This window comes from Mobula birostris, chromosome 6, assembly GCF_030028105.1.
Source record: "Mobula birostris isolate sMobBir1 chromosome 6, sMobBir1.hap1, whole genome shotgun sequence".
Taxonomy (NCBI): Eukaryota; Metazoa; Chordata; class Chondrichthyes; order Myliobatiformes; family Myliobatidae; genus Mobula; species Mobula birostris.
This window is the reverse complement of record NC_092375.1, coordinates 159,171,833-159,293,728: the sequence shown is the minus strand read 5'-3', so window position 1 is coordinate 159,293,728 and position 121,896 is coordinate 159,171,833. Positions and strand designations below refer to the sequence as shown.

The 121,896-nt window shown below is 40.7% G+C and overlaps 1 protein-coding gene across 2 annotated transcripts; it reads right to left on the bottom strand.

Annotated features, from left to right (window-relative positions):
• Nucleotides 1-17,819: 17,819 nt before the first annotated feature.
• zswim2 (zinc finger, SWIM-type containing 2) lies at nucleotides 17,820-65,188 on the bottom strand. 2 transcript variants are annotated; one of them, XM_072261720.1, is made up of 10 exons: nucleotides 64,724-65,188; nucleotides 54,545-54,727; nucleotides 51,145-51,221; nucleotides 49,503-49,543; nucleotides 42,155-42,374; nucleotides 32,782-33,033; nucleotides 31,741-31,825; nucleotides 31,197-31,324; nucleotides 29,796-29,955; nucleotides 17,825-19,528 (listed from the first exon to the last, which is right to left on the bottom strand). In XM_072261720.1, the coding sequence occupies exons 1-10, from the start codon at nucleotides 64,865-64,867 to the stop codon at nucleotides 18,713-18,715; spliced, it is 2,106 nt and encodes a 701-aa protein (XP_072117821.1). In that variant the 5' UTR covers nucleotides 64,868-65,188; the 3' UTR covers nucleotides 17,825-18,712. The 2 variants fall into 2 exon arrangements, with proteins under 2 accessions (XP_072117822.1, XP_072117821.1); XM_072261721.1 differs by lacking the exons at nucleotides 49,503-49,543; nucleotides 64,724-65,188 and having other exon boundaries at nucleotides 17,820-19,528; nucleotides 54,545-54,631.
• Nucleotides 65,189-121,896: the final 56,708 nt, after the last annotated feature.

Here is a 121,896-nt window from a genome sequence, read left to right as displayed (position 1 = left end):
AAGGAAACAGTTCATGTTTTAGATGAATAATTTTGATCTTCTGCATTAAGGCATTGCTAATATTCCTAGCCTTGTGCCTTTTATTTTTACCATTCCCCCAGGGTAGGGGAACACAAAACTAAGGACATAGACTTAACCTGAGAGAGGGAAGATTTGAATGAGACCCGAGGGCCAACCTTTTCACCTAGAGATGGTGAGTGAGTGCATGAATGAGCTGTCAGAGTAAGTAGTTGAGGTAGGTATAGTAGTATCATTTAAAAAGTACTTGGATAGGTACATGGAGGAGTGGGTCTTGGAGGGATATGAGCTGAATGCAGGAAATTGGGACCAGCTGGGTGGGCACTGTGGTTGTCATGGACTTGTTGAGCTGAAGGGCCTTTACCCATGGTACATTGCTCTGTGACTGTATTTTACTGATATTTTGGTAGAACTGAAATGTGAACTGACCTGTTATATGTCATAATAATTTTCAAATTTAACTTCTGATTTTTCTTTTTGTTACATCCTCATAGTTCTGCATAGCTTGTACCCCGGACTTTAAGTGTCTGATGGCAATAAGCCACTGTGACTGGAAAACTAATTTTATGAGGCACTTCGCTGACTTTGAGTGATGGTGTGGTGTTTGAAGGAAAAAAAATACAAAGTTCATGAAGGCAAAGTCTAATCATCTATAAAGGCCGAGGCAGGTGCAAGTGAAACAACACAATTCAAAGGTCATGGTAAGTAAATGGGCTGAAATCCTGGGATTTTCATCATTTTTGTCTACAACTCTAATGTTTCTTGGGTCCAGTCTAACCTCTCCACCCCTACCCCCTCACGACTCCTACCTGGCTTGATTTCTACTAAAACTAAAACTAAAAAATGTTCACCTCTGGTATGGATGAGTGTTGGCTGGGGAGGCAAATGTTGATTGAAGCTGAGCCAATCATATTCATGCTTTCACTTCTCCAGAAGAGATATGATATTGTTATTTACAACGATAACTTCTGCATACAGTATTCCTCCCTGGGATCGATCAGGAAAATGATAATGATCAATCTGCTACATAGGCAAAGGCTGCCAACTCATCTCAGGCCAATAACTGAGCAGTATTTTCAAGGACATATCCATGTTCTACCATAATCAAAGCCCTAAATCTTCATATAGCATAAAATTTAAATTAACAACTTACTGTAATTTGTCTAAACATTTATGGCACAATAAAAATAATCTCATTTGGATTGTGCAGGCAGCTTGCAGCTAGTTCAGTTTAAACATATTCCCTTAAGGTCATTGTTAATATAGCTCCAGCTGGTCCTGCAGTGCACAGATCCTTCCCACAGTGAAGATGAATCCAGGTACTTTTTCCTTTTGTCTTGAAGTTAATTAAAATAAATATTTTAATTCTATTTCTAAATTAATCTCCATAACACTGTTTACAATTTGAGGTTTTCTCTGTTCAGTCTTTGGGTGAGATGGATGCAACTGGTATACCTAAGATGTAGGATAAATGCACAATATAATATTTGAATGATTTTGTGTTTGAAGTAGGCTTGTGTGGTTTCAGTGGACAGTAGGGAAGATGGACCCATTAGAAAGGCAGTTTTTACTGTGCACTACTGTTAACTAATTGTGTTTTGGTTTGTATTCTGGTTATTGTAAAATATTGGCCTAATTTTCCCAGGTGGTGGTACTATAGAGGTTCTGTTTTATAAATTGAGGGGAATATTGGAGAGTGTATAGGGATGAGAACTCAGCTCATGATCAAACAGGTTGACAAGGACTACCTGCTTCAATGGTAAACAATGTAGTGTATTGTGGGTTCTTCTTTGCACCTAGCTGAGTATCACTTTAAGCAGTGACTCGATAAAATATTGTGGCAATTGGATCTCTGCCTGAAACTGAAAACTGAAGGTACAAACAATGTTTTATTATGTAAAATATTCTTTTATGTCAAAGAGAGTGAGAGGTGGAGGGGGAGGGGGAGAAAGAATTGCTAGGGAGTGATGGGGTCCAAGCACTTGGGCACAGGCTTCTCTTTGTCAGCTTTGCTCAATCGCTCCCTGTTTAACTTAATCATATTTGATCAGTGCAGACTAACTGGAAACCAATATTTCACATTGCTCTCTTTATTGTGGTATCATTACACTTAATTCAGGAGTCTCTTTTCATGCTGGTACTTTGAGTTGTAGAAATGGACTCTGAGTAGTACTTAAGGTGCATAAAACACTATATTACTATGGTATTTATAATGTTAGACAATCTAATCAAAATCTTTTGGTATGTGCTGTTGACTAATTCTATATTTTATCTGCCCTCAAATGCATATTCTTATTTCTCAGGACAAAACATCACATCTTCCATCACAGTCAGTGGATCCTCGACTGTGTTCTGTCCCAACATTCAAGGATGCAGTAGTGCTAACTTGAGCATGGGCTCAGGCCCTGATCCGGCACCAAAAGCCAGGATTGAAGCACCTCCAGGTAACAACTTAATACTAAAATCCTAATAGAAAACAAAAGTAATTCAGTGCAGTACATATTTTGGTTAACCTATGTTATTGTTTCGTATTTAGGAAGGGTTTTAGCAAAGTACATAAACATAATTGGCCGCAGTCCATCTGTTGAGTTCAGAGATGATTAGCATGACTAACTCACTTAAATACTTTACTAAACTTCTTCTCTCTATCTGTCTCAATGGATATTCTGATCTAAAATTCTGAGATATGCCTTCTCTCCTCAGACTTTGTCTATACTTCTCATTGCCTAGAAAAAGCAGCCATCATAATCGAAGACCCACAACTCCAGACATTCTCTCTTCTCCCACTACCCCCACCCGCCCACTGGGCAGAAGATGCAAAAGCTGATAAAACGTACCACCAGACTTGAGGACAACTTCTCTGCCACTGTTCTAAGACTATTGAATAGTTTCCTAGTATGAGATGTTGGACTCTTGACCTCACAATCTAAAGTTCAAAGTAAAATTTATTATCAGAGTGCATACATGTCACCACATACAGCCCTGAGATTCTTTTTCTGCAGGCATACTTAGCAAATCTATAGAACTGGATATGTAAACTGTAAACAAAGCATGCAAATAAAAATAATAAATAAATAGCAATAAATAATGAACATGAAATAACAAGATAGAAGAGTCTTTAACTGGGTGTAGTTATCCCCTTTTGTTCAAGATCCTGATGGTTGAGGGGTAGTAACTGTTCTTGAACCTGGTGGTGTGAGTCCTGAGGCACCTGTACCTTCTACCTGGTGGTAGCAGTGAGAAAAGAAGATGGCCTGGGTGGTGAGGACCTTTGATGATGGGTGCTGCTTTTCTGCAGCAATGTTTACTGTAGATGTGCTCAATGGTTGGGAGGGCTTTGCCCGTGCTGTACTGGGCTCAAGTCATTACCTTTCGTAGGATTTTTCACTCAAAGGCATTGGTGTTCCCATGCCAAGACGTAATGCAGCCAGTCAGCACATTTTCCACCACACATCTATAGAAGTTTGTCAAGGTTTTTGATGGCATGCCGAATCTTGTTATGATTTTGCACCTTATTGTTAACTTGCAATGTACTGTCTCTGTGGTTGTTACACTTTTTATTCAACATTATTATTGATTTACCTTGTTCTACCTCAAATCACTGTGTAATGATCTGATCTGTATGAACCGTGTGCAAGACAAGCTTTGCACTGTATCTCAGTACATGAGACAATAACAAACCATTTCAGTGAAACAGTGATTATGTCTAAAGGGTGTGAACCTTTCCTAGAACTGCAAGATTAAAAAAGCTTGCTAGATTACATAAGGAAGTTATTGAGACCATCGTGCCCAATGTGCCAGTTTACCAATTCACATAGAGAATTTTGAGGGATCCATTTTGTCCATACCAGAGAATTTGCTTTGCATTATTTTTACTGTTATTATTTCTTCATCAGTTCATTTCCTTAATTACTGTATTGATATTTGACATCTGCTCAACATTGCCCACATGTCACTACACCCAGCAAAGTTATCATTCATACTTAATTTCTCTTTACTTTCTAGCTGTGAGTTGTCCAGACTGTCCCTTCTCTACAGGAAGAGAAGAAAGAGTGACAAACAGCTGCTCATCAAGCTGTCGCCCACTCACGATGCCTGGAGCATCTTGAGTAGTTATCTCCTGCTGCTCTGTAATTCCCAGAAAAAGGCAACACAACAGAAAAGGCCAATGAGGGGAGAAGTCCAATGCAGGAAATTACATTGACCAGGGTTACATTGACAACTAAATCAGCTAACTAATGTGAGTGCATTTCTGCCGAGCACAGAATGCACACTCTCCACCAAATAACAATATATTCTAGAAACTCACTACTCTCAATAGCCGCTTAACATTCCTACACATCTGTTTCATCTCATGCTCTGCCATGCATCTGCACCAATTTCCCTGCACCCACACCCATGCAGTCTGTTACACTGAAATATTCTGTCACTTAGCATGCAATCCAGTCTTTGCAACACTTTCAAAGTTGAAAGTAAATTTATTATCAAATTACATATATATCACCATATACAACCCTGAGATTTTCTAGTGGGAATACTCAATAAATCCATAATATAACAACACACGTAATAGAATCAAGGAAAGACCGCGCCAGGTAAGGTGATCAACCAGTGTGCAAAAGACAACAAACTGTGCAAACACAAAAAGAAAGAAGAAATAATAATAATAAATAAATAAACAATAAATTTTGAGAACATGAGATGAAGGGTGAGTCCATAGGTTATGGGGACATTTCAGTGATGGGTCAAATGAAGTTGAGTGAATTTATCCCCTTTGTCTCAAGAACCTGACGGTTGAGGGGTAATAGCTGTTCTTGAACCTGGTGGTGTGAGTCCTGAGACACCTGTACCTTCTTCCTGAAGGCTGCAGGGAGAAGAGAGCACATCCTGGGCGGTGGGGGTCCCTGATGATGGATGCTGCTTTCCTCTGACAATGCTCCATGTAGATGTGCTCAGTAGTGGGGAGGGCTTTACCTGTGATGGACTGGGCTGTATCCACTACTCTTTGTAGGTTTCTCCATTCAATGGCTTCTGGTGTTTCAGGGCATGTATTTTTTTCTATTTCTGCTTCAGCCTTAGAGAGGTTTTTCACCTTAATTAGTCTATCAAAATCAGATATTTTTGTTTGAAACGATCAATGGGCGTGTTCATTTTAAGTCTCAAGTGCAATTAAAATGAAACTTGTAATAATAACTACATAATGTGCACATTCAGTGTCATGTTAGCTTAATAAACTTCATTATCATCCTCAACACTAGTGGATCCCACAAACAAATGGGATTGGTCAGTAATCTATTTTAGGATTCTGAAATCCATTGGCAGTATTCATAAAACAAAATGGATGAAAGCACAGATTATCAGCAGATCAGGCAACATCGATGGAGAGAAATAAAGAGCCAGTGTTTCCCCAAAAAAGGTGTTACTTTAGAATTTGTTTGACACTATGACAGCATAGCAGTGCAGGTAGTAGTTAGTAGAGCCATTGCCTCATGGCACAGGAGACCCACGTTCAATTCTGACTTTGGGTACTGTCAGTGTGGAGTTTGCAAGTTCTCCCCATAGCAATGTTGGTTTCATCTAGGCACTCAGGTTTCCACCCATGTCCTCAATTGCCCCCTATATATATGTGGGTGGTGGAATCTGAGGGAGGAGAAGTTGACAAGAAGGTGAGGTGGATTAACATCAGGTTAATGGGTACAGACAGGGTGGGTAAAAGAGCCTGGTTCTATGCTATATCTCTCTATGACTCAGTGATGAGGACATCCTAGCTATGCTGCAAATTCTTCTTCATTCAAATCAGCTTTTGGTTTTAAGGTCAAGGCAATAGTTGGTAGAAATATAACCCTGTTTTCTGGGCAGTTGATTAACTTCCCCACCACTGTTGGATTGTTTCCAGCTAGAAAATGACATAACTAATCTTTTTCATCCAAGTTGGATATTTGCACGATAATCAAAATCTAAAATAGGGTTAGGATTAAAATCATCTACTGTATAAAAGAAGCAAAAATATTTAACATATAAATAATATAAGCACTTTATCTAAAAATCGATGCTGAAGATACGATATATTCAAAATGTTTTAAAATTAATTCTAATAACTGAGGAATGATAATATTTTAAATTATATTTTGTCTACAGATCCAAAGTTGAAAGAAAAAATTAAAGATCTGGAGAATAAAGTAAAAGGTAATGAATTTCTTCATGTGGTTTCCTGTTACAAGATATTGAGAAGATTATAGATGAGTAAAGTCATTGGTCCATCTAATTTAATCATTCCAATACTACAACCTCCTCTTGTTTGTTAAAGGCTTCCATAACAGGTTTTTCCTAGCTGGAAATCTATTCCAGCTGTGTAAAAACTAGCCTACTGCATTCATTCTAAGCTGTTTACTAGTTTAAACTTGTACGCTTCTGATGCCTCCTTTACAGATTGGCATGTTCAAGTTTTTTTCAATCTTTTCTTATGACTCAGTCTTTGATATAAAGGACATTCTTATGACTTTCCTCTGTACTTAAATACCTCAATTATTCATGCCCACACAACCCCTTAATCGGACACAGTAGTCAAAGTGGACTTTAAACAAAATAGTGCACAAACGGATTTCATCTTCTTTATATTGTTTCCTATAGATTAAACTATATCAACTCTGACTTTGTGTTTGTTGGGGGTGTTAACCTAAGCACCAAACTAATCTGCAACCTTTCTTTAAAATTCCTTTTTACTAGGTTCAAACTAATTTGTGGAATTTATGCTGCACACTGTTCCTTTGACACGTGCACATTTAAAGAATATTTGTTACTATTATCTATGTGTGTATTTTGTCTATTACACAGTATAATTTCAGAGTTACTTCCTATGATTCCATTGCCCCTCCTTAATTTGGTATCATCTACTGTTTTATCTATTTTACACTGAACTTCTGAATTGAGTTCATTTAAATAATAAGAAACAGCAGAGGTACTAATGCTTGGACCATCTCCCTCTCATCTCCAGCCACTGCCCCTTTCGCAAATACATAATTAATTCCATTGAAAATACTGAAGGGCAGGTCAGGTAGCATCTGTGGAGTGAGAAACAGAGTTTTGGGTTAATGACCCTTCATTAGAATGAGTAAAGTTGGAAGCTGCTGTGCTTGAAGTTGCAAACTGGGGAGAGGGTGGATGAGCATACTGCATAACTGGCGAGTTCTGACACAAATGGCCGATACTTTCTCCCTCAACAAAGGTTGAGCTGGTCTCCAGCTACCAGCACATTTCAGCTGGTTGAAACTGTACTGGCAATAGAGTCTAATCACTTTCCCCAAATCAGTGCTCCATCGATTTCTGACTCTTTGTGGGATATGTGGGCTATGTGGAACAGTTTTTTTTCCAGTCCCACTGAGTCTGCCTCTTCCAACTTTTCTTCTGTTACATTGATGATTTTACCAATGCTGTCTCTTGCAACTATGTAGCACTCTCAAAAAAAACTTTACCTTTGTTGTCAATTTCCACCCTGCACTCACTTTCACATGATCCGTCTTTGTCCCTTCCCTTGCCTTTTTTGACTTCTTTGTTTCCACCTCTGAGGATAGGTTAATGGCCAATATTGTCCTTAAGTCCAGAGTCCTGCAGCTATCGTAACTGCCTTACTTCCCACCCTGCTGCAGTCCGTTCTCCGAGTTCCTCCATCTCCATGGCATCAGTTCTGATGAACAGACTTGTTACTCCAACTTGACTTGTCTTCCTTTTGCTCACCACAAACGTACTTTATGTTCTCTCATGCCCACACACCCTCTCCAACCTCTGCAACTCAAAACACATTAGTTTTCTCACTTCTCCAGATCTGACAACAAGTCAAGGGCCTGAAGCATTGACTCTATTTTGCCCTCCGCAGGTGTTGCCCAGTCAACTGAGCATTTCTGGTACTTTCCATTTTTATTCAGATTTCCAGCTTTTGCAGTTCTTAAAAAATTCATTTAGTTCTACTTTAATGCCAATTTTTCATCCACTATGCTGCAACTCTGTAGTTTTCAGTTCAACTTACAGTTAACATGGAACTTTACCCTATACTGGAAGTGACATTAGTCCTTTCATAGATCTCTTACTGTCCAATTAGGTAGGCAATTCCTTAAAGTGATTGCGAAGATTAATCAAAATCCCCTTTCTGAATCCACATCGGTTGCCTTTTGATAAATTATTTTTTTTTTCCTCAAATTTCCCCCATTAGTCACTCACATTATTTTGCATGGATTTGCAATCTGCTGATTTATTTCCTGAGTTGTTTGCCTCATGTTTTGCTTTCAATTAGTATATTCATCCAAAATCTTGTCTAGCCAGTTCCAAACTTCCTTCCAGTTATAAACAAACTAAGTGAAAGAAGTGTTTTGAGAGAATGTTAGACTTTTTTTCTAAGATCATGGGAACCCTTTTGTGGAGTCACAGACACAAGAATTTGAAAAGCTTTTTTGTCAGACTGTAGTTTCCATCATTCAATAATGCACAGTGCCTGATAATCAGAGAACATAAGTTCAGTTGTTCATATTGCATTTGAGCCTGTACTCCTGTAGGAGAACTTCCATGGGCAGCACAGAGGCACCGCTACTAGAGCCTCTGCCTTAAAGCACCAGAGACCCAGGTTTAAGCCTGACTTCAGATGTGCTGTTGCATGGAGAATATAGAACAGTACAGCACAGTACAGGCCCTTTGGCCCACAATGTTGTGCTGACCCTCAAACCCTGCCTCCCATATAAGCCCTCACCTTAGATTCCTCCATATACCTGTCTAGTAGTCTCTTAAACTTCACTAGTGTATCTGCCTCCACCACTGACTCAGGCAGTGCATTCCACGCACCAACCACTCTCTGAGTAAAAAACCTTCCTCTAATATCCCCCTTGAACTTCCCACCCCTTACCTTAAAGCCATGTCCTCTTGTATTGAGCAGTGGTGCCCTGGGGAAGAGGCGCTCGCTATCCACTCTATCTATTCCTCTTATTATCCTGTACACCTCTCTCATGTCTCCTGTCATCCTCCTTCTCTCCAAAGAGTAAAGCCCTAGCTCCCTTAATCTCTGATCATAATGCATACTTTCTAAACCAGGCAGCATCCTGGTAAATCTCCTCTGTACCCTTTCCAATGCTTCCACATCCTTTCTGTAGTGAGGTGACCAGAACTGGACCCAGTACTCCAAGTGTGGCCTAACCAGAGTTTTATAGAGCTGCATCATTACATCGCGACTCTTAAACTCTATCCCTCGACTTATGAAAGCTAACACCCCATAAGCTTTCTTAACTACCCTATCCACCTGTGAGGCAACTTTCAGGGATCTGTGGACATGTACCCCGAGATCCCTCCGCTCCTCCACACTACCAAGTATCCTGCCATTTACTTTGTACTCTGCCTTGGAGTTTGTCCTTCTAAAGTGTACCACCTCACATTTCTTCGAGTTGAACTCCATCTGCCACTTCTCAGCCCACATCTGCATCCTATCGATGTCTTTCTGCAATCTTTGACAATCCTCTACACTATCTACAACACCACCAACCTTTGTGTCGTCTGCAAACTTGCCAACCCACCCTTCTACTCCCACATCCAGGTCGTTAATAAAAATCACGAAAAGTAGAGGTCCCAGAACAGATCCTTGTGGGATACCACTAGTCACAATCCTCCAATCTGAATGTACTCCCTCCACCACCACCCTCTGCCTTCTGCAGGCAAGCCAATTCTGAATCCACTTGGCCAAACTTCCCTGGATTCCATGCCTTCTAACTTTCTGAATAAGCCCATCGTGTGGAACCTTGTCAAATGCCTTACTAAAATCCATATAGATCACATCCACTGCACTACCCTCATCTATATGCCTGGTCACTTCCTCAAAGAACTCTTATCAGGCTTGTTAGACACGATCTGCCCTTCACAAAGCCATGCTGACTGTCCCTGATCAGACCATGATTCTCTAAATGCCTATAGATCCTATCTCTAAGAATCTTTTCCAACAACTTTCCCACCACAGACGTAAGGCTCACTGGTCTATAATTACCCGGACTATCCCTACTACCTTTTTTGAACAAGGGGACAACATTCGCCTCCCTCCAATCCTCCGGTACCATTCCCGTGGACAATGAGGACATAAAGATCCTAGCCAGAGGCTCAGCAATCTCTTCTCTCGTCTCATGGAGCAGCCTAGGGAATATTCCGTCAGGCCCTGGGGACTTATCTGTCCTAATGTATTTTAACAACTCCAACACCTCCTCTCCCTTAATATCAACATGCTCCAGAACATCAACCTCACTCATATTGTCCTCACCATCAAGTTCCCTCTCATTGGTGAATACTGAAGAGAAGTATTCATTGAGGACCTCGCTCACTTCCACAGCCTCCAGGCACATCTTCCCACCTTTATCTCTAATCGGTCCTACCTTCACTCCTGTCATCCTTTTTTTCTTCACATAATTGAAGAATGCCTTGGGGTTTTCCTTTACCCTACTCTCCAAGGCCTTCTCATGCCCCCTTCTTAAGCTCCTTTCTTGCTTCCCTATATTCCTCAATAGACCCATCTGATCCTTGCTTCCTAAACCTCATGTATGCTGCCTTCTTCTACCTGACTAGATTTTCCACCTCACTTGTCACCCATGGTTCCTTCACCCTACCATTCTTTATCTTCCTCACCGGGACAAATTTATCCCTTACATCCCGCAAGAGATCTCTAAACATCGACCACATGTCCATAGTACATTTCCCCGCAAAAACATCATCCCAATTCACACCCGCAAGTTCTAGCCTTATAGCCTCATAATTTGCCTTTTCCCAATTAAAACTGTTCCTGTCCTCTTTGATTCTATCCTTTTCCATGATAATTATAAAGGCCAGGGAGCGGTGTTCACTGTCCCCCAGATGCCCTGTGAACTTGGAAAACATGCTACCACTCATCAACAAATTTGCAGATGATGTTGAAACTGTGCTTAAGTACAAAGTCATAGATATAGAAAGTAGGGGGTTTTAAACTCACAGCCCTGAGGTACACCTATGTTGATGGTCAGTGTTGAGGAGATGATGTTTCTGTTCTGCAATGAATGTGGTCTCTCGACGTTGAAGCCAAAGATCCAATTGCAGAGGGATGTAAGGAGGCCAAGTCTTGGAGCTTGATGATCAGTTTTGAGGAGCTGACGGGTTTCCTCTGGGTGTTCCAGTTTTCTTCCAAATCCCAAAAGACATGCAGATTGGTAGATTAATTATCCACTGCAAATTGCCCTTTATGTGCAGGTGGGGGCTAGAGTCTGGAGGGTGTTGATGTGAAAACATCAGGAGAGCAGAAACAAGTGGATTAATATAGGATTAGTGTAAACTTTACACAAGGGTTGTTGATAGTCAGCACAGAATTAGTAGGCCAAAGTGGCATTGCAGAGATTTGTGAACAAGTCGTTTTCAAGACATGGAACATTGGACAAAGCAGTAATTTTAATAAAACCTGAGAGCAGTGCCTGGACCATTCCAAAGATTTTATAATCTCTCTTGCATTTCATAAATATTAATAAGCTTTGCCAAATCATTGAAATCAAACTGACAGTGGAGGATCTTGCCATGTATCTGAGATGGTAACCCACAATGAGATGATCCGACTCAAGCCCTGCTGATTCCAAAACAGGCAGACTGGATACTAGGAAACTAGGTCCCCTGGAATTGAGAGCCATCATCACAGGAATTGTGGTTTGGACAATCACAGAAGGCTGTGGCAGCTTGTGGGAGGCGTATATTTGAGGCTATGATTGATAGAATTTTGGGCATAATTTTAAGGTGATTGGAGGAAAGTATAGGCAGGATGTCAGAGGTAGGTTTATTTTACACAGAGAGTGGCAGGTGCACAGAACACCCTACCAGGTGTGGTGGTAGAGGCAGATACAGTACATTTTGGGCATTTAAGAAACGCTTAGATAGGCACATGGATGATAGAAAAATGGAAGGCTATGTAGCAGAGAATGGTTATATTGATCTTAGAATAGGTTAAAAGGTCAGCACAATATCATGGGCCAAAGGGTTTGTACTATGCTGTTATGTTATATGTTCCAAAGGAATTGAGGGAGGATGGGGATTTGGTAAAAAGGTAGATGAAGCAGAGGGATCAGACATTATATTGCTCAGTAATGTAACAGGGTTAAACAGCTTTTGTTCTTGAAGGATTAGCTAGTCCTTAACATAAGTCAATTTTTATCTTTTACAGAGCAGTTAGCTTTTAAATAACCATTACTTGACTCTTAGTTCCACTGATGAATAAGGACCATCTGATTAGACTAAAGGCATCTGAGCAAGAATGCAATATATATTTTCCCAAATATGCTTTGAAGGTTCAAAGGTTCATTTATTATGAAAGTATGTATCAATATACATCTCTGAGATTCGTCTTCTCCAGATAGCCATGAAGCAAAGAAAATCATGGAAGTTGTTCTATGAAAAAAAACTCTCCTCCAACACAAAAATCTTACAAATCTCGCCAAATTAAATTGTGTGATGGCACCAAGAGCATCAACCCCCCCCCCCACAGAAAAATAAATTAGTGAACTGTGAACCCCCTGGCCAACAAAACTTACAAGTCACACCAGGTTTAAATTGTGCAGTGGCAGCAATAGGTAATTGCTGAACAATTGGCTTTAGATTCTTCTAAGAAATAAAATTTCATTAGTTCTTCCAAACGCAATAAAAAGACACTTTTTCAACCTTATACAATAGAATCACATTTCATCATATCATATTTTAAACTATGCAGTTTCTATATACAAAAAAAGTTGGCTCTGAAAATCTTCCCTTCAGGTACAGTGAAATAATTCCTTTCATTTCTGTATCAGATAAGAAAATATTTCTGCATAAGAACTGGGGAAATCTGGTTCAGAAAATAAAGAATGTGGATGAAATTGCAGACCAAATGATGGGAAATGGCCTCAATAGTGAAATGTATTCTGAAATCATGTCCTGCAAAACAGATGAAGAGAAGATGCGAAAACTCTTAGGATACTTAACGACATCTGACTCTATTTGTTGCAGTCTCTTTACAAAATTGTGTGAAGCGCAGTTTTTTGTCATGTTTGATCTTGTTCAGTAAAAAAAAATTAAAAAGATCAGCTTTATTTGTCACATGTACATTGAAACAACAAAGCATACAGTTAAACAGGGTCATTTGTGTCAACGACCAACACAATCCAAATATGTGCTGGGGGTAGCCCAAGTGTTGCTGCACTTCCAGTACTAACATAGCATTTTTACAACTTATTAACTGTACTACTTTGTAATGTAGGAGGAAACTGGAGCACCTGTCAGAAACACACCTGGTCATGGGAAGAACATGCAAACTGCTTATAGACAGCAACGGGAAACTGAACCCCAATTGCTGATCACTGGCACTGTAAAGCATTATGCTACTGTGCTACCCACTGGTAATGAAATTTTACCTTCAAAAGCTGGTATTTATTTTCGGTCACAAGGATAAGTTTAAAATAGAATGAGTTACTTTTCTAAAGCATTTTCATGACCTCAGGACTTCCATACATCAACGAAGTGTAGACACAGTTGACATGCAAGTCAAATTATGCACTGCAGGCTCCCATGTGATAGTCAGCAGATAACAGGCGCCTGATATTTATGGAGAGGGAGCAGGGTAATAGGTAATGGGACATAGCCATACAGCCCAAAGTCAAGGAATTGTCCTAACATTCTTTGTCAGGACCTTAACATCATTAAGAACTATGTGCATAGCTTACATTCATAGTGGCAAATTCTACATTTGAAATCCATTCTTGATTACCCTCAGCTTGCTGAACCATTGTAGGTAGCAGTTAGGAGTCAGCCGCATTGCTCTGGGTCTCAAGTCATGTTTAGGATATGCGAGCAAGGTTAGAAGATTTTCTTCCCTAAAGTGAACGAGTTGAGCTCTTATGAAATTCTGGTAGTTTCATTGCAAGAAATTACCAAAAAGAATTTCAGGATCTATATTGTATACACTTCTCTGATATTAAATGGAACTATTGAAATATCATCAAAATGTGCATGTTAATTTTTTAATTCCAGGATCTGTTTTAGTGGCTGAATTTCCATTGTAGGATTGATACATTTCTGGTCTTACTCATTAACATGATCGGAGTGTCCTGTCAGCTCTTACCATGTAGCTAATTAGTGTCTGAGCTGGGCATCCCAATTTTGTGAGTGGTTGCTATCAGCTGAACACAGTCCTCAATACTTAAGTTATAAGTCTGCAGCTTATAAAGAGAAGGTACACTTTTGGCAAGCGTAACGGCAATATGCAATAATATCTGGGATACACGGGATAGGGGGCATCATGTTCCTCTGATGTTTCCCTGAAATCTCTGTCGGTGCGGTTGAAAAGGGGAAGAGAGACAATCTGTCCTGGGGGTGGAGAGTAGGAGTGTGATCAAGGTGCAAGTGAATGCTATATCCCACCAAATGCAGGTCTAACTTCAGACTCTACTCCATCACACCAAGCCAGCACTCTCCCATCTACCAATGATTTCAATCAATCTAGACTTGCAACTAATCATCATTACCACCAACACATCTTCAAATGTTTAGTACTATCACAAGCACATCTCAGACAATGTACACATTAACATTCTATTTACAGTAGTCACATCAGCCAAACACATTGTACTACATAAATAGCTGATGGCTTCACCAGTTCTCTTGTTAATGAGAATGAGAGGTGTTCAGCTTTCCTAGGATAATCTGTAATTTGCCTTACATAATAGTGCTAGTTTGGTAAGCACTTGTGCAGAAACAGATGATTGTTCACAAAGAAATCTATGCACAACTCTGGAGTTTCTGTGATGAAGCATGCACTATATTTCCAGGAAGAAATCCCTTCTGAGCCACTGGTACATTGGCAGGCTCTGAACGGGAGACTCTAGGTAGATATGACCTCCTGCTTCCTCCACTATCTCAACTGTTCTATCAACCGCACAAATTTCCATTCTTTCTCATTCTCCTGGTCACACTGGGAGGAATGGCAATTAAGATGCACAAGTGTGAGAACAATGATCAAAGTTCAAAATAAATGTATTATCAAAGTACATATTGTAACCATATACTACCTTCAGATCCATTTTCTTCCAGGCATTTATTGGAAAAAAAACTGATAATTAAAAAATAATACTCAGAACATGAGTTGTTAAGAGCCCTTGAAAGTGAGCCTGCAGGTTGTAGAATCAGTTCAGAGTAGTGATTGAAGTTATCACTGATAACTTTAATTGAACCAGTGACTGAAGTTATCGAATCACAAACAAGAGAAAATCTGCAGATGCTGGAAATCCAGGCAACACACATAAAATACTGGAGGAACTCAGCAGGCCAGGCAGCATTTATGGAAAAGAGTACATTTGGCGTTTGGGGCCGCAATCCTTCTGCAGGATTAGTGGGAAAAAAAAATGAGAGATTGAAGATATCCACACTGGGTCAGGAGCCTAATGAATGAAGGGTAACTGTTCCCGAACCTGGTGGTGTGGGATCCAAGGCTCCTGTACCTCCTGCTTGACAATAAGTAAGAAGAGGACATGCACAAGAACATCTGCAGATGTTGGAAATCAAAGCAACACACACGAAATGCTAAAGGAACTCAGCAGGCCAGGCAGCATCTATGGAAAAAAGTAAACTGTCAACAATTTGTCGACTGTTTACTCTTTCCGGCAAGAAGAGGAGGCGGTCTGGATGGTGGGGGCCTTTGATGATGATTTTGCTGAAGTTATCACAAACTCTTAAGCTGCTAACATTCCATTGCCTGCAGATATTTCAAATATTAAAGATGTTGTTGACATGCAATGTTGGTGCCAGAGTATAGTGACACTTGTGGGCTGTCCCAGCACGACCTTGGACTGTACTGGCTGTTGATTCAAAAAAAAACGCATTTTACTGTATGTTTCAATGTACATGTGATAAATAAAGCTAATCTTTATCTTTTTTATCATTTTAAAAGTACCTGGAAAAACCTGGTACCTGCTGTATCTTGGGAGACTTAAATGCTAAAATTCAGCACCCTTTTCAAACACAGCACAGTCTTTGCCCAGTGGCAGAATAGAGTGTTTAAAGATCAAGACCTCACAACTGTCACAAAACATCTGGTTGATCAGGCAGAGGCAATTTCTGCTCTCCTTTATGCAACCAATACTTGGATAACTTACAGCAGCTACTTCAAGGCCCTGAAAAAATACCACCTTCACTGTCTCTGCAAAATCTTCCAAATTCCACAGGATAAGTGAATCAACATCAATGTCCTCTCCCTGGCCAGCAAGCCCAGCAGTGGGATTCTGGTTACACTCAATCAGCCACATTAGGCTGACCACATTCGTATGACCAGCAGCAGAACCCTGAAAGATTCCTTCTGTTCTAAGCTCTGCCATAGTTTGATATTACTAGGTAAACAGAAGGAATAAGAATGTGCTCAGAGCTTCCTTGAAGAAATTTAACATTCCCGCTGACTTTAGGGCTTTTCTGGTCCATGATGTTGTGGTAATGAACTGAGATCAGACAGTATCCTTGCATAAACAGCAGAAGGAGCATGCTATCTCTTCACCGATCTGGCTACTCATCCCATCAGGCACCTGCTATCCCCACTTATGGGAAGCTGGACTTCTCACATGGGTTTCAAAACTCAGAATCTGGTAAACTAACAGTAACTTCCCCGATCTCCACGTACTGCCAGAGAAGAAGATTCCAAAAACTAAATAGAAATGAGCTGAGTTTTCAAACTAATCATGTTTTGAAATAATTATGCAAATTACATTCCAGGAGACCTAATAGAGGTGTAATCAGACCATATTGGAATCTAATCCAAAGAAGGAGCTATACATAGAGGTTTCAGAGAAAAATTATGAGCAAGAATTTAAGACAGCAAGTGCTAAGTGTCGAAGCATAGTTATCAACTTTGGCACTAAGATTGGGCAGAAGAAAACATATCTGGAGGATGTTTAAATCCTGTATATTTGCACACAATTGGGAAGTGGGATATAGAGAATGATACTTTATGCTCAATAGATTTTTGGATTAGTTGATATTTATGGGTCATTTAGGTAATGATGTCTATCAGGAAAGCAAAGCAATAGCCACTCTAGAATTGTCTAAGGCATGGCAAAGAACTGGCAAAATCAGAAAGGTGAAAAATGGGAAAGAGTGAGGATCTGGAGTTGGAAGATCATCATGTAAGAAAATAAAGAAAGGTGCTGTAATTCCTGATAACCCTCCAAATGGCCTAGCTCTAATGGTAACAGCACACCTAATGTTTTGGTTCTGAAACAGTCTGAAATGTGTCAGATGATCAAAAGCATATAGAGGCATTCACAAATTAAAAACCCTAAAGATTTAAAATTTTTGATAATTAAATAAAAAAATACCTAAAATGTTTAAACAAGCTCAAACAATTAAAACTAACCAAATGAATACTTATACACCAGCTGTCACCTTTGTCAATGACAAATCACTCTTTGTGGTGAGCAGCTGACTACAACTCCGTATTTGTGTGGGCATGTGTAGAAATGCTTATTGTTTCTGACAGTTACGGGGTAAATGTTAGCAAATTCATTTAACTTTGTACAAACGTGTAATTTAAACAACAGTATGGGGGCCGAGTAGAAAGTAAAACCAAAAGACGATGACAGATAGCAGTTAAATTGATTAAAGACTGTAGAACATTGTCCTGAATAGAACAATAAAATATCTACTGTTCGGTGAGGTTCATAGATATACTGTAATACACACCTATAAACTAATAAAATCATAAGAAACTGAAATAAAAGATAAAGGTAAAAGATATCAGCATGTAACTGAAAAGGTCTATCATAATTCTACTTAAATACAAAGTACATCCACATGCAGGTTACTGTATCTACCGCCAAACTTTGATGAATAATTGTTTTTAATAGTTTACTTGGAGTGTCTCTGAGAGATGGGTCAGATGTGAATGAATCTTTATTGAACCATTGTTTATCTAGACACTTGAGTTTTAATGATTACCTTATACTAATTATTTTCAACTTGCTGATTTGTTGTATGTTGCTATAATCAATTGAATAATTGTACAAATCCACTGGAGATTTTGTTTAATAAAAGATCTTATATGCACCTCTACATATTACTTCATTTCAAATGCACAATTTTACACCATCTCCTGTTCATTATTAACTAATTAATTATGATACATTAGTTGTTGAAAATTAGGCTGATGCATCTGAAGAAAATGGAAGAGTTAGGAACATTTCTAAAACCTAATTCCTTCATGCTGAACTTTATTTCATGAAAATATATATTTTTCACTTGAAACCTTGGAATGAGTTACCTGTGTTCAACTGATTCAAAGTAAAAGAAAGCCAATCAAGTTATATTCCCACCCATAACAAGGAAGAAAATTCCTAAACAATAAAAATTAGGGATGAACTGCAAAATCTGCATTTATTTAAACACAGGTATTCATTAGATTTGTAATTGACCATCATCTGTGGACAAGCAGGCTTTGTAAAGACCATAATTTAAAATACCCTATTGAGATAAATGTCAAAGATCTGTATAACCTAGGTTACATTCACACAAGTTTCACATTATTCAGTGAATATTTAAAACTGCCTGCAATTTGATCAATTTAATGCAATTACTGGCAATTTGGTGATCTAGATCATTTTCCTAATACTTTTATAACTGTTAATACATCTGCACTTGAAATGAATGAAGGGATTTATAGCCTGGTGTTCACTGAGATTCCCTCCATAGCCAGAATCACATTGTCAGCTGCTGAACTCACGGAAGGACACCTGGCTTTTCTCGACAGGACTCTGCCTTGTTTTCTGATGTCTCCTTTAAAGCCACTGCTTTGCATCCTCTGCATGTAGCTGCTTTCAAGGGGACAAACTTTCAAGTGTAAAATCTTCTCTGGTGATGGTAATTCTGTTGAGTCTGACTTGTCACTGTTGTCTAGATACAGTAAAGGAGCACTTCTAGGACCAATACTATGAGTCCTACTAATGCCTATCTCCCTCTTCTTTATTTGACTACTGCTGGCATTTTTTGATTGCACTGCAGCTTGAGTTGAATGATTTTTATTTCTTGCATCGAGTACATCAGGTAAAATACTTGGAAAAAAAGGTTCCTGAGGATTTCGTGCAGGTACTGAAGGTCCAGCAGCAAAATTTGTTTCATCTTTTGCATCTTTTAAATGAAGGTAACTCAAACCATTCACAGTGAAATCCTCTGTGTGGTCTACTGCATTCTGAGTCCAATTTCCTCTTTTAGAGTGATCTTTTCTCTGCTGGCCATCGGCTTGATTGCTGCCTGTTTTTTTCAGTGAAGACCTATAACCAATTACTGGAATGAGAAGCTGAGGTTGATCAACCTGGGCCAGAGGCTTGGAGTTATCCAAAATGGTAGTTGAATCTTTCTTTTTGCTTCTTTTTGGTCCTTTGTTCCAAGTTAATGGATTATAAATTACTTGACCATCAATTGGACAAGAGTTGCTCTGATGCAATAACCAATGGTCAATGCATTCTTTATGAAACTAGAGAAAATAAGATAATTTAATCAATATTTAAATGTAATACTCCACTGCAATAGTATAACACTATAAATAATTAAGCACTTTGAACTGGTAACAGCTTACATGAAAGACAGACAATGTTCTTGATTCATGTTTATGTAAATATCTCCTGATTTCCTGTTGCATTCCCATCTAATCCTGGCAACTTTTCAATGAGGATGTGGGAAATATTATGGCTTAAGCATCTACAATGCTAAAGTGCCAGGAATCATTACATGAAGATTTCCTTTCGCTGTGAGGTGGATTTCAAGAGTTGAAAAATATTTCAGGACACACACAGTTGTGGTCAAATATATTTATATTAGAAAAAACTGGGAGCTAGAAATCAACACTTGCCATATGATGAAAATACTAATTATCGAAAGGAATGTGCATGTTGAGCTACCTTGGCAGTCATTAGCTAATAACGTGCCATTTCACCACCTCATTAAGTGTTACGTAATGAACCAGATTTGATTAGGGAGCTTAAGGTAAAATAACCCTTAGGAGACAGTGATCATTATATGATAGAATTCAGCCTGCAGTTTGAGAGGAAGGAGATAAAGTCAGATGTATTAGTATCACAATGGAGTAAATGGATTTACAGAGGCATCAGAGAGGAGCTGCCCAAAGTTGATTGAAAGGGGACACTAGCAGGGATGACAGCAGAACAGCAATGGCTGGAGTTTATGAGGTAATGTGGAAAGTGCAGGATAGATACATCCCAAAGATGAAGTAGTATTCTAAAGGGAGGATGAGATAACTGCGATTGACAAGGGAAATCAAAGACAGCATAAGAGGGAAAGAGAGGGCATATAATATCAGGAAAATTAGTGGGAAGTTAGAGGATTTGGAAGCTTTTAAAACAGAAGACAATGAAAAAAGCCATAAGGAGAGAAAAGATGAACTATGAAGGTAAGCTATTCAATAAAATAGAGGAGGATACCAAAAGGTTTTTTTTCCCAGATATATAAAGAGTAAAAGAAAAGCGAGAGTGGATATTAGACTCTTGGACAATTATGCCAGAGAAGTAGTAATTGGGGACAAAGAAATGGCAGGCAAACATAACAAGTATTTTGTGTCAGTCTTCACTATGCAAGGCACCAGCAGTATGCCAGGGGGCAGGACTGCAGTTGCTATTACCAAAGAAGCTGAAAGGTGGACCAATTGGACTATACCCAGGGTTCCGAAAGAGTTATCGGTGAGACTGTGCAGGCATTAGTAATGATCCTTCAAGAATCACTAGATTCTGGAATGGTTCCAGAGGACTGGAAAACTACAAATGTCCCTCTACTTTTAAGAAAGGAGAGAGGTAGAAGAAAGGAAATTATAGGCCAGTTAGTCTGACTTCAGTGGTTGGGAAGATGTTGGAGTCCATTATTAAGGGTGAGGTTTTGGGGTACTTGGAGGAACATGATAAAACAGGCCAAAGTCAGCATGGTTTTCTTAAGGGGAAATCTTTCCTTACAAATCTGTTGAAATTATTTGAGGAAATAACATGCAGGGTAGACAAAGGAGAATCAGCGAATGCTGTTTACTTGGATTTTCAGAAGGCCTTTGACAAGGTGCCACACATGAGGCTGCTTAACAAGATAAAAACCCTGGCCATTACAAGTAAGATACCAGCAAGGGCAGAAGATTGGCTGACTGGCAGGAGGCAAAGTGTGGGAATAAAGGTGGCCTTTTCTGGTTGGCTGCCAGTGACTAGTGGTCAGGGTCAATATTGGGATGGCTTCTTTTCACGTTACATGACAATGATATGGATGACTGAACTGATGGCTTTGTGGCCAAGTTTGCAGACGGTATGAAGGTAAGTGGAGGGGCAGGTAGTGTTGAGAAAGCAGGGAGACTGCAGAAGGAATTAGACAGATTGGAGAATAGGCAAAGAAGTGGCAGACGGAATGCAGTGTCTGGCAATGTACTAGACCATAAGACATAGGAGCAGAATTAGGTTATTAAGCCCATCACGTCTGCCCTGTCATTCCATTATGGCTGATCCTGGATCCCACTCTACCCCATACACCTGCCTTCTTGCCATATCCTTTGATGCCCTGACATATCAGGAAACTATCAACTTCTGCCTTAAGTATACCCACGCCTCCACCATAGTCTGTGCAGAGCATTCCACAGATTCACTACCCACTGTCTAAAAAAATTGCTCCTTAACCCTGTTCTAGTTTTGAGGTTGTGTCCTCTAGCTCTGGAATACTCCTGCCATAGAAAACATCCTCTCCACATCTACCCTGTCTAGTTCTTTCAATGTTCAGTAGTTTCAATGAGATCCCCCCACATTCTTCTAAATTCCATTGTATAGGCCCCAAGCTGCCAAACACTCCTCATATGTTAATCCCTTCATTCCCGATCATCCCAATGATTCCCAATCATCCTTGTGAACCTCCTCTGCACTCTCAAGACAGCACATCCTTTCCGAGATACGAGGCCCTAAACTGTTGATAATACTCCAAGTGCGGCCTGACTAGTCTCTTATAAAGGCTCAGCATTATCTCCTTGCTTTTATATTCTATTCTCCTTGAAATAAATGCTAACATTGCATTTGCCTTCTTTACCACAGACTCAACCTGTAAATTAACCTTCTGGGAGTCTTGCACGAGGACTCCTTAGTCCCTCTGCACCTCTGATATTTGAACCTTCTCCCAATTTAGATAATAGTTCACATTATTGTTCCTTTTACCAAAATGCATAATTATACATTTACCAACACTGTATTCCATCTACCACTTTTTTGCCCATTCTTCCAATTTGACTAAGTCCTGCTGCAATCACATTGCTTCCTCAGCACTACTTACCCCTCCATCTATCTTCATATCATCAGCAAACTTTGCCACAAAGCCATCTATTCCATTATCCAAATCACTGACAAATAATGTGAAAAGTAAGGGTCCCAATACTGACCCCTGAGGAACACCACTAGTCACTGGCAGCCAACTAGAAAAGGCCTCTTTTATTCTCACTTGCTGCCTCCTGCCTGTCAGCCATTGCTCTATCCATGCCAGTAACTTTCCTGTAATGCCATAGGATTTTATCTTGTTAAGCAACCTCATGTGTGGCACCTTATCAAATGCCTTCTGAAAATCCAAGTAAATGACATCCAATGCCTCTCCTTTGTCCACCTTGCTTGTTACTTCCTCGAAGAACTTTAACAGTTTTGTCAGGCCCTTTACAGAAACCATGACTTATTTTATCATTAGTCTCCAAGTACCTTGAAACCTCATTCTTAATAATAGACCTCAACACTTTCCCAACCACTGAGGTTAGGCTAACTGGCCTATAATTTCCCTCCTTTTGCCTTCCTCCCTTCTTAAAGAGTGGAGTGATATTTCCAGTTCTCCAGTACCATGCCAGAATCAAGGGATTCTTGAAAGATCATGACCAATGCAGAACATTTACGCACTTCAGTGGAAAGAATAAAGGCATAGGCTATTTTCTAGTCAGGGAGAAAATTCGAAAACCTGTGGTGCAAAAGGGACTTGAAAGTCCTTGTGCAGGATTCCCTAAAAGTTAACTTGCTGGTTGAGTTGGTGGTAAGGAAGGTAAATCCAATATTTGCATTCATTTCAAGAGGACCAGAATAGAAGTGAAAGGATGTAATGCTGACATTTTATAAGGCATTGGTCAGATCACACTTGGAGTATTGAGAGCTGTTTTGGGTCCCTAATCTAAAAAAAGATACAGTGGCATTGGATGGAGACTAGAGTAGGTCACGAGAATGATTCCGGGAATGTAAGGACTAACATGTGAGGAACGTTTGATAGCTCTGAGCCTGTACTCGCTGGAGTTTTGAAAAATGGGATAGTGGGAGGGGAGGGGGTGGAACCTATTGTATATTGAAAGGCCTAGATAGAGAATGTTGAGAGGATGTCTCCTATAGTGGATGAGCCTAGGACCAAAGGGCACAGCCTCGGAGTAGAGGGACCTCTATTTAGAACAGAGATGCCAAAGAATGTCTTTATCCATAAGGTGGTGAATCTGTGGAATTCATTGCCACAGATGGCTATGGAACCCAAGTCATTGGACATATTTAAAGTGAAAGCTGATAACTTCTTGATTCATCAGGGTATCAAAGGTTATGGAGAGGAGGCAGGAGAATGGAGCTGAGACGGATAATAAATCAGCCATGTTGGAAAGGCAAAGCAGACACGATGGGTTGAATGGCCTAATTCTACTCCTATGTCTATGGTCTTATGGGGAAACAAGGAGGCCAAGATGAGTTGTTCCTCTGGCAGTTTAAGGAAAGAAGATTCCAGAACATCTATTGCAGAAACACATTAAGCAGAGTTCAGAGCTTTTCCGAGACTATAATCTGTTTGGATTTTAATGCACTTCAATGATTGATTTACCCTTCTGTTTATTGCCTTATACATTTTAGAAGAATACTAATGTTGCCTAATATCACAACAAATTAATGATATTTAACATCATTATACATTCTCTGTCGCAGTAAATGCTTGCAGCCCTCTAAAGCATATGCTGGAAAATTGTGCGGTCTCTAAAAATATGAGGACCTCAAAATGACGAGGAACTAAGAGGAAATTCTGCTCTGTAGTAGAGGAACTCTCTGGACTACATTCATCTTTTTTTTCTTCTAATGTTTGTATACTGGAAAAATAGCATCCAAAGATGGATAAATACAAACCAATGTGTATTTCAATCCAAATACTCCTCTTGCAGCATGATGGGGTCACCTTCAGGGTGGAGGAGCAACATCTTCTGTTCCATCATGACAGCCACAAAACTGATGAAAAAAGAAAAATCCTTCCCACTCCCCTCTGGCCTTTTGCTTTGTCTCACGTGCCTATCACCTCTTTCTCCTATGGTCCACTCTCCAGATGCTTTCCTCTCCAGCCCGTTCCCTTTCCCTCCCACCTGGCTTCACCTATCACCTTCTAGCTATCTTCCTTTCCCTCCCCCTACCTTTTTACTCTGGCATCTTCCCATTTCCATTCCAGTCCTGAAGAAGAGTCTTGTCCCAAAATGTTTACAGTTTGTTCATTTCCATTGAACCTGCCTGATCTGCTGAGTTCCTCCAGCATCTTGAGGATGTTGCTTTGGATCTCAAAGTTCAAAGTAAATTTTATTATCAAAGTATGTATTCTTTACTCATCCTTGAGATTCGTCTTCTTACTGGCAGCTACAAAATGAAGAACCCCAATAAAAACAAAAGAAAACTATCAAACACCCACTGTGGAGAGGAGGGGGGAGGAGGAGAGGAGGGGGGAGGAGGAGAGGAGGGGGGAGGAGGAGAGGAGGGGGGAGAGGAGAGGGAGAGGAGAGGAGGGGGAGAGGAGAGGAGGGGGAGAGGAGAGGAGGGGGAGAGGAGAGGAGGGGGAGAGGAGAGGAGGGGGAGAGGAGAGGGGAGGAGGGGGGAGAGGAGAGGGGAGGAGGGGGGAGAGGAGGGGAGGAGGCGGGGAGGAGGCGGGGAGGAGGCGGGGAGGAGGCGGGGAGGAGGAGGAGGAGGGGGGAGGGGAGGAGAGGAGGGAGGTGCGGAAGGGGGGAGGGAGGTGCGGAAGGGGGGAGGGAGGTGCGGAAGGGGGGAGGGAGGTGCGTAAGGGGGGAGGGAGGTGCGGAAGGGGGGAGGGGGAGAAATTATATGAACAATAAAAGCAAGCAAGCAAGCAACATTCAGGATTGAAGTTCCCAATGCCAAACATCACTGCAGCTGATCTAGACGTTCACTAGTTACAGGCCATAGCCTTGTCCAGCACAGATTTGCTTATCCCGTGGAGTAGTGAGAGGAACTGGCCCATCTCTTGCCTCCGACCTGTCTCTCTCCTCTGAGCCCTGACACCTTGACCATTTCAATCTGGCCAGCACTTAAATCTTCTAAACCTCAGGTCATTCCTCGCTTTCAGACTCAGGCTCTGCCACTTTGATATAGTCAGGACCCGACCTTCCCAATTTGTCTCGGCACTTAAGTTAATCAAAATTCTCTTTTTGCCTCACCTCTGCCTCATCAAATTATCCGACCTTTCCAATTCAGCTTGGTTTTTAAATTAATCAAACCTTGGACCTTTCTTCACCTTGCCTTGGCTCAGCCACATCGAATTTCCTCCAAGTCCACTACAGTAACTCCAGCCTGGATGTGCTGCAACTGTCCTACCCCAGTGCGACTCCAGCCACACTGCAAAAATGCCAGTTCGTACAGGCGATTCAGCTCGACTTGGACTGGGAAGCTACAGGCTACTGTTCGCAATGATCGAAAAAGTGTGAATAACAAAGTATTAGTTACTTCCTTCCTTTGTTTCACTGACCACCAGCACGTTGTTGCTCAAACCAGTAAGTAGTGCCATCTAAAATCAGAAGTTTCGTGATCTGCAATCAATTCTTGATTTTCGCTTACGGGGCACCAACTCCATGGATGTCCTTAATGGCAGCTCTCATTGAAAACAATGGGAAATATCAAATATTCTCGTTTTACCCTGTTACGGCTGAGAACCATAACTACATCTATGTACAGTCAGTGAGGAAGCTTAAATGCAATTGACCGATTTATCGCTGCTTAAAACTGATGGAAAAAACCCAGATTGTGCCTGGCACACTGCCCCTTTAAGAAGCCGCTGGCGAAAAAGGGGTCAACATGCTGGTCTGATGGTGCAGTTTAAAAAAGAGGTTTTTGACTCCCAATACCAACTATGTTGCTGGCAAATGTAGTCTCTGTTAAATAAAAATGATGATCTCAGAGCTATGGTATTGTATCAGAGGGACATTAGAAATACGTGTGTCCTTTGTTTTACAGAATCTTATAACCCCTTCCGTGTCAGACGCAGTAGTTCGAATAGATGGGTTCAGAATTCATCATCAAGATAGGTCAGTTTGCCTCATGATCAACTCCTCATGGTGTACTAATGTGTTGGTGATGTCCCAATATTATCCACCAGACCTGGAATACCTCGCAATTAAATGCTGGCCATTTCACCTGATAGCAATATACATTCCACCTAAGGCTAATGTTAAATAGGCTCTAGACGAACTGAGCAATGTAATCAACAGGCATGAAACAGCACTTCCTGATGCCTTCCCCATCATTCTGGGGGATTTTAAACAGGCCAGCTTGATAAAGTCACTAAGTAATTATTATCAACAAATCACTTCTAGTACCAGAAGAAATAACACACTGGACCACTGTTACACTAAGTTCAAGAGTGTCTCCCATGCTATCCCACACCCACACTTTGGTAAGTCTGATCACCTGGCTGTACTTCTACTCCCTGAGTACAGGCAGAGTCTGAACACCGCAGCACCAGTAGTGAGGACCAAGAAGTTCGGGACCAGGGAAGCACCGAAGCGCTTACAGGACTGCTTTAAATCAGTAGACTGGACTGTGTTCAGGGAGTCATCTTCGAGCCTGATAAATATGCCACAGTTGTCACTAACTTCATTAAAACCTGTGTGGATGAATGTGTGCTTACAAAAACTTGCTGTAAATTCCTGAGCCAAAAGTCATGGATGAACAAGAAGATTCATAGTCTGCTGAGGGCTAGATCTCTGGCATCCAAGTTTGGTGATCCAGCTCCGTATGAGAAAACCAGGTATGACTTGTGGATGGCTATTTCAAGAGCCAAGAACCAGTTCCAGCAGAGGTTAGAGGTGTCATTGGATGCATGTAAACTCTGACAGGGTTTGTAGGCCATTACTTCCTACAAAGCAAAACCCAACATCATGAATGGCAGTGATGAGTCTTTTATGCGACCTTTTATGCTCGCATTGAAAGGCGAAACAAAACCACAGCTATGAGGATCCCTGCAGCATCCGTTGACCCTGTGCCCTATGATCTCTGTCTCAGAGGCCGACGACAGGCTGTCTTCAAAAAGGGTGAACCTCCACAAGGCAGCATGGCCCGATGGAGTACCTAGTAAGGTTCTGAAAACCTGTGCCAACCAACCGGCGGGAATATTCAAAGACAGTTTCAATCTTTCACTCCTACATTCATAAGTTCCCAACTGCTTCAAAAGAGCGACAATTATACCAGTGCCCAAGAAGAGCAATGCGAGTTGCCTTAATGAATATTGTCCAGTTGCACTCACACTTACGGTGATGAAATGCTTTGACAGGTTGATCATGAATAAAATCAACACCCGTCTCAGGTAGGACCTCGACCCACTGCAGTTTGCCTATCACCACAATAGGTCTACAGCAGATGTGATTTCAATGGCTCTCCACGGAGCCTTGGATCACCTGGACAATGTAAATACCTAGGTCAAGATCCTGTTTATTGACTATGGTTCAGCATTTAACACCATCATTCCTAAGTTCTGATCGAAAAGCAACAGAACCTAGGCCTCTGTACATCCTTCTGCAAATGGATCCTCAGTTCCCTAACCGGAAGACCACTCTGTGCGGATTGGAAATAACATCCTCACCTCACTGATAATCAACACTGACGCTCCACGTGGATGTACGCTTAGCCCACTGCCCTACTCTACACCCATGGATGTGTGGCTAGGCATAGCTCAAACAGCATCTATAAATTTGCTGATGATACAACTATTGTTGGCAGAATTTCAGATGGAGAAGGCAGGCCATACAGGAGTGAAATAAACCAGTTAGTTGAGTAGTATCATAGCAACAATCTTGCACTCAAAATCAGCAACACTGAAGAGCTGATTGTGTACTTCAGGAAGGGTAAGGCGAAGAAACACAAATCAACCCTCATAGAGGGATCAGAAATGGAGAGAGTGAGCAATTTCAAGTTCCTGGGCGTCAATATTTCTGAGGACCTAATCTGGACGCAACATAATAGTCCAGTTATAAAGAAGGCAAGACAGTGTTATATTGTATTAGGAGTTTGAGGAAATTTGGTGTGTCAACTAAAACACTCGAAAACTTATACAAATGTACAAGTTGTATTCTGACTGCGTGCATCACTGTCTGGTATGGGGGTGGGGTGGGGGAAGAGTTACTGTGCGAGATCAAAATAAGTTGCAGAAACTTGTAAAATTAATCAGCTCTATCATGAGTACCAGCCTCTGTAGTATTCAAGACATCTTCAATGAGCAGTGCCTTAGGGAGGTTGTGTCTACCATTAAGGATCCCCACCACCCAGGACATACCCACATACCCTCTTCACACTGTTTCCATCGGGAAGAAGATATAGAAACCTGAAGGTACACACTTAGCGATTCAGGAACAGCTTCTTCCCTTCTGCCATCCGATTTCAAAATGGACACTGAACCGATGAACACTACCTCACTACTTTTTTTAATTTTCTGTTATTTTGTACTTCTTATTTTAACTGAACTATTTAATAGGTTTTTTCTTTATATTTATTTATCATGTATTTCATTGTACTGCTGCCGTAAAGTTCACAAAGTTGACGATATATGCCGGTGATATAAAACCTGATTCTGATTCTGCAGAAATTCTGCAGCATCTGCAGAACCTCTTGTGTAGTAGAAATGAAATCAACCAAAATTGTTCAGCAAGGTTTGTGATAATAACTCATTTCCTTTTTCACCAGCTGTATTTTAAGTTTTCTAACACTAAAAGAAGTACTAAATAGTGCACAATTGCTGAACATTGTGTAACTGAAGTTTTGAGACAACTTCTTCACTAATGGACTTCTGATTGTCCTCTACTTCAGATTACAGAGAGGTATCACATAGATGCTTAATGAGCGGCATATACAGTGTACAGTATGTAAGGATGGTTAGGCAGTGCCTAGAAAAGTCGGACATACATAATGCCTCCAAGTTCAGATTCATTAAACTAAGAATGGAAGAAAGTGTTCTGAGATAATTTGGCCATCTTTGTTTATATCCCAATTCACTGTGGTGGAAACCCAAATCATTGTGGGTCCAAAGCCAATTACAAATCAACTAACAGACACTTTGATATGACCATGAACAGAGCTGATGGTAGTCACTTTGCTCTACTTGAGCTGGTTCCCCTGATTTAGGCCATAGGAGCAGAATTAGGCCATTCAGGCCATTGAGTCTGTTCTGCCATTTCATCATAGCTGATACATTTCCCTCTCAACTCCATTTTCCTGCCTTCTCCCCATAACCTTTCATACCCTGACTAATCAAGAACCTATCAACCTCCACCCAATGACCTGTCCTCCACAGCTGCCTGTGGCAATGAATTCCTTAGATTCATCACCCTGGATCGTTTGAAGTCTTGTATGCAAGGCCATAGATGCCAGGTAAATGAATGGAATATATGTATGCCAACTATATTCTGCAATTGATGTTCAAAGATAGAATTTGCCAAGCAATTAGGAAAGTACTCTTACCTTGTGATGACAAGGTAGACATCGAACTTCCTGCCTTAATCTGAATGCCTTTAGACAGACTCTGCACTGCTGACCAGGCACAAGTAATTTGCTTTGCTCTTTCACCATTATCAGAGGTAAAGTCTGTACAACATGTCCAGGCACAGTGCTAGATTTATTTCTTGGAACAGAGGAGGAAAAGAGTATTTTGTTACAGTGATAATTAAATAATGTGAAATTACAAAGCAAACTGGGATCCAAATATTGTCCTTTTTAAGAATTCATTTTGAATCCATTGAAGTACAAATGATGCATTAGCTATAATGAGTGTTTCAATTTCACAAGATGGCTGTGGTTTTCATACCCAATCCTCTCAAATCAGCTAAGAACTGAACATATGGAAAAATATGAGATTTCCCTATCACTCCTGCAATGTATCTCTGAATTATGTATGTTCCTTTATTGAAAGAAATCTCACTATTTTTGAAGACTCAGTCTGCCACTGTTCTGCATGAGATTAACCAAGTTTTGGATAGCCTGATATCATCACAACCCAAAGATATGCAGATTGGTGGGTTAAATAAATTGCAAATTGTCTATGGTATGCAAGTTACTGGGAGAATTGCAGGGGGAGGGAGGGCCAGGTGGTAAAATTGAGAAGATTAAGAATAAAATATGATTAGTGCTGTGTGGGTGTAATTAGGGGCTCGGTAGTTGGTATGGATTAGGTGGGACACGGAGTCTGTTTACATAATTCTGTGGCCATCATTTGGCTTGTCTATATTTTAAGTCTTGATACAGATTTACACAAAAAGGTCTTGCCAGTTCACCTTAACTTTATGTTTAAAGTTTTGTATTGGCTCCAAATTATAACAACCTACTTTACCTCCAGTGGATTAAAGTTAGAGATATTAGAGTTAGATAATGAATATTAAATAAGCAGTATGCAGAAGGCCAACAAATACCTTGTTCAAGGGTCCAGCTCTGCCGAGCCATTTGAAAGCACAATATTTTAACTACCATGATTTATATCAGATGACGTGGTAGAATGGTGATAGAAGTTTGGAGTGTGAATGATTAGGATCTTGATTGGTTAGGGCCATCAATGTTAGGATGAAAGTTGAGAATTCAGGGCAGGTAATTGGTTGTGGTTGGTGACTGGAATAGCAATTGGTGATAGAGATTAACAGGCAGAAGATCAGGTGAAAGATGGAGTTGTAGATTGGGAAAAAATGGGATCAAGCCTGGGGATGAAGTGCATTGTGGGTCTGAGGAAAGCTACCGTGATGGGCAATCATTATACTTCTTTATGCTTGATTATTAAAACAAGTATTAAAATGGAAAAGCCCAACACATAAAATCAGGTGTTACATGATCCACTTTCTGGACCACAATGTCATAGGTAGCTGAAAAAATACGTACCTGTCTAACTGCAAAAGTAGATCATAATCACTGGCAACAATATCTCTATTCATCAGATCATCAATAACTGCTAGTGGTAAAGGCACACTGGAAACTTGCTGTAGTGGTCTCCAACACTGATTTCTCTTCTAAAATTAAAAATATATATTCCAACATTTGGTATTTCAAATATTAATGGAGAATATAGTGCACTTGTATTACATATCATTCATTAAAAAATCCTCAACCTTGGCTAAATGTTATGGAAGTATATTAAGTTTCATTTCCAAGTCACCTAATATATAACTTGTCTTTCAATTAGAGATTTCCTTTAAAAAAATTAAATATCTAAGCCTAGGTTTGTTCCCAACCAGAACAGTGGACTTATTTCCTAATATTGTCATTGCTTAATGTATTATCTAAGTGCTAACAGATGTTTTCCCACATAATACTCAATGATTATCACCATTTAAGCTTTTATTACTTCTGCTTTTTCATGTAGGCTTTTTCTTTTCTCCATATGTAAGTGTATTTAAAATGTTTTCACAGAAGCAACTGGAATTACCTCACGAAAGGTGAACTCGTGCTGAGGGTGGCTCAAACATGGAAAACACTCCTGACAAAGATGAAAATCAGGACAGTTCAAACATCTTTCGAAAATAAGGAGAGAAAACAGGAATAAGATTTATATTCAGTTATGAAAGTGTAAAAATACTTAAAAAAACAGATCCAATATCGATTCTGCACTTGTAATTCAGCTCCTTTAGGACACCTTATATTGTATTTGGAACAGAGGCTTTGACCCTCTAATCTTCATTTTACACCCATTTTAAAATCTTCATGACTTTTCCACACTCATCCACTTGCCACATTTCTCTCATTCCTTTCCTTAAGTGATCTCTTCCCCACACTATTGATGTCACTCTTGACTTGACATGGTAAGGCTTAAAGCCTGAGAGCTTGATAACTCTGAACTATATTTTGCACAGCAACCAAATTCTTGTTTTTTCTACTCTTGATAAAACGTATTAATATTTGAATGGAAGAATAGAGGGTTTTGCAATTATCTCTAATATTTTAGAAATTCAAAAATAATCACATTGAAATTTAAAAATATAAAAATAATATTTAGTCCAAACAATCTACTTTAAAGTTTATCCTCCACAAGAACAGTGGTCTAATCTCTTGTCTCTATTTACTTATCATAAGATACTATTCAGCTTTTCTCCTTTTATGCCTAACCCTAAATTCTGCAATTCTCCCCACTTCAGTCAGCAACTCTGGCAGTATATTCCACAGTATCATAAGACACTCAGTAAAAAAATGTCCCCTATAACAGGGGAATCTGCTGTGCATAATCTTGTATCTGTACCCCTTACTTAAGGCCAGTCTATCACAGGAAACTCTGATATTTATCATATGATCTCTAAAAAAAAGACCATATTTTTCAGCATTTTTATATTGTTATTTTCTCATACCAAATATTATTTTGTTAATCTGCATTGTATATACTTTAAGGACTATTCTTAGAAAACAACTGATGGTAAGGTAAGGTAGATATATCCAGTAATTGACACTTGTTAATACAAAACAATAATTTGTTCACCTGTAGCATTTGCCCTGAATTGGACAAATCCCACATTTATTACAAGGAATTCCAAGGTGTCTGTCAAGTCTTTCTCTTTCCGCAGCTGTGGCAAACTTAGTGGAGTTTCTAAATTCTTCCTGAAGGAGACTCAAAGGTGCAAATTCCTCCCTGCACAAAGGACATTTAATAGTGGCTGCATTCTCAACCTTTGTTTGGTGTTCTACCCAAATCCTCATGCATTTGATATGGACACTGTTACCACAGGTATATCTATGGTCAGGAAGAAAAAGAAAAAAAAACTGTCACCAATTTAGTTGTAATTAAAGAGCAAACTATTCCAAATTAAATAGTCCATGTTACACTAGAATTCAAGTAGATATGCTTTCTGTTTAGATTTTTGATATAGCTAATATTGATCCTATAGTTGTTATTTCCAGAACCACAGCTTCCAGCCCCCTTCAGTTCCCCTTCCCGTTTCAACAGTGACCTCAGTTTTCTTCACTGGCAGAGAGAGGCGCAATCAAAACTAAACGAATAACACCAACTATTCTGCTTAGGTAGTCAAATGGCATGAACACTAAGCTTTCCAATTTCAGATAACCCTCCCTTCTGGTGGGTTCTTTCCTCTTTCCCCCACCCTGCTCTTCTGATTTTTCACTGTTTCTCCATTTTTGTGCCCTTTCCCTCAAATGCCCCACCACCAACCCCACCCCTCCCCCATCACTCATCTTTAACCACCTCCTGGTTCCATCCACCCACATCACACACATGCTTTTCTCCAGTTCTCCCCTATCTGACTCTGGTTCCACCTCTCCACTAACAGTTCCCATTATCATATTTCAGCACTGGTGGCCCTTTATATTTCTGCTAATCTCCCTCCAGCAGTTGACTCCAACATTCACACTACTCTCCCACCCCCTGGTCTTGCTCTATCTGCTTCATTACTTCCTCTTTCTTACTCCTCGTTTCTTACTCTTCCATCTAACATTCACCTGCTACTGTCTCCCAATTAGCCTGTCATCTTATACCCCTGATGAAGGCAAACTATTCCACAGCCTTTACTCATTCAGCCCCTAACTTAAGCCAAAAATAAAATACTGCACTTGCTGGAAATCTGAAATAAAGCAGAGAGTAAAGCAGATGAAAATATTTAGCATCTGTACAGAACAAAACCAATATGTGTTTCAAATTGATTGATAATATCAACCATTTACTCCTTCCATAGATGCTGGCTGGCCTGCTGAGTTCCTCCAGCATTTTGTGTGTATTACTGATCTTATACCCCTCAGTCTACCAATGACCTCAGCTTCTTGTTTCACAGCTCTCCCATCTCCACTCTTAGTCCCGATGCAGAGTTTCACCTGAAATATCGATAACTCCTTTCCTCCCTCACATACTGCTCGACCCACTGAGTTCCTCCTACACACTGTTTGCTGCCACAGCATCCAGCGTTGAAAATGCTCACTTTAAACAAAAATGTCTATGGTGTTACAGATGCTAAAAATAGCATACACTTTGGTATATTAATCTGAAATTAATAGCAAACACATTGCTTTAAGATGAAAACATTTTTTAGGAAAGTGAGCAATAATCTACTTAAAGTAGAGGTTCCCAACCGGGGTTCCATGGTACGCTTGGTTAATGGTGTAAAAAAAGGTTGGGAATTTCTGACATTAAGCTATAGTGGTAGCTACAGGTAATGGCATGACATAATTCCATTTTGCAAAAATTGACAACTAACCAAAGGTGTATTGCTTAACTTCTCCCATTACCTTTCTGTTGGCTTCCATAAAAATCATAGAATAAAAACATTTCAATAAAGACATTTTGTACCAAAAATATAGGAAACCAAAATAAGAAATACACGAGTTAGATATTTCTCTTATTCATTTTATAATCTGTTATGTTATCACAAAATTCAACAAATATTACTAGATATGTACAATTTGAAAGTAGCACTCACTATATTAATGATGTTTTGTAGTACTCAGTAATCACCACTAGAGTGCACCATGTATCTTTGTAAATATATATAGTGGATTCTGGTTGATAGCGACACATCGGGACTAGTACATTTTGGCTCAAATGGGCGGCTGCCGGAATTAGCTGAAATTTCATGGAAATAGCTAATATGGTGTAAGAAAGACAAACCACTGCTTAACTGAGTACAAAACTACATTTATGCAAATCCCTGCAGCATCTGGTGATCCTGTGATCTCTGTCTTGGTGTCGACATCAGAACATCTTTCAGGAGGGTGACCCCTCAAAAGGCATCAGGTCCAGATGGTGTACCTGGTGGGGCTCTGAAAACCTGTACCAAACAACTGGTGGAAGTGCTCGAGGACATCTTCAATTTGTCACAGCTGCAATCGCAGGCTCCTGCCTGCTTTAAAAGAGTAACAATCATATAATGCCCAAGAGGAGCAGGAGGAGTTGTCTCAACGACTATCGCCCAGTGGCACTCATATCCACTGTGATAAAGTGCTTTGAGAGGTTGGTCATGGCTAGAATCAACTCCTGCATCACCAAGGACCTGGATCTGCTGCAATTTGCCTATCACCAAATAGGTACACAGCGGATGCAATCTCATTGACTCTCCACTCAGCCTTGGAACACCTGAACAATAGTAATACTTATGTTAAAATGCTATTTATACAGCACAGTGTTCAACACAATCATAACCTCAGTTCTAAACAAAAAGCTCCAAAATCTGGGCCTCTATACCTTCGTCTGCAAATGAATTCTTGACTTAGACTACAGGAGATCAGAAATAACATCACTGATGATCACTGGCACATCTCAATGAAGCATATTTGGCCCACTGCTCTACTCTCTTTACCCCCACGACTGTGTGGCTAGGCACAGCTTAAATGGCATCTATAAATTTGCTACAGCACAACTATTGTTGGAAGTCACTTCAGTCAGATAGGTTTGTCAGCCAAGGTTGGAACTCATCTAGGAGAAGGAAAACTCTGATCTCAAATTCCACTACCCAGTTATGGGGAAGGCTTTGGGAGTAAACCCAGAGGGAAAAATATGGAACAGGAATCCCCAAGGTAGGCCTACATCAAGTTCAATGCTGATTGGCAACTCACGCGGCGTTGCTGGTACCAAACTATATCGGTCTCTGACATTCCTTTGGGCTCATCAGTTGTGTGGAGAGGGGGAACCTGCTACATGGGCAACAGATTGCTCTCCATATTGTACTGCCCAGGCTTGTGTATCCAGACAGCTAGGATACAACATCCATGGTCAACTTTGACCGATGGAGACCCTCACTTCTCACCGAAGTAATCACATTGTCAAGTTCGCTGATGACACGGCAGTGGTGGGGCTCAGCACCAACAACAATTAGATCACTTAGAGAGAGGAGGTGGAAAAGCTTTGAGTCCAAGTGCCAGGCCAATAAGCTCTTCCGCAATGCCAACAAGACAAAGGAGATGGTTATTGACTTCAGGAGAACTCGCACAACTCACACTCCTCTTAACATTGGCAGAACAGCAGTGGAAACTCCAGGAAGTACACTTCTCGCATAATCTTAAACTGTCCCAGAACACATCCTACACAATCAGGAAAGCTCACAAATGCCACTACTTTCTGAGGAGGCTGAAGAGAGCTGGACTATGCATGTACTCACATTCTTCTACCGATGTGCAGTATAGAACATCCTAACATACTACATCACTGCGTGGTACGGAAACTGCTCTGCAGCGGTCAAGGAGGCTCTGTAACGGGTAATCAAAATTGCCTAATGCATCACAGGCACCAGCCTACCCACCATCAAGGACATATACACAAAATGGTGCTGGAAAAGGGCCAGTTACATCATAAGGGATCACCTCCACCCTGCTTGTGGACTGTTTCTCCCACTCCCATCAGGGGGAGGTTATGTAGCATCCACACCAGGACTACTGGACACAGTTATTTTCCCAAAGTGGTAAGGCTGACCAGCACCTCCACCCACTAACCCACCCCTCCACAACCACTACTTTACACTACTATTTCTTGTCAGAGTCATGTTATGTACAGTGCAGACAATTCTGTGCCTATCATCACTTTATGGACATACAATCAATGTATATAAGCTATCTAATGTACTTATTTTTTTGTATTTTTTAAAAATTATTGTATTCTTTATTATATTAAGTTTTTTGTACTGCATCGGATCCAGAGTAACCATTATTTTGTTCTCCTTTACATTTGTGTACTGGAAATGACATTAAACAATCTTGAATCTTGAACTGCCACTCACTGAATTTTTTTTGTTTTTCACACCATTTTCTGTAAACTGTAGAGACTATTGTGCATGAAAATCCCAGGAAATCATCAGTTTCTGAAGATACTCAAAGCACCCTTCTGGCACCATCATTACTTCTATGGTCAAAGTAACTTAGATCACATTTATTCCCCACTCTGAGGTTTGGTCTGAACAACAGCTCTAAACCATGACTGCATGCTTTTAAACTTTGAGTTGCTGCCACATGATTGGCTGATTGGATATTTGCATTAAAGAGCAGATATGCAGGTGTACCTGTAAAGTAGCCACTGAGTATATAAATAGGGTCAACAGACATCACTTGTCTACAGTATAAACACAGGAGATTCCTCAGATGCTGTGAATCTTGAACAATGCACACAAAATGGTGGAGGAACTCTACAAGACATGCAGCATAAATGGAGGGGAATACAGTCAATGTTTCAGGTCAACACCCTACAGGATTATAATCAGGTCCTGATAAAAGGTCTCTACTTGAAATGTCGACTGCTTATTCCATTTTTTAGATGCTCCCCACCTTGTTGAGTTCCTCCAGCAATTTGTGTGTGTTATTTGTGTGTAAATTTTGGGTAGGTATACATGTGCTGCGAAAACCTAGACTATTTACTTTTTAATGTAATAACTGATGTAACCCTGGCAATCATAGCAGGCTATCAGTGCAAGCACTCACATAGATAAATAAGATGAATGACAAGTTAGTTTTAAGAGAGCTATTAGCCGAATACACTATGAACACCAGGTAAATGTCTTCATTTTTAAACAAGCTGTTAAATTATCCAAAATTTCATTCAGACCACATCTGGGAGAAGAGAAACAGAGTACAGGTTTCCCCCGCCATCCGAAGGTAGAGCGTTCCTATGAAACGGTTCGTAAGCCGAAATGTCGTAAAGCGAAGAAGCAATTACCATTTATTTATATGGGAAAATTTTGTGAGCATTCGCAGACCCAAAAATAACCTCCCAAATCATGCCAAATAACACAGAAAACCTAAAATAACAGTAACATATAGTAAAAGCAGGAATTATATGATAAATACACAGCCTATATAAAGTAGAAATACTTTTCCACAATCATTACTGAACTGTTCTCCGTAGCGAAAATCTCATGCAAGGGCCGTCGGCAGAAAATCTCACGCAAGCGCTGTTGGCAAAAACACAACGCAAGCACTCTCCAGTAACCTTTAAGATATGAAGCTGCCAAATCATACCAAATAACACGTAAAAATACACAGCTGATATAAAGTAGAAATAATGTATGTACAGTGTAGTATCACTTACTGGAATCAGGAAGACAGCGCCAAGCACACCGATGATGGTGTGTTAGACTGAGTTGTCACAGGCTGGGTGGTGCAGTGGCCCCCACCCTCCGGGCCACCAACTGATACACTGCTGTGAAGCATGCAGGGGTCCAGCGGTAGCCAGGAGGCACACAGCACATCTTTAAGAAAAAAGCCGAAACAAACATGCTAATTAATTAGGTGCCGCCCGACACGTAATTATCGGCCCAGATCAGTGCCGATTGCGTCGTCTCTGATCTCGGCTGACAATTAGGTGTCGGGCGGCACCTAATTAATTAGCATGTCTATTTCGGCTTTTTTCTTAAAGATGTGCTGTGTGTCTCCCGGCTACTGCTGCATTCTCCGCAAATCGGTATCTGTCCGTGGCCTGGGGGTTGGGGTGGTGGGACACTGGGGTGTCATCTCGTCATCGTCTGTTTCCATTAGAGCAAGCAGCTCATCTTCTCCTATGACTGCTCGCCTTGATGTCGAAGGTCGAGGTTTGTCGTCTGCTGTGGCTGATGTGGAAGGCTTGCTTGACTGCTGAGCCTCGCGCCATTTTCTATCACACAGTTCTTTGTAAGCACTCAAACCACCCTGCAAATATCCCCTAAACCGACGTCCCTTTCAAATTTAAAGTCGTACTTTATCATTACTCATTCAGTTTCGATTGTTATCCTTTTTTCTTCCAATTGCATCAGCTCTTCATCTATCAGATCTTGGTAATGGGATGCCAAAACCTCTGCAACATCATGTTCGTCAGCTTCCACAAGCCAAACTCACTTAGTCCTTACTGCGTTCACCACGATCAAAATGCTTAATTATGTCTAGTTTTACAGTAAGTGTAACACCCTTACGATCTCTTTCAGGCTTTTCTGACAGCTTAGAACTCATCTTGCTAACAGCTGCTCAATGCAACATGTTTAAGCAATGCCGGCGAGAATCTGGGGGAGAGCGGCTGCTCGGGGCGCGCGCTGCCTTTTATTGCGTGTTGATTTTCTTGCGCGCTGCTTTTTCTTCGTAACAGTGAAAACACCTTCTGAAAGCGAAAACAGGGTACTAATGTAGGCCTTTCGTAACAGTGAGGTTTCGTAAAGCGAACGTTCGAAAAGCGGGGGACACCTGTAAATGCTTCAGTCTGGAGACCCTTTGTCAGAACTGAAAAAGAAATGTGTAAAGTTTCAGGGGGGAAGGGAGTAGAGGATGGGTGTGTTACTCAGGGCAAAACTGGGATGACTGTGCATATCAATTGCAAACAAGGTTACCTGGTCAATGAGTGAAGGGGAGAGAAAGTGAGAACATATACCAAAGAACTTAGAGTTGCAAAATGCAGAGTAGGCAAATATTGACATATCCACACATCCGGAGAGAAAGAAAAATGAACGGAGAAATATATAAGCTGAGCTAATACCATAGATGGCTGACTCATATAGATTGATAAATTAAGTAAGGTGAAGTTACCGAATTTATATTAACTCCTGAAAGCGGCAACATGACAAGACAGACAATGAGATGCCATTCTTCAAGCTCATGTTCATTGTTACACCTACAGGTGGCCACAGACCAAAAGGTCGGAGGTTGAGTGGAATGGGGAATTAAACTGGCAGGCAACAGGAAGCCCAATGGATTGAATGCAAGTGCTTTGCAAAGGGATCACCCAATCTCTGTTGTTTTTCCTTTAGAGGGTGACCACATTGTTGACATTGAATGCAGTACACTAGATTGGAAGAAGTGCAAGTGAATTGCTGATTCACCTGGAAAGAATATTTGGGTCTCTGGAAGGTGGGAAAGGCCAGCCGGTGGCGTAGTGGCATCCACCCCAGCTGTAAAGTGAGTCGTCCCTGGTTCGAATCCGGCCGGGTCCTTGCATGCTTTCCATCCATGCTGGGTTGTACATCAAACTAGCAACTTGGCCTCATAAAAAACAGATAAAAATGCTTATGCAGCAGCAAGATTACCACCCGATGCACCACAAAGCGTGGAAGGGAACCACAACAAGATGGGAAGAGAAGTGTTGCATCACATATGATCGCAAGGGAAACTACCAAAAAGGTGGGGTGTTTGGTGGGAATAAAGGAATGGACCAAGGAATTATAAAGGAAACAAAAGAAATCCAAAATTCAAAATACAGTAAACTATTCAGTTTCAGGTAAGCTCTGGCTCCAACTATTAAGAGAAAGATGATGGGTTAGGCCTGTTCAGTAAAAGAGATAAAAAAAATGTAAAACTGCCCTATTTTATTCTAAATGCATTAGTGCTGAACATGTCAAACTACATATTAATATGCACAGCATCACAGATGGAATGAGTAGTGACATCATCTACTTTGAATATTGTATGTAGCCAACTATATTAACCTTTCATGTTGAATTTCAGAAAAGGTTTGATGGCTGTCTGTGCCATTAATTTCTGTGACTTCTAATTTCCGTTACCCACTGCCATTCCTGTTAACTCTGTACTCATTTCCACTATTTAAAATTCACCCAAAATCAATGTACGCTTGCTGATTATGACAAAGCATAATTTGCATTGGTCCTTCAAACATATATTTTTAAGGATTAATATTGCATACCAGTTGTATAAATTTCCTTTGTTCTTCCATGCATTATGATGATGATTGACTAACATGCCAGGCTGCAATTACGCAAGGTCAACAACATTTTTACTCTTTTTGCTGTATTTGAAATGTATGAACTTGAAACTTAACCGAGCAATCGGTGATCAGATAATGTAAAACTTTATATTAATTAAAAAATTGCATGGAACATTGAAAATAATACTTCACTTGTTTTTCTGTCCTCTTTGACCCAGTTTCAATTAATTTAGTATTTCATAAAAGCTATAATTAGAGGTCAATTGTCTTCTAATCTTCCACTAATAGAATCAATTAAATCACAATCTGTTTTGATTTAACTCCAATCTGTACCCTTTGTGTTAAATACCTATGCAGACTTCACAGTGAGTCATTTAACAAAGGTTCAGATAATGATCAAAGTCAGTTCCAACTAATTGAATATATTAGATTATGGTTTAGAAATTAGAGCTGTACTTTTGAAATTAAATTCTAGCGGTAAATGTTGGGGGGGAACGGTATGATAATAGCAACATTTTTCTACAAACACTGCTTTTAGTATTTCAACAAAATGACATTTCTTAGGCATTGTGGGAGGTAGGGATTATGAATGCATCTCAACCAGGCCAATTCCAAACGCAAAAAATTCTAATATTAGGAGGAGAAAGTGATTAGCAATCAAGAACTAGGGTTAAGGTTATTTCAATTACCCTCTGCCAAATAATACAAGGTCAGTTCTATTGCTGTGGTGCACCTAACATCATCACACAACATAAGGACAAACTTACTGCAGACCTGGGATCAAACCTGTTGATTTCCACTTTAGTATAATTGTTTTACTCACAGACTGAAGTTGTGGAACAAAATATATAGTAGATTCACTTGTCCAACACAATTAGTGGGACCAGAATGTGAAAACACAATTAACACTGCAATGTTTGAAAGAAACAATTTGAAGTTGCATTAAGTCGCTTTGAATACATATTGTAATTGTTCTAATAATTAATGGACTAAGCATTACGCATACTTTCATTGATTATAAATACTATTAATACATTTCTGCTGTTTTGCACACCATTATAAACATGGATAAATAAATGTATCTGTCCTTTGGTAATCTGAGTTTAAAAAGTATCTTAATATTTAATATCCCCATGTTGATCAAAAATATTTTTGAGTTAATTTGCAGTTTTTGCAGAAATTTTGTTCTTATTCTGTCCTTTAGTTCAAAACCATAATTTAATATTTCAACTAGCACAAGCCTCACCTGCAATATGTCACAGGCTGTTTCCTTTTCAATAGCTCTTCCTGACAAATAGGGCAGATATCCTCAGGATAAATTTCCTTCTGAAGCACAACTCCAATGGCTCCTTCAACATTCTGCTTCACGTTAGAATTTCTAGTGGGAAACTGTACTGTTTCATCTATGTGAAGATTATGCAGTAATATTTCAATTTCTCGGTCCACAAGGCCAAGTTGGAAGGCACCTGAAAGGAATGCAAACCCAGAAATTACACAGACATCTCAAAATTCATAGAAATTCTTAAATTTACGATTAATGCAGGACTACTTTTCTATACTAACTTCCTTATATTTATAAAAGTAATGCAAGGTTTCTACATTACCAGCTCATTGGTTGATTTAGAATAATGCAGTTGTATTATAAATACAACTAACTGTAAAATTAGAATCAGAATCAGGTTTAATATGACCAGTGTACGTGGTAAAATTTGACGTTATGCAACAGCAGTACATTGTAAAACACAATAAAATCTGTAAATTACAGTAAGTACTGTATATATTTTTAAAAATTAAATCAAGTAAGTAGTGCAAAAAAGAAAAAAAATAAGAAGTAGTGAGATAATGTCCTGGGTTCAATGTCCATTCAGAATTCAATGGCAGAGGGAGAGAGGTATTCCTGAATCACTGAGTGTGTACCTTCAGGCTCCAGTACCTCCTCCCTGATGGTAGCAATAAGAAGAGGGCATGTCCTGGGTGATGGGGATCTCTTATGACGGATGCCAACTTTTTTAAGACATCGCTCCTTGAAGATGTCCTGGATGTTGGGGAAGCTGGTCCCTATGGTGGAGCTGACTGAGTTTACAACTTTCTGCAGCTAATTTCAATCCTGTGCAGTGACACCTCCCCACCCCCACAACACCAGACGGTGTTCAAGCAGTTAGAATGCTCTCTATGGTATATCAGTAGAAATTAGTTTATTGTCTATCCCATTTGTATTCCCTATTGATTTAAATTGTGGATGAACAGCTTTCTAAGATTTCAATGTGATATTTGTTCATTGCTCTGAAATGCTAATTCTGTTTTCCTCTCCCCAAAAGCTGTGTATTTGACCAAGTCTTCTGATATTCTGACTCATTTGTTTCAGATTTGTGCTGTAGTACTATCTTCTGGCATTGGCAGTTCCTTATATTGCAATTTTTTCATGTTCCAGGATTGGCATTAATTGGAAGTTAGCTATCTGACGATAGAATCTGAAGTTGGCCTTATCAAATAACCATTCAACACACTTTCCTGCAGCTGCCACATAACGAGAAGAACCCCAGTTGATTATTTTTTCCAAGCTCAGAATCACTGAACTCAATGGCAGCATTAATATATAGCCCCAGTTTAGATAAATGGGATCCACACTGCAAGGCAGCTGAACCTAGGTTGATTCACCAGAACTAAAGGTGGAGCTAGCCCGCAAGAATAGTGTAAAACTTATTTTTATCATATTTCAATTGATTTTGTAATGTTTTTCAATTACTCTAAAAGAAATTCCATTAAGTCCTACTTCAATAAATTTTAAAAAATAGACTGTAGAATTATGTCTAGCAATTCTCGAGGTCGTAGTAGAATTCTGTACAATGAATGTAATACTTTTATTGTATAGCTTTTACATGTAATCACATAGTGATTCTAATTCTAAAACTCCCAAAAAACTCTCTTCAGAGATCCAAATAATTTGACTTCTTATAGCCTGGAGCATCTCAAAAGTCAATCAAATACACAAATTTGATAATAATTAAAACACTGCAGATAAAATTACAATGGGAGGACTCCAAGTACATTCAAATGATTTTCAGTAATAAAAAACCTTTAGGCTTTGTGCTGGACCCAATCAGAGATCAGAAGCCTGAGAAGATGTAATTCACTCAGGTTTGCCGATTGAGTAGAAAAGGCAGCGCCTCACAGCAGTTTGGAACTCTGAACAGCAGCCAATCAGCGTTCAGGATTGATTGAAAAGAACAAAGTAAGGCAGGGGCAAGCAGAGCAGCTATGATTGGAGTGGACAGAGTTAGAGTGGGGCTTTCGAAGCATTAGTTCTTCAAGGCTTCAGTGAGAAGGGGCTTTAGTCAGAGAAGGTAAAACAGCCACAGATAGAGTTCCCCCTCCCACACAGTTTATTGTTCTTCCTTCTTTATATTTGCTTAGTTAGAACAGTGGAGATGCCAGGCAGGATAATGGAATGCTCCTCTTGTGGGATGTGGGAAGGCAAGGAGACTTCCGGTGTCCCTGATGACTGCACCTGCAGGAAGTTCATCCAGCTGCAGCTTGTAACACTCAGCATTAGGAGTTGGAGCTGAAACTGGATGAACTCTGGATTATTCGGGAGGCTGAGGGTGTGACAGATAGGACATATAGAGAGGTGGTTACACCCAAGGTGCAGGGCACAGGAAACTGAGCGACACTCAGGGAAGGGGAAAGTGGTTAAGCAGCCAGTGCAGAGTACCCTGTGACCATCCCTCTCAACATCAGGTATACCACTTTGGATACTTTAGGGGGGAGATGACCTAGCAGAGGAAAGCCACAGCGGTCAGGTCTCTGGCACTGAGCCTGACTCTGCAACTCAGAGGGGAAGGGGGGAGAAGAGGTGAGCAGTGCGAGTAAGGGATTCATTAGTTAGGGGAACAGAAAGGAAATTCTGTTGATGAGAAAGAGATTCATGGATGCTATGTTACCTCCTGGGAGCCAGGATCTGGGACATCTCAGATAGAAGTCCTCAGCATTCTTAAGTGGGAAGGTAAAAAGCCATAGGTCATGGCCCATGTAGGTACCAATGACATAGGTAGGAAGAATGACTAGGTTCTGCAAAGTGAGGTCAGGGAGTTAGGTGCTAAGTTAAAGGGCAGGACCTCCAGGGCTGTGATCTCAGGATTGTTACACATGCCCTGTTCTAGTGAAGCCAGAAATAGTAAGAAGAGACAGTTTAATGTGTGGCTAAGGAGTTGGCGTAGGAGGGAGGGCAATAAAATTTTTGGATCATTGGGCTCTATTCCAGGGAAGGAGGGACCTGTAGAGAAGAGACAGTTTGCACCTTTACTGGAAGGGGACTAATATCCTAGCGGGAAGGTTTGCTAGGACAGCGGTCCCCAACCACTGGGCCACGGACTGGTACCAGGCCGCAAAGCATGTGCTACGAGGCCGCGAGGAAACGATATGATTTGGCGATATGAGTCAGCTGCACCTTTCCTCATTCCCTGTCACGCCCACTGTTGAGCTTGAACACATGCGAGGTCATTACCCGCGTGTCATCCCCCGCGTGTCATCCATGTCAGCGCGGGAAGGAGATCAACTCCTCAAGCTTGCAACTGACGGCGGGCTGAAAAGTATGTTTGACGTAACATCTCTGCCGGCATTCTGGATCAAAGTCAAGGCTAAATATCCTGAGATAGCCACGAAAGCACTGAAAACGTTGCTTCCATTTCCAACGTTTTTCTGCAAAGCGGAGTTTTCTGCAATGAATGCAACGAAAACTAAATTGCAGTATAGACTGGACATAAGGAACTCCCTTCGAGTATCGCTGTCTCCCACCACCCCTCGATGTGACCGTGTTGTTTCAAGGAAACAAGTATTCAGCCCAGGGCTCCCATTGATTCAGCGATATTGGTGTGTTACAATGATTTTATATGTTCATACGGGGAAAATAAGTGCTGTCTGTTTAATATCCAAACATTACTTAAAATGTTATGATGCTATTGACTTATAAGTGACTTATATAACCATATAACAATTACAGCACGGAAACAGGCCATTCGGCCCTTCTAGTCCATGCCGAACACTTACTCTCACTTAGACCCGCCAACCTGCACTCAGCCCATAACCCGCCATTCCTTTCCTGTCCATATAGTTGTCCAATTTTTCTTTAAATGATAATATCAAACCTGCCTCTTCCACTTCTACTGGAAGTTCGTTCAACACTTACTTCAAGCTCCCCTGTCCTCCCCTGATAATTGACTTATCACTATATTCATGCGAGGAAAATATGCGCTGTGTGTTTAATATTAGATTCGTTAGATAAACCCTTTTAGAAACGAAATTGAGTGTATTAGCCACTTATCACCTATATTCCGGTCGTGATTAACACATCCCACCCCCCCCGCCCGACCGAACAGAATCGTCAAAAACGATTTGTGGAAAAAATATTGACACCTACACGCATGCACTCACAGGTGCCCGCACCTGTCATTGTAGTCTTTCTCAGGGTAAACACAACGTATTGACTGCTACTCTTGTCCGTTGGCAACCCACTCCCGGTCAGCCGGTCTGCAGTGCAAAAAAGGTTGCGGAGCTCTGTGCTAGGACACTGCGCTGTTCCAAAGAGTGCCATATGAGGTCATTCTTACCCTCGGCCATTAGGCTTTACAATGAGTCAGCCTAGAGCCAGGGAAGTGATGACCTCCTCCTGTTAGAATGTTTGAGGTAACTTATTTTTTATTCTTTCTTTTTCCCTTTGGGATCAATAAAGTACCTATCTATCTGCATCTATCTAATTGTCACGTGGTGGAGTTTAAGCTAGAGTTACAAGGGGATGGGAACCAGTGTGCCAGAACAGTGGAGAGGTTGTGGACACAGATGTTGTTAAGGCCTCATACAAAGTCAGGAACCAAAAGGTTGAGCATGGTGAAACTAATGTCCTGAGCTGTGCATATTTTAATGCAAGAAGTATCATAAGGAATGCAGATGAGCTCAGGGCATGGACCAACATATTGCAGCCAGTACTGAGACTTGGTAGCAGGAGCAGGAGGACTGGTAGCTCAGTATTCTGGGTTTCTATTGTTTTAGAGAGGGAGGGATTAAAGGAGGAGGGGTGATGTTACTAGTCAGGGAAAATGTCAGGGCAGTGCTCAGTCATGACAGACTGGAGAATTCATCTAGTGAGGCATTATGGGTGGAACTGAGAAATAAGAAAGGTATGACCACGTTAATAGGACTATATTACAGACCAAGCAATAGCTTGAGGCATTAAGAGGAACAAATTTGCAGAGATCGCAAACTGTTCCAAGAAACATAAGGTTCTTATAATAGCTGATCTTGACTTTTCACATATTGACTGTGACTCCCATACTGTAAAAGGACTACATGGAATAGAGTTTGTCAAATGTGTTCAGGAAAGTTTCCTTAATCAGTATGTAGAAGTTCCAATGAGAGAGTGTGTGATACTGTATCTGTTTTTAGGGAATGAGACAAGGTAGGTGACAGTAGTTTGTGTAGGGGAACACTTTGTACCTAGTGATCACAATGCCATTAGTTTCAAAGTAAGTATGCAAAAAGATGCGTCTGATCTACGGGCTGAGATTCTAAATTGGAGGAAGGCTAATTTTGATGGTATCAGAAAGGATCTGGCAAGTGTGGATTGGACAGGGTGTTTTTTGGCAAAAGTGTACTTGTTAAGTGAGAGGCCTTCAAAAGTAGAATTTTGAGAATACAAAGCTTGAAAATGCCTGTCAGAATAAAAGGCAAAGCTAACAGATTTAGGAATCCTTGGTTTTCAAGAGATATAGAGGCCCTGGTTACGAAAAAGAAAATGAGGTGCATTGCAGGTATAGGAAGGTTAGTACAAATGAGGTGCTTATGGATTATAGGAAATGCAAGAGAACACTTTAGAAAAAAAATCATGAGGGCTAAAAGGCAGCATGAGGTTGCCCTAGTAGTCAAGGTGAAGGAGATATGAAAAGAGCAAAAGGATTGCAATGGACAAAATTTGTCCTCTGGAAGATCAGAGTGGTAATCCAAGTGTGGAGCCAAAAGAGATGGGGGACACTTTAACTAACTGTTTTGCATCTGTATCTACTCAGAGATGGACACAGAGTCTGTAAAGTGAGGCAAAAGAAGCAAGATAGAAGTAGTAGATGGTTCCCTCTCGGACTGGGGACCTGTGACTAGTGGAGTGGCATGGGGATCGGTGCTGGGCCCATTGTTGTTTGTCATATATATCAATAATTTTGATGATAATGTATTTATGTGGATTATGCGGATGGCACCAAGATTGGGGATGTAGTGGACAGCAAGGAAGACTACCATGGCTTGCAGCAGTATCTGGTAAGATAGGCGGTAAAATGGCAGATGGAATTTAATGCAGTCAAGTGTGAGGTGTTGCACTTTGGGAGGACCAACCAGGATACATCTTACACAATGAATGATAGGGCACTAAGGAGTGTGGTAGAACAAATGGATCTGGGAATACAGGTCCGTAATTTGTTGAATGTGCTGCCACAAGTAGATAGTAGCTTTTGGCACATTGGCATTCATAAATCAAAGTATTGATTACAGGAGGTAGGATGTTATGTTGAAGTTATATAAGAAATTAGTATGGCCTAATTTGGATTATTGTAGAAACATGTAAATAAGATCAAAAGAGTGCAAAGAAAATTTACAAGGATTGCTGGGTCTGGAAGACTTGAGTTATAAGGAAAGATTGTATAGACTAGCACGTTATTCCTTGGAATGTAGAAGACTGAGGAGAGATTTGATAGAGGTATACAAAATTATGAATGGTATAGATAGGGTAAATGTGGGACTACAACCAATGGTCACAGGTTAAGGGTGAAAGGTGAGAGGTTTAAGGGAATAAGAGGGAAAACTTCTTTGCTCAGAGGGTCGTGGGAGTGTGGAAAGAGCTGCCAGCACAAGTGGTGCATGCAAGCTCGATTTCAATGTTTAAGAGAAGTTTGATCCGGTACATGGATGGTAGTGGTATGGAGGGCTACGGTCCCTGTGCAGGTCGATGGGAGTAGGCAGTTTAAATGGTTCAGCACAGACTAGATGAGCTGAATGGCCTGTTTCTGTACGTACTTTTCTATGACTGCATAACTCCAAGCAAAAACTGTATAATATCCCAAACCTCTCTTTATATTTAAATGTGAGATGTAGCAATAATGCAAAATAATACTATACCACTCTTAATGTTTGTTTTTTTTTGTCAGATAAAGTTACTTCATAGAATATAATCTTTCAGTATATTGCATCTGCAGCAAGCTCACCACGGCTGAATTATTTTTGGCAACATGATTATTGATGAAGCATCAGCAAATTGTAATAATGTCCTCCCTGCTAAACAACAAGAAAAGTGATTGCAGGGTGCAAGGATATCCATAGAAAATCTTTCACTGGGGAAGCTTATTAGCATCTTTTGTGAACAAATTCTGCTCATGGCTTAACTTACAACAATCTTTTTTAAATAGAATGATATTTGAATGTGCTTTATAGTCCTCACGTGTTAAATGTACTTTGGCTTACAAGGCCACATTAAGAATATTTCAGAATGATTAAACCCTAAACCTCAGTGCAAAAGTCTTTAAATCTTTAAGTGAAGAAATAAATTATGCACTTACATTCATGATCACGTGGTAGCCTGAATTTCTTTAACAAAACCCTGTTTGGAAGAAGTGAAATAGTTTTGAGGATACTATTTCCAAGCAACCAGAGTATTCTGTTTTCCCTTTTTTTCTTTGTGTAACAATTCAGAGTATTCTTTGTACTGTAGTATACAATTTGCCTGTCCCTCATTTATTCTTGAACTTTAATTATGAATATTGGCAGGATATTTGACTGCAGCAAGCAGTCCATCCTTAATAAACAGTATGTCGGAGAATATACTGTATGAGCAATATATCTTTCTTTGGCACAGGAGGAGGAGGCTAGCAACAAAAGCCTGTTACCATTCTAAGATTAGATGACATAAACTAGAGACTAAACCTGGACAATGCAGGCCAGTCTGTAATACCATCCATTTATAGTGTGAAAGTAAATTTTTCACACACTTAATATGTTTTCACTAATTTAATAAATATACTTGGAGAGCTTAAGTTTGTTAAAGGAAAGATTCAAGGAGAATGCTTAAAATACAATTTACTCACCTTCCCCTAAATAATGGTTATTACGATCTAAATAGTTAAGAGATAATGATATTTTACTTTCTTGTCCTATGGAGACTCATTTCAAATTTTTTCTGTTATTAAGATGCAGCTCAGTTAGCTGTGCAACTTTCAGTGTCTTTTTTGGAAAGAATTGTGATTGATATCCTTTCCTTTCCTGTATGCAGATTGGGAGGTGCCTGTGCTGGGAAAATTCAGGACTAGCCAAATACACAACAGTGCTCAATTAGTGCTGGCTCAGATACTTTCAAATTAGATACAGGAAAAGGAAAAAAAATGCAGAACAGCAGCTCCCTGATGAGATACAAAACCCATAGTGGCAGGGTGGGGGTAAAAAGCAACATAATTCTTACTGAAAGCACGCTCCTCTTCCACAGACTTTTCTTTGTATTTAATTATAATGCATTTTAGTTTACCTGAGATACAATGAGAACCAGTTTCTAAAATAACACAGTAAATTTGGAAGAATTACAAAGAGATATATTTTCAAATCTGCAAATGAAACTGAATGCCAATGTCACAAGCAAAGGAAAAAAATCTATAAAAATACTTCTTGTGTTCAATGCGTTCAGATTGTAGATTTATTTTCTGTTTTTTTGCTTGGTTAAAATGAATAAATGTTTCAAGATCCTTTTGCACCAATTTACTTAGATTTTAATCCCAGTAGATTTCAATTCCTCTTTCTCTTGCACAAAGCACATAAACATGAAAATTTTGGTGTTGGTCCTTTTAATTCACTAATTAAACAAAAGTAATTTTGCTCAATTGGGGCAATTAGTAAGGGCTGGGTTTTTCTGAAGATGTACTTGGGCGAAGCATTTCCCATTGTTTTTCAGACTACTGAGAACAGCATACCATACAGTGAACTGAGAACTTAACCGACAGTGCCACAGACTCCAGATTTGTACAGTGTCTGTCGTGCTTAACTGTTTCCCAGTTAACATTGTAGCTTCTTACTTAATATACAAGAGAATACATTATTATCTATGAGAGAGTAAATTGTGTTAGTTTTATTCAAGATGTATTCTTATTGCGTATTCAAGGCTTTAAATTCAGAAGTATTCCATGAATTGGAGACTATACATGAAAATAAATTCACCAGCAGATGTGTTTGCAGAGATCATTTTCTTTGAGAAATGTGGGACAGCTGCAATTGTGTGGATTTCCTATATTTACCTTTCAAAAAACAAAATTAAGAGAAATTAATAGATCTCATTTGTAAATATACACAGTACTATATCTGTTCACATACAGTTTTACTAATACAGATCTTTTTCTCTTTATTCTAAGACAGTAATCATATTGTATGAACCCTGACTAGTTATTACTTTTACATTAAAGTTCAAATAACCATTTTCTAATAACAATCTTAGAGAAAAAAAGGTACTTTAATTACACCCATCAATTATTTTCCTTTACTTTCTCAATTGTTTGTGAGGTGTTGTGGCCATTTTGTATGTTTCCCATATTTGATACTTAATGCAGATTTCAGTCTGTGAATGTATTTTTTTTTAAAACCAAGAGTGCTGAGGAAGTTGAACTCTGAAATTATTGAAGGCAATACCAATTTTGAAATTGCTGGTTAATTATATGGAGGAGAAAGAAATAAAAGTCAAAGGACTGAATAATGTAAAATAGGATTGAAAGGTGCCAAGTTGTTATGGGTAGAGCTAAGAAACTGCAAGGGTAAAAAGACTGTGAGGGGCATTACATACAGACATCTGAACAGTGATCTACAAGTTACAATAGGAGATAGAAAATTCATGCCAAAAGGGCAATGTTACAATAGTCATGGGCGATTTCAATATGAAAGTAGATTGGGAAAATCAGGTTTGTGCTGGATCCAAAGAGGGGTAATTTGTAGAATGCCTATGAGATGTCTTTTAGAGCAGCTCATGGTAGATCCCAAAAGGAGATCAGCTATTCTGGATTGGATGTTGTGCAATGAACCAAAATTGATTAGTGAGCTTAAGGTAAAGGAACCCTTAGAGGTGTGTGAACATAGTATGATAGAATTCACCCTGCAAATTGAGAAGCAGAAGCTAAAGTCAGATATATCAGTATTGCAGAGGAGTAAAGGGAATTACAAAGGGATAAGAGAGGAAAAGAATACTAGCAGGGATGATGGCAGAGCAGCAATGGCTAGAGCTTCTGGGAGCAAGTTGGAAGGCACAGGATAGATACATCATAAAGAAGTAGTACTCCGAAGGCTACCGTGGCTACAAGAGAAGTCAAAGCACACATAAAACCAAAGAGAGGGCATATAATACAGCAAAAATTAGTGGTAAGTTAGAGGAATGGGAAGGTTTTAAAAACCAACAGAAGGCAACTAAAAAGTCATAAAGACAGAAAAGATAGAATATGAAGTTAAGAGGCATCTCATTGAAAGCTATTGAAGGTTGAAAGGCCTCGAAAGAGTGGATGTGGAGAGACTGTTTTCTATGGTAGGGGAGTCCAAGTCCAGATGACATAGCTTCAGAATAGAGGGACATCCATTTAGAATGGAGATGAGGAGGCATTTGTTTAGCCAGAGAGTGGTGAATCTCTGGAATTCATTGCCACAGCTGGCTGTGGAGGCAAAGTCATTGGGAATATTTAAGGAAGAGTTTGATAGATTCTTGATTAGTCAGGGCATGAAGGGATACAGAGAGAAGGCAGGAGATTGGGGCTGAGAGGGAAACGCCAAGATGAAATGGCGGAGCGGACTCAATGGGCCAAGTGGCCTAATTCTGCTCCTATATCTTATGGTCTTAAAATAGGGAGTTCACAGGGAATACAAAGGACTTCTCCTGAATTGTAAAATTCCTTGAAATTTTATCCACTTATCTATTCACTACCATTCATGTCTCTTGCAGGAATCAAAACATTCAGTGCAAATTATGTTAATAATATTTCAACAGTGATGGGCTGATCTTTACAAAGTTTGTCCATTTTTCATTTCATTGATAAATCTTGATTAAATTGCTCCTTTGTGAATAATCTTCTGAGAAATTAACTGCCACTTTAGATTAGGCAAAGCCAGACAGCATGCTGACCCAACTGAGACGGCAAATCCAGCAGTTTCTCTAGGAATATGAGACTTCAAACCAATGATTAAAATCAAAATTCTGTAAAACTGTGTTTGTAGAATTACATATACTTTTGCTGTATGGACACATGTAAAACCATGCGCTTATTAACTGCTGTCAATAGTCAAATGCAAGTAAAGTTCCATGGGTTTTCACCATCTGAATGAAAAGTCATCCTAAATATACTCTATGCCCTCTGTACCTTGAACTGGATAAATAATAGAATGGAGAAGAGAAATAGAATGAAGTAATACTAACTACTGTCTTGTTTATTTTTATTTCCAAATGCTTTTCGCAAAAGAAAAAATGGATACTCCAAATCTGAGGAAACTTTTTATATTATTTGCTGTGGTTGACACAAAGGTTTGGGGTGTTGTGGATAGTGTGGAGGGCTGTCAGAGGTTATAGCGGGACATCAATAGGATGCAAAACTGGGCTAAGAAGTGGCAAATGGAGTTCAATCCAGATAGATGTGAGGAGGTTCATTTTGGTAGGTCAAATATGATGGCAGAATATAGCATTAATGGCAAGACTCTTGGCAGTGTGGAGGATCAGAGGGATCTTGGGGTCTGAGTCCATAGAACACTCAAAGGTGCTACGCAGGTTGACTCTGTGGTTAAGAAGACATACGGTGTATTGGCCTTCATCAATCATGGGATTGAGTTTAAGAGCCGAGAGGTAACGTTACAGCTATATAGGACCCTGGTCAGACCCCACTTGGAGTACTGTGCTCAATTCTGGTTGCCTCACTACAGGAAGGATGTGGAAACCATAGAAAGGGTGCAGAAGAGATTTACAAGGATGTTGCCTGGATTGGGGAGCATGCCTTATGAGAATACGTTGAGTGAACTTGGCCTTTTCTCCTTGGAGCGACGGAAGATGAGAGGTGACCTGATAGAGGTATACAAGATAATGAGAGCCATTGATCGTGTGGATAGTCAGAGGCTTTTTCCCAGGGCTGAAATGGCTAGCATGAGAGAGCATAGTTTTAAGGTGCTTGGAAGCAGGTACAGAGGGTTAAGTTTTTTTTACGCAGAGAGTGGTGAGTGCGTTGAATGTGCTGCCAGCGGCGGTGGTGGAGGCGGAATCGATAGGGTCTTTTAAGAGACTCCTGGATGGAGCTTAGGAAAATAGAGGGCTATGGGTAAGCCTAGGTAGTTCTAAGGTAAGGACGCGTTCAGCGCAGCTTTGTGGGCTAAAGGGCCTGTATTGTGCTACAGGTTTTCTATGTTTCTTTCTACGTTTCTATGTTAGTGCAATTAATGCAAAATGGTTCAAGTTTTGTATAATTTAGTTAAAAATTATAAAAAGCATCAAATGATTTTATAAATATTGTCCGTCATATGCAGAAACATTAAAATAATGAAAATTAACTTATTGAACTAATTCCAAATAAAATGGGGGAATTCTTCTTGATTATTTCATACTTACTTTAAAACATTTAGCTATGCCTTCTTCTTTAAGAAGAAATCCAACAGGACCTAACTCTCTCAAAATATATATCGTTGTATTGAGTGCATGATCTTGATTCCTATGAACTAAATCAGTTACAGTTCTTCTGAAGGGAGCAACTCGTGACATGTTAAGGAAGTAAGGTGAGATAACTTCATAAATCTGAAAAATATTAAACAATATCAGTGAAATCAAACAATTATTTCCAAAAAGTGTGCTGATTTTTTTCTTAACTCAGAGCAAAGGTTCATTGGGGTTAGTTTACTTAAACGTTGTTAATCAAGTTGTAGTGCTTTAATCTTGGGCGGAGAAACAATCTTATGACTTCTCACACATCTCTTTTGGGACACAGTGAGATCAGCCACTCCCATAAATGATTTACTATTATGGGAATTGACTCACATTGTCCTTTATCTACATGCACAATAGCATAACCTTTGGGTGTAGCAGCAGTGCACTTGTGACCTGAGTAATTCCTGATGTTTGCATAAGTTCTCATGCACACTGGCACTCTTAAACACAAAATACTCTGCAGATACTGGGGTCAAAGCAACACTCACAACACACTGGAGGAACTCAGCAGGTCGGGCAGCATCCATGGAAATGATCAGTCAACGATCAGGGCCTCTGCCCCTTCCCTCTTCACTCCTGACGAAGGGTTCCGGCCCAAAACCTTGACTGATCATTTCCATTGGCACTCTTTCCTTGAATGGAGTGGGAACATACTGATCCTCATATGAATCAATAAATTGGTTTATTTAGCAATTCAGTAAATAAGCAGTGGAGCAGTTGTAACAAGATTCACCAAATTAAATTGATTGAAAGCAGCAGTACAAAATAAGGAAAACAACACACTTTCAACCTGTATCAGCTTTTTGTTAAGAAATGTGACGGTTTCATGCTTTGAATTCCATTTTAATTTAAAACTTAGCTTAAACATAACACTAAATCTTATGCACTAGACATGCAAAATCTAGATGTTTTGGTACATAGATAGCAATTACTTCTGAGTGAAATTATACTGACTGCAAGATTGGATCAAACTCTGCTTGACACTTTCTCTGGACTGGATGTGCATCTTTTGATATCATTATTTGCACATTGCCGAATTTTGCCAGTAACAACGCCAACACCAAAGCTCTATAATACGTCCATCCATGGAAGGGTGTCTCAGAAGGATGAGAAGAATATTCATGATTTAAAGAGTCTTAGTAATATTGGGAAAACTGACTGAAAAGCTTCAGAACTGACAGCAGACTTCTCAGACACCATTCAAAGCCCAGAATTCTATAAACTGGCAGAGATAGTTTTCCCCAGCTTTTAGTTGCTGCCCTCAGGTAAAAGGAACAACAGCCTCAGGATTCACACCCCCAGGTTCAAGAACGGTTACTACCCCCCCTGCCCTCCCCAACTATCAGGCTCTTGAACATGGGATAACTACAGTCACTTGCCCATCCATTGAGATGTTCCCACAACCAATGATCACAGTGTAAGGAATCTTTATCTTGTTATCTCATGTTCTCATTATTTATTACTGTTTATTTATATTTGCATTTGCACAATTTGCTGTCTCCTGCACTCTAGTTGATCTTTCATTGATCCTGTTATAGTTACTATTCTATAGATTTGATTTGTATGCCTGCAAGAAAATGAATCTCAGGGTTGTATATGGTGACGTGTGTACTTTGATAATAAAATTTACTTTGTGAAATTTTGAACTTTCAATTATATGTCAATGCTGCAGCAGCATTTCATTATTAGTGGCATTGTAATTGGTAATGCTGGTCACTCAAAAGAGGAAATTCGAGGTAGGAGACAAGGGCATGCCCAACAGATAAGATCCTCCTCCCAGTGAATCATGAAAGACATCATGGACTATCTATACCCCACTGGTTAACAATGCATTCAGTGTAAATCTTTGGCAGTCATCACTGTGCTGCATGAAATTCTGCAAGAAGACCTTCAGCCATTTCTTACCTCTGAACTATTCTCTCCCTACAGCTCAAAGTTATGTCATCTCTGAACTTCGTTGGTACGGAGTTTGTACAAAAAGACTTAGAAGAGGTTTGCCATATTTCTGATCTCCATTTAACAAATAATGCGACTTCTAAAACCAATTGTCTGCACCAGTGGTGATTTGGTGTGTCATATTAAAGGAGGGAGAATACTTATGCAATCAATTATTTTTTTGTTTTATATTTAGATTACTTTACAGAGATCTGTTTTCACTTTGTCATGAAAGAGTCTTTTTCTGTTGTTCAGTAGAAAAAAGCCAAATTAAATCCACTGTGATTCAATGTTGTTAAACAATAAAACATGAAAACTTACAAGGAGGGTGAATACTTTTTATAGGCATAATATCTCTATCACATCTCCCTCAATCTTCTATGTTCTAGGGAATAAAGTCTTAACCTATTCAATTTTCCCCTAAAGCTCAGATCCTCAAGTCCTGACAACATTATTGTACATTTTCTCTGCACTCCTTCAATCTTATTTACATCTTTTCTGTAAGTAGGTGACCAGAACTACACACAATACTCCAAATTAGGCCTCACCAACATCTTATACAATTTCAATATAACATCCCAACACCTATATTCAATATATTGTTTTATGAAGTCCAATGCGCCTAAAGCTTTCTTTGCGACTTTATCTACCTGTGATTCCACTTTCAAGGAATTATGGATCTCTAATCCCAGATCTGCCGGTTCTACCACACTCCTCAGTGCCTTATCACTCACCATGTAAGACCTACCCTGGTTGGTCCTCCCAAAGTGCAACACCTGGCACTCGTCTACATTAAATTCTATCTACTACTTTTCAGTCAATTTTTCCAGCTGGTTCAGACCCTGCTGTAAGCCCTGATATTCTTCCTTGCTGTACACTACACCTTCAATCTTGGTGTCATCTGCAAATTGCAAATTTGCAGATCTAGTCAATCACATAACTTGATGGGCCAAATGCCCTAATTCTGCTCCTGTATCTTATGGTATTATGGTAAAATCATGCATATCATTGATATAGATAACAAGCAACAATAGAACTAGCATTGATTCCTATGGCACACCACTAGTCATAGGGCTCCTGTCAGGGAGGCAACCATCTCCTATCAGTCTCCAACTTCTCCTGCAAAGCCAATGTCTAATCCAACTTACTATCTCATCTTGAATGCCAAGCAACTGAACCTTCTTGACCAACCTCTCATGCAGGACCTTGTCAAACTCCTTACTAAAAATCTACATTCCTGATAACTTCCTTGAAAAACTCTCTAAGGTTCGTTAGACATGACCTACCACACACAATGCCATGCTGACTATCCTGTAGCCATTGCTGCTCTGCCATCATCCCTGCCAGTGTTCTTTTCCAATCAATTCTGGCAATTCATTCATGCCTCTGTGATTCCCTTTACTCCAGTGTAATACTGATACATCTGACTTTAGCTTCTCCTTCTCAAATATCAGGGTGAATTTGATCATATTATCCTTTAGTGGGCTCAACCTTGAGCTGCTCTAAAAAAACAATCTAGAAATCCATCCTCTTGGAATCCAGCACCAACCTGATTTTCTGCATTTCAACGTACCTGTATATTGAAATCCTCCATGACTGTTGTAACATTGCCCTTTTGGCATACATTTTCTATCTCCCATTGTAATTTGTAGACCACATGTTTACTACTGTTTGGTGGTGTGTATATAATTTCCATCAAGGTTTTCTTACCCTTGCAGTTCCTTAGCACTATCCACAATGATTCAAAACCTTCTGACCCTATATCACCTCTTTCTAATGATTTGATTTCATTTTTTACCAACGCCGGCCCCTCTGTCTTCCTGCCTGTCCTTGGACACTAAGCTCCCAGCTATAATCTTCTTTCAGCAATGGTTCAGCGATGGCTACAACATCATACCTGCTCATCTGCAACTGTACTGCAAGTCAATCTATCTTATTCCGTATACTGCTCACATTCAAATATAACACCTTCCGTCCTGAGTCATGAGGGGTTGCGGGTCACAGGAATTTTGGAAGGCATTCAGGGATAGAGAGAGTTACATGTCGGGGTAAGCAACATGTGAAGGGGAGGAGACGGGGATCCAAAACAGAAAGGGTTCAGGGTTAGAAAAAGGATCAAAGATATGGGGTTGCAGGGTGTGAGGGAAAGGAAGAGAAGAGTGCTTTTCAACTCATTAAAAGCAGCAATCTCTGTCCCAGTCCAGGAAGCATTATCATCCCAGTGGTGAGTCTGTTGTACTCTCTTTATGGCATGTATTACCTTCCTTAGTCAGCCATACAATTCCAGGTGCAATTTAATTTAAGCTTGATGTAATCCCAGTCCAGTACATAAAATTCTTTCTTCTTAAATCCCACTCCAATACATAATTGTTTTTAACTGATGTGCGTTTCTTTCATCTCCTCATTTGCTCCAGACTTGTTCTTCAATATTTCCAGAAGTTTTTGTGTATATGCCATTGAAAACAGACACAAAATAATTGTTTAATTACTCTTCATTTTCCTGCTTTTCTAATATAATTTCTGTCTCAGTCTGTAAGGAACCTACATTCACCTTGTCTTTTGCTTATGTATGATGGAATGGCAGTGCAAACTCATGGGCTGAATGGCCTAATTCTGCTCCCATGTCTTATGGTCTCAGGCTTTTACATTCTGTTTTATGTTTCTCAAATTATTATTCTTGTTTTCTACTTTTTCTTTCTTTATCAATCCTGAAGAAGAGTCTCAGCCTGAAATGTTGACTGTTTATTCTTTTCGATAGATGCTGCCTGACCTGCTGAGTTCCTCCAGCATCTTGTGTGTGTTGGTTTGGATTTCCAGCATCTGCAGACTTTCTCGTGTTTATCCTCCTTTGTTGAATTCTGAATTTTTGCCCATCCTTAAGATTACTTACTGCACTTTTTGACAAGATGATAAGCTTTTTTTCCTATACTGTGATACTATATTTAACTCATTAACAACAGCCGCACCTCTTTTCCTTCTGGGTCTTTGTGCCTTAACAGGATGTATAGTTGCCTCTGTCAGTCATGAACGTTGCATCCTAGCTGTCTAGATATGCAAGCCAAGGCAGTACAATATGGAGAGCAAGCTGTTGTACATGCAGCAAGATTCCCCTCTACATATCTGCTGAACCCAAAGGAACAACAGAGCCTGATACAGTTTGGAACCAGCAGTGAAGATATATTTCTTCAAATACAAGTCTTGTTTGCTTTCTGTCATACCTTTATTACTATTTTTCAATCTGCTGTAGCTAATTCATGCTTCAAACATGCAATTTGCTTGTTTCATTTTCAGACTCTGCTCAAATCAAGTCAAGTCGTCACTTTTTATTGTCATTTCGACTATAACTGCTGGTACAGTACACAGTAAAAATGAGACAATGTTTTTCAGGACCATGGTGCTACATAAAACAATACAAAAACTACACTGAACTACGTAAAACAACACAAAAACTACACTAGACTACAGACCTACCCAGGACTGCATAAAGTGCACAAAACAGTGCAGGCATTACAATAAATAATAAACAAGACAATAGGCACAGTAGAGGGCAGTAGGTTGGTGTCAGTCCAGGCTCTGGGTATTGAGGAGTCTGATGGCTTGGGGGAAGAAACTGTTACATAGTCTGGTCATAAGAGCCCGAATGCTTCGGTGCCTTTTGCCAGATGGCAGGAGGGAGAAGAGTTTGCATGAGGGGTGCGTGGGATCCTTCATAGTGCTGTTTGCTTTTCAAATGCAGTGTGTGGTGTAAATGTCTGTAATGGTGGGAAGAGAGACCCCAGTGATCTTCTCAACTGACCTCATTATCCACTGCAGGGATAGGTTTGTCATGGATTTGTCTGCATTTAGGATGTTTGCCCAGAAATTGGAAATTCCATTTACTTTGGATATGCTAAAATATTCACTGAATTTTGCACCAGCAACAGAGACTTAGGAAATTGGACAAAATCGAGTGTGAGTTGGCATTTGTTCACTGGCTGCAGTAAGCACCAAACCTATGTGTAAATAATTTTTACTGAGATCTCCTCAAGTTAGTACAGCTCCCAATACTTCAGAGTACAGTCTTTCGAGAAGGGCATCAGCACTTTGTACTCACCTAAGGCAGCCCCAAACAGTATCAAGCATTATTACTGTGATGAAAGAGTCAGTATCTGCCATGCAGAGGGTGAAATCTCCCACATTGGCTCAAAGAGACACACAAAGTCTGGCCAACATAATGCATGACGCATAGAGATATTGTATCCTTGGAGAGCTATGAGATACATTAGGCCCACCTCAAGAAGAGCCTGGAGAGAGATGGCTACAGTAGGCTTCTCCAGAAGTGAGAACCTCTATACAATAACTACATAATAAAGGTAAAGTTCTCATGAGATTTGTCATGCTGATCCATGCACATGGCAGTGGAAATCTCACAAAAAAGTCGGCAGACATCTGTGTTCTTTAAGCAAAGTACCATTTCTCAGGGAGTATAGAGATGTTATAGCAAGGCTTTTAACCAATTGGAATTGAGATTCATTCATACATACTGCATATGCATGGGGGAGGGGGTTAAACTAGAGTTGTAGAGGATGGGAACCAGAGTGCTAGAACAAATAGTGGAGAGATTGTGGAGACATGTTGTTAAGACCTCAGGCAAAATCAGTAGTCAAAAGTTTGAGCATAATGCAATTAATGTTCTGACTAAAGACTAATTTCATTGCAAGATGTATGGAAAGGCCGATGATCAACACATATAAGTATGATATGGTAGCCATTAGTGAGATTTGGTTGCATGAGGGATAGGACTGGTAGCCTGGATTTTGTTGTTTTAGACAGGAGGGATTAAAGGAGGAGGAGTGGCATTACTTGTCAGGGAAATTGTCACTGTAGTGCTCAGTCAGGACAGACGGGAGAACTCGTCTAGTAAGGCTTTATGGGTGTAGCTGAGGAACAAGAAAGGGATGACCATGTTAATGGGGCTATATTATAGACAACCAATTATCCGCAGGATTTAGAGGACCAAATCTGTAGCGATATCACAGATTGTTGCAAGAAACATAAGGTTGCTATAGTAGGTGATTTTAACTTTCTGCATATTGACTAGGACTCCCATATTGTAAAAGGACTGGATGGGATAGAGTTTGTCAAATGTGTTCAGGAAAACTTCCTTAATCAATACATAGACAGTGTGTGATTACTTGATCTCATATTTGGGAATAAGTCAGGGCAGGTGACAGTTTATATAGGGGAACACTGTATCTAGTGATTATCATGCCATCAGTTTCAAACTAAATATGGAAAAAGAATATGTTTGGTCAATGGGTTGGGATTCTAAATTGCAAATGTGGATTGGGACATGCAGTTTTCTAGCATTAGGGTTATATTTCTTCGTAAGTGTATTTGCTAAACGGGAGGCCATCAAAAGTGAAATTTGAGAGTACAAAGCTTGTATATGTTTGTCAGAATAAAAGGTAAAGACAACAGGTTTAGGGAACCTTGATTTTCAAGAGATATTGAGGCCCTGGTTTTAAAAAAAAAAGAAGTGCATTACAGGAATAGGCAGATAGGAACAAACTATGTACTTATGGAGTATACAAAATGCAAGAGAACACTTAAAAAAAGCAGAGGGCTAAATGAAGGCATGAGGTTGTCCTGGCAGATAAGGTGAAGGAGAATCCTAAGGGATTCTGCAGATATGTTAAGGACAAAAGGATTGCAAGGGACAAAATTGGTCCTCTGGAAAATCAGAATGGTAATCTATGCACGGAGCCAAAACAGAAGGGTGGAGATCTTAAATGGACTTTTTGCATCTGCATTTACTCAAGAGACTGGCATAGTCTATAGAAGTGAGGCAAACCCACAGTGAGGTCATGAATCCTTTACAGATGACAGAGGAGGAGTTGCTTGCTGTTTTGAGGCAATTTAGGGTGGATAACTTGAACGCTATGGGATGCAAGTACAGAAATTTCAGGGGTGCTAGCAGAGATATTTAAATCATCTTTAGTGACAGGGGAGGTACCAGAGGTTTGGAGGATAACTAATGTTGTTCCACTGTTGCTTATCTAAAAATAAACTAGGAAATGATTGGCTGGTGAGCCTGACATCAGTAGTGGGAAATTTATTGAAAGGTATTCTAAGCGACCAAATACATCAGTATTCTGATAGTCAGGAGAATTCAGAAGGCACAGGATATACACATCCCAAAGAGGAAGAAGTATTCTAAGGGGATGATGACACAATTGTGCTGACAAGAGAATTCAAAGCCAACATAAAAGCCAAAGAGAGGGCATGTAATAGAGCAAAAATTAATGGGAAGTTAGAGGAATGGGAAAGGCAACTAAAAAAGTCATTAAGGTGGTAAAGATGGAATACAAAAGTAAGCTAGCCAATAATATTAAAGAGGCTACTAAATATTTCTTCAGATACATGAAGTGTAAAAGAGAGGTGTGAGTGGAAATCAGACTGCTGGAAAACGATGCTGGAGAGGTAGTAATGGGGTCAAGGAAATGGTGGACAAACTAAATAAGTATTTTGCATCAGTCCTCACTGTGGAAGACACTAGTAGTATGGTAGAAGTTCCAAGTGTCAGGGGTCATGAAGTATGCGAAGTTACCATTTCTAGAGAGAAGGTTTTTAGTAAACTGAAAGATCTGAAGCTAGATAAGTCACCTGGACCAGATAGTGTACAGCCAAGGGTTCTGAAAGAGGTGGCTGAAGAGATTGTGGAGGCATTAGTAATAATCTTTCAAGAAACACAAGATTCTGGAATGGTTCTGGAAGACTGGAAAATTGCAAATGTTACTTCATTCTTCAAGAAGGGAGAGAGGCAGAAGAAAGGAAACCATAGGCCACTTAGTCTGACCTGAGGTGTCAGGGTTTTTGGAGGCACATGATAAAAAAGGTTTACTCAAGGGAAAATCTTACCTGACAAATCTGTTGGAATTCTTTGAAGAAATAACAAGCAGGATAGTCAAAGGAGAATCGGTTGATGTTGTGTACTTGGATTTTCAGAAGGCCTTTGACAAGATGCCACACGTAAGACTGCTTAACAAACTACAGGACCATGGTATTATGGGAAAGGTTCTAGCATGGATAGAAGAAATGAAAGGGTTGACTATTTTCTAAATGGAGAGAAAATACAAAAAAATAGAGGTATAAGGGGACTTGGGAGTCCTTGTGCAGGATTCCCTAAAGGTTCATTTGCAGGTTAAGTATGTGGTGAGGGAGACAAATGCAATATAAGCATTCATTTCCAGAGGACTAGAATATAAAAGCAAGGATGTAATGTTGGAACTTTATAAAGCATTGGTAAGGCTTCTCTTGGTGTATTGTAAGCAGCAGTTTTGACCCCCTTATCTTAGAAAGCATATGCTGAAACTGGAGAGGGTTCAAAGGAGGTTCACGAAAATGATTCCAGGGTTGAATTTGTCATATGAAAAATGTTTGTTGGCTTTGGATCTGCATCACTGGAATTCAGAAGAATGGCGGGGGTGGGGAGAGGGTGACCTAATTGAAACCTATGAAATGGTGAAAGACTTCGATAGAATGGTGAAGAGGATATTTTCTTTGACAGGAGAGTCTAAGACCACAGGACATTGTCTCAGAATAGAGGGGCGTCCTTTTAGAACAAAGATGAGGAGAAATTCATTTAGCCGGAGAGTGGTGAATCTGTGGAATTCTTTGCCACAGGCAGCTGTGGAGGCCAAGTCTTTATGTATACTTAAGGCAGAGGTTGATCGGTTCTTGACTGGTCAGGGCATGAAGGGTTACGGGGAGAAGGCAGGAGATTGGGGCTGAGAGGGAAATAGATCAGCCATGATGAAAAGGTTGAGCAGACTCGAATGGCCTAATTCTGCTCCTATATCTTATGGACTCTGGAAAATCTCTATCCCTCATCCCTTACCTATCCCAGACGTCCTTTTCTACCCCGAAACCTGGATCTCCTATTCCTCTCCATCCAAACTCTCTAACGAGAACTCGTGCTCTACCCGGAACCCTTCCTCACTCCCTTTCCTCTTCCATACCACTACCCCTTGCACTGAAACCCGATGCAGCCTTAGCCATGTACTTCTGTTTCCTCACCCCCAGCTCCACCATCCGGTCCAGAGTCGGTGTAATTACCCGGCGTGAACACCGCCGCTGCCGGGTTTCCCCTGTTGCTTCTGGGTCACTTACCCGCAAGAGGACCGAGCGCGGCGCTCCCTCTCCGGCACCGGGAGACGCGCTGATATCCGTGAAACCACCCGGCCTGGATCGCACTGAGCAGTGCGCTACCGGTTTACCATGGCGACGGGACGCCGAACACAGCTTCCGGGTCATCGGAGGTGAAGGCGGCCAGGGTTACAACCCCTTGGATGGGAGTGGTGCTGGAGGCCTCTTTTGCGCCAGTCGGGGTCAATGCAGCCAACCCGTCAGAGATTTAATATTCACTCTGGCTACCAACAGCAAAAGCGTGTGAGGAAAAGGTCTGGAGCAGGAGGCCGACTCCTCTCTCTCAGCCAGAATACACAGACACTGTGCGGAGTGGAAACAGAATGAACGTTTCATCTTTCCTTAAAACTCAGCAGTCAATGTCGAGTTTATTGGCTCCCGCACAAGTACGTGATTGCACACATGCAATGAAATACTTGTAGCAATAGCACAGGCATGTCTTAAGGGAGAGAGGAAAGAAGATAGAAGGGAAAAAAAGTGAGGTACGAGAGAAACCGAATGGCAAAAGCGGAATATTCTTTTCTGGATATAAAAAAACGGATAGAAATCAGTGGTGATATCTCAGTTCCATGACCTCTCATCAGAAAAACGGAAATGAAATAACTGCAAGAAATCTGCAGGAAAATCTGGAAGGGAGGAGCGAATGTGCAAAATGAAAAAAACATCGAGGCAGCAAAAGGTGTAGATGGTGGACGTAGAGTCTTCATCTGAAATTATTGCAGGAAGATATAGTGCATGCTGGAACTAAAACGTTGGAAATGTCGATTAGAGAGTTGAAGTTATTGTGTCTTTAGAAGATGGTAACCTGCCAGGTAGAAATGCGACGTGGTGTTCCTTGAGTTTATAATGAATTCCATTGGAATAGTACTGGAGGTTGAGAAAAGAGAGGCTTTAGATTAGAGAGGATGAGAGAATTATAGTAAATAACTGACGGGAAGCTCAGCTGTACGCTTGGTACCTGTGCATCCACCTTAGTAAAATAATCCTAGGCAAAACCATGCCCTGGATACTGTTGGCAGGGACGACTGACCAGGTGTGAGCCACGGTGGCAGGGCCTCCGGCACTGAGTCTGACCCTGTGGTGCAGGAGGGTGGGACGGAGAAGAGGAGAGCTGTCGTCATTGGGGACTCTATAGTCAGGGGAGCAGACAGGAGATTTTGTGGACGTGAGAAGGACACCCGCATGGTTTGTTGCCTCCCGGGTGCCAGGGTCCGGGATGTCTCTGACCGGGTGCACGACATCCTGGTACGAGAGGGAAAGCAACCAGAAGTCGTGATACATGTTGGGACCAACGACATAGGCAGGAAGAGGGATGAGGTCCTGAAGTGTGAGTTTCGGGAACTAGGCAGAAGGCTGAAGAACAGGACCTCAAGGGTGGCGTTCTGAGGATTGCTGCCAGTGCTACGTGACAGTGATTGTAGGAATTGGAGGAGATGGCAGTTGAATGCGTAGCTGAGTAGTTGGTGCAGGGAGCAGGGTTTTAGATTTTTGGACCATTGGGATCTCTTCTGGGGAAGGTGGGACCTGTACAGATTGGATGGGCTGCACCCGAACTTGAGGGGGAGCAATATCCTTGCAGGTAGGTTTGCTAGCATGGTTCGGGAGGGTTTAAACTAATTTGCAAGGGGGATGGGACCCGGAGCGATAGAGCAGTGAAAGAAGTGCACGGAGTAAAGCCAGTTCTAACATACAGAGAGGCTTTGAAAAAAGAGAGTAGAATAAACGGTGTAAAGGTAGTAAGGCAGAAGGGTTGAAATGTGTGTACCTCAATGCAAGAAGCATCAGGAACAAAGGTGATGAACTGAGAGCTTGGATACATACATGGAATTGTGATGTAGTGGCCATTACAGAGACTTGGCTGGCACCAGGGCAGGAATGGATTCTCAATATTCCTGGATTCAGTGCTTTAAAAGGGATGGGGGGGGGGAAGGGGAGGAGGGGTGGCATTACTGGTCAGGGATACTATTACAGCTACAGAAAGGGTGGGTAATGTAGCGGGATCATCTTCTGAGTCAGTATGGGTGGAAGTCAGGAACAGGAAGGGAGCAGTTACTCTATTGGGGGTATTCTATAGGCCCCCTGGTAGCAGCAGAGATACAGAGGAGCAAATTGGGAGGCAGATTTTGGAAAGGTGCAAAAATAACAGGGTTGTTATCATGGGTGACTTTAACTTCCCTAATATTGATTGGCACCTGATTAGTTCCAAGGGTTTAGATGGGGGCAGAGTTTGTTAAGTGTGTCCAGGACAGATTCCTGTCACAGTATGTGGACAGGCTGACTGGGGGAATGCCATACTAGATCTAGTACTAGGAAATGAACCGGGTCAGGTCACAGATTTCTCAGTGGGTGAGCATCTGGGGGACAGTGACCACCGCTCCCTGGCCTTTAGCATTATCATGGAAAAGGATAGGATCAGAGAGGACAGGAAAATTTTTAATTGGGGAAGGGCAAATTATGAGGCTATAAGGCTAGAACTTGCGGGTGTGAATTGGGATGATGTTTTTGCAGGGAAATGTACTATGGACATGTGGTTGATGTTTAGAGATATCTTGCAGGATGTTAGGGATAAATTTGTCCCGGTGAGGAAGGTAAAAGAATGGTAGGGTGAAGGAACCATGGGTGACAAGTGAGGTGGAGAATCTAGTCAGGTGGAAGAAGGCAGCATACATGAGGTTTAGGAAGCAAGGATCATATGGGTCTATTGAGGAATATAGGGAAGCAAGAAAGGAGCTTAAGAAGGGGCTGAGAAGAGCAAGAAGGGGGCATGAGAAGGCCTTGGCGAGTAGGGTAAAGGAAAACCCCAAGGCATTCTTCAATTATTTGAAGAAAAAAATGATGACAGGAGTGAAGGTAGGACCGATTAGAGATAAAGGTGGGAAGATGTGCCTGGAGGCTGTGGAAGTGAGCGAGGTCCTCAATGAATACTTCTCTTCGGTATTCACCAATGAGAGGGAACTTGATGATGGTGAGGACAATATGAATGAGATTGATGTTCTCGAGCCTGTTGATATTCAGGGAGAGGAGGTGTTGGAGTTGTTAAAATACATTAGGACAGATAAGTCCCCAGGGCCTGACGGAATATTCCCCAGGCTGCTCCACGAGGTGAGAGAGGAGATTGCTGAGCCTCTGGCTAGGATCTTTATGTCCTTGTTGTCCACGGGAATGGTACCGGAGGATTGGAGGGAGGAGAATGTTTGTCCCCTTGTTCAGAAAAGGTAATAGGGATAGTCGGGGTAATTATAGACCAGTGAGCCTTACGTCTGTGGTGGGAAAGCTGTTGGAAAAGATTCTTAGGGATAGGATCTATGAGCATTTAGAGAATCATGGTCTGATCAGGGACAGTCAGCTTGGCTTTGTGAAGGGCAGATCGTGTCTAACAAGCCTAATAGAGTTCTTTGAGGAAGTGACCAGGCATATAGATGAGGGTAGTGCAGTGGACGTGATCTATATGGATTTTAGTAAGGCATTTGACAAGGTTCCACACGGTAGGCTTATTCAGAAAGTCAGAAGGCATGGGATTCAGGGAAGTTTGGCCAGGTGGATTCAGAATTGGCTTGCCTGCAGAAGGCAGAGGGTCGTGGTGGAGGGAGTACATTCATATTGGAGAATTGTGACTAGTGGTGTCCCACAAGGATCTGTTCTGGGACCTCTACTTTTCGTGATTTTTATTAATGAGCTGGATGTGGGGGTAGAAGGCTGGGTTGGCAAGTTTGCAGACGACACAAAGGTTGTTGGTGTTGTAGATAGTGTAGAAGATTGTCAAAGATTGCAGAGAGACATTGATAAGATGCAGAAGTGGGCTGAGAAGTGGCAGATGGAGTTCAACCCGGATAAGTGTGAGGTGGTACACTTTGGAAGGACAAACTCCAAGGCAGAGTACAAAGTAAATGGCAGGATACTTGGTAGTGTGGAAGAGTAGAGGGATCTGGAGGTACATGTCCACAGATCCCTGAAAGTTGCCTCACAGTTGGATAAGGTAGTTAAGAAAGCTTATGCGGTGTTAGCCCTCATAAGTTGAGGGATAGAGTTTAAGAGTCGCAATGTAATGATGCAGCTCTATAAAACTCTGGTTAGGCCACACTTGGAGTACTGTGTCCAGTTCTGGTCACCTCACGATGTGGAAGCATTGGAAAGGGTACAGAGGAGATTTACCAGGATGCTGCCTGGTTTAGAGAGTATGCATTATGATCAGAGATTAAGGGAGTTAGTACTTTACTCTTTGGAGAGAAGGAGGATGAGAGGAGACATGATAGAGGTGTACAAGATAATAAGAGGAATAGATAGAATGGATAGCCAGCAGCTCTTCCCCAGGGCACTACTGCTCAATATAAGAGGACATGGCTTTAAGGTAAGGGGTGGGAAGTTCAAGGGGGATATTAGAGGAAGGTTTTTTACTCAGAGAGTGGTTGGTGCGTGGAATGCACTGCTTGAGTCAGTGGTGGAGGCAGATACACTAGTGAAGTTTAAGAGACCACTAGACAGGTATATGGAGGAATTTAAGGTGGGGGGTTATATGGGAGGCAGGGTTTGAGGGTCGGCACAACATTGTGGGCCAAAGGGCCTGTACTGTGCTGTACTATTCTATGTTCTATGTTCTAAAACGTCTACAATGCAAATTTGGCTTTCTGCTAGCAAGCAGAAATAATTTTGGAAAAATCAGCAGGTAGTTCAGCATCTGCAAAAGTTACTAGAAAAATAGAGAGAAAGCAGGTGCCGAATACATAATGAAGGAGTGAATAAATCATAGAGGCAGTCTATGTTAAGAAGCTGGGATTAAATGACAAATTAAAAAATAATACTGTGGAAGTACACAGTAAGCCGTGCAACCTCACTGAATCCAAGTTAATGTTTTGATCAAATGAGATGCCTGTATTTCTCCAGCTTTTGTACTTGTGCTTGATTTACTGGTATTTCCAGCATTTTCTGTTTTTATCACTAACAATAACTCTGTAATTTATAAGTTTTTGAAATATTGTACATTTTTCCCTTCCGACACAATAGAATTTTGAAATTTGGAGAAATAAAAGAATTAATGATCACATTCACCTCTAATATCTAGATTTCCTGTTAAGTGTAAAAAGTGGGATCATGTGATTTTGCAAGATTTCATCATCAGATCTTGTTTCTGCTAGAACCAGACTTGATTTTACTACTTTCAATTGTTCCAAAGCAGGAAAGAAAACATGCATCTTGGATTAAACGGATTCTGAAAGCAAGTGACTAAATTTGATTTTAATGGTTCGTTTTCACAAACAATACATTTAAATTTGCAAACCAAATGCTCATTACCTTAGCTCTTTTATTAATAATTTATCTTCCTTGCCTTCCATTTAGGAACTGCCTTTAAATAAACTTTTCCACAGCAGAAGTTGTTTTTTTAAAAAAAAAGTCTTCCTTCAAAACTGCCTTCTTGGACCATTGGGCATTGCCACTGGTAAGTGAGCATGTTAGGTACAACCTGCTGCTGTACCTCCAGCTTTAATAGTAATCTCTTACAAATGTATATCCCAGTTTCCAATGAACCCACAAAAACCTAACTCTTTGATCTAGCGCTTCATGAATATCACAGAGAATTACCAGCTTCTACAGCCAGAATTTAGTATTTTTAGATAATATTTCATGATATACTTATAAGAACATAAGAAATAGGAGCAGGAATAGGCCATCTGCCTGTCGTCCCTGCTCCGCCATTCAATAAGATCATGGCTGATCTGACCATGGACTCGTCTCCACCTACCTGCCTTTGTAACTCCAGAAATTAATCGAAAGAAAATCCCAGGAGCTGAGATGCTTGCCTACTTTGTTTTTCTTTACCATTTTTAATGAGGCACCTACATATGACGTGGTGGCATAATGATGTAGGCCATTCATGTACTTCTTACATAGAACCCAAAATGAAGAAAGAATGCTTAAACAATGTATTTGCAATATTACTCAAATATTACTGAAATATTAAATGCATAACACTCCTCCCTGCTTAGTTAACTAATATATAGTATAGCATGCAATATATTATAGTATACAACTGCAACATAGATATCGACAGAACAGTAAATTTTAAATTGTCCCATTCAGGCCTAAAGATTTAATCGCTGTAAAGGATTTCTTACTCTTGTGGATAACATCATAATGTCTTTCCTGATTTTGGGCGGGGAGGTGGTGATGAGTCACTCTGCTTGGCAGATAAGAATCGTGGCTGTAAAGCAATCTCAGGTTTTGGGGCCCCCTTCGTGGTGGTTGTAGGAGTTGACTCTGGGACTGTAGGAAGTGGTTCTGACAGCTCTGGACTCCTTTCTTCTCCAACAATTGACTCTGTCTGCTTTCCTCAACTGAGCGATGTGTTGTCTCCAGAAGACATCAGGTGCAATCTTCATTGTGTAGGAGAGTGGCCCAGTTCTGTCCTCAATCTTTCCAAGTATCCACTTTTGATAGACTTTGTAGTCCTTCAGCCTCATTCTTTTAAGAGCCGTCGATTTGTCTCAGCTGTTTATCCTGCATTCTGCTTCTGAGGTTGGGTTAGAGGAGATCCAAGCAAAAGAGTAAAGGATGACCCAGGAACAGCATAGCTGATGTGCTGTTGGTTGTGGAGTGTGCTGCATTGCGATGTGCAAGGAGGAAATTGGTGAGCCTTCAGTTGACTCTATCGCAGACGATGTGACATGCAAATTGTGGGTGGTTCTCCAATCAAGATGCAGTTGTCTCAGCTAAGCACGTGCCCACAATGTGGACTTCCTGTTTTTACGCATAAGAGTCCAATGTGGCTTGTTGGTTGTTATACTTCACTGTTATGAATGTCTTTTCCACAGGAGTTAACCTTTCTCCAGTATAAGGTTTTAGTTGGATTTCTGCAGGCTTCAGTTCTGTATCTTTGAAAAGCCATTCAAATTGACTTTGTGTGCTGCTGACACTACTCACAGTGCACTCTTTAGACTCTGGACAAGCCTTTCAGCAAAGCCATCTGTAGCTGGGTGGTACAGTGCAGATGTAGTATGTATTATTCCATTCATTTTCAGGAATGACTGGTACTGTTCCACACCAGACTGTGGTCCATTGTCACTCACTTGAGAAGAGGCTTCACAACAGATCAGGCTGTAGTGAAGGCTATTGGGAACACCTCTGGTCACTTTGTAACTGCATCCACCTCTACCAAGAAAATTGTACCCTTGAATAGTGTGGCAAAATCCCTATGAATCCTCTGCCAGGGCAATGTAGGTCATTTCTAGGGTTGGAGAGGTGCTGCTCTTGGCCAGTAATCTTTTAATCTCATTTTTACTACCTTGAGGTTTTGGAGATGTTTCTTGTCATCTAAACGGTATCATTGATGTCACCCAGGTAACACTGAGCGCCTGGGCAGTCTTGCAGCCTGTGGTCCATAACTTGCTGCAAAAGGGCAGGGGCAGGTGCAGATGCTACTCAAAAATAAGCCTATTACTGTATAGCGATAAAGGCCTTTGTGAATATTTATGTGAGAAGCACTTCCATCTCCATCAGTATGTAGGTAGAACTCAACTAAGTCCACTTTGCTGAAGTTTGTCCCTCCATAAAGGTTTGCAAAGATATCCTCTATCCTGGGCAGAATATTTTTACACTTACAAGTCCGATGTGGCTTGTTAGTTGTTACATTTCACAGATACGAATGTCTTTTCCACAGGAGTTATCTTTTTTTCCAGCATAAGTTCTTAGTTGGATATCTGGAGACTTCAGTTCAGTATCTTTGAAATGTTGTTCAAACTGATTTTATGAAACGACTGAATCAGCCAACCCAATGTCCAATTCTCTTTTAATTAATTTGTTGCTCACTTCTGGTGTAAGCCCTATTGCTTGTCTCTTGTTAGTCTTCACATTGTAAATCTCAAGGCTACCTCGTCCTATATCACACTCATAATGATAAGATTTTTCATCAACAGCAAACAGATTAGTACTCTTTATGAAACTGCAACTTAACTTTTTAACTTTTTCTTTTCCCTGTGTAGTCCATTTATTTTTGTCTGCCCGATCTGCTCTTTGTATGTGTCCTACTTTGTTGCATTTTCTGCCTTTAAACCTCCATTTTTATATGAGCCCCTGCCACAACAGTAACACTACTTGTTCGGCCAGGCAGGTCTCTATTTAGATGTTGCAATTATGTTGGCAGTCACTTTCAACCCCAACTACAACTCAATTGCATCTCTGGCTGCTGTTTCCATTGATACAGTGATTTCAACTGTCACCTACAGTTGAAATCACTGTATCAATGGAAACAGCAGCCAAATGTGAGTCCTGCTTTAGTATTTGAATGCTTTCTTTGTAAGATTCCACAAATTAGACAATCAATGCATTATTAAGCCCATCACTGAACTGACAATACCCCAGCAATTTGTTTTTCATTGGCTATTTCATTTGCTTCAAAATACAACTGAATTTGTTCAGTGTACATTGTTTCATTATCATTAGGCTTAATAGGTTTCAATAGGTACACTTAACGTCAGAGAAATGTATACAATATACATCCTGAAATTTTTTTTTTTGCAAACATCCATGAAAACAAAGGAGTGCCCCAAAGAATGAATAACAGTTAAATGTTAGAACCCCAAAGCCCCCCCCCAGCTCCCCCCTCACATGGACAAGCAGCAGCAAGCAACAATCCCCCCCCAACCAGCAAGAAAAAGCAACAGCACCCTCCACCGAGCACTCAAGCATGCAGCAAAGCATCAATAAAGACACAGATTTGCAGTTTCCCAAGGACTATTTGTTCACCCAGTAATTTGACGTACCACAGGCTCTCTCTCTCTCCCCTTAATAGGAGAAAAACAGGTGTCCCCGTTTCACAGCAAGAGGGGAGACATAACGAACAGCTCGCTGATTTATGAAGGTTGAAAGTGTTGTGTTACTTTTTCCGAGGCCTGACTCCAGAGAATTGGCCCCGGAAAAGCTCAGGTCTCTGGGCACACAGCCAGCAGCTAGCCCGCTGCTCCCGATGTTCCGTGTTCTCCCGCGGCTCAGGGGCACTGGCCTTGAATCAGCCCGTCTCCAGAGCCTCGAAAATCCGGCCCTGAAGCCGCACTAGTCTTCCAGCGCACGTCCTTGGCATGTCAAAAAGTAGTCAGTCGTGAGGCCCTGGGAGTGGATCCCATTCCCATAAAGAACAGAAGTCAGAGTGTAGCTCTAGGTCTTGGTCTTCAAAAGAACCTTGAAAAGGAAAAAAAAAGAGACATCAAAGATAGAAATAGAGCTGTTTCCAAAGATACAAGCAAAGGAGTCACCATTTAGCGCTGTTTATTTGTTGTGCAATCGGACACATATTTTTTGATGCAGCCTGCCATCACTACTTGCTTATTTATTTATTATTTTTACCTGGTATTCACTATTTAAGAATCCTTGGTCGAACTCGTTGTTTGTTAATTTCATTTTTATTCTGCCTTTTTTTAGTAACCGAAACATCTCTCTCCCCTTCGGAAGAAAAACAAGTTATGTTTCAACAGGTAGGTAGTCATTTCAGCTTCGTTTTAAAACTTCCTTGTTGCCTCTGTTATGTTTGATAAGTCCAGAAACTAATGAAAAGAAAAACACAGGAGCTGGAATACTTGCCTATTTAATTTTTCTTTTCCCTTTTTTTAGTAAGACTCTCAAATATGACATAGTGGTGTAATAACATATGCCATTCAGATACTTATGTATAACCTATAATAAATTATGATACAAATAAAGAATGCTTCTCAAATAATATACTTACAATATTACTCAAATATTAAACATAATTCTGGTTTAAGATGGTGCTATTGAGGATGGGTGACAGCTTACTGGCAGTTCATAAAGCAAGAAATACAACTAAATCCTTTATTACTAACACTTTTTCTGTGGAAAATTGTAAACAATCACCACAAACAGTGAAGAGGTGAGTGAAGGCGAGACTGACTCGCGGGTCGAGGCATGTTTGAAGAGAAGTGTTTGGTGCGAGGTCGAGATGGAGTCAGTGTATGAAGCAGAGAAGAGTTGGAGCGGAGGAGTTTCAGAGCCTGTCCACCTAAATCGAGAAAGAAGTTGGATCAATCTAAGTGCTGGGTCAATTTGGAAAGATTGGGTACGGGCTGGAAGGTGGCGGTGGGATTCAGGCCCGGAGTGTAACAATGCAACGGGGCCTGGGTCTTAGAGCAAGGGATGACTCGGTGTCTGGATGATTTTAATGCCGGGCCAGGTTGATTGAAAAGGTAGAGTGTCGGGACCTGAGGCAAGGGTTGGACCAGTTCTGCATGTTGTTCCATGATGTTTGCTCTGCTCTTCGCTGTGCCGAGTCTGAGATTGTGGGCCTATTCTTGGCAGCTCCAGGCTTTGTTCTTGCGAGCTCTACAACGTCTACTCTGCCGTGTGATGAACTGAGGCTGAGGGTGTGGGCCTGCTCCGGGCTTCGTGTCTCTGGACTCACTTTCATTCTGAATGCTGTTGCTTGCTTTCATTGTTTGCATGATTTGCTTTTATTTGTGCATTGGGTGTTTGTTGGTCTTTTTTTAAATAGGTTCTTTCAGGTTTCTTGTTTTATGGCTGCCTGTAAGGAGGTAAGGAGACGAATCTCAAGGTTGTATAGTTAATATATAGTTTGTTAATAAATGTAACTTGAGCTTTGTAACTAGGCAGAACTCAGCATGGATTCTTTAAAGGAAAATCCTGCCTGACAAACCTATTACAATTTTTTGAGGAAATTACAAGTAGGCTAGACAAGGGAGATGCAGTGGATGTTGTATATTTGGATTTTCAGAAGGCCTTTGACAAGGTGCCACCCATGAGGCTACTTAACAAGATAAGAGCCCATGGAATTATGGGAAAGGTACATACGTGGATAGAGCGTTGGCTGATTGGCAGGAAACAGGGAGTGGGAATAAAGGGACCCTATTCTGGTTGGCTGCCGGTTACCAGTGGTATTCCACAGGAGTCTGTGCTGGGGGCCACTTCTTTTTACATTGTACATCAACGATTAGGATTATGGAATAGATGGCTTTGTGGCTAAGATTGCTGACGATACGAAGATAGATGGAGGGGCCGGTAGTGCTGAGGAAACGGAGAGTCTGCAGAGAGACTTGGATAGATTGGAAGAATGGGCAAAGAAGTGGCAAATGAAATACAATGTTGGAAAGTGTATGGTTATGCACTTTGGCAGAAGAAATAAACGGGCAGACTATTATTTCAATGGGGAAAGAATTCAAAGTTCTGAGATGTAACGGGACTTGAGAGTTCTCGTACAGGATACCCTTAAGGTTAACCTCTAGGTTGAGTCGACGGTGAAGAAGGCGAATGCAATGTTGGCATTCATTTCTAGAGGAATAGAGTATAGGAGCAGGGATGTGATGTTGAGGCTCTATAAGGCACTGGTGAAACCTCACTTGGAGTACTGTGGGCAGTTTTGGTCTCCTTATTTAAGAAAGGATGTGCTGACATTGGAGAGGGTACAGAGAAGATTCACTAGAATGATTCTGGGAATGAGAGGGTTAACATATGAGGAACGTTTGTCCACTCTTGGACTGTATTCCTTGGAATTTAGAAGAATGAGGGGAGACCTCGTAGAAACATTTCGAATGTTTAAAGGCATGGACAGAGTGGATGTGGCAAAGTTGTTTCCCATGATGGGGGGAGTCTAGTACGAGAGGGCATGACTTAAGCATTGAAGGGCGCCCATTCAGAACAGAAATGCGAAGAAATGTTTTTAGTCATAGGGTGGTGAATCCATGGAATTTGTTGCCATGGGCAGCAGTGGAGGCCAAGTCATTGGATGTATTTAAGGCAGAGATTGATAGGTATCTGAGTAGCCAGGGCATCAAAGGTTATGGTGAGAAGGCTGGGGAGTGGGACTAAATGGGAGAATGGATCAGCTCGTGATAAAATGGCAGAGCAGACCCGAGGGGCCGAATGCCGACTTCTGCTCCTTTGTCTTATGGTCTTTGAACTTTGAACTGCCCATTGAAAATTTGAGCAATTGTAATCATGTTATTTTCCATTAATGTGTTTTGGATTGTTTACAGGAATGTTATATGTTTTAAAATCTTGCCTAACTGCTAAATGTGTACTTTAGAATGAACAATATCTGAAGGCAAGAACAAGTGTAATTTTACCTCATTTGGATATGGAACTGAAGTTGGGTCTATAGTATTGCATCGACGCAAAACAACCCAGGACATGCTCTCTTCCCAATGCTACTATCAGGAAGAAGGTACAGGAGCTTCAGGACTCACACTACCAGGTTCACAAATAATTATTACCACCCCAATCATCAGGCTCTTGAACCAAAGGGGATAACTTAACTCAACTTCTCTTGCCCCATCACTGAAATGTTCCCACAAACTATGGACTCACTTTTCAGGACTCTTCATCTCACGTTCTCGATTTTTATTGTTCATTTATTTATTATTATTATTTCTTTCTTTCTGTATTTGCACAGTTTGTGTCATTTGCACACTGGTTTATCAATGCAATCTTTCATTGATTCTATTATGGTTATTGTTCTATTATGGATTTATTGAGTATGCCCACAAGAAACTGAATCTGAGGGTTGTATATGGTGACAAATATGTACTTTGATAATAAATTTACTTTAAAATTTGAACCAGTACCTGGATCAGCAGATCACTGGGTCTAGACCACTGATCCAAATGTATGCTCATATCACAGCACAGAATATCTTTATTTAAAATGTAGAAGTACAAAAATAAGCAGCTTAATGTAATGGATAAACATGAATGCCATAGAAATCCATCTAGTTCACTAATGTCCTTCAGAGAAGGAAAACTGCTGTTCTTACGCGAGCTGGCCCAAATGCAATTTCAGATCTGTGAGTGTGGCTGCTTCTCAACTCCTCCTTCAGGAGCAATTAGGGATGGGCAATAAATCCCAGAAATGCTAGCAGTATCTGCGTTCCTGGATGGAACTTAAAAAATAGTTTGTGATTATTTGTAAATATTTAATACATTTGAATGATTTAAAAGCGGCTCGAATTCGATGTTTCACTTTTGTAGTACATTCTTAACCATTTAGTTCAAGGATTAATTTTGTTGCAATATTGAAATGGTGAAATGTTCACTTTAAGTGAAAATTAATGTTTTGTTGCCACTTGGTGGTGCTGTTGTTTAAGGCAGAGACAACTATAGAAATGTATTTGTAGATAGATTAGTAGAATTGGAATCAGATTCAGCTTTAATATCATTGGCAAATGTGAAATTTGTTAACTTTTGCAGCAGCAATACAGTATAATACACGATAAATATAGAAAAAGACTGACTGAGTTTTCCTGAAGTACCACTCCTTAAAGATGCCTTGGATACTATATTACCCATGGTAGAGCTAACTAATTTTACAACTTTCTGCAACTTACTTCAGTCTTGTGCAGTTGCCTCCCCACTTCCCCCCCCCCCCACACTCCAGATGATGATTCAGCCAGTTTGAATATTCTGCACGGTACATATGTAAAAGTTTTCGAGTGTTTTAGGTGACAAACCAAATCTCCTCAAACTCCTAATGAAATATAACCTCTGTCTTGCCTTCTTTACAGCTGCATCAATATATTGTGACCAGGTTAGGTCCTCAGAGATATTGACACCCAGGAACTTGAAATTACTCACTCTGTCCACTTCTCATCCCTCTATGAGGATTGGTATGTGTTCCTTCATCTTTCTCTTTCTGAAGTCCACAATCACCTCTATGGTTTTGCTAATCTTGAGTACAAGGTTGTTGCTACAACATCACTCAACTAGCTGGTATATCTTGCTCCTATATGCCCTCTTGTCACCATCTGAGCTTCTGCCAACAATGGTTGTATCATCAGCAAATTTATAGATGGTATTTGAGCTACACCTAGCCACACAGTCATGGGTGTAGAGGAAGTAACAAAGTGGGCTAAGCACACATCTCTGAGGTGTGCCAGTGTTGATTGTCAATGAGAAGGAGATGTTATTTCCAGTCTGCAAAGATTATGGTCATTTGGTTAGGAATTCCAGGATCCAGTTGTGGAGGGAGGTACAGAGGCCCAGGTTCTGTAGCTTTTCAATCAGATCATAAACACAAGAGATTCTATAGATGCTGGAAATCCAGAGCAATACACAGAAAATGTTGGAGAAATTCAACTGGTCAGGCAGCATCAGTGGAAATGAATAAACAGTCAAGAATTGTTTGTCTTCCTGGAAATAAGTAAGAAGAAAGGTGTTTCATCTCCCATGCCCATATGGGAAAGGGTTGTAAGAAAGGGAATAGCTGCTGGAAATGGTAGAGCAGGCCAGGCAATTGCAAAGGCAATGACCCCTTCAAAATGCTAAAAATCCAGCGGAGAGGGGAAGATGTAATTGGTCGTGGATTCTTGTTGAAACTCTGAAGAACAGCTTGTTGAATGTAGCGGCTGGTGGAGTGAAAGGTAATGAACAGACTTCTCTGGTTTGTCTAGGAAGGAAGGAGGTGGATGCAGTCTTTCCAAGTGAAACAGTGATTCACTTCTTCAAAGCTCAAGTTTGATGCTACCGTTGCTGTTCTTTTATCCAAGTTGGGATTGTTATTGTGGCTGCTTTTTTCTGCAGAGGAGAGGTTGGGGATCTGTTGCTATTGCCACTGCCATTTTTTCTGCAAGTGAGGGGTTTGGGGATCGTATTGTCACTGTTTTTTATCTGCGGATGAGGGAGGTCGGGGATTGTATTTTTGCTATTTTTTTCTACAGGAGAGGGGGTTGGGGATTGTTACTGTCACTGTTTCTGCGGAGGTGGGGGTGGAAATTTGTTGCTATTGTTGCTTTATTTTTTGTGGGGAGGGGTGAGGATTTTAGGAGTTGGTGAATTTTGTTTCTTTTTCTTTTTCATGCAGGGGGAGTTGATGTATGGTCTTTCTGTATTTCATGGCTATCTGGAGAAGACAAATATCAGAGTTGTATTGTACATAAACCTTGACAATAAAATTAACCTTTGAACCTTTTGAACCTTTGAAGATATTGGTTAGGGGATAACTATTGGCCAGGATTCTGAGCTAACCCTCTGTCCTACATTGAAATAGTGCAATGCGATCTTTAGCATCCACTGGAGCAAGCAAATATGTGCAAAAGATGGCACCTCCTGAGCACCTCTCACAGCATTGCACTGGAGAGTCAGTCTGGACTTTTGTGTTCATGTCTCTTATGTAGAAATTGAACTCCCAGTGTTCTGCCTTGGAGACAAAAGTGCTACCAACTGAAGCAAATTAATTAGTGTCATATTTATTGGGTAAGATATTCACTATTTAATTTTCTTTTTTTTTGTAATTTATTGAATTTCATCATCAAACAAACACTTCCACAAGATGTATTTCAGATACTGTACATATATATCGTATAATCATATTTCTCACAAATTTCCACATAATACTTATCTGAGGTATACACTTATAGAAAGGAGAGGAAAGAAAGAGCAATCGAAAGAAGAAAACTATGTACAGAGTAGGGAGTGATTTTTTTTTTTACAACATATTCATTGACTTGTGAGAATAAAATCAGACCTATGAGGTGTTATGTAGTTAAACCAGTTTATCCAGTATGAATAAAATTGTTCCAACTTATGATTAATAGATGCTGTTATCTTCTTCATTTTGTAAATGTCCATTGTAATTTCCATCCATACATTTAAAGTTGGGCTCTCCTGTGATAACCATTTCCTGGTAAGGGTCTTTTTACCAGCCACCAGCAGTACATTCATTAAATATTTATCTCTTTTCAACCATTCTTGAGTTATATACCCAAAATATATGGTCTTACTCTCTAAGGGTATTTCACATTTAAAGATGTCTTGTAGGGCATTATGTATCCCACTCCAATAGTCTTTGATAATGGGGCATTCCCAGAAAATATGATAATGGTTTGCATTCTGATTTCCACAATTTCTCCAGCAAACAGGGGGTTACTATCATAATGGGATTTCTGAGAGGGTGTAATAAAATATCTTATCAAGTTTTTCCACCCAAACTCCCTCCATTTCTATGAACTGGTACAATTCCATTGATACCATATTATTGTCCAGTCTTCCTCAGATATTATTATCCCTCCTTCCTTCTCCCATTTTGTTTTAATGTATGAAGTCGAATGTGTTTTAAGATTTGACAAACCCTTATACACGCTTGAAATTATTCTACTACCGTTGTCTGAATTATATACTTTTCTAAATAGCTCTATCAGACATGTACTTGCCTTGGTTACATTTTTAACCATCCTATTAACATACTGCCGCATCTGTAAATACCAGTAAAAGTCTTGTTTTTCTAATAAGTGTTTCTCTTTGAGCATTTCAAAACTGAATAGTTTCCTTCTTTCATTATATTGCAAATAGCTGTTATTCCTTTAGCTGTCCAGTCCTTAAATCTAGCATCCAGTTTATTTGGCGTAGAATCCAAGTCATATGCACACCATTTAAGAATTGCAATGTCCCTCTCTAGTTTATATTCTTTTATAGTAGTTTTCCATATTTTAAGAGTCCATTTCACCCATGAGTTGTCAATATTATTTATGTAACTTTGTAGGTTGTTATCAGTCAAAATTGCTTGTATGAGGATGGGAAGTATCCTCTCCTCAATGTTTTTCCATTGAGCATTACATGATGGGTTGCACCAGCATATCACGGCTCTCAACTGTGCTGCAAAATAATCTCTAAGAGAAGGTAGGCCCCATCCCCCCTTTTCCTAGGCTAATTGCAAGATTTTGAGATGAACCCCAGGCTTTTTATCTTGCCATATATATCTTGATAGCATCTTGTTCCATTCATGGAATTGATTTTGGTTAATCTCTGTTGGTAGGGTCTGAAAGAGATATAGTAGTCTGGGCAGTATATTCATTTTAACAGATTCAATCCTTGAACTGAGACCAAGAAAAGGAATTAAGTTCCATCTTGTTATATCTTCCTTAATTTTTTTTATATATAGGCTGGTAATTTTGCCAAATCTTTTGGCATAGTGATGCCCAAATATTTGACGGACTCTGTTTCCCATGGCCAAGGATATCTACGTTCAATTTCTCTTGGTGGGCAATAGTTATATGAAAGTAGTTGGGTTTTATCTATGTTGATCTTGTATCCTGATAATTGGCCATATTGTTCAAAGGATTGCATCAATTTAGGTAAACAGTATGTTGGTTGCCCTAGATAGATCAAAATGTCATCCGCGTAACAGGCCAATTTATGCTTTGTCTCTTTAATAGTAATTCCCCTGATATCTTCATTTTGACGGACATATTGAGCTAATGGTTCCAGATATAATGCGAAAAGTAGCGGTGACCATGTACAACCCTGTCTCGTGCCCCTTTCTAGGGTAAAACTATTAGATAAATATCCATTGATTTTAATCCTGGCAATAGGATTGTCATATAGTGCCTCTATAGTTTTAATAATTGTGTCATGTAGACCAAATCTATGTAAAACTCTGTAAAGAAAATTCCAATTAACCGAATCAAATGCCTTTTCAGCATCCATGCTTATCACTATTGCCTCAATTTTCATAATATGAAGTGTCCTTCGTATATTGTCTTGTGTTTGGCGTTGTTGTATAAAACCTGTCTGATCATTATGTATCAGTGTGGGTAGAAAACCTTCTAATCGTTTGGCCATGATGGAGATAAATATTCTATAATCCACATTAAGAACAGATATTGGTCTAAATGACCCATATTCCATTTTATCCTTGCCTTCTTTCAGTATGGCTGAGATTATCGCCTCCTTCTAGCTGGGTGGCATTTGTACCTTTCTTAGGGCCCAGTTCAGTGTGGGGAGTAAAATAGGAATTAACTCACTTCTAAACTCTTTATACCACTCTGCCGTATATCCATCTGATCCTGGTGACTTGCTTAATTTAAGCCTACTAATTGCAGTTTTTAGTTCAGCTTCAGTTATGTCAACAGTCATTGTTTTATTTTGTTCTTTGCTTAAAGTGGGTAACTCCAAAGAATTCAAGAAGTTGTCAATTTAGGTTATACTTCCCCCTGGAACTTTGGAATATAGAGTTTTGTAAAACATTTGAAAAGCTTCTTGAATTTCACTTAGCTTATTTTTTTTTATCACTTTTGTTCTTGGATCCCTAATTCTATGAATTGTATTTTCTGCTACCTTTTTTTTCAGTTTCCACGCCAGTATTTTCATAGATTTAGATACACTTTCATAGTGTCTCTGTTTCAGAAACATTAAATTTTTTCTAACTTCTTGTGTAGCCAAACTATTAATTTCATTCCTAATTTTTTAAATTTCCTCCAGTGTATCCTGTGCCGAACTCAATTTGTGTTTTTTTCTAGTTCCTTCAGCTTACTTTGTAATTCCTCTAATGTTTTATTCCTTATTTTTTTTCTTATATGAAGATATCACTATAATTTTCCCTCTTAAGACAGCCTTCAGGGTATCCCATAGAATAGGAGGTGAAACCTCTCCATTATCATTGAATTCTAAGTAAAGACCAATTTCTTTTTTAATTTGTTCCTTAAAATAGGGATCATTGAGTAGACTTGAATTTATTTTCCAAATAGTATTCTTTGGTTGTAGGTCAAAATCAACAGATAAATATATAGGTGCATGGTCACTTACATCTATTGTCCCAATTCCACAGGTGTTTATTTTGTCTTTGTCTTTTCCAAATGTTATGAAATAGTCTATTCTTGTATATATGGAATAGCGGGGGGGGGGGGCAGAATAATATTGGGGAAAAGGTCCCTCCATACATCAATTAGACCAACATCCTCAAAAAGAGTGTTAACTTTCTTATGTAAGGACTTTGTTTCATAAGTTTTTCTATTGGAAGAGTCTAACTTTGGTTGTAATTGTAAATTTAAGTTTCCCCCACATATCAAGAGACTTTCTGTTTCCATTACCATAATATTAGTAATTTTCTGGTAGAAACTAATATCACTTTCTGGGGGTGCATATATATTCGATAAAGTAACTGGATTTCCATCTATATTCCCCCTTACCAGAATATATCTGCCTTCCTTATCTCCCATTTCGAATACTTTTTCAAAATTTAGCTTGCTTGAGATGAGAATAGCAACTCCTCTTCTATGTCCTGATTTATATGAGGAGAAAAAAAATTAGTGAAGCCCATTGTCTTTAATTTTCCATGCTCATTATCACTTAAGTGAGTTTCCTGTAAGCATACTACATGGGCTTGTTCTTTTTTCATTTTTGATAGAATTTTTCTGTGCTTGACTGGATTCAACAGCCCATTAACATTAAAAGAAATGAATTTTACTTTGTCCTTAGACATGTGTATTTATCTGTTAGTGTATTGTTGAAATTTGCAGAATATAACTTAATCGATTTACTCCCTGAACAAATAAGAGCCAAGAAACATGAATAATGAAAAAAAAGGTAACGAAGGTGTGATTCCAAGGCTGGGGTCTCTAGATGACCCTCGGTTGGGCTAGAAGAAAAGTCTAGCCTGGAGGATAGCCCCTCGTACCTGTGGGTTGAGGGCCCCCGTTACAGTACCTGTAAAAGTAAGTAAAAATCTCTATGTCCATTACACAGAAATGATTTCCCTGTGTATTCCTCCCATGTATATATTCTCATTTAGGTGGGGAAAAAGGAATGAATGAATTTTTAAAAATTAAGTAGTATAAAATCCACATTATAATACGTATTTATTGAGATGGTTATATCACCATCTATTTTTGCTTCCGTTTAGTTTATCAGCACTTAAAGTTAGCCAAACCTTATGGCTCTTCTGGAGGAGGTGAGGGCTGCCTTCGGAGAACTGACAGTCTCTTCCTAATATCCTTCTCTCGCCCTGCTCCTGTCCCCTGCTTTCTCGGTTCTCTTACTATTTCCCAAGCTGTTCGGGACAATTGCTCAGCCAGACTTTCCCTTGGTTTGACCACGCTAATGGACAGTCCTCTGTTGTTCATGTCTGTAGTCGCCTCTTCCACCGTCTGGTATAGTCGTATCCCCTCTTGGTAAAATGCCCTCAGTTTAGCAGGGTACGGGGTTTGGAATTTAATCTTTTCTTGCTTTAATATTCGTTTTACTTCAGAATATTCTTTCTGTTTCTGTAGGACCGCCGGGGTGTAATCATGATCGAAGGATATTAACTTTCCATTCCAAAAAAGCCCTCTTCTTACCCCAGGCCCTTCGCAGAAACTCCACATTACTCTTGAATCGAAGGAATTTAAGTACTATTGAACGCAGTTTACTTTGTCTCCGGAAAGCCTCGGGACAAGCGAACGATGCGCCCTCTCATTTTCAATCTCCGTAGTCTGGGGAATCTCCAGCGCTTCCCGCAGCAGCTTTTCTACAAAGTCCATCATCGATAATCCCTCCGCTCCTTCGGGAACATTATAAATCCTGATATTTTTCTGTCGCGATCTTCCCTCCTGGTCAAGCAATTTACTTTCCTGTTGATTTAATATTTTTATCGTCTTACTGTTCCACGTTTTGCACGCGATCTTCCACCTTCTCAATTCAAGCCTTTGCCACCGCTGTTTTCTGATTGACGTTGGCGAGCTCTGACTTTATATCATTGAGTTGCTGTTTTATATCTTTTTGGACTTCCCTTATCTCTTCCACAATCCTTATCATATTTGCCGCTTCGCCTGAATGAGGCCCCGCGTCAGCTTCGCCGCCACGTGCATGTGTAGGAGAGCCGCTCGTTGTACCTCTCTCTTCCATAGGCTCCACAGTGTTGCTTTTTTAATCTCCATTCTTTTTCCCCATTCTTGCTCCCCTTATCAATTCAGATATTTTCGAAAGATCTTATATTTGATGGATTAATGGGGCAAAATATGTGTTTTTCCAGAGGAGCTGTTGATTTAAGCTGCCATTCTGAACGATGATGTCACCGGAACCTCACTATTTAATTTTCATTAATATTTGCAGATAAATGCTTTACTGTGAAAATATATATAATAAACTGTGTTCTGTGTTGATTAATCAGGAATTTGTAAATGGATATAAATTTATTCTATATTTAAATTTACATATGGTGAATTGGATGTTACAAGAATTGACTCTTATAATAATGATCAGTGAGGTACAGAAAATCTGTATTTACCGACAAGTTCCTTTTATCGTTTCAACTAAAAGCACATGGGTTCACAAACTGTCTCCGTGTGCACCCTACAAGAATTCCCTGATCCACCATGAACAATTAATGAAGAGAAAAGGTATTACCCGGGAAAGGAGACTAGCTGGCCAGGCATTCCTCGTAGTCCCAATCTCCACGTGTCTGTGGGGTCCTTCTTATCCACGATGGTTGGTCTCTGGCTGCTGGAGAGTTACCGCCCCTGCGTATTTGGAGCTCCTGAGTCTTATACAACTGAACCATTGGATCTCCATCCCCTTGGCTCAAGATCACCTGACCTATCTGGGTCACCTTCTTACTGGTCATTGTACCGGGCTACAGCCAACATCGTTTCATGGCTCTGCCCACCCCAGCCTTGTGTATTTGCGTCTTTACACTCTGACTGGTCCAAACCGGTTAAATGAGGCAACCCAGACACAGTCTAATGAGATGACCGATTGCAGGTCTGGCATTTTACATAACAAGTACAACTCCTCCGAGAATGGTCTCAGGTATATTGCTCTGATTAGATTGTCCCAAAGCAAGGATTAGTACAGACTCCATGCCCTTTACATACAAATGGCTATTTGTTTGAGAATGGTCTCAGGTTTAGCAGATCATTGCCTGAAGCTTCCTGTGTCCACATTCAGTTGGTCTGATTAGATTATCCAAGAACAAGAAACTGTTCAGTGTCCACAAAATGGGGGGAAACAAAGCCAACTGGATCAATCTGCAGTTTCTTCTGGCCAACACGGGAATACATTGAAATAGGAAAAAATCATGTGACTTTAATCTTAAATTATTTGACACATACTAGCTAATTAATGGCTTTTCTGAATTAATACAGATTTGCTTCCATTTATACCAGCTTCAAATAATCAAATTAAATGGTTTTAACATATTACTGACATATGGGGGAAGAGCTAGTGTGTGACAAATCTAAGTTAAATAATTTTGAACCACTGTAACAACGATCTTGGTAATTTACTTGGCGGGGGGGTGGTAGATGATGCATTGCATGACTCGGTATAAGTCTTTCCCAGTAGTGGGTTGTACAGCATCAATGTACAATTATGGACCTGAAACATAACTATGTTCCTGTGTGTTTGGCTTGTCAGGTCCTTATTATCACTAAGTCTTCTTCACCACCTGTTTTGAGCTCACCGTTGACCAGAAACTTAACTATGCCAGCTGACTACAAGAGCAAATCAGAGACTGTTCCTTGCTATTGTGACTTAACTCCTGACGTCCAAGTCTTAGCATCATCTACATGATACATGTCAGTCTGGAACACTGTCTACTTCTTTGATACCACTCCAACAATATTCGGGGAGCTTGAATATGATCTCAAGCTTGACACCATTCATGACAAAGCAGCTGACTTGACTGGTACTCCATGTACCTTAAATCTTCATTCTGCCACTGATAAATTGTGACTGCTGTGTGTACCATGTGCAAAACACAACGCATACAGTATAGCTTACTCAAACAATATCTCCAAAACACACGACTACAAATAAGTAGGACATGGGCAACAGGCACATGGGAAATGCATGCAACCGCTCAAGACATATACTACCATCACTGGATCTCAACAATGGAACTTTCTACCTCGTAACACTGTGGATGTACCTTCACTAAAATGATTTGACATCTTGAATGAATAAATTTACTCACTATTAAAATTGTCTAAATGAGTAAATGTATTCATCAATTTACTGAACAAATATGTAAATGTATATTAGTTAGTTACTAACATAAAATAACCTTTAATTCAAGTAAAGCAGACTTCTGAATGCACTTGTGGTCTCACATTTCAGTATAGAATTCAGTGCCTGGGTGATGGCAATTATACAATCAATTCCCAAGGCAATATTCAGCTATACCAGGGGAAAAGCTTGTTTCCCGAGTCTCTATATCTGGTAAAATTCTCCACCATCCATGAAATACAGTGCAATTTATTTAAATTGTTCTCCACAGGTAACCAGAATTTCGAAGAACATTGCCAACAGCGAGAAGTCAGAAAACAGGGTTTAACCCTCTATTGCCATCTGTGCATCCTGTATATGCTGTGACAGGACCTTTGTGTCTCTTTTGAGGTAGAACCTGGCTTTCACCTCCAGAAGACACTGGTGGAAGAGTTTCCTTTTTATGTGACAGAATGTGAGTGTCACTCCAATACTCTAGTTTCTGTCACCTGTTGTTTTATAATATACTTTAAAATCCCACAATTCTGGCAAAGACAATGCAGAATGAAGCAGTAGGAGTACCAGCCAGCTAGTTATTAGACCATAAGATATAGGAGCAGAGGTAGGGCATTCCACCCATCGAGTCTGCTTCACCATTCAATCATGGCTGATCCAATTCTTCCAGTCATCCCAAGTTCCCTGCCTTCTCCCCATACACTTTGATGCTCTGGCAAATCAAGAACCGATCAATCTCTGCCTTAAATGCACCCAAAGACTTGGCTCACAGCAACAAATTCCACAGATTTACCACCCTCTGACTAAAGTAATTTCTCTGCATCTCTGTTCTAAATGGACGTCCTTCAATCCTGAAGTCGTGCCCTCTTGTCCTAGACTCCCCTACCATGGGAAATAACTGTGAGGATTGTCCAATATGGGTCTTTTTGGAAGCCAACTCTGTTACGAAATTTTCTATTATTTCTCTTATCGGTTTCTCTCTTCCTTTATCTTTAAATAAATTATCTGACAGTTTGGTGGTTAAGCGCAAAATAATCTGCAGATGCTGGGGTCAAAGCAACACTCACAACACGCTGGAGGAACTCAGCAGGTCCTGACAAAGGGTTCCGGCCTGAGACGTCGACCGATCTTTTCCACTGATGCTGCCCGACCTGCTGAGTTCCTCCAGCGTGTTGTAAGTGGTTAAGCACACTTTGAGGACCTGGCTACAGTTTAGAATACATTTCGGTTTATTGAGATTTTCTCTTTCTAGTCCTATTTGTTCTAATTTTTTTTAAACCATCTGCGACTGATCTGTTTTTAGAGAACGGGATAGATTGGAGGGAATCTTTCTTTCTTTGAGCAGCTCTCAGTGAAATATAACTTACCAAATACTCACTTTTTTCGATATTTACAGATCAGAGATTTTTTAAGATCTAAACTACATATATTTCCTACCAGCCCAGAAAAGAATATAATAGATGTAATTTTTAATTTGAAACCTTTTGATAATGGCTTAATATCTTGTATTTATGGTCTGTTGTTGGGACAGAGAATGGCTCCTTTAGACAAAATGAAAAAAGATTGGGAAAAGGATTTACAGACTTTATTATCTGATGAGACCTGGAGGGCTATTTTAAAAATGGTTAATTCTTCATCATTATGTGCTTATCATTCCCTCCTACAATTTAAAGTGGTACATAGGGCTCATATGTCTAAAGACAAGCTCTCTCATTTTATTGCAGATAGATCTCCTTATTGTGACAGATGTAATAATGGAGAGGCTTCATTAATTCATCTGTTTTGGTCATGTTCGAGCCTTGAAAAATATTGGAAAGATGTATTCCAAACTTTTTCTGTACTTTTTAAAGTTAATCTTAAGCCCAATCCTTTGACTGCCTTATTTGGTATTGTTGAGGAAAGAGCTATAATTTTGGAGCCTTCTCATTTGAGGGTACTGGCTTTTATTTCTCTTATGGCTAGGAGGGTGATCTTGCTTAAATGGAAAGAGGTTGCCCCCCCCCCCACCCCACACATGCTCGATGGTTATGCGACATTATGTCATGTTTAAATTTAGAGAAGATTCGTTGTTCAATTTCTGATTCTAATTAAGATTTTCAAACGTTATGGGGTCCCTTTCTGAACTATTTTGAAAATCTTTGAATTGTTATTGTTATTAAAATATAGATCTGGGCTATTATATGATAAAGTACTCTTTTTTTTTGTTTTTGTTTGTATCAGTGTGATTTATATATAGTGCATTATGTTGTACCTTATTTTGATTTATAATAAGTATCCTTATGAATTCTGTATTTATGTATATGAAATTTAATAAATTTAATAAAAATATTGGAAAAAGAAAGAAAGGAAATCTTTGAAATATCTAATCTGTTCAGGCCTTTTAACATTTGAATGTTTCTATGAGATCCCACCGTCATTCTCCTGAACTCCAGGGAATACAGCCCAAGAGCTGCCAGACGTTCCTCATACAGTAACCCTTTCATTCCTGGAATCATTCTCGTGAATCTTCTCTGAACCCTCTCCAATGTCAGTATATCCCTTCTAAAATAAGGAGCCCAAAACTGCACACAATACTGCAAGTGTGGTCTCACAAGTTCCTTATAGAGCCTCAACATCACATTCCTGCTCTTATATTCTGTACCTCTAGAAATGAATGCCAACATTGCATTTGCCTTCCTCACCACCGACTCAACCTGGAGGTTAACCTTTAGGGCAGGGGTGGCCAACCTCTTACATTCCATGCGTCAATTTTTTTCAGACACGAGTTCAGATGCGATTTTTTTCACGCATGAGTTCTATATTAACATATTTTTACAAGAATTGAATGGGTGTACAAGAGTTGTATGGTGCATCTGAACTCGTGCGTGAAAAAATTGATGCATGGAATGTTAAAGGTTGGCCACCCCTGCTTTAGGGTATCGTGCACAAGGACTCCCAAGTCTCTTTGCATCTCTGCATTTTGGATTCGCTCCCCATCTAAATAATAGTCTGCCCGTTTATTTCTTCCACCAAAGTGCATGACCATACACTTCCCAACATTGTATTTCATTTGCCACTTCTTTGCCCATTCCCCTAAACCATCTAAGTCTTTCTGCAGGCTGTTTGTTTCCTCAACACTACCCGCTCCTCCACCTATCTTTGTATCATCGGTAAATTTAGCCAAAAATCCGTTAATTCCATAGTCCAAATCATTGGCATACATCGTAAAAGGCAGCAAACCCAACACCGACCCTGTGGAACTTCACTGATAACTGGCAACCAGCCAGAATAGGATCCCTTTATTCCCACTCTCTGCTTTCTGCCAATCAACCAATGCTCTACCCATGCTAGTAACTTCCTGTAATTCCATGGGCTGTTATCTTGCTAAGAAGCCTCCAATGTGGCACCTTGTCAAAGGCCCTCTGAAAATCCAAGTATAGCGCATTCACTGCATCTCATTTGTCTACACTGCTTGTAATTTTCTCAAAAAATGGCAGTAGGTTAGTCAGGCAGGATATTCCTTTCAGGAAACCATGCTGGCTTTGGCCTATCTTTTCATGTGCCTCCAGGTATTCCATAATCTCATCCCTAACTCTCGATTCCAGCAACTTTCCAACCACTGATGTCAGGCTAACAGGTCTATAGTTTCCTTTCTACTGCCTCTCCCCCTTCTTAAATAGCGGAGTAACATTTGCAATTTTCCAGTCATCTGGTAGAATGCCAGAATCTATTGATTCTTAAAAGATCATTGTTAATGCCTCTGCAATTTCTGAATTGCCAACAAACCTTTGTCAGATGAATGGTGTGCACTGTCCTAGATTGTTGCTAAGTTTGATTTAATATTTTATTGTACTAGGGTAGATGTTTGGCTGAATTACTGGGGTGTTTCTTCCACTTATGAGACTTCCAAACTTCTCATAAGATTTAAAAATACACAAAATAGAAAAACCTCTCAATGTACTTTAGATCTGAAAATTCGGCATTTCTTTCTTAAGCAACGCACATCAAAGTTGCTGCTGAACGCAACAGGCCAGGCAGCATCTCTAGGAAGAGGTACAGTCAACGTTTCGGGCCAAGACCCTTCGTCAGGACTAACGGAAGGAAGAGCTAGTAAGAGATTTGAAAGTGGGAGGGGGAGGGGGAGATCCAAAATGATAGGAGAAGACAGGAGGGGGAGGGATGGAGCCAAGAGCTGGACAGGTGATTGGCAAAAAGAATATGAGAGGATCATGGGGCAGGAGGACCAGGGAGAAAGAAAAGGGGGGGGGGAACCCAGAGGATGGGCAAAGGGTATAGTGAGAGGGACAGAGGGAGAAAAAGGAGAGAGAGAGAAAGAATGTGTGTATATAAATAAATAACGGATGGGGTACGAGGGGGAGGTGGGGCATTAGCAGAAGTTTGAGAAGTCAATGTTCATGCCATGAGGTTGGAGGTTACCCAGAGGGAATATAAGGTGTTGTTCCTCCAACCTGAGTGTGGCTTCATCTTTACAGTAGAGTAGGCCGTGGATAGACATATCAGAATGGGAATGGGACGTAGAATTAAAATGTGTGGCCACTGGGAGATCCTGTTTTCTCTGGCAGACAGAACGTAGGTTTTCAGCGAAATTATCTCCCAGTCTGCGTCGGGTCTCAACAATATATAGAAGGCCACATCAGGAGCACCGGACGCTGTATATCACCCCAGCTGACTCACAGGTGTAGTGTCGCCTCACCTGGAAGGACTGTCTGGGGCCCTGAATGGTGGTGAGGGAGGAAGTGTAAGGGCATGTGTAGCACTTGTTCCGCATACAAGGATAAGTGCCAGGAAGGAGATCGGTGGGGAGGGATGGGGGGGGACGAATGGACAAGGGAGTGGCGCAGGGAGCGATCCCTGCGGAAAGCAGAGTGGGGGAGGGAAAGATGTGCTTAGTGGTGGGATCCCGTTGGAGGTGGCGGAAGTTACGGAGAATAATATGTTGGACCTGGAGGATGGTGGTGTGGTAGGTGAGGACAAGGGGAACCCTATTCCTAGTGGGATGGCGGGAGGATGGAGTGAGAGCAGATGTACGTGAAATGGGGGAGATGCGTTTGAGAGACAGAGTTGATGGTGGAGGAAGGGAAGTCCCTTTCTTTAAAAAAGGAGGGCATCTCCCTTGTCCTGGAATGAAAAGCCTCATCCTGAGAGCAGATGCGGCGGAGACGGAGGAATTGCGAGAAGGGGATGGCATTTTTACAAGAGACAGGGTGAGAAGAGGAATAGTCCAGATAGCTGTGAGAGTCAGTAGGCTCATAGTAGACATCAGTAGATAAGCTGTCTCCAGAGATAAAGACAGAAAGGTCTAGAAAGGGGTGGGGGGTGTTGAAAATGGACCAGGTAAACTTGAGGGCAGGGTGAAAGTTGGAGGCAAAGTTAATGAAGTCAACGAGCTCAACACTTTGATGTGTGTTGCTTGAATTTCCAGCATCTGCAGAAGTCCTCTTGTTTGCGTTTTTAAATTTCTTTCTTAATTCGTCTTTTGTGATGTAGGTTCTGCTGGCACAATCAGCACAATTGCCCACCCTTAATAATCCCAAGGAAGGTGGGGCTGAGGAACTTTGGTGAAAGTACATCCAGAATGTCACTTGGTTCCAATTTATTTACAGGATTCCTAAGTTCTTGACTAATATCAATAATCTATTTGCTTGTATCCAAGCTAAAAACAGAAAATATTGGAAGTATTCAGCAGATCATCTGTAGAGAGAGAGAAACAGATAAATGTTTCAGGCTGATCAGCTTATATTAGCATAAAGGAAAGTCAGTAAACTTAAGTGGAGATGTAGAGAGAGAAAAGAAAATGTCATTTCTAGGCTATTCTGTTCATTCCCAGGGCACTTCTGTTCAATTCCTAGGATGACCCTAACTTTCCTGTTGCCTCTCACTTTAATTCTACTTGCCATTCTCAACCTGACTTCTGTCTTATTATGCTCTTTCATTGTATCAATGGTGCCAAAATTAAATTTGAAGAACAGTACTTCATCGCTCCACCAGCTTTTAAGACACAGAGCAGCTGTGACTAATGAGCCTTCACCAGCCTCTCTCAGCTGGCAGTATCATCAGCTACATCTTCAATCTCTCTTGGTCATCTTTTCATAGACCTCCCCATTTCTCCTCCTCCCCCAACCCCGTACCCACTGAAAATTTTTAATTTTCATAGATCCAGTGAAAGCCTTCAATCTGAAATATTAACTAGGTTTTTGTCTTAACCTGTCACCTAATCCAAGTACCTCCATCATTTCTGTTTTTATTCAGATTTCCAGAATTTGCAGTTTTTGCTTTCAGATCCTTGTATACAAGAAGGGCTAATCAGTTGTAGCTAATGTACCCTTCTAATTTACTTCATATTTTTATGTGGATATCAGTTATTTCCTAGCCAAAACTGTTTTTGTTAAGCGACACCAAGTCTGCACTTAGATTGGAAGTCATTATATTTTGGAAATGACTCTAGCAACATTTAATGAAAACTGCAGATTAGTTGCTGTCTGCTATTTTCATTTCTGCAAAAGCCATCTGGCTGATGTCTAGGAGCATATAAAGCTCAAATCAAATATTGTACATTCAAATATGCTATAAGCACTGCCAGGGCTCTCATCCAAATACAGGGATACCAGAAGAACTCCAGAGAACCACCTATGCATGTAGAAGTCATCCTATTTGTAAATGTTTCTTTTCCCTTGCTTTGGCAGTAGAAGGTAAAAACAGAGCAATTCAAAGCAGGGGGACCCACAAGCTTTTGAGAAGTTTGAATAGGTACATAGATGTTATGGATATGGAGGGCTATGGTCCTCGTGCAGATAGATGGGAGTAGGCAGTTTAAATGGTTCAGCATGGACTAGATGGGCCAAAGGGCCTGTTTCTGTGCTGTACTTTTCTGTGACAATAAGTCTCGGCTCCATCTTCTGAGCAAATTCCCAAATAAGTACGTGGAAGTTCATTTTCAGGGATATAAAATCTTCATAAGACTATTTTTAACTCCACCAAAGTGAACCTCTATCTGTTTCATCTCTACTGCATATCATTTAAGAACTTCGGCTTTAGCAGACATCTTTGCCAAATGACATTTCCTAGCATTGTTGGCGATGCTGGTCTTCAAGTAAAGCATAAGTCTGAGGTCAGCTCTCTTTATTTAAGGAGTCTCGATTAAATCACGGTAGTCAATTAGGGAGTAACCTGACAAAGGGAAATGAAGTATTTTACTTCTGGAATGTAAGCCAACAACATAAGCTGTTTTATGTTGCTTTCAATGATTAAATGTCTTGTTATTTTTTGTTTAAAGGCAGTTGCCTAAATATGTAAAACATCATCAAAGCATTATTAAAAGTTATTGTAGTATTCCTTAAAATTCACACCTTCTTGTACAAGTTTCTGAAAAAGATTAAGTTCAAGTTTATTTTCATTCAAACATACACATGCATACAGCTAAATGTAACAATGTTCTTCAGGGACCAAGATGCATATTACATACAGCACATAAATAATATTAACACAATAATATTAGCAAATAAAAAGTATTCTGTAGATATACAAGATGACATTATGTGTGTAAACAGTACCACGTATAGTTAACTATACAACAGTATTACTGTTACTGGCACTGTCATAAATAATAATGAGTAATGGATGGTTTCAGGGTGTTTAGAAGCCTCACAGACTAGGGCAAGAAGCTGTTACCCAGCCTGACATTCCTCTTTGTTATACAGTGGTACCTTCTGCTGATGGTAGGAGGCCAAAGAGATTGGAGGACATACGGGAGTGGTCCATGAAAATACAAGTACACATTTTAAAAAAATCATTTAAACTTTTAATTAGATGACAGGTTATTGATGATTTAAAATTTCTTGACAGTTTTTATAACTGTAGCAATCTGCAACACTGTCATTTTGCTTCTAACTTACTGATGATAAAGTGTTATACCCTGTGACTGAAGTAGAGTATGGAAATATAGTTTATGGAAAATGGCTGTCAGGGTGCTTAACAAGTTAGAGAAGAATCACAAATAGGTTCCTCCAGGTTCTCCATTTTTCTCCTATATCCCAAAGATGTGACGGCAGGTAAATTGACTACTAAGAATTTCCCCTATATTGTACATTACTGAGTTGCACAGGTACAGGAAAGTAAGGGGGGGGGGGGGGTAACAGGATGCTCCCCTAGGGGGTGGCATGGACTTAATGGATCTACTGTAATCCATCTTGCCCCAGTCCACTGCGCTGTTCCTCAATCCCTGCAATGAACTTATCCACTCTTCATTTGAATGAGATGATTGAATCCACATCCAGTATACCCCCGGCACTACATTAAAAATAAATCCTCTTTGTATCCATGGTGTAAATTTGCCTCTGCTCCACATCAGCTGAACATAGGTTGCATCTCTCCTTTTCAGATTCAGATTCAGATTTTTTTTATCACATGTCCGTGGAAATGAACAATGCGTAACTGTATCCTATCAGACCCAATACCTTCTCCTTATTTTCCTCTACCCGAACAACTTGTGCCATTCAATTCCTCTGTAATTCTTTGTGCCGTTAATAAAAGTGAAATGCATCAATATCAACCAACACTCCTAAAGATGTGCTGGCAGCAGCCCACAACTGTCGCTATACATTGCAGCACCAACATAGCAGCTCACAACGCTCAGCAGAACCACACAGAGCACAACAGAATATAACAGCAACAAAACAAGTCCCGTTCCTCCTCCTACCCACCCCCACAGCCCTCTAACTCCAGGAAAGACCTCCGGAACTCAGGTCTCCAGGCTTCGACCATGGGGTTCTGACTTCCTGACCCTCAATCGACCTATGGGCTTCACATTTCTGACACTTCCCCTGAAACAGGTGTGCCTGATTCAAAAATGAGATTTTTCTTCGTATATATTCATTAAGCATATTGATTTTGGAGAAAAAATATCTCTGTAAGAGGAAAGAAGATAATGAAACATATCAGCAAAATATTACTCCATTCAGTCTTTATCTCTTGTCCTACACAAATGTTATTCACTCTTAACTGCCTTTGAATTATCAAGCAAACAACTTGTTTATGTGAAATCAAGAAGGTAGCCTTTCACCACCTATTCAGAACACCCATGGGCAGGTAATAATGCTAGACTTACCAATGACTCTCACATCTTGAAAACAAATTAAAAGTTAAATGACTGCCGCACCATGAACTTCAATTCATATGCCTGTATTACATAATGCTGTAGCAACAGTGACTCAAAGGTTTCATTAACATCATTAAGACAAAATAGGTTAATGGCACAAAAGTCAAGAATGACATTAAACAGATGAATAAAGGGCAAAGCCCAAACACCTCCCTTTGACAGATTTTCATCCCAATAAGAAGAGAGCCCAGCAGGAAAGATAATTCCTTGGTGAAAGGCTTGGTTTCAATTACAGGATCTCGATGCGGAACCTTAACAAGAGTTTACAGCAGAGAGAACACAGATTAATTCTCTGTATTAATCTCGGGTCAGTTCCAGAGTAGATCTTCGAATATTAGTTTTTTTTAATGTATTTATCGCAGTGGGTGAATTTTATTGATCATTCTTGATTAACTCCCCGAGGCTAAAGGACAAAATCTAGGCAAACACTCCCATACAATACTGTTGGAGATGCTGTCCATTGGATGAAATTGACACCAGGTTTTACTTCTCAAGTAGATGTAACAGAATCCGTGGCTTCATTATTTAGAGCCCATTTCCTTTAGAAAATCAGGACCATGGCGACAATTTTAAAATTTTAAGCAAAGGGTACAAGGGTAATGTGAGGAAAAATGTTTTAGGCAGAAATTAACTGGAATTTGCTGCTGATACGGCTGTTGAAAATAGAAATAATTGTTGCCTTCAAAAGGCAATTGGAAATATACTTGAGAGAGGATAATATTCAAGGCCTGAGTAAGACTTCAGAGGAATGGTACTGATAGTATTTATCTACTCAAAATGCCAAATGGTCTTTACTGTGCTTGATTTGAAGAGCTGGAGAACTCTCAACAGTGACATGTCCAATAATTATTATTCAACTGATACAATTAAAACATACAATAATGTCCCTCAGCCAGTGACATGATAATGATTATCCAGTCATTATCACATCACACATTATGGGACATTAATTTATGTAAATTGGTTACCCATTTTCTGTAATATTCTGTATTAATCAGTCTTTGCTTTTAATGCCTTTACAATCATCCTTGAGAAAGTGCTGGTGAGTTGTCCTCAGTCTTCTGCAGTTTACTTGCTGAAGGTGCTCTTTCTGTGCCGCTAAGTACAGAATTTCAGTACTTTTGTTCAACACCAAATAATAAGCTGGATGACATGGAGGTTAACTGAGCTGCCTTTATATCAATGCACTGTTCTGTATTTATCCCTCTTCAAGTGTGTTTCAGAAGTGCCTTTGTACTTTAGATGTGCGAATCTTGGTATTCCACGAGGGGGTTGATTTTTATGTACCATGTCTTTCAACAGAATCCTGTCATGAATTCTCCAACTGACAAGGTTCAAAGACGACTGAAATCTTGCATTTAAGGAGTTACTGTATGTTAGCATATTAACAAATTTGGAATTTGGATCAATTTAGTAGCTATAATGTGGGTATTTTCTAAGCCTACTGAGAATACTAGAACACCTATGTTATTTCTCCTGAATTAATCCAAATTCCAGACTTGTTAATATGCATTTTGGGAAGTCATATCCAGGCAGGGCTTTCATAGTGAAAGGCAGGGCCCTGGGGAATGCTGTAGAACAGATGGACCTAGGAGTATGAATACATGATTCCCTAAAAGTGGCACTGCAGATAGGGTGATGAAGACGTTACTTGGCGTATTCATCTTCATCAGTCTTAGCACTAAGTATAGAAGTTGGGTTGTTATGTTGCAGTCAGACAAGATACTGCTGAGTCGTCATTTGGAATATTTTGTTCAGTTTTAGTCATCCTGCTGCAGGAAAGATGTCAGAGGAGATTTACGAGGATGTTGCCGGGGCTCAAGGTGCTGAGTTCTGAAGAGAGGTTGGGCAGGTCGGGAGTTTTTCATTGGAGTGGCAGAGATTGATGGGTGGTCTTACAGAGATGTATAACCTCATAAGGACATTGACAGAGTCAATGCACATAGTCTTTTTTTCCCAGGATTGAGTAATGAGGAAGTAGAGGGCATAGGTTTAATAGAAGGATTTAATTGACAGACAAATTTTCACCCAGAGGGTGGTCGGTAAATGGAATAACAGAAGAAGTAATTGAGGTTGTTACATTAACAACATTTAAAAGATACTTGATAGGTACATGGATGGCCAAGATTTAAAGGATATTGGCCATAAATGGGTAAATGGGACCAGCTTGGAGGAACATCTTGGTTGGCATCAACTTGTTTGGTCAAAGGGCCCATTTCTATGCTGGATGATTCTTTGACTTTAACAGCTGGACGAGCCAATTATTAAGCTTTGTTTTCACCTTGAAGTACATATATAATTAAAAATTCTGATGCATTGGAAAGCTTGAGCAGTGTCATGTTCTGGTAATGTATACTCGATAATTAGATGTGTAGCCACCATAAGCGAGGTATAGTATATTCATATTTCTTAGGGAAAGACACCTATTTTTAGTTATATACTGGTAATTTGAGTAAACCAAAGACAAGGGTTCATATTGACCTCTTTTATTTTGCAAACTCCAGTGAATTCTGATCTATGACTACAAGAGATTGATGAGGTGTATCTCATCGGAGATATACTGCAGATTCAGAGTCAACCTTGTAAGAAATATGGCTCAAAGTTTTAAAAAAAAACATGCATATGCTGAAAACCTGAAATAAAGACAGAAAACTGGAAACTCTCAGAAGGTCAGATCTTTGCCATCCGCAGAAAAAGAAAAACAGGGTTACTGTATCAAGTTTATGACCTGTCATCGGAATAGGGAACTGGTGGGAAGGATGTAAGATTTATGTTACAGTGAGCAAGAGGAGAACTGGAGAGAGAATAAGAGAAAGATGCTGGATAATGGTGGTAGTCCAGCTGCAATAGAGTACAACATCCTGATGTATGTTTGTCTGGAGGAGGTGTAGAGAGGAGGAAATGAAAGAAACTGCAGCATGGAAGCAGACCCTTTGGTGCAACTCATCTATGCAGACCATCTAAGCTAGTCCCAATTGGCCATGTTTGTCCCATATCCCTTGAAACCTTTGCTATCCATGTTTAAATGTCTTTTAAATGTTATTCTTATACCAGCCTCAACCATTTTCTCTGGCAGGTTGTTCCATTCATGTACCACACTCTGTGTGAAAAAATTGCCCCTCAGGCTCCTTTGAAATCTTTCCCCTCTCACCTCAAATGTATTCCATCTGGTTCCAGATTCCACAACCTTGGGGAAAAGACTGTGCACTCACCCTGTCTGTGCACCTCATGATTTTATGCAGCTGTTTATGATTACTCTGCAGTCTCCTGTACTTCAAGGAATAAAGTCCTAGTTAGTTGTCTTTTCCTATAACCCAGCCCCTAGATTCTTGGTGGCATCTTTGTAAATCTTTTCTGCACTCCTTCTAGCTAAACAGCATCTTTCCTATAAGCAGGGTGACCAAAACCGAACACAGTAGTGAACAAAATTGAATGCATCAGAGGAATGAAACAAAGCTATACTGGAAATGTGAATAAGGGGCGAGAGTGGCGGAATTCATTCAACACAAGCCCTACCTACAAAATTGCACAAAAACATTGACAGCCAGTTGCGACACACCTCATTGCTGTTCCTCTCCACTGCAGTAATGGAGAAACTACCTCTGTGCCAAGTCTAAACCATGCTGCCTCCAATCACACCAAAATGAAACATACAGCTGTAAGCAATTTCCAGATGTGCACAGAAAACCCAAACTTAATGTTGGTTATGCAGGGAAATATCAGCAGTGTACTGGTCCGTAATAGAGACAATAATGTCTAATAGTAATACTGGTCATACCACTAGGTGGTAACTGAAGACATTAGATGTGACATTAGATCCTTAAAATAGCAACTTTGAAAGCTCACACCAAGATAATTGCACCTGCATGCAATAGCAAAGTTTGGTCATTGGGTGTTGCTGTGTAGCAAACTATTTGTTTTTTAGTTACTGGCCTTCTTGGCATGGATAAGACAGGAGGTATGCATTTAAACTCAGAAGGAAATCTAATATTTTTTGTAAAAATATTGGCCCTTTCACACCGTTACTGAACTTCCTCCTATCTCTTTCTGCTAGTGTCCTTTTCCCATGGAAAATGTCATTGCCGGCAACCTAATTAGCCGATCCCACTTTATCATTGTCACCTTGACACCGAGAACTTGAGCTTGTTAATTCTCTCAACTCTTCTGCTCACACCCAGGCTACATGTCCTCTGATCCGTCCAATAGCACTCTTTTCACAGTCTGCTCAGCTGCTCACCAATTCATCTGGATGAATTCTATCTGTAAAAGACAGCTGTATTAATAAAGTATTCATTCGATTCTTAAACTCTTCCACAATGATAAGTGTCTGAAACTTCCACTCACTTTTTCCCTTTAATCATCAAACTGGTCCTTAGTCTCCTTCCTCTAGCATTTTGCAACACTTAATCTGTATCCTACTGAGTGGTAATTCTTTTGGGAAAGTTCTCTGCCATTGAGTAGCAGCTCACCAATTTCTCTCCGCACACAACTCTACTTTTTTTTCTCTTATTCTGCCATTCCTGCTTACACACCTTTAGTTTTCACCTGGATGGTTTATGGACTTTTCATCTCTTCCTGGAAGAGCTGACCAACTAGTCTCCTCCCACCAACATCCACCGTATGTCAGATGCTGCATCCAAATACACTTTTGCCTTCCCTCTTTTTCAGCATCCTAAAATATTTCTCCATAGTGCATAGTCCTCATTTCCTCCGTCTCTGATCCCTTTTCATCTGCATCTTCTGACCCATCATCTACCATCATCATCTAATCTGTCACCATTATAAAAATTACAATCTTACTCCTCCAGTGGTCTATTTCCTCATCAAATTCTTCCATTACCTTCATTTCCTCTTCTTGACAGTTTCCTTTTACTTATTCCTAATCTCTTCCATTGTGTTCCTTTTTCCTTTCTGGCTGTTTACTTTTCCTTCTAACTTCTAACTGATCTAAATAATGCACTTGGCCTTGATTTGTCATGTGCACAAGAGCCCAAAAAGATTGTTACTAGTCTTATTCCAGTAAGTAGAATCAGCAACATAATGACAGCAGAAGCACCAGTTGAAATTTCACTTGCATCCTATGCTATTGTAATCCTTTTATTAAGGTTTCTATTAAATCCTTCATCCACTTCATTTTTCCTACGATTGCCTTTTCTGGTCCTGAGTCTATTGTCTTCTGCTCCATCCTCCTTTCTTTTTAATCAATTTCAGCAGACTGCTAGCTGATATCCATGAAAATGTGGCAAAGAAGAATGTTGTTGAATTTTACGTGTGATCAGTAATTGAAATAATCAATCGTGATTAGCATTTACGTCCTGTTCTACCACAGTGTAATTTCAGAATCAAATGACTTGTAGGAGGCTTTTTAATTTCTTAAAGTTCAACTTCATAAAATGCTTTTGATGCAATTGACCCAGAAACTGGTGCCTCTGGAGCCTATAATATACAAGATAGCTGGGATAGAAATGCACCTCCTTCATCATTTATCAGATAGAAACAATTAGCAATTCATAAATGATGGCCTGAAGCATAGTCAGTTATCTTTAGTCATGTAATATGGGTGCTGCTATGAACCTACTCTTTAAATGAAGTGCTTTTTAAGTACAGAGATTCAAAAACACCCTTTTATGTACATGCCCTTTTCTTATCCAAGGTACTTAAAGCTTCAGAATTTTAGATTGCATTCAAAGACATTTCCAGCTACGTATGGTTTTTAGCCTCCTTCACTTGCCCTTAAATCATGCTAAATACTACCACTTAGAGTGTTGAAGAGAAATCCTTCTTTAAAATTTTGGCTGCAGTATTAATGCTATTCCCATGACTAACCATTTTCATCATTTGTTAATTAGGAAAACTTATGAGTAGTATTTGAAGATTTGCTTTAGATATTTGTCAGTTCAATATAAAGGAAATGACAAAGTAATTAAATTTATCTATACAGTATTACTTTCCCTCAGCAGAGACTAACCAAGTGACTTATCCTTTGAAAATTTTTCAATTAACTTAATAACTTTAACACTTAGCTGTTGCCCTGAAAGTCATGGATTGTACAACTGTCAACTAACTTTACAATTAATAACCAGCTATACAGTACATATTACATGCTAATAATACAATTAGTTTTTACTAGACAACGGGGTGACCTGTTGGGGCACCCTTTGAGAGAAGGGTAGTGCAGTCTGATGTGACCAGAATGAACATTAAATTTTCCTGAATGCTATTGCTATCTCTTTGATTTGGAAATTAAAGAAGAAAAACTCAGTTTATTAAAGAAGAAAGACGCATAGCAAGACGAATATGTGACCAGAATGAACATTAAATATCCATGAAGTAAATTTGAAGGAATCGGGTTTACTGGGTTGGGTCTGGAATTAAATGTCTGATGTAGTGATGGACTTGGCTTTGAATAATCACAGGATTCCATCGATTCCTAGTTGGAATGACTTCTTTGGCACCAAAGGATGTCATTTGGAAGAGGCAGTTGTATTGTCTGATGTTCTTCCTGAACTCGTTTGCAATAGGTTCATCATTGCTGTACAAATTGAGGAGTTCATTAGGAAGAGACTGCAAATTGCCTATCCTGACCTTTCCCTTAATACAGCAGAAATGCGCGGTTTCTCCAGTGAATAGGAAGGCACGAGATTGAGGGCATACTCTGGTCATCGAACCAACATCAGCAGAAATGTGACGGCATGTGAGTCGTACATTTTGCCTTGCTCTTTCTCTGTCGAGGTATTGTTGTCGAAAGCGGCCATTGTCGTCTTCAGCAATTCTCGCAATAATTACTCTGTGCCGCATATTCTCGAGTTGATCTTTCCTTTTCTCCTCTGTCTCTTCCTCTCTCCTCCTTCTCTGCCTGTTTTTTGTCATTCTAGAGACATGCAGCCCTTTCATCCTTCGTCTCTTCATCTCTTCTACCATTTGTTCTTTGTCTCTGATCCTGGAGTCATGCGGCCCTGCCCTGATCGGATTCTTGTTCTCTCCTCTGCCTGTGCCTATTGTCATTTTGGAAACATGCATGCCTGTCCTCCACTGTCTCTTCTTCTCTCATCTTTTTTGTCCTGACTCCTTGATCCTGGGGTCATGCGGCCCTGGCCTCATCCGATTGTTGTTCTCTCCCTCTCCTTGCCGCTTCCCGACGACGTTTGGCGTCATCTCTTGACCATGTTGTCCCCCTTCTCTTTCCATGCGGCATAAATTAGGCTATCCATATATTTTTATGCTAATGCTTGATAGAAGATAGGAAGCAGTAACACCAAAGCCTCCAAGCTGCTGAGGCTGGCTGTGTGCATGCATCGGGCTGTGGCGTCCCGATTTCCATGATGGCCGATCGGGTCTCGGGTGAAAGGTAGCCTGTTGATTTTTGGTGAATGAGCAATTTTATACGAATATATAACCCTGAACTTTGCCTGCATTCTGTAAGTTAACGCATTTTAATTCGATTTGGCCAAAAAAAAGCGCCGCTGTAATGCCCCATTTGCGCTAATTGGAGGTCACAAACAGACGAACAGAGCATGAGAGTTTTAGTAGTATATAGATTTCAGATTTCTCAGCCCCACACACTAGTGTTTAAAACCAAGAAAGTCAGGTAAATTTAAAGCTTATCTGGGGATTAATTAGTTTTCAGTTTATAGTTCTATAGATTTGATAGCATATTGGCTATCAATGTACTGATTTCTTCATGTTTAGCTCCATATTTCAAAGAATACAGATATGCAGAGGTGAGCAGAAGCTGCAGGTGGTACTCCTCTATGCATTTAAATTAAATGACCAAAGTTAATTTCTCTCTCCAGATTATGGTGGAGGATTAAGATGTCTATTCAGTGAAGGTAAAAGGATAACAAATTAGCACTATTCAACTATGAAGCATTTTTTACTGTACTACCTTGCACAGAGAATAAAGCACATCGTTCAAAGCAACATCATGACATCTCTAAGTGCTTCACATCAAGTGTCAATGCTAAAATCCCAAACTCATATTAGAATAGAGCAGGGAGTGTCTTTACTAACTCTTATTCCTTCAGAAACAAAAAGATAAATTACCTGGTTGTTATTTCATTGGTGTTTGTGGAACACTGCTGTGTGCAAATTAGCTGTACAGTGCAACTATGAATAGATCTTAGTAACATTAATTCCTTATGTTTGTCCCTATGTATCTTTTCTTTTCCCTTTCCTTTCCTTGGTTTTCCTGAAATAATTTTGTTATGGTCTCCTGGATGAGAACAGCAACGGGAATGCAAGGAAAATGGGTGGGACATGAATATAACGATCATCTGACCATTCTGAATTTGACTTGGAGCGTCAACACAATCAGAATCAGAATCAGGTTTATCATCACTGGCATGCACCATGAAATTTATTAACTTAGCAGCAGCAGTTCAATGCAATACATAATATAGAACAACTGGAAAAAATTATAAGAACTAAATAAGTAAATCAATTACAGTGTACGTATATTGAATAGATTGAAAATCATGCAAAAAAAGCAGTAATAATATATATTAAAAAAGTGAGGTAGTGTTCACGGGTTCAATGTCCATTTAGGAATTGGATGGCAGAGAAGAAGAAGCTGTTCCTGAATTGCTGAATATGTGCCTTCAGGCTTCTGTACCTCCGACCTGATGGTAACTGAGAAAAGGGTATGTCCTGTGTGCTGGAGGTCCTTAATAATGGACACTGGCTTTCTGAGACACTGTTCCTTGAAGATGTCCTGGGTACTTTGTAGGCTAGTACCCAAGATGGAGCCGACTAAATTTATAACCTTCTACAGCTTCTTTCGGTTCTGTTCAGTAGCCACCCCACCCCCCCATACCAGACAGTGATGCAGGCTGTCAGAATTCTCTCCATAGTACATCTATAGAAGTTTTTGACTGTATTTGTTGACATACCAAATCTCTTCAAACCCCTAATGAAGTATAGTCGCTGTCTTGCCTTCTTTATAACTGCATCGATACGTTGGGACCAGGTTAGGCCCTCAGAGATCTTGACACCCAGGAACTTGAAACTGCTCACTCTCTCCACTTCTGATCCTGCGCGCCCTCTCATCTCCATCTGAGATTCTACCAACAATGGTTGTATCATTAGCAAATTTACAGATGGTATTTGAGCAATGCCTAGCCACACAATCTTGGATATAGAGAGAGTAGAGCAGTAGGCTTGAGGTGCACAATGTGTTGATTGTCGGCGAGGAGGAAATATTATCACCAATCCGCACAGAAAGTGCAGGAAGTCGAGGATCCAATTGCAGAGGGAGACACGGAGGCCCAGACTCTGTAACTTCTCAGTCAGGATTGTGGGAATGATGGTGTTGAATACTGAGCTATAGTCGATGAACGGCATCCTGACATAGGTGTCACATAGTTGACGAAATCTATATTTGGAACATTTTGCAAATATGTCTGCCCATTCCACAGAGTGGGTAGTGCAAATGCAGTGCAGTTTTACTATGTGACCTCAGATACTGCCTTCTGAAAACACGAAATGCTGAAGTTGTGATATTCCATCACTTAACATTCAACCAAAGAAAGGAACGCTTCTCATTACTTTGTAATACATTTTACTGAACAAGTTTGGGAGCAATACTTTTTACTGCTCCACTCTGAATAACTGTTTCCTACTGAATATAGGACGAGACCAAGGAAGCAGTAAAATAAATAATATCAAAGGATGTGCTCTGTTTTGTATCCTGCTGATCGTGCCATTTTGTTATCAAATTTCATGATGCAGAATTTATTACAATGTACAAAAACATTCGTTGCAGTGGCTGAATAAATTTCTTCAGAATCCCACAGCTAATATTTTGTCAGCTTGAAAATCTTGGATCAAAAATGTTGTACTGTAGGTATAAAATCTTATTTCTGGCATAGGAGTGTATACTCCATGCTGTAACATGGGCAGTCGGGTCATTTATCCTTCCTACCAAAAGACAGGGCAGAATTATGGCCACGTCACTTGTGATGTGTCCCAGACCTGAGTACCCACTGATTAATAGGAGACTAGGTGACATTCAGTTTGACCAAGCAGGTCCAGCAAGATGCTAGCCTGAAGATCCTAAAAGTCTACATCAGTATGCGTGTCTTTCCAGTAGGGAAGCTGGGAACAAATGTCCTGGTAGAACATCAGGGAAAGGTTAGACAATAGACAATAAGCAATAGACAATAGGTGTAGGAGTAGGCCATTCAGCCCCTTGAGCCAGCACCGCCATTCACTGTGATCATGGCTGATCATCCACAATCAGTATCCACTTCCTGCTTTATCTGCATAACCTTTGGTTCCGCTATCTTTAAGAGCTCTTTCCATCTCTTTCTTGAAAGCATCCAGAGACTTGGCCTCCACAGCCTTCTGGGACAGAGCATTCCATATATCCACCACTCTCTGTGTGAAAAGGTTTTTCCTCAACTCCGTTCTAAATGGCCTACTCCTTATTCATAAACTGTGGCCTCTGGTTCTGGACACACTCATCAGCGGGAACATGCTTCCTGCCTCCAGCGTGTCCAATCCCTTAATAATCTTATATGCTTCAATAAGATCCCCTCTCAGCCTTCTAAATTCCAGAGTATACAAGCCCAGTTGCTCCAATCTTTCGACATATGACAGTCCCGCCATCCTGGGAATTAACCTTGTAAACCTACGCTGCACTCCCTCAATAGCAAGAATGTCCTTCCTCAAATTTGGAGACCAAAACTGCACACAGTACTCCAGGTGTGGTCTCACCAGGGCCCTGTACAGCTGCAGAAGGACCTCTTTGCTCTTGTACTCAATTCCCCTTGTTATGAAGGCCAGCATGCCATTATCTTTCTTCACAGCCTGCTGTACTTACATGCTTGCTTTCAGTGACTGCTGTTCAAGAACACCTAGATCTCATTGTACTTCCCCTTTTCCTAACTTGACTCCATTTAGATAATAATCTGCCTTCCTGTTCTTACCACCAAAGTGGATAACCTCACATTTATCCACATTAAATTGCTTCTGCCATGTATCTGCCCACTCACCCAGCCTGTCCAAGTCACCCTGCATTCTCATAACATCCTCCTCACATTTCACACTGCCACCCAGCTTTGTGTCATCGGCAAATTTGCTAATGTTACCTTTAATTCCCTCATCTAAATCATTAATATATATTGTAAACAGCTGCGGTCCCAGCACTGAACCCTGCGGTACCACACTGGTCACCGCCTGCCATTCCGAAAGGGACCCATTAATTGCTACTCTTTGTTTTCTGTCAGCCAGCCAATTTTCAATCCGTGTCAGTAATTTTCCCCCAATACCATGTGCCCTAATTTTGCCCACTAATCTCCTATGTGGGAATTTATCAAAGGCTTTCTGAAAGTCCAGGTACACTACATCCACTGGCTCTCCCTTGTCCATTTTCATAGTTACATCCTCAAAAAATTCCAGAAGATTAGTCAAGCACGATTTCCCCTTCATAAATCCATGCTGACTTGGACCGATCCTGTTTCTGCTATCCAGATGTGCCGTAATTTCATCTTTTATAATTGACTCCAGCATCTTTCCCACCACCGACGTCAGGCTAACCGGTCTATAATTCCCTGTTTTCTCTCTTCCTCCCTTCTTGAAGAGAGGGACAACATAAGCCACCCTCCCATCCACAGGAACTGATCCTGAATCTATAGAACATTGGAAAATGATTACCAATGCGTTCACGATTTCTAAAGCAACCTCCTTAAGTATCCTGGGATGCAGACCATCAGGTCCCGGGGACTTATCGGCCTTCAGACCCAACAGTCTATCCAACACCATTTCTTGCCTAATATAAATTTCCTTCAGTTCATCCATTACCCTAGGTCCTTTGGCCACTATTATATCTGGGAGATTGTTTGTGTCTCCCCTAGTGAAGACAGATCCAAAGTACCTGTTCAACTCACCTGCCATTTCCTTGTTCCCCATAATAAATTCACCCGCTTCTGTCTTCAAGGGCCCAATTTTGGTCTTAACTATTTTTTTTCCTTTTCACGTACCTAAAGAAGCTTTTACTATCCTGCTTTATATTCTTGGCTAGTTTACCTTCGTACCTGTGGTAAACCATGTTTATATGTTGTAACTCGGTTACCTGTCTGGACACACACCTCTGCTGACTGCCCCTGTGGCTCCTCCCACAGAGTCCTGTATAAAGGTGTTCGCCTTGCCCCTTCCCCTCAGTCCGGGGGCAGACACTCACTGTGGAGGTCGTATTGTACAGCGAATAAAAGCCTTTCAGTATTTTACCAAACCTCAGTCTTTTGGAGTAATTGAAGGTGCTTCAATTTTATTCGCTGTACATTTTAAAACATGGAACAGGCTCTGAGACCAGACAAATTAGACCTCGATCCGCAAATGCCTGATGCTGGAAACGCTTTCGAACTCTGGCTGGCCTGCTTCGAAGCGTATCTAGAGGAGATTAAAGCGACCAACCCCGTAGCGAAGCGCAGAGTTCTACTCTCCAGGGTCAGTCCACGGGTTTATTCGCTGATCAGAGACCAGCCGAACTACGATTGCGCGATGAACTCACTCAAAAGACAATACCTGCGGCCGATAAACAGCGTCTATGCTCGGCATCGCTTAGCGACACGGCAACAATGGTCCGGGGAATCGAGTGCTGAGTTTGTCTGGGCCCTACGGACACTCGTGCAGGCCTGCAATTGCCAGGAGCTGACGGCGGCGCAGCATGCAGAACTCCTAGTGAGGGACGCCTTCGTCACGGGGACCAGGTCAGTGTACGTGCGCCAACGGCTGCTGGAAAAAGCTGATCTTACCCTAAGTTCGGCGATCGAGCTGGCTGATACGTTGGAGGCCGCTCTGCATAACTCCGAGGCTCTCCAGGCACGCGATCCCCTGATGGCCTCGTGGGCGCTGCAGACCCCGCAACCCGCCGGCGAATCGACCTCGGCTGCAGCCAGTCGTGAGTCCGCGAAGTGCTACTTCTGCGGACTGGAGAAGCACCCCCGGAAACGCTGCGTGGCCCGTCAAGCTACCTGTTCCAGCTGCGGAAAGAAGGGCCACTTCGCCAAGGTCTGTAAGTCAAAACCGCGAGCGGGATCGAGCAGCACCGCATGCAAGACGTGGGGGTCGCCATCTTCCCTGCACACTGCCACCACGTGTGAGACATTGGGGCCACCATCTTCCTTGCCGCTATCTTCCCTGTACGCCGCCACCTCCCACCGCCTATCACCAACGGGTGCTCACGGGCCACCCCACCGCGCCGTACCAAGACAGCGACCCCACCCTGGCTTCCGTGACCCTCAACCAAAGCGCTCCCCACCAGCTCGCAAGGTCAATGATGGACATCCTGGTGGAGGGGCACAGGACAAGCTGCCTGTTTGACACAGGCAGCACGGAGAGTTTTATCCACCCGGCCACGGTGCAGCATTGTGGACTCATGATACGGCCGGTAAGTCAGAGGGTCACCATGGCCTCCGGGTCGCATACAACAGACATCCCGGGGGGTTGTGTAGCGACGCTAGTGGTGCAGGGCACAGAATATCGGGACTTTAAGTTACTGGTCTTGCCTCAACTGTGTGCCCCTGTGCTGTTGGGGTTGGACTTCCAGAGCCACCTGAAAAGCGTGACAATGAAGTATGATGGGCCCCTCCCGCCAATTACTGTCATAAATCCCCTGTTTTGTAGAGATATGTCACGTACCCCGCTACTGACCACACACACACACACTGACCCGAAAAGGCACACTCATCAAGGCCACCCGCCCCTTTGAGCGACTGAGTGTTGACTTTAAGGGCCCCCTTCCCTCCACCGACCGCAATGTGTACTTTCTTAACGTAATTGACGAGTACTCGCGGTTCCCCTTCGCCATCCCCTGCCCCGACACCACTACCACGTCAGTTATAAAAGCTCTGCGCAAGCTCTTCACTCTGTTCGGATACCCATGCTATGTCCACAGTGACAGAGGGTCCTTGTTTATGAGTGACGAGCTGCGCCAATATCTACTGGCTAGGGGAATTGCAACCAGTAGGACCACGAGCTATAATCCCCGGGGGAATGGACAGGTAGAGAAGGAGAATGGCACAGTGTGGAAAGCCACACTCTTAGCCCTCAGGTCAAAGGGACTGCCAGTCTCCCGCTGGCAGGAGGTCCTTCCCGAGGCACTCCACTCCCTCCGCTCCCTGTTATGCACAGCCACCAATGCCACCCCCCACGAGCGGCTCTTTTCTTTTCCCAGAAAATCGACCACTGGAACCACCCTACCAACTTGGCTGACGTCCCCGGGGCCAGTGCTACTTCGGAAACATGCGAGGAGCAATAAGTACTCCCTGATGGTCGAGAGGGTTCACTTACTTCATGCGAGCCCCCAGTCTGCCTATGTGATTTTACCTGATGGGCGGGAGGACACGGTCTCCATCTGTGACCTGGCACCCGCAGGAGCTCCGAGCCCCTACCCTGAACACTCCGTGGTGACTATTGACCCCGTACCCACCAATGTATGTACCTACAAGACACCGTGCGCCCCAAACCCTATACAGACACCACACGACACTCCCATACCGGGCGCGACGCACACGCACGCGGGATTACCGACACCTAATGTGCTGGCACCTGAAGTCAGGCCGGAGCCAGCACAACTGCCATCGCCGGTGCTACGTAGATCACAGCGACGGACTCGACCGCCTGATAGACTTAACCTGTAAATATACTTCTTGTAAATATTGTCAGTCACTTCACCCCGCGGGACTCTTTTTAAAAAAAGGAGGGGTGAATGTGGTAAACCATGTATATATGTTGTAACTTGGTTACCTGTCTGGACACACAACTCTGCTGACTGCCCCTGTGGCTCCCCCCACAGCGTCCTGTATAAAGGTGTTCGCCTTGCCCCTCCCTCTCAGTCCGGGGGCAGACACTCACTGTGGAGGTCGTATTGTACAGCGAATAAAAGCCTTTCAGTATTTTACCAAACCTCAGTCTTTTGGAGTAATTGAAGGTGCTTCAGTACCTCATTTTTTCTCCACATATTGTCTTTTTAGTTACCTTCTGTTGCTCTTTAAATTTTCCCAATCCTCTGGCTTCCCACTCATCTTTGCTATGTTTTACTTCTCTTCTATTTTTATACTGTCCATTACTTGCCTTGTCAGCCACGGCCTCCCCTTAGTCCCCTTAGGATCTTTCTTCCTCTTTGGAACGAACTGATCCTGCACCTTCCGCATTATTCCCAGAAACACTTGCTATTGCTGTTCCACTGTCATCCCTGCTAGGGTATTGTTCCATTGAACTTTGGCCAGCTCCTCCCTCATAGCACCATAGTTCCCTTTGTTCAACTGTAATACTGACACTTCCGAGTTTCCCTTCTCCCTCTCAAATTGTAGATTAAAACTTATCATATTATGGTCACTACCTCCTAATGGCTCCTTTACCTTGAGGTCCCTGATCAAATTCAGTTCATTGCACAACACTAAATCTAGAATTGCGTTCTCTCTGGTAGGCTCCAGTACAAGCTGTTCTAAGAATCCATCTCGGAGGGACTCCACAAACTCCCTTTCTTGGGGTCCAGCACCAACCTGATTCCTCCTGCATGTTGAAATCCCCCATAACAACTGTAGCATTACCTTTGCGACATGCCAATTTTAACTCTTGATTCAACTTACACCCTACATCCAGACTACTGTTTGGGGGCCTGTAGATAACTCCCATTAGGGTCTTTCTACCCTTAGAATTTCTCAGTTCTATCCATACTGACTCTACGTCTCCTGATTCTATGTCTCCCCTCGCAAGGGACTGAATACCATTCCTCACCAACAGAGCCACCCCACCCCCTCTGCCTATCAGTCTGTGCTTTCGATAGGACCTATAACCTTGAATATTCATTTCCCAGGCCCTGTCCACTTGAAGCCATGTCTCTGTTATTCCCACAACATCATACTTACCAATTTCCAACTGTGCCTCAAGCTCATCCACTTTATTTCTTATACTCCGTGTATTCATATATAATGCTCTTAATTCATTACTCCCCTCACCTCCCATATCAATTCCTATTTCACTTGGCCATACTGTACGATCCCCTCTTGAGCTTTCTGCTCTGTTGATTCTGCTGTTTTTCTTAACTTTTCTTATTCTCACTTTCCCTTTATCTCCATCCTTATATTTCCAGTTCGTCCCTCCCCCCCACTACTTAGTTTAAACACACCTGTTTTGCAGAGGCAAACCTGCCTGCCAGAATGCTGGTGCCCCGCTTATTAAGGTGCAACCCGTCCCTTTTGTACAATTCATCCTTACCCCGAAACATACCCCAATGGTCCAAGAATGTAAATCCTTGCTTCCTGCACCAGTTCCTCAGCCACACATTCAGAATCATTATCTCCCTGTTCTTGTCCACTCCAGCATGAGGAACTGGAAGCAAACCGGAGGTAACCACCCTGGAAGTCCTGCTTTTCAGCTTTCTTCCGAGTTCTCTGAAGTCACGCTGTAGTCTTTTCTCTTCTTCCCCACGTCATTTGTGCCAACATGCACCACCACTTCCGGCTGTTCACCTTCACTCTTGTTGAGATAATAGAGAGAATGCAGCAAAATTGACTGGGATGTTGACTAGTTTCATAATCCAAAGAAAGCCTGAGTAGCTTAATAGTCGACTTTGGGTTATGTTAACAGATAGGTCAAATTTCAGCGACTACTTACAATGATTGCGATATCAAGAACAAGGGAACACAAATGCAAGCTCAAATATCATAACTTTACCACAAGGCACTTGATGTAGGTTTTTGTTCAAATTTCAAAGTAAATTTATTATCGAAGTAATATATGTCACTATATACAACCCTGAAATATATTTCCTTGTGGGCAACCTCAATAATTCTATAGAATAATAACCATAACAGAATCAATGAAAGACCATCCAATTAGGTCATTCAATCAGATTGAGAAGACAACAAGCTGAGCAAATACAAAAACAGGAAATAAATATCGAGAACATGAGATGAAGAGTTCTTAAAAGTGAGTCTCATTGGTTGTGGGAACATTTCAAAGATGAGGCAAGTGAATTTAGTGAAGTTGTCCCCTTTAATTCAAGAACAGTGGTAACTGTTCCTGAACCTGGTGAAGTAAGTCCTGAGGCTGTTGTACCTTCTTCCTGATGGCAGCAGCGAGAATAGATCATGTCCTGGGTATTGGTAAAATGGTGGAACTCACTGATAGAAATAGTAGCGTTAATATAAGTGTTAATGTATTTTGCACCCTAACCTATTTTTCCTTTCATTGACTGTTCAGCTACAGCATATTTACTTGTAGCATTATCATGTGGTATTATATAATAACCCAAAGTAAATCAAGATCTCATTCAAGTAACAGTGAATTATTCATCCTGCTTCAATTAAAGAATCTTCTGCGCTCTTAGAAATGGAATAGGGGAAGTTTATCAGGGTACTACGGGTGACTTTAATAAACTTTAGTTATAAGAGAGATTGGAAAAATTAAGACAGTTCTCCCTGAAAAGTTGAATATTAAGCAGTGACCAAATGGAGTTCAGATTGATGAGAAGACTTATAGAAACAAACCATTCAGTATGTAAACTGGGTTAATAAATAAAAGCGAGGGAAATTAAATCATTGTGAAATGTCTAAAAAGCTCAGTTAACAGACAAGATGTATTTTTAATCTTTGTGAAAAGCTTAAGACAAGAGGTGAAATGTAATGCATTCATTGAGTGATCTGCTGAGATCTGCTACACTCTACCAGAGAAGAATGTGCAGGAAGATCCTACTAGCAGTTGAGTAAGTGCTTGAGGATAACTGACTTAAGATGCTTTCAGATGCTGTTCAAATAGCCAACAAATGGTGCTGAGTAAATGGATAACTTTTGTGCTGTTTCAAACTCGTGATTGTATTTCCAGATAACACCCCATGCCAACTTTTAAAAATAGACGTGAATGTATAATTTTAGAAGCAGTTTGGAAAGGTCCCAGATGATGGGCTTGCTCTGCAAATGGAGACACATAATATTTTACAAAATGAATCTGCACAAGATGGCAAGACGATACAGGCTTGAGTTAGGTCAAAGGGAAACTGCAGATAGGGGATATCTGAAGCAACACAACCAAAATGCCAGAGGAACTAAGCAGGTCAGGAAATGTCAATGGAGAAGAATGTACAGTCGACATTTTGGGCTGAGATCCTTCATCAGGATTGGAAAGAAAGAGGACGGAGGCTAGAAAAAAGGTTGGAAGGGGAAGAGCACAGACTGGTGGGTATGATGTGAATTCAGGTGAAGGAGAAGGGTAGGAAAGTGGAGAGGGGAGAAAAAGGGAGGTTATAAGTGGAAGAGGCAAAGAGCTGAAGAAGGAACCTGATCGGAGAATAATGGGAAGGAGGTGGAAATCTCCTTTAGTCCATGGAATAAAGGGAAGGGAGAGGCTGTAGATGATAGGCAGGTCATGAGGGCAGGGGAGGAGAAAGAGAAGGGGTAAAGGGACCAGAGAGATGAGGGAAAACAAAGGAAGGGAGAAACAGAGGGGAGTAGTTATCAGAAGTTAGAAAAATTGATATTGATGTCATCAGGTTGGAGACCTGAAAACAGAAAATGAGTTGTTGCTTCTCCTATCTGCAACGTGGCAGTAGAAGAGGCTGAGGACAGATACATCAATGTGGGAATTGGAAATCTAATTAAAACAGCTGGCAACCAGGAGATCCAGGCTGGTATGGTGGTCAAAGTGAAAGTACTCAATGAAGCAAACCCCTAATTTACATTGGTTCTCACTCATTGGCACAATCTGGTAATGGTCTGATGTAAATATATTTATTGGGAAGTATTATATCTGATGCAAGTTTATTAACCTGACATGTTGGCTCTGTTTCTATCTTTACGGAAGCAGCCTGATTTCCTGAGAACTTCCAGTATTTTCAGCATTTTAGGCATTTAGATAGATACTTTATTGATCCCAAAGGAATTTACAGTGAAAATCTGTAATTACAGTATCACAGTAGCATTACAAGAGCAACAAGGGAAAAAAATAAGTTACCTTAAAAATAAGATGTACAAGATTTACAAGTCAAAGATTACAAGATTTACAGGATTTCCAAGTTCACATTGATAAGATGGTAGTGCAGAAATTACCGTAATATTATACCGTATTGGGTGCACATTCACACTGTCCAGATAAGAACTGATGGTAGTACTGCACAAAATTGTACAGGGTGTCTGGAATAGTAGGGAGGGACAAACAGAGATAATCAGAGGTTAAACAGAGCTCTGGTAAACAGAGATTAAAAACAGTCTAACAGGAGGGGTCATCACTTCCTTCGCTATAAGTTGACCCATTATAAACCCTAATGGCTGAGGATGACCCCATATTGGGCACTTTGGAGCAGTGCAGTTGTCTTAGTCTATTGCTGAAAGATCTCCCCTGTTCAGCCAAGGTGGCATGCAGAGGGTGAGAAACATTGTCCAGATTTCCCAGGATTTTCCGGGGGGTCCTTTGTTCTATCACAGGCTCTTCCTTGATTGAGTGTCCCATTGTATACAGATGGGGATCATCATGAAAAGCTTATCTTGCATACTGTCATTACAGATTAATTTATTACATAGTGCATTGAGATAGTACAAAGTAAAGCAGCAACAGAATTCAGAATAAAGTAGAACAGCTACAGAGAAGGTGCAGGGCACGTAGACAATGAGGTGCAAGATCATAACATTGTGAGCTCAGGAGGCCACCTTTATCTACTTGGAACTCTTCAAAAGTTTTATATCAACAAGATAGAAGCTGTCCTTAAGCCTAATGGTATGTACTTACAGGCTTTTATACCCCCAGCCTCCTTGGAAAGTAGAGGTGAGAGAATGTCCAGGATTGGATGGTGTAATTAATTATGCTTTATTGAACCAATGAAAAGTATAGATAGATTCCATGGAGGGGAGACTGGGTTCTGTGATGTGCTGAACTGCATCCACAACTCTCTACAGTTTCTTTGCAGTTGTTAATTCTAAGTTAATGAGACAACCAATTTCACGTGGGATGCACTAACCGCAAAACCTAACAGAACAACTTGAAGTGCGCCTTGAGGTGGTGGGCGAGTAGCTTCCAAAGAGAAACAAGCATATAAACAATCCTTTATATTCTAGACCACCAATGAAGCTAAGTGCTGGAGCAAATTATTTGATTCACTCTTTTTGAGGACTGAATGACATATAGCTTGAGAACAAGGAAGTCAGAAGCTGAGGAGGATCCTTTTAGCAGTTAAAAAAAGGGCCATTGTGTGGCATTGCTGATTTACCTATGAAACAGGCTATAATACCTACAAAGTGGAATTTCTGTGGTAGTGTTGAAAAAGGGGCAAAAATATTGATTCATGCAGCAAGTTGTGTACAAAGTGGGATATCACAGAGGCTGCTTCCAGAAGGTGATTCCAGTTATAAACCTGACCTTTTCAAAGTTTCTGTTCATCTGAGGGTGATAATATTGGATGACTCTGCTTCCACAATGATCGAAGATAGAGCTTTGGTTTTACTTAATGGTGGGTATTAGCAAGTGCTTAAATGGTTCATAAATTCAGCTGTGACACTTGGCTCATCATACTGGCAACCAGTAAGTTATGACAGAGTCATAGAGTCAACACAGATGTAGGCCACTCATCTCACCATGGAATGCTGAACATCAACTACCCATCTTTATTACCCCCATTTACCAGGCTTGAGCTGTAGCCTTCTATGTCAGGGTTTCTCTCCCTCCTTCTACTCTCAAGCTAAGGAAGTCGGAAATAGGCAGAGTGACTATGGGATTATGGGTTCTTCATAGACTCTCCCTCCCCTAGATGAATTAAAACTTGTTGAAAGAAACCTGCCTTCAAGCGATCATCAGGTGCTGACAGAAGGCAGGCAATTAACTCTCTCAATTTCCTCCGGATTAGGTGGTTTTCGTAGTCCCAGCGTTAGAGTTTCAGGTGGAAAATAAAATTTGGCACCCTGTGATTCAGAGGATTGCGACTTTATATAGATATCTTTTCAAGATCACAGGGTAGAAACTCAATATTTGTTTGTAGATGCATACAAGAAAAACTGCTATTCTTATGAGAGAGGCTTGCAGTGTTGCTACTGAGGATTAGGTGACTGAACCTATTCCTCTTGGGACATCCATTCTCCAGTGTACTAGAACTTGAACTCAAAATATCTGCCCTACCATCGATCTGGAATTCAATATTTTGCAATCTATGGACTTCAACTAGCTCAGTTAAAAAATAAGTAACCTATGATATTTCAATGAATGAATAACAACTGAAAGCATTTTAGCACTAATTTATGCTCAGCATGATTAGGTTAGCAAATTATAAGACACATCTTTATTTCAGTTTCAAGTACATAGATTTCATACATTGCCTCTCTCTTGCATCATACTTTGCTACTTTGAAGCCCAATAAGGTTAACTATTTACCTCACATTTTCAGAGTTTTTTTTCTACTTCTCTTGCATATCTTAATTAAGATTAACTGGCAAAAGGAGATTATTACATTTCAGTGTGATTTAGCAAATTATATGGGAACTTTACTTTTTCTTTATAAGATATGTAAAGAAGTGTGCTTCAATACAGAAATGTTGTGGAGAGCAGTCTTTAGCTACAATCCTCCAGCATTACCTCGCTGGAAGTTGGCAGAAAAGTAGATAATACAAAAAGATGGCTGAACTGTATTTCCCTTACCCTAGCTGAGAATGCTGCAAATTTATCCTTCCTGGTGATCTATATACTTGTGATCTCGTTCTTGCCCCTCTTGTCTCCTCTTTTTTGTCCATTCTTATTGGTGGACCTTAGGTGCCTGTGATCTTTCACCTGCCCCCCCCACCCCCCCCGCCAGTTCCTGGAGTAGATCAAACTCAGAAAGTGGTGGTAATAGCGTTGAGGTCTTTCCAGGAGGTAAATGGTTTTGTGTTGGCCTTTCCTCCATCCAGTCTTCTTGTAATGTTGCTTACTATCTCTACTGTGCCTGCAGACATTTACATTAATGGCCAGCCACCTTACCTATTGCTATAGTTGTGAGAATCTATGGCAGCAATGGTGAAATCCTTACAGGGTGCAAATGATTAACAGAAGATATTTTGTAGGTGCTGGAAATCCAGAGCAAAATACACAAAATGCTGGAAGAACTCTGCAGATTAGGCAACATCTATAGAAATGAATAAACAGTTAATGCTATGGGTTGACACCCTTCTTCAGGATTCAAATGAACTTTGATTTAGAAAACCAACAATATTCCAGCAGTATCCCAAAACAACGTCACTGGGAAAAATACACAGTGTTTACCATCAAAGCAGGATTTATTAAAACCAATATATTGTCCATATTTCTCTGTACAATTAAACATAATTATAATTAGCTAAGCTTTATGTATCAAAATGTGATGCATTTGTTTGCCATAATGCATGTTTAGATATTAAAGTAGATGAAAGGTGAATTTATCGATCATTATTTGCCCAACTGTGAATTATGGCTCCTAGGACCATGAGTAAATGCATTGATGAATGGAATAAATCCTTTTGTGGTTAACTGTTCAGAATCTGACATAATATTTCCCAACAGTATTAACTAATACATGTTGATTTTTGCTTAATGCACCAAAGCAACAGGTCTATGGCAAATGCCATCTCGTTGACTCATGGGCTTATTGGCTCTTCACACAACCGTGGAACATCTGGACAGCAAAGATGCATACATCAGAATGTTCTTTATTGATCACACCTCAGCATTTAATACCATTATCTTTTCAAAACTAATCAGTAAACTCCAAGATCTGGGCCTCAATAGCCCCTTGTGCAATTGGATCCTGGATTTCCTCACTTGTAGACCCCAGTCAGTTCAGATTGTCAAAAATATCTCCTCCATGATCTCTATCAACACAGGTGCACCACGAGGCTGTGTGCTTAGCCCTCTATTCACTTTACACCCCTGACTATGAGGCTAGGTACAGCTCCAATACCATATACAAATTTTGCTGATTTCACCACTATTGTGGGCCGTATCAAAGGCGGTGATGAATCAGCATACAGGAGGGAGATTGAAAATTTGACTGAGTGGTGTAATAACAACAACTTCTCACTCAATATCAATAAGACCAAGGAACTGATTGTAGACTTCAGGAGAGGGAAACCAGAGGTCTATGAGCCAGTAATCATCGGAGGATCAGAGTTGGAGAGGGTCAGTGACCTTAACTTCCTGGGTGTCACTATCTCAGAGGATCTGTCCTGGACCCTTCTTATAAATATAATTGCAAAGAAAGCACAACAGCGCCTCTACTTCCTCAAGAGATTTGTCATGTCATCAAAAACCTCGGCAAACTTCTATAGATGTGTGGTGGAAAGTGTGCTGACTGGATGTATTATAGCCTGGTATGGGAACACCAATGCCTTTGAGCAGACAATCCTACAAAAGGTAGTGGATTCAGCCAGTACATCATCCAGTCATTGAGCACATCTACATGAAAAGCAGAATCCATCATCAAAGATCCTCACCACCCAGGCCATGCTCTTTTCTCACTGCTGCCATCAGGTAGAAGGTACAAGTGTCTCAGGACTCGCACCATGAGATTCAAGAACAGTTACTATCCCTCAATCATCAGGCTCTTGAACAAAAGAGGATAACTACACTCATTCTACTTCTGGTGTTCCTGCAACCAATGGTCTCACTTTAAAGACTCTTTATCTTGTTATTTATTGCTATTTAATTATATTTTCATTAGCACAGTTTGTTCATTGATCCCATTTACAGTTGCTATTCTATAGATTTGCTAAGTAGGCTTGCAGGAAAAAGAATCTGAGGATTGTATATGGTGACATGTATGTACTCTGATAATAAATTTTACTTTGAAATTTGAACTTTGGAATCTTTACAGCAAACCAAAGCAGCAAAAGATGCCAACAGGCAACATTAGAAATTGCTAAAATAATGTCAGATCCATCAATGGAGACCCTTATTTCTAGGACCAGGCTGCTCTTGCTGCGGTCAAGTCCTGAACTTAACCCAGTATATTGAGGGTGGCTTTGAAATGCGACAAATTACAGGACACAAACACGAGGAAATCTGTAGATGCTGGAATTTCAAGGGACACATAAAAGTTGCTGGTGAATGCAGCAGGCCAGGCAGCATCTCTAGGAAGAGGTACAGTCGACGTTTCGGGCCAAGACCCTTCATCTGGACTAACTGAAAGAAGAGCTGGTAAGAGATTTGAAAGTGGGAGGAGGAGGGGGAGATCTGAAATTATAGGAGAAGACAGGAGGGGGAGGGATGGAGCCAAGAGCTGGACAGTTGATTTCTGAGTCAAAATGTTGAAGAGCCGAAGAAATTACAGATGGGAAGCAGTGAGAGCAGTGAGCAGTGAGAATTACAGGGGCAGTATACGTTGACTTAACAGCAGCATACGGCACTGTGAATCACAGAGGCCTTCTACTGAAATTATCTAAAACATTAAAGAATGAAACCACAGTCAAAGTAATAAGAAGCCTCCTAGAAAATTGTAGATTTTATGTAGAAATGAATGGAATTAAGAGTAGGTGGCATCCACAAAAAAACGGACTACCAAAGGGATCAGTCCTGGCACCTCTACTGTTTAATGTCTACACAAATGACCAACCAACCTTTTCTAACACACGCAGGTTTATCTATGCAGATGATCTATGCATAGCAACACAAGCTAACTCCTTCCAAGGAGTTGAAGTACGACTTACAGCAGTCCTCGAAGCAATGGAGCAGTATTATGAAAAATGGTCTCTGAACCCAAATCCATCAAAAACTCAAGTGTGTGCATTTCACCTGAGGAATCAAGAAGCAGCTGGGAAACTCAAGATCTTCTGGTGTGGGAAGGAGCTCGAACACCATCCGACTCCAATTTACCTGGGCGTGACACTGGATAGGACACTCTCATTTGCCACCCACATCCAAAAAACTCTGAGGGAAAGCTGACTCTCGCAATTCTCCCTTGAAAAAATTAGCAGGCACGAAATGGGGAGCTAATGCTCACACACTTAAATCAACTGCCCTAGCACTCTGCTATGCACCTGCAGAATACTGTGCACCTGTGTGGGGCAGATCAGCCCATGCGAAAAAAATATACCTGTTGCTCAACAAAGCCTGCCGAATAATCACGGGCACACTGCGCCCCACACCCACTAACATCATTTACAGACTTGCAGGCATTACTCCTCCAGAGATCCGAAGACACACTACAACAAAAATTGAAAAAGGTAAACAGAACTCGGATCCACGGCACCCACTACACCATCATGTGCCAGTTTCCAACTGCCCAAAATTGTGGAAAAGATTTGCTACAGTGGAGGAACTACCGCATGGAACATCCCCCCAAACATACAGGATTGACC

Bases quoted from the DNA above. Each gene is read 5' to 3' on its own strand.
- zswim2 (XM_072261720.1), bottom strand. From the start codon at position 64,867: ATGACCCGGAAGCTGTGTTCGGCGTCCCGTCGCCATGGTAAACCGGTA. The intron at 42,375-49,502 runs GTAAGTGCATAA...CATTCCTTTCAG, and splicing joins GCTACCACGTGATCATGAAT to GTGCCTTCCAACTTGGCCTT. The intron at 31,826-32,781 runs GTGAACAAATTA...TATTTTCGAAAG, and splicing joins ATTCAGGGCAAATGCTACAG to ATGTTTGAACTGTCCTGATT.